At 36.2% G+C, this 115000-nt stretch overlaps 5 protein-coding genes across 9 annotated transcripts; 4 read left to right on the top strand and 1 right to left on the bottom strand.

Moving 5' to 3' along the window:
* Window positions 1-15839: 15839 nt before the first annotated feature.
* Window positions 15840-32197, top strand: LOC108991218 (zinc finger protein VAR3, chloroplastic). The gene is made up of 5 exons (XM_018965398.2): window positions 15840-16455; window positions 16533-16650; window positions 29464-29744; window positions 29919-30017; window positions 30119-32197. The coding sequence occupies exons 1-5, from the start codon at window positions 15842-15844 to the stop codon at window positions 31854-31856; spliced, it is 2850 nt and encodes a 949-aa protein (XP_018820943.1). The 5' UTR covers window positions 15840-15841; the 3' UTR covers window positions 31857-32197.
* A 23566-nt stretch (window positions 32198-55763) lies between these two features.
* LOC118348006 lies at window positions 55764-57334 on the top strand. Its single transcript, XM_035688730.1, has 3 exons — window positions 55764-56411; window positions 56536-56767; window positions 56865-57334. The coding sequence occupies exons 1-3, from the start codon at window positions 55764-55766 to the stop codon at window positions 57332-57334; spliced, it is 1350 nt and encodes a 449-aa protein (XP_035544623.1).
* A 3370-nt stretch (window positions 57335-60704) lies between these two features.
* On the top strand, window positions 60705-67257 carry LOC109007432 (NADH--cytochrome b5 reductase 1). The gene is made up of 9 exons (XM_018987108.2): window positions 60705-61151; window positions 63751-63892; window positions 64289-64379; window positions 64496-64573; window positions 64695-64775; window positions 64894-64983; window positions 65627-65692; window positions 66160-66246; window positions 66919-67257. The coding sequence occupies exons 1-9, from the start codon at window positions 61043-61045 to the stop codon at window positions 67009-67011; spliced, it is 837 nt and encodes a 278-aa protein (XP_018842653.1). The 5' UTR covers window positions 60705-61042; the 3' UTR covers window positions 67012-67257.
* Window positions 67258-75363: 8106 nt separating this feature from the next.
* On the top strand, window positions 75364-78779 carry LOC109007431 (probable arabinosyltransferase ARAD1). 5 transcript variants are annotated; one of them, XM_018987106.2, is made up of 4 exons: window positions 75364-75575; window positions 75771-75935; window positions 76075-77134; window positions 77829-78641. In XM_018987106.2, the coding sequence occupies exons 3-4, from the start codon at window positions 76151-76153 to the stop codon at window positions 78381-78383; spliced, it is 1539 nt and encodes a 512-aa protein (XP_018842651.1). In that variant the 5' UTR covers window positions 75364-75575; window positions 75771-75935; window positions 76075-76150; the 3' UTR covers window positions 78384-78641. The 5 variants fall into 5 exon arrangements, with proteins under 5 accessions (XP_018842651.1, XP_018842652.1, XP_018842650.1 ...); XM_018987107.2 differs by having other exon boundaries at window positions 75371-75527; window positions 77829-78779; XM_018987105.2 differs by having other exon boundaries at window positions 75453-75935; window positions 77829-78670.
* A 19499-nt stretch (window positions 78780-98278) lies between these two features.
* On the bottom strand, window positions 98279-101344 carry LOC109007398 ((3S,6E)-nerolidol synthase 1-like). Its single transcript, XM_035688819.1, has 7 exons — window positions 101176-101344; window positions 100798-101083; window positions 100319-100673; window positions 100006-100224; window positions 99585-99723; window positions 99244-99492; window positions 98279-98579 (listed from the first exon to the last, which is right to left on the bottom strand). The coding sequence occupies exons 1-7, from the start codon at window positions 101323-101325 to the stop codon at window positions 98289-98291; spliced, it is 1689 nt and encodes a 562-aa protein (XP_035544712.1). The 5' UTR covers window positions 101326-101344; the 3' UTR covers window positions 98279-98288.
* Window positions 101345-115000: the final 13656 nt, after the last annotated feature.

Raw genomic sequence — 115000 nt, 5'->3', positions numbered from 1 at the left:
TTCAATAAAATAATAACTTTCCCAACATGCCCTTGCATAGGCTCCCTTAAGTCCTTCTCATAATAAACTCAATTATTCTAAACTAATAAAATAAGTTCTTTAAATGAATTAAATAAGTTGAAACCCTTCAAGAGTCCAAAGCCTTTAAGTCTTGTCGTTGCCCTCTTCCGTAGCTGATCAAATGAATTAAAATTGGATCTTCATCCTTCAAGCCCCATCTTGAATGTTGGGCTCTTGCTAAACTTGTCCCAAATGGATTACATCAATCCTTGCATTTTCTCATTGATCTTCTTGGCCCATCTGGAAGTTGCAAATGATCTTTAAGACTAGACCCATCTTGGTTCCCATCATTCCCCCTCTCCTCAAAATGATTCGACCTCGAATCTCCACCTAGATCAAAGGGAAAATTGTTAGTAACATCGAAAATAGTAGAAACATGATACTTACCTAGAAGATCCATTACATATGCATTTTCATTAATTTGTTTAAGAATTTGGAATAGTCCATCCAAGCTACTCATGTCATCAACTAGTAAAGACTTTAAATCTGAAGGTGGAAATTGATTAAGTAAACAAACAATTTCAATTGGTGAAAATTTAGTAGTAGCATGAACACTCCAATTATATGTAAACTCAATGAATGGCAAATAATACTCCCACAAATGTTCATGAAGTACATCTAAAGTTTTCCTCGAACCAAAATGACCACTCCAATATGCATGCTCAATGAATGGCAAATGATACTCCCGCAAACATTCATGCAACAAGTCAATGAATGGCAAATGATACTCCCGCAAACGTTCATGCAACAAGTCAATGAATGGCAAATGATACTCCCATAAACGTTTATGCAACATGTCTGAAATCTTATTTTCACGAGAATGACCACTACAATTATATGCAAACTCAATGAAAAGCAAATGATACTCCCGCAAACGTTCATGCAACACATTAATGAATGGCAATTGATACTTCCACAAATGTTCATGCAACACGTCATTGAAAGGCAAATGATATTCCCACAAACGTTCATGCAACACAACAAAAGTCTTCCTTACACCATGGTTACCCAACAAACCACCATGTCCATCGCACACAAGCAACTTACATATAAAACTAGTAGGTACATAAAATCTATTCTTTATAAACAAGTACCAATCTAGTTTATAGAACTTACCAAACGATGCTTTCTCACATGTTCCATATACAATAGCAAAGTCATCATCATTAGCATGCAATTCCTTATCATATTCAAGTTTCAACAATTTTGCATCTAAAATGAAGATAAGTACATACCTTCTTGCTAAAGCATCAACCACAAAAGTTTCCATACCTTGTGTGTATTTGAATACATGAGCAAAAGTCTCAATAGAATCCTCCCGCTTAGCACGCATTATGGTCAACAACTTACCTTCTCCCTTTAAGTGTGTCAATGACTCATGTTCTTCCAAGAAAGGTCGATTAGGAATTGTTGCACCTGGTACAAAATCAATATAGTGCTCTATCTCCCTAATGGGTGGCAATCCACTAAATACACCACTTGGAAACACGACCTCATATCCCTGAAACAAAGAGACAACAATACTAGGCAAACATACGTCAAGTTCGTTAGGATTAAGACTTGCCTTAGCATAAAAACTCACTTTTCTCTTTGTTTTTCTCTCACTTTCTTCACACTCTCTTTTCTTTCCACTCTCTTTTTCTTTTTCACTCTCTTTTTTCCTTTCACACTCTTTTTTCTTTTCACTCTCTTTTTTTCTGTCACTCTCTTTTTCTTCATCTTTTTTTGTACTCTCGACCTCATAATTATTTTTCAACTCATTCTCTCTTTTGCTTGAGGTCTTAGTCTCACCCTCTTCTTTTTTCTCTCTCATTTTTCTCTCTTTCTCCATTTCGGTCTCACTATTTCTTTTCTTCTCAATCTCACATTCACTCTTGCTTTTCAGCTCAATCTCACTTTCACTTTCACTCTCACCTTCACTCTTGCTTTTCAGCTCATTCTCACTTTCACTCTTCCTTGTTTGCTCAATCTCCTTTTCACTTTTTCTTTTTTGATCACTCTCACTTTTACTCTTTCTTTTTTTATCACTCTCATTTTCACTCTTTCTGTTTTGAGCAACCTCACATTTCAGCTTCAATTGATCCCCATGGACCTGTGTTGGAGTTAAAGGAGCAAGTTTGATTGTTTTTCCATCTTTTTCAAAACTGTACATGTTCCTTAACCCATCATGGATCACCTTCCTATCATACTGCCATGGCTTCCCCAACAAAATATGACTAGCATGCATAGGCACTACATCACAAAGCACCATATCCTGGTATTTCCCAATTGAAAAAGAAACTAGCACTTGCTTATTTACCCTAACCTCCCACAATCACTCAACCAGTGCAACATGTATGGTCTAGGGTGTTTCAAGGTACGTAAATTCAATTTCTCAACTAAAGTAGTGCTAGCCAAATTAATACAACTCCTCAAATCAATGATCATACTACATACCTTGTTGTTGATGTGGCATCTTGTATGAAAAATATTCTCACTCTTCTGCTCTATATCATCCATCTTAATTTTTGTATTGAGTGCATGCCTAACTCCTCTATTTCTACCCGACCCAACGTCAGATGCTATATCTTCCTCTTCCTCACCATCTCCTTCATTCTCATACTGATTTTCAACTCTATGCTCACGTCGCCTCCTATCCCTCCTATCTTGTAGATTTCTAATCGCTGCTTCTTGATGATCCATCCTATCCCTCACTTCACCCAACACCATGTTCAACCGCTCAAACTGTTGTTGCATGGCTTGCAACACAAAGGATGAGTTATCTGCTCTCCCCCTTGGTGATGCGCTACTCCGATGAGACATTATTAGGCGCTACACAAGAGAAAGTTAGTGGCAAAAAAAAAAGTAAACCTCACACACTCCCTCACGTGTTTACACTCGAATAATGACACTCCACTCGTGTTTCACTCTTAATTGGCTTTTTTCGATAATAGTCTCACTCTTTGCCTTTTACCTCAAGAGTTTTCCCACTCAAGTTCTTTAAGAACTAATTGACTCAATCAAGACAAAGCAACCTTGTTTTATCCCAACTAGTAATTAAGTCCAAGAAACAAGAACAAGAGAAACACGGAAGGAATGAAAAAAAAAATGGCACGTGAATCAAGGAAATTATACGAATGAAACAGTAGCAATAAGACAAGATATCAACTAGAATCACCCCCTTTGATGATAAGGATCAAGAAAAAAAAAATCTCAAATTTTTTTTTTTTTTTTTCACGATTTTTTTTCTTTTCTTTTCCTTTCTTTTCTTTTCTTTTCTTTTCTTTTCCTTTCACCAACTGATTTGATCACAATCAAGAATAAGCAGTTGAGAAAAACCCTAACAATAACTCAAAAACCCTTGGGCAAGTGATATACGACAGCCCCTAGAACAAGAGATTTCAGCCAACACAAACCCTAGAACAATGAATTTCAGCAACCCTACTAACCACCACTATTTTTTTTTTTTTTTTTGTAATCAATCCTAGAACAATAACGCCTTAGAATTAAATATGCAAAAAATAAAAGATAGAATGAGACCTGATTGGAAACCTTGCTCTGAATACCAAATGATATGAACCCGCGGGAAAGGAATCCCTTGAACCCACAGTCAATTTGAAAACTTCCCAAGAAAGCCAAAATCAAGTCAAAGGATGGAGAACCTAGACCCAATGAGAACTTGTTTCAAGAACCTAGATTATATTAAAATCTAGACCCGTTGAAGAACCCGTCTCAAGAACCCAGATTACAAAGGAGGAACGCCACAAAAGTTGTGATTTACCTTTGATAAGTTCAAAAGTTCAATTAAGAACAAGAGGAGTAAAACTCAACTCACAATGAATAAATTCATCAAATTTCATAAACTTCATAATCTGATTAGAATGAGGCTACATAGAGTATTTAAAGCAAAACCTAATGAAACCCTAGCCAAAATAAACCCCCATCTTCCAAAAGTGCCCCTGGATGAACAGTGCCGCGGCTACAGTGCTGTGCTACAGTACTCGGCTACAGTAACCCTAACCCTAGTTCAATAAAATAATAATTTTCCCAACATGCCCTTGTATAGGCTCCCTTAAGTCCTTATCATAATAAACTCAATTATTCTAAACTAATAAAATAAGTTCTTTAAATGAATTAAATAAGTTGAAACCCTTCAAGAGTCCAAAGCCATTAAGTCTTGTCGTTGCCCTCTTCCGTAGCTGATCAAATGAATTAAAATTGGATCTTCATCCTTCAAGCCCCATCTTGAATGTTGGGCTCTTGCTAAATTTGTCCCAAATGGATTACATCAATTCTTGCATTTTCTCATTGATCTTCTTGGCCCATCTGGAAGTTGCAAATGATCTTTAAGACTAGACCCATCTTGGTTCCCATCAGATCTGGTGCACGAAAGTTACGGCTGGAAAATACCACTTTCCTAGTTATATTAAGACTCTATTTTATTTTTAATATTTCTCTTAATTAAGTCAGATTTGGATATGGTTATTTGAAGATAATGTTTAGAATATTTTAGAAGATTTGGGAGGATTCTAATAAGGGGCATGGACTTGTAAAAGGGGAAAATCATCAGACTAGGGTATCTCTCTTTCCCCTATTCTCTAACTTATCCTTCCAGTTTTCATAATGGCCTTGTGTGGCTAAACTTTAATAATTGGTTGAAGGAAACGGAAGTCTCGAAATCAATAAAACTGTGAGATCTAATTTGTTTTTAGTGTTCAATTTATGCTTTGAGTATCAAATGTTTTTCTATGCTTATTTTCATGATTGTCTCGTTTAATTACTAGGAGGCCTACTAGTTTATTATTTGTTGCAATCTACTGCTAGATTAAATATCAAATCTGTAATTGTTTGATCCCTCTATTTTGTGAAGCAACTAAGATTTGATGATTTGATGCGTCAGAAATTATTCGATCTTAGGAAGAACACTCGACGAAATTAAATTCAACCACTTGTGCTTGTGTTGTTTAGCTTCATCGATCTCTCTAATTCTTAAAGTTGCTACTAGATTAAACTGTTAGCGCTTGTCTTGGGTTGTTTAGTGGTTAAGGTTAATTAGATCGCTTGTTGTCTAATTAACTGCGACTAAGGAGAGTTAGGAAAATAATTCCAATGGTGAATATTCAAAGTATGAATTAATATATACTTGCATCGATGATCAGTTGTAAAATTCTGATGGTGGATGTTGACTTAGACCAAGTTTTGTTATTTTGATTGATTTCGATATTTTAATTTGAATTGTTCCTTATTTGTTCTTCTTAAAATTATTTTCGTTATACTCATAACCACCCCCATATTTGTTCACGTAGCATAAAACTAGGCTAAATACTCTTCGTGGGAACTATCCTTACTTCCACTACTACATGTATTTTTAGGAGTATAGATTTTATTTTTGGTTGCCTGCTACAGCACATCAATTGTATCAAACATTTGATATTCACTTAAAAGAATGGATGGAAGGAGAAATCAAACAGTTTTGATGTTAAATATTTTAACATCAGTATTGTGTTTAATTTAAAATAATGCTTTATCATTATGTGGTAGGACCTACCACATAATTAAATATTACCTTCTTTGTAGTTTAGTGTGCTTTCAAACTGTCTGTTGGAGCTGCTGGTTTTTTTGTGACGCTGATGCTACTGCTTGTATAAACTTCTTGTTGTTGTGTTGCTGCTGTTGAAAAGTAAAAGCTATGGTTACATTTAACACAAACTACAATTTGAAGTTGGTTGTGTTTATTGACAGATTTATTTATGACTTGATAGGGATGCATTGGTGCGATGGACGGTACAATGATACCAGTTGTCGTTTCAACTGAGTTGCGTGAGGCATATCGAAATAGATTGGGGCGAGTTGCCTAGAATGTGCTGGCAATAGTTGACTTCGATATGAAGTTTATATTTGTTTACACTAGATGGAAGGGATCCACACATGATACACATGTGTTCTTGTAACACTCCGCTCCTTCCTTCTTACATACGTTCTTTCTGACGTACGTTCCTTCCTTCTAACGTAAGCAAATTCCGAGGGCAGAAATTATGTGGATTGTCTGCCCCTTCTATCTAGCGACTACGAGACACGTTAGGCATGCCAAACCTCGATGGCGTGTTTCAAAAGATATTATGTGACTTCTAAGACACATCCAGTATTTTAAATGTATTGAAAATATTTATAAAGAGTATTTTTAGTGTTATTGAATTAAGTTTGATTTTAAATACGATAATTATAATATTTTGAAGAGCTCCAAAAATATTATAATTGTCGGAAATCATTTTAATATTATTATTATTAAAATTATTTTAGTTATTTAAAATATTATGAGATTTAACTTATGTTGAATACTTTAATTAATTTAATAGTTTTATTCTCTTAAATATGTTAAATAAGACTTCATCATTTTATTAATGATGAAGAAATATTATTTTATAAACTAAAGTTAGTTTAAAATAATATTATACCTTAATTTCTCTAAGTATTTTTAATTAATTTAATGTTTTATGCATTTTAAATCAGTGTTTGAGGTCCATCGTTAGATCTTTTTGTGGATTTCAAGACGAAGGGACTGAGTTAAATACCCAGCCCCTCTCTATCTCCCTCACTTTTCCCAACTCTCTCTCTCTCTCCTCCCTCTCCCTCAAGCGTACACAGTACGTTGCTCACCCCCACGCCGAATCTTCCACTGCCCAGCCTGGGGCCGCCGTGCGCAGGTGAGCCTCACTGCCCCTTCAACCGGCACCACCTCATGCCAGCGACCTCCCACCATCGAAGTCAGCTCCCACCTCACAGCTGTCCTCCCCCATGCAAGCACACAGCCTCTCACGCACAGTTTCACCTTGCGCAATGCCTAACGCAGCCATCGCAACCTCTTCGCTGGCCACCAGCGCACCTCCAGCCATCACCGGCGACAGCCCCACCGAACCCAACACCTCACGGTAGCTCTCTCCCTCCATCACCATGCGCTGCCACCCACGATGTGTAGCCACCATCTTCAGCCTCCTCAGGCCACCACCGAGCCATCCTAACCGCCCACAGTCCCGATCTGCCACCCATGCAAGCACACTCTCCCTCACTCTCTCACGGGCTTCTCTCCGTCACACACACGACCATCCCTCCCTCCACCACCGTGGACCGCCGTGCCACCACCACCGAGCCTCCACGGCTCCACCAGCAGCCCCTTAGCCTAACCCTAAGCCCGAACCACCACTTTATGTGGTGGGTAGCCACTGCATGTGATGCACAGCCACTGCGCGTGGCTGACCGCCACTGTACACGGCCAGATCCGCCATGTTACGCTCCTTGCCACCATCACAAGGCCACCACGAGCCCTTCCAAGACCACACTTCGCTATCCAAATACCCAAACAGCCATTGTACGTGGCCAACCCTTCCAATGTCTTCGACGTGACAGTCAGCAAGCAATGCACGGGTTATCTCGTCGATGGTATAACCCTCTATCCCTCGTATTTATGTTAGAAGTTGATTAGTTGACTAGGTTGTGGACTGTGCTCTTGGTATTGTGGAGCTGTGGTATTATGATGTGATGTGTATGTGAAGTGTTAGGCATATCTGTGTTGTGGTGATGTGATGTGTTGTGTATGAGAAGTGATGGGCATATCTGTGTATTGTGGAGATGTGTTGTGCCATGTAGTGCGCAGTGAAGTATTGGGCGTAGTTAGGAAGTGTGTTGTAAGTGTTGTGGACTGTGCTTTGAAGTGTGGTTGTGGAGTAGGTGCTATAATGGTGACGTGGCGTTGTGTGGAATGGAAAGAGTACACGCTGAGTGTACTGTGTGTGGCGTAGTGTGTATGAAGGGAGTACACGTGGAGTGTACTCCATGTGGTGGAGTAATGCACCATATGACGTGTATGTCATAATGGTGATGTGGCATGGTGTGTATGAGGGGAGTACATGCAGAATGTATTCCATGTGGTGGATTGATGCACCATATGGCGTGTACGCCATAGTGGTGATGGGTCGTGGCATATGTGAAGGGAGTATGCGTGGAGTGTACTCCATGAGGTGCAGCAATACACCGTGTAGCATGTCGCAGAGATAATGATGGTTGAGTGATGGATGGGCGTAAGGCATGGTGAGTAGTGTCGGGAACTGTGGAACAGTGTCCCGAAGTAGTTATGGTGTAGCTGTAGTCTAAGGTGACAAGTGTCACCATGAAGTTGACTCATGGTTGGAAGTACGGGTGAAGTAGCAGGACAAGTGTAAGAGTACGCAGCGGAAGTATGACTGGGCAATGTCAGGAAGTGACGTTGTTACTGGTAGTCATGCTTATGATGGGTGAAGTGTTAGTGTAAGAATGGCGTAACGGGAACATGACGAGATGTCACGATGTGGCGAGAGTACGTGAGGAACCGTACTCACGATGAGTTAGGAGTTGACGTTGCAGAATGTTGGATAACGCGTCAAGGTCACGGTGTAGCTTGGGAATAGTCTCGAGCTGTATGATGTGACATAAGGCGTAGTTGTGAACGGAGTCCTCTCATGTTAAGTGTTGGGATGAAATGTCAAAATAGACGAGTAGCATGAAGAGTCATGCTAGCCGGGTTAAGAGAAGGTTGGTATCGGAGTATGGCCCTTATGTGAAGAGTCCCTCCAAGCAGGTGATCAACGTGTTATATATTTTGATCTTAGGTGATAAGGGGTAAAGTACATGTGTAACATGGTGATACACATGTACCGGACAGATTCACCATATGTAATGGGTAATCTGCCCTGAACATAGTTGCACGGTGCTTAAGCCTCAAAATTGGCTTAGAGTCGTGTGGCTTATATGGATGGGAATGAGGATTAGTATGGGCTAAGGTGTATGAAGATAGTGACGGGTGTACTGTCTAAGGATGGGATGCATGAGTCGGTCTGATTCATGCATCGAAATGTGGTTAGTAAGAAGAGTAAGATGAAGGTCCTAGTGTCTTAATCCTAAGGTGAATCATGGGTTTACTTTAGTGAATGAGCACTTGAGGGAAGACCTTGAGTTGGAAGATATGGTGATCGTAAGTGGTCTTCGAAGGTCTTAGCATAATAAAGGGTACGTAAGAGCACATGATAGAAGGAGAGTGTTTCAAGTTAAGTATAGCTTATGTCTCCTAAGTTTAAGTTGCTTATGCATTGGATAGAGAATGACTTTAAGATTATGTATATGCATGTAGGTTGCCATCTGACACGCACATGAATGGACTGCATGATATGCAAGTAGCATGGAGTCCAGGTAAGTGTTACGTTCATACCCTTCTAGAGTTTTCTAAGATACAAGAAACGATTTTCCTTTAAGATGCTTATGAAAAGAAACGAAAGAAAATGCTAAGTGTTCAAAGGTATACGTATGTAAGGCCCCTCCTTGGCAGCCCCTGTTTACGCACCCAAAGTATTAATTGTACGCATGTGAATGGATGACTATACAATATATCTATTGTATGTATTTTCTAAGAAAATCAATAAACTGATATTTTATGATCATAAAATGATGTTTTCTCACGAAAAAGGAAAGCAAAGAAAGACATGATAACGGACGCTTTCATGGATCCTATGAACCGACGCTTTTATGGATGCCATGAGGTGATGCTCATGGACGCTACGAAAGACGACGTTTAAGGTGATACTTATGGATGCCATGAGAGACGAAGTTAAGCCCATGTTTTAAACAATTCTTTTCAGGAAAAAGAATGTTTTCTCATGAAAGGACATGTTAAATTAAAGATAAGAAAAGAATGAAAGCTCCAGCTACTTTGAGCTGGCATGAATGAAAGCATGAAATGTATGAAAATACATAACGGCCATATGAATGAATGAAAATGGGTACCCAATGAATGAATGGGCAGATTGCAATGCCGGACAATAGTACTGGTAGTGCACCCAGTGCTGCACCTTAACGGAATGAGTTTCCAACCCGCGGCCATGGGCGAATCCATTGGCCATAGGGCCGCTAACCCTAATACACGGGGCGTAACAATGTGTACTGGCCTATGAAAGTGATAAGAAAGAATGTATGTATGCATGAATGCACAAATGCACGTACTCTTGAATAAGTGAAGGCACTGACGGGAGAAACATTTTACGAAAAGAAAGCCTTTTAAAAGAAAAATCTCTTCCAATGATGTTTTCAAAGGAATGCACGTAAGCACGTATGCATGCACGTATAGTATGTATGAATGAAAACCTATATTGTTATATTTTAACTGTATGAAGTAATGCTTACGAGTCTTCGACTTATTTTAGTTTTTATGCATGCCCCTCCCCCCACAGGAATCGAATGAAGTACAGTCAGGACGGATACGGCCCATGGGGAAGAGCACGGAAATCTAGGTATGAGTTTTAAATGTACGAGAGGCCTTTTTATTATTAAAATTGATATTTTCTGCTATAAACCTCTTTTATTGTCAAATCACATTTTATTTTATAAACATAGAGTCTTGCACCCTAGGTATGCAAGTAAAAGGTTTTAAATGGAACGGTAATTCCCGTCGTCCTTTTTAAAATATTTTATAAAAAGTCACACCACAAAGACGGGCGTTACATAGTGGTATCAGAGCAAAGCCCAGGTTATGCTAGACTCTATAGTATTCTTTTCAAAAATAAAAGAGAGAAAACCCTTTTTCTGAAGAGAGAAAACCCTTTTTCTGAAGAGAGAAAACTTTTTCCAATGAAAGAAAACTTTTTCAAAGAAATAATACTTTTGAAAAGAGAACTGCACGTGAAGGAAAAACCTAGATTGACGTCTTCCCAAGGCATGTCTCGTCTTGCAGTAAGTACAAGAAAGTATTTTTATGCTAATGCTATGATGTTTTCAATGTATGACCTAATGAATGCATGCATGTCAGATTAGCAACTAGAAAGAAGTAGTCATGCTAAGTGCATAGAATGTAAGAGGTATTAGAGACTGAACGTAGTTAGAGGCTAAGGAATGAATGATGGAACGTTAGGACATGCAACAATAGTTGCATGCTAATTGAGGAACAGACTAGAAACGTTAGGAAGACTGTAATAGTTAAGAAACACATGAAGTTCTGCGAACTAAGCTAGGACTGAAACGTAAAACGAGATGGCGACTTCAAGCCTTGCTGCCAAGAATGTCAAAATGGAAGGTACGAGCGCTACGTGATGGATGGACTCAAGTGTTTCAAACTCACTTTAAGCATATCAATGGAGGAATGACAAGACATGAAGGCAAGTATTGTACAAGACGTGACTGAGATGCCAAACATGTGCGGAGACACGTGAAGATAACGCGAGGGCCCGCTCGTACTGTCCCTAATAAAGATGAGCAAATCCTTAAAACACTAAGCAAATCCTTAAAACACTAAGTAAATCCTTAAAATAGTAAATATTGCGCAAATTCCTAGAGCGCTAAGCAAACTTCTTAGAACCTTAAAGTAAATTTCGAGGACGAAATTTATTTAAGGTGGGAAGAATATAACACCCCGCTCCTTCCTTCTACGTACGTTCATTCTTTCTAACGTACGTTCCTTCCTTCTGACGTAAGCAAATTCCGAGGGCAGAAATTATGTGAATTGTCTGCCCCTTCTATTTAGCGACTACGAGACTTGTTAGGCGTGCTGAACCTCGATTGCGTTTTTCAAAAGATATTATGTGACTTCTAGAGCAAGCCCAGTATTTTAAATGTGTTGAAAATACTTATAAAGAGTATTTCCAGTGTTATTGAATTGAGCTTGATTTTAAATACGACAATTATAATATTTTGAAGAGTTCCAAAAATATTATAATTGTCGGAAATCATTTTAATATTATTATTAAAATGATTTCAGTTATTTAAAATATTATGAGATTTAAATTATGTTGAATGTTTTAATTAATTTAATGGTTTTATTCTTTTAAATATGTTAAATAAGACTTCATCATTTTATTAATGATGAAGGAATATTATTTTATAAACTAAAGTTAGTTTAAAATAATATTCTACCTTAATTCATCTAAGTGTTTTTAATTAAGTTAATGTTTTATGCCTTTTTATTATTAAAATTAATATTTTCCGTTGTAAACCTCTTTTATTGTCAAAGCACGTTTTATTTTATAAACGTAGAGTCTTGCACCCTGAGTATGCAAGCAAAATGTTTTAAATGGAATGGTAATTCCCGTCGTCCTTTCTAAATATTTTAAAAATAGTCCCACCATAAAGACGGGTGTTACAATTCCACCATGCTGCCAGTGATTCACAAGCATGTTTTCCATGTCCACTAGAGGGCAGACATTTTTTTTTCATTAACTTTATCAAATATTTTTAAGTTGAAACTTTCATTGTTTTTGCCGTTATATTAATTGAACTTTGTGCTTTGAAAATAAATGGACTATCAGGTTAGTATTATCTTGTTAATTCAGCTTATCCATGCACTACGAGATTGCTGCCCTTATCAAAGAGAACATTATCACATGAGTGATCATCATAACCAGAGGCAATTTCATAGGTATAAATATTACTTCAATTACCGTCACTCAGCAGTTCGTAATATTGTAGAACGAACATTTGATGTTATAAAAGAAAGATTCAGAATCCTCTCCAACATGCTTCCATATTAGGTTGGGCGACAATGACTCATTATTACAGCATGTTGTGCATTGCACAACTTTATTAGAACGGTCATCCCCGATGACTGGATATTTCAAGCGTAGAGTATGATACATCTACCAGTTATTGAGCCTGCAGTTGGTGACGGGATATCCTCATCTGATAATGTAGACTTGTTGACTGAAGCTCAAAACAGTATGGCTACGATTAGAGATGAGATTATCCTTTCTATGTGGGAAGCAAGGGGTGGCTATTGATGGTGTTATTTAAGGATTACGCGTGTATTTAATACTAATATTTAATTGTTGGCATTGAAATTACTCTTATTTTGGACAATTGATATATTTTATACGAGCCATGAATTTAAACATGTTACGATTGTTGATGTGGATTGCTCAATATTTCATCATGCTGGACAGATTATTTAGTTAATGAGAAATGGTAGATGAATTATGTTATTGGATTTGGTTATTTATTTATTTACTTATTTTTACTTGTTGGGTTTTAGGAATCTATTTCCTAAATCAGGCTGTGTTTAATATTTTTGACGAGGATTTTTAATGGGTTGCAACTTTTTTGATAAAAAGTAGGATATAATAACTTGTCTTTGATAAATGAAGGGAGTAGGAAAGAAAAAAAAAAACCGCTTCAACCTAATGATGGTATTTTTAATTTTTTTTAAAATTAAAATAGGTTTGATGATAATTGGTGTATTAACACATTAATTTATGTATAGCAAATCTCACAAGAATAATTTTAAATATTACAAAAAATTATTCATCATATCTACATCACACATTTATTTTAATATTTTCTCTTTTTTCTTAATGAGTGCCTAGTGTAGTAATAACAAATTGTAAAAATCATTACAGAATATTAGGAATGACTCTGTAAAATATTTAATAAAAAGATTATAGATAGAAAATATTTTAGTATAATATTTTTTAAATGAGGTTGCATTTTTTTTTCTTACAAATATTTCTAATGACTCAGCAAAATATTCGATAAAAAGAAAAAATAATTACAAATAATTTTTTAATAAATGAACTATGAAACAAAAAAGGGGAAAAAAAAAGAATTAGAGCAAAATGTTGGATAATTGTCCAGGAAAATGCCGAAAAGCTAGCTCAAACCGCAAATCATTGTTCTTGCTGAATTCGTTTCAGCAAGCAGGTTATATAATAAAATAATATTATTAGTTGTCGATCCCACAACTATAAATACTTACAAAAAAAGTCAAACTAATCTCATCTCATCTCACTTTTATAAACAAACATAATTTTAACTTATTTTATTTTATCTTATTTATTTTTAACATATCTCAATATTATTCACACATATCTCAAAAAATTCATTTGATCTCTGAAAATAAAAGAGACCTTAGCAAAAATTTTAACAAGTCCAACGTGAATACTCTTAAATAATTGCAAGGTGTGACTAAATTTCACTGAAATTAAATTATTAGAAACAATCCCAACAATTTAAGCAGAAAAACTTACACTCCTCATCATGTAGAAATGAAAAAAAAAAATGGATTTGTATTTCAACCACCACGAAAATTAATTATACTGATTTGGTTTGCATACGTGTCAACTTAATTTTTTTTTTTTTGAAAATAGAAATTGGTGGATTATAACACCACTTAAAATGAGACCTATTACAACTTAATATATATATATATATATATATATCTACCTATTACTTAAAAACATTTATATGTGTACTGTTTATTACTGTTCATCAACAATAATAAACAATAAATAGGATTTTTTTTTCTTCTTCTTCGCATGTTTTTTTTTCCCACATATCCTATTACTGTTCATCAACAATAATGAACAGTAAAAAGGTTTTTATTTTTTTTTTCTCGCATATTTGTTTAATTTTTCTATTTTTTTTTTGTTTGTCCGTGTGAATGCTAATATGCGACGTAATACCACAATCGTGCGTGGAGAATGAGAGAGAGGAAGAAAAAAAGAGTGAAGAAAAATATTAGTTTTTAGATTTTAAATTTCAACCATTCCATCTTTAATCTTCAGATTTAATCTAACGATAGAAGTTTAAATATTGATTTAAACTAACATAAAATAGATAATTAAAATATAAATATTCTATCATACACTAAAAATTAACTTCAATTTATAAAATACTAATTTTTCATCATTAAATAAAAGATTAAATTTTACTGAACATTTTTAAGAGAATAATATTATATCATATACTAAAAATCAACTTTAATTTATAAAATACTAATTTTTCATCATTAAATAAATGATGAAATTTTATTGTACATTTTTAAGAAAAAAAACTATCTAATTAATTTGAATTTTTAATATAATTTAAATTTCATAATAAATGATGAATATAAATAAATAATAATTTTATTCTTATACATTAAATTATTTTAATATTTGAAGTTACATTTTTTTTTTCAATTTGACAAATGTTTACCACCGCTAGTATATATATATATATATATATATATATATATATAATATATATATCAAGACTCCAATATTTTTTAGCATTATTGATGTGAAAAATTTTCACATTAGTGATGGGTGTTGAAAAGAAGATTTTTAAATATATTTTCTCTTACAATATTTATCACATTATTTTTTATTGTGATAATGTCGCAATGCAAATTAACTTTTTTAAATTTGAAAAACAAGAATATGATTATTTGATTGATTGGATGATAAAAGCTAGGCTTTTACAACATTCTCCTTATCATCTAATATAAATTTATTGCAGGATAAAAACTAGTTTTTTCTTTTGAGTGAATGATAAAAAATAGTTGAACATTACTCTTGGGGAAAAAAATAATTTAGGTTGTGTTTGGACATTAAGACTATCTAGATTATCTCAGTTAATTTTGAATGGATGGATTTACTCTATCTAATTACACACAATTTATTTAATTCGAAATAACCTCATTTTTTTTCATATTAATTATGTACTATTAATTGATGAGACTTTTATTTATAAAATATATAAATAAAATAATTATTTTATCATTATAACAATAGTCCATATATTAATCTACTTTATATATTTAAATACATTTCAATAAGATCTATAAAATTCATTCAAATATTTAAATTCATTACTATTTATAAATATAGATAAATTCAGATGATTGTAAATAGTAATAAAACAGAAATAAATAATTTATATATAATAATAAATAATTTAAGAATAATAATAAGATAATATAAAAATATATGAAAATAATTGTTTTCCAAAAAATCTTCATTTCGACGGTGGAGCGGACATGGACCACAGAAGCCCGCCCCAATCCTCTCAATTCGAAGAGAGGCAGTCACTCCACTGTCTTCTCTCTGAAATAAAGAGGTTTTATAAAACAGAGAGAGGGTTTATCATACAGACAATGGGCGGCGCCACCAGGTTGCTTGTGCTTCTCAACACCACCAGCCCCTTCCCTCTTCTTCTCCACCAACACCGCCGCCGATGCCCTTCCCTCCTCCGACTCTCCCGCCGCCACAAACTCCTCTCCTCTTCCCTCTCTTCTCACCACCTCCACCATCTCTTCGTCTCTCCCTCTCCGTCTCCTTCGGTCAAAGCCTCCCAGTCGCACCGGCAGCTCCACACCCGCTCCTCATCCGCCCTCCGTGACGACCACTTTCTACGCTCTTCTAATCGAGACTCTCATCCCTGGCCCGAGTGGTCAGCCTTCCTCCAGACCCTCTCTCTCGCCGGCTACTTTCGTAACGACAACATTAATTATCGCCCCGGATCCGGTGACTTATCGGCTCATGAGATTGGCTGCGAGGTTGAGTTCGTTGCGTCCGCTGATTTACCGGATGAGTTCGTGCGCGCCGCGAGTGCCTGCTTGGCGTTCGCTAGAGATAGGGCGAACCTTTTGGGGTTCGTGTTCTAACGTCTGATCCACTTTCTTTATTTTTGTCTTACTGCATACCACATCTCCATTTTTGGATGTGCAGGTTGCTTTCTAGGAAGGATGTTGAAGTGGTGGTTGGGAATGGGTCGCCATTTCTCTTCAAAGATGGTGATGATTCCGTGAGGAAGATGGCATCGTTTTTGCACAACGGTGAATCCTACGTAAGTGTTAGGATTTCTAATGCTTAGATGGATATTTCTGTTTCCAACTTTGGTTCGTTGTCTGCGATGTTCTTTTATGATGTTCAGTTTTTGATATAGTGCATATACTGAAACGCTATAATTTAGGTTACAATTTGATCAGCGACTCTATGTACGTAACACCCCCTTCGTGTAGGGCAGTAATATCACATCATAGCATGAGCATTAATTGGATTATGCAAATGCAAATGTAAAATTTGCATAATATGACATGATTTTATATTTGGCTATTCCACTCAAAATTTATTCCTACATTGGATTATCCATTTATTAGTCATAATAATAATAATAAAATATTATAAATTTAATAATATTTTTTTTCAATTTTTTTGTTCTATTAATTTTTTTTTTTCTAAATTAAGAGCTACATGGAAATATTAATGTTATACAATATGAGACTTGGATAAAGATGTGGATGGGTCCTGGAGTGCAGTGAATACATTCTAAATATTTAATACAACACCATTGAATTTATTTCAAACATAATGTCTCTATCATATTCTCATGATCAGTACAACCAACCAGTGAAAGTTGCGTTAAATCCCAAGTAGCATCTCAAGCAGACCAAGGTATGTGCTTGTTCTATGTCAATACTTCTTCCTTTACTGGGTTTGACGCACTGTGTATAGAGGCTGGACTGGAAAAAATCGAGGGAAGAGAGAGAGCGCTTCTGGAGGAAGAAAATAATAAACAAACATTTGGTTGAACTACAGTATTAAGTCAAATATGACCGAAGGAGTTGAATCACTGTAGCTAAAAGTCATTTGGTTTTACACTTGCATAATCCAATGCAGCCCGTTTTCATGTTTTATTAGCCATTTGACCTTTTGTATTTGCGTTTGGATATTCCAATGCGAATGCTCTTACATAGCGGCAGGTGATGAGTTATCCATAAACTTTACTTCAAGACAACTGAATGTTTTATTAAGGCACAATATCAAGAGTAAATTTTAAATAACTGAAATTAAAACAAAGTATTTTCAGTGTCATTCTGTCAAATTAAATCCAGATCCTAATAAAGTATGTGCTGGGAACTAAATAATGCTTGACTAAGGTGAGGTTTGGATAGTGAGTTGAGATGAGATGAGCTGAGATGAAAGTTGAATAAAATATTAGTAGAATATTATTTTTTAATATTATTATTGTTTTGAGATTTGAAAAAGTTAAATTGCTTATTATATTTTGTGTGAAAATTTGAAAAAGTTGTAATGATTAGATGAGATGAGTTGAGATAAACTCTAAATCCAAACGGGGCTAAGTCATGGTTTTCCTCTACTGGTTTTGGCTTGCTAACTTATCTTTGTTATCGTTACGAAGGAAATTTTAAATATAAAACAAAAAATGGTCGAATACTTGGTAAATAGTATATCATATGACAGAAATACTTTGATTCGTTTTTTACCTTTGAAAACATTCTTAAGTAGATTCAAGCATCTCCACACATATCATAAAGCATCGGAATTTAAAACATTTTCATTCATAGTGGCCCAAACAAATTAGCCCTTATGTGCACCTGTCACACAGCTGGTGCACATAGGGGTACTGCATCATGTTAGATGTAAACATCCGAGGTGGACCATATCTTCTCAATGTCATTCCGTGTGGCTTGCACATCCATCCATAGCATTGCATTGGAGCCAGGCATTATCAAATGACCAAATAAAAACATTCATAACGTGCATTCATTCATCTTTTCATAGCTTTGATAATGTGAGTTTTTTTCTCTTGACATTCATAACATAAGAATATTCACATTCATAATGTGAGAATAATCATGAGTTCATAACTTTTAAGTTGAAAACATTGGAGTGGTTTTCATAGCATAAATATGTTCATTACTCCTAAATAGCACATGCATCTAATTTAATCATTTGAAAAACTAGATTTTCAAGACATATCATATGGAAGGTGCTTATAAAGGGGATTGCATGAAAGGTCATTATAATATCATATACTTGAAGAATCTTTTAAAATATAGAACAGTTTTACAATAGCCGTTATGGGCAGGAAAATATAGAACAATTTTACAATAGCCGTTATGGGCTACTTACCATGTTTCTTTAGTTTGTTCAATATAAACACGTCCTTTGCTACCTATGGAAAACATTCATCATCATTACTGATTTTCCTTTTTACTCGTGTGAATGTCTTTGATGGGGTGTTTGGGTGGACATAATCCTTTAGGATTCCTAAGAATCCAAAAAGAGTACCTGGGAATCCTGAAGATTTTCCTGTTTCAATAGACTTAAGTGGAGGAAGTCCAGATGCCCCGAGAATCTGGATTCCGTCCCAACCCCCTTTTGAAGAGAATGTGGATTCCCTTCTGAAGAGGTGCAGGCTGGATTTTCTCGCAGACGCAGGCTGAGTTCATTATATTGTCATAGGTGACATTGATCTTCAGTGAATGTACTTTTTTAAAAAAATTCAATAAACTTATTTTTTCCTTTTTTTATTGGATATTGTTTTTTATACTATTTGGTTTAATGAACTTTGATGCAATTATTTTTTTATCATATTATTTATTAGTTATAGGTGACTGTTTGACTTTTATTTTTTATTTTACTCATTGAAGTAAAAAACAGAAGAAATATTTCAATAAAACCTTAAATATTATAAACAAAAAATAGATGTAACAACCCAAGGAAAGTCTTAGAGCCACATCTAAGCCTATACTCTAAAATGACTAGTAACTATTACAATTGGAACTCCTTGAATTCATTATAAAGGATAGGAACTTCTCTCTCCCAAGCAATGTGGGATCTTGTTCCCACCCTCTCATAATTACAAGGAGCTCATATTACAAGAGTTCTAGTAAAAAACCATACATAGAAATCTCGTCTTACAAGGAATCCCATCAAGAATTTGCAAGATACCTAAACATGAATTTAGTAACATTCTTGGGAATCTGGATTCCCAAACATCAAATTCTTGAGAATATAGATGTTAAAAAATGATTGCTAGAATTCCCGAACCAAATGCCCCATGAGTCTTTTACTCAGGCTTTTGTTAGAGCACTCCCAATGGGTTTTGTAAAACCCATTTTTTTGTAAAATTTGAAGAAAAGTAGCTCAAGACTGCTTCCAATGGATCATGTATTTTCAAATCTATTTTCCATTTTGCTACAGTGTTTAGCTACGTGTAGCGTGAACTGTACACATGTAAAAATATTTTATTTATTTTTTCGCTTTTTATGTACTTTGTCTCCCACAATAGTTTCTCTCTCCTTGTGCTTTTTTTCTAACAAACTATTAAATAATATAACATTTAAATGATGTAAAGAAAAAATAGATAAACTGATATATGGTATATTGTAAAAAATCAATATGTAAAATAGAAAAAGTGAATTTTAGTGATGTATTTTAAAGGATAAGATATATAAACCACTGGGAGTGCTCTTAGTAGATAGAGATTTGGTTTCCTCTATTTAACGCTTACATTTTTCAAGAAATTTTGTTCATAAATGATCACATCATACCTTGTAAGTTGACTTCCTACCCATGCAACAAACAATTGACTTGTTTCTATGCATCCTAATATGCTTTTGTTTTTTATTGGTACCGGATGTCCGGGAACAACGTCTCGACTAATCCCGGGGGTGCACAGACCCTCCTCGGCAAGGAGTTTCCCGCAAGTGCACCTTGGATAATTTAAGGAGAAAATCCCCTAATCCGATGGCCCTTAGAGATTGTTTGCACCTAAGGTTTTTACCACTTGAGCCAACCCCTTGGGATTATGCATCCTAATATGCTAAACCCAACTCCACTTATTTCCAACTATTGTATGATTGTTGAGTCTCTAAGATGGTCGCTTAGGGTCATTGACTTGAGTTATTAAAGCTACTGCCGTGATACTTATCCGCAAGAGCCACAAACACAAGAACAAGATTTACTAATGTTCTCTCTTCAGGTGAGAGTTAACCACCAAAAAAATACAAGGCAATTCAAATGTTTGCATGGTTAATGAAAGTTTGAGAATGAGAGTTTTTTTGAAAAATTTTGAGAAGCGTTTTTATTGGATTTTGTGAGGGATAGGAAAATTTGAATAATTTTTTTAATTATAATTTGTATTGGGATTTGATAAAGTGGATGAGTAGAGTTGAAAAGTTGTTTGAATATAATTTTTGTACCGTATTTTTGTTTTGCTTTTGGTAAAAATTGTTTTTATTTTTGTGTTTTGGACTTTTGACTTAAATCTAAGCAAAATGATTGAATGAAAAGCTGAAGTGCTTCACATACCAAAGCGAAGCGCATCTACTAAAGTGCACTTTTGTGGCGCACTTTGTGTGAGCTTAAAGTGCACAAAACCGTGATTTTGTAATTTCTTTTAGAAAATTTTATAAAAATCAGCCCTAGACCTAGAAAATGATGTAATAAAATATTCTTAAGCATTTACTTCACATTTAAGATCACTTATGCATCATGGCGCCACTTGTAATCATATGTGATGTATATGCTTTGAACCCCATATAACAACTACGTTTCTTGAACTTTATTTGGTATATTGTGATTAAACCATGTACTTTAATTGTACAATAGTTGTGCATAAAAATAAGTAGTAAAGCACAAGAGAATTATATAAAATGTGAAGCTTAAATTTTATGTAATTTGTTTACTACTTATTTTTATGCTACATAATGCCATAATACATTGAGTTAATAGGCTAATTAAATTACCATCTTGCCTTTTAAAGCTTTTGTTTAATTGTGTTATATAGATTTTTTCTTATTATACAAAAGTCTGCCTCTTGCACTATCTTGTCTTATGATTATATGTTTTGACATATAAAGAAAATGAGAAATAGGGTCATTGGTTGAGAAAACTTGCATTTAATGATGTGTAAAAGATAGGAATGTTCGAGTGATAGGGTTTGATTGGTTGAGAAAACTTGTAGAATTTAATGATGTGTAAAAGATGTATAAAAGATAGGAATGTTTGATACGTTGCACAATGCAGTGCACTCTCTAGGAATGCTATAGAACTTGAAATATGTACTGTTGAGGTGTTAAGGTAGTGGAGAAACAAAAGGTTTAGGGTACTTTTAGCACCTCTCGATTAAACTCAGATTATTTCATTGAAAAGTGAAGAAAACCTTTGATTACTCACCAAGCAATGACTATGTATTGAGGTTTACGAAGTTAGAGTGAAAGGTTTTAGCTTACACTGATTACATGCCAAAAGCTATTCAAGAAAGATGTAGAAATAGATTAGGTCATCATTAGATATCTAAACTTGAACATTGATGAAAAGCATAGATTCTGATTTTTTGAGTTTTAACAGCTGAAAAGGGGCAGCATCAAGGGGGAATTATGGCCGAGTAAAATAAATAGGTTTAGGGTCCTTTTTTTGAAAAAAAAGTTATGATTTTCTTGGGCTACATTAAGTGTAACCACCCTTCCCTCAAGGGTTTAAGAATAGTAGTTTTATAAAAATATGAGGGTTGGAATATTACAACTTTTTCAGAATATCTATTTACACGTGAGCCAAGTATATGAACTCCATGATTTTTTACTTATAAAAAAATGAACTCCATAATTTTAAAAATAACATAAACACTTTATTAAGTACTGAAAGTCTAAAAGAGAGTCAATGGAAGTACTTACAAAAATATTTTTCAATGTCTTGCGCTACAATGAATTCACCAATATACAAAATATAGACTGGAATCTCATGATCATCTAGGTGTTAGTTCTCCCCCCTGCGCCAAGTCTTGTCCTGTAGCATCATCCTTACATCGTTCATTACTTGGGTGGTTAAAACATTTAAAATGAATCAAATACTCAATAAGAAAGTAAACATGATAAGCATGTTTACGGTTGTAAAACTTCATTCATGGCGATGTACTTGTACACTTAATCTATTTATGATTATGTAACGCTCCAAGGGAGGTCCAAGCCACATCTGGACCTATACTCTAAAAGGAATAGTTATTGATACAATTGAAGTCTTATTGGAACCATTATAAAGAGAGAGAATTTATCCTTGCTGTTACAGGACGTGGTTATAATTAATGTAACGTGTGAGGGTATAATTGTCAATTGTATGTAATATATATATTGTTGAACACCAATGAATGATGTAGGAATTCTCTCCATGTGTGTTTACATTGTATCAAAGCATTGAGTAGTTGGTTGGTGGTAAGTGGTGTACAGTGGTTCAGCTAGGAGCGGCCGAAATCGAGCTCACTGTTGCTTGAGCTCACCGAAGTGTTCCTATTTGATTTTTGTTGCCGGATCTAAGCTCACTAGTGTTTTTTGCTGTCGGATCTAAGTTCACTGTCGTCCTCTGTGCATCCCAATGGCTTCTCTCTTCGTTGTCTGCGGCCGATAGGAGTTTCAAGTTGTTTTCGGCGAGTTTCTGGTGCTGTCTCCGGTACTGGGCACTAGGGTTGAACTCATCGTCATTTTCTATGCATCCCGGCGAGTTACCCATTGTCATCGGCCGCCAGAAGGGCTCTCAGTTGCCGGCAACTTTGAAGCCTTGGAGTGTTTGGTTGCAAGTATAAGCTATCAAATCCTTGAGTGCGGATAACCCCAACCTTGAGTAAGAGCTTGTTTCTATCCGAAATAACATCTATTTGGTAATGAGGATAAGGTGATACCCAACCTACTTATTCTCGTTTAGGATAACCTAATCCGTGTTTAAGAACAGGAATAGGATGATACTAGTTTAGACTTTATATCGGCCGATTTAGACTTGATACATGCCTATATAGACTCGATATAGGCCGGTTCTGAGTTGATAGGTGCTTGTTTCAATTGATGTAGACTGATTTTGACTGATACAGAGCTCAATTTTGGTTACTTTAGGTTGATTTTTTGGGTACTTGAGCTGGGTTTTTAGTTTTCTAGATTGTATTCCTCGTTTTTTCATCCATATTTCTATTCTATGTGAATTTTCTGTCTCCAAGTTGAAATGTGACATTTTTCTGCGTCCATGGCAACTAAATTTGAGTCATAGCCCCGTTTGGATTGGAAATTTATCTCAACTCATCATTACAACTTTTTCAAATTCTCACACAAAATATAAAACAATTCAACTTTCTCAAATCCCAAAACAATAATAATATTAAAAAATAATATTCTAATAATATTTTATTCAACTCATCTAAAACTATTTCAACTCATCTCTGAATCCAAACAGGAACAGTCTTTTGCACCAAACTGTAATATGCCTATGACTGCGATGAAATTGAATGGAAAGAACTATATGTGTGGTCAAAATCTGTTGATCAGATTAGTGAGAGATCTGCTTTGGTTGACTCCAATGTTGCTCCTGATGGGCGTGGAGGCCGAGATGGTAAAGGTGCACGTGGGGGACGTGATGTAGAAGATATTCACACTCGAGGCTGTGAGTCTTGTAAGTATACCCATTGTGGTCGCAATAATCACTCAATGAACTATTGTTGGAATTTACATGGTAGACCATCTGAGTCCGCTCATTAGGCCATTTGCCAAGATGCTATATCATTGTCAACGAGCTCTAACTTGACTTCAGATATGGTACCATATCAAAGGATGAGTATGATCAGCTTTTGGGTCACACACGAACTTCATCTTCGATTACTACTCTTGTCCATTCAGGTACAACGTCTGCATGTCTTGTCTTATCCACTCAAGATCCATAGATCATTGATTCAGGAGCTAATGAACATCTTATTGGTTTGTCTTGTGCCTTATCTGAGTTAGATACTATGACATCTCAAAAAAGTGTTACTCTTGTTAATGGTTCTCTTGCTAAAGTTATAGGCATTGGATCCACTAAGATCACTGACTCTATATCCTTGTCATTTGTTCTATATGCTCCTAGTTTTTTCTTTAGTTTGTTGTCCATTAGTAAGATTACTCAAAATCTTCAATGTTCAATGACATTTTATCCCTCTTCATGTATCTTTTAGGATCTCAAGACGGGGAACAAAATTGGTATGGGGCATGAAGCTGATGGTTTGTATTATTTTAATGTTAAACAGTTAGGCACTCAAGCCCTCACATCCTCATCATCTGCTTATGAATGGCACTGTCGCCTTGGGCACCCCTTTCTTTCCCTTTTGAAATGTCAAGTTAGGAATCTTGAAAATGTTTCTCCCTTTCCTTGTGAAGCATGTCAACTTAGTAAACATCATCGCGTGTCTTTTGTACCTCAAGTTGACTAGCATTAGATTCTTTTGAATTGGTTCACTCTAAAACAAGTTTCAGTATTTTGTTACATTTGTTGATGACTGCTCTCATGTGACATGGTTATTTATGATGAAAGCACGATCTGAACTTCTTTCCATATTCAAAGTCTTTTGGAAAAAAACTAAAATCCAATTTAGCAAAAAGGTTCAAGTTTGGCGTTATGATAATGCTAGAGAATATCAATCTAGTGCCTTTGCTACTTAAGTACTAAAGGAATTGTTCATCAAACTTATGTTCTTACACACCCCAACAAAATGGGATGGCTGAATGCAAAAATCGTCATTTGTTAGATGTAACCCAAGCACTTTTACTGCATATGCATGTTCCTAAACGATTTTGGAATGATGGTGTTCTTACTGCTTGTCACTTTATTAACCGTATGCCTTCATCAATTCTCGATGGTTTCTCGGCTTTGATAAGCTTGATCCACGTTCTACCAAGTGTCTTTTTGTTGGTTATTCTCGGACTCAAGATATCGATGCTATATTCTTGTTCTTAGACGCTACTTCACGAGTGCTGATGTTACCTTCTGAGTCCATACTATATTTCTCGAACACATGTTTGAGTGTTGAGTGTGAACCTCTACCATTACCTACTCTTACACTTTCTCTTTCACACTCACCCAACCTTACCCAACCTTCCTCAGTGCCTCCCCCTGTTCCTTTATAGGTTTACTAGCGTTGCTTGCAGCCGCGGGCTCCAATGCCTCACCAACCATGTCTCCATTTTTAGATCCTGAGTTACCTATTACTTCAGACTCTGTGTATTGCTCTCTGCAAAGGTAAACGTTCTTGTGTTACTTAACATCTGATTAGTTAATTTTTCTCATACCATACCTTATCTCCTTTATTCTCATGTTTTACTTCTCAACTTTCAAATTTTTCTGTTCCTAAGATAGTTTGGGATGCTTTATCTGATCCGGAATAGAGGACAACTATAAAAAATGAAATAGATGAATGGGACATAGGATCTTGTTCCACTACCATCTGGTAAACAACCAGTTGGTTGTAATTGGGTATATTCAATCAAATCCAATCCTGATGGTTCTGTGCAACGTTTGAAAGCCCACTTGGTTGTTAAGGGTTACACTAAAACATATGACATTGATCACGAGGAAATCTTCTCCCCAGTTGCTAAAATCTCCTCTGTTTGAGTGTTGATCTCTCTTCTTGCTAATTTAGACTGACCCTTATTTTAGCAGATGTTAAAAATGCATTTCTGCATGGTGACTTGCATGAAAAAGTTTATATGGAGCAACCACCTGAGTTTGTTGCTCAGGGGGAGTATCGAGGTAATGTATGCAAGTTAAAAAAAACATTATATTGTTTGAAACAATCTCCTCGAGCATGGTATGGGAGGTTTTTTGATGCTGTATTGACATTTGGTCTTCATAGATGCTAAACAGACCATTTGGTATTTCACCTACATAGTGATGTAGGTCACATTTTGTTGGTTGTATATGTGAATGACATTGTAATTACTGGGAGTGACTTTGCTGGAATTGCTAGGTTGAAACATTTTTTACATGATCAGTTTCAGACAAAAGACTTGGGTTAGCTTAGATATTTTCTTGGAATTGAAGTTAGTTGATCTAAAAAGGGTATTAACCTATCTAAGAGCAAATATGTATTTGACCTTCTAGAAGAAACTTGCATGTTGGGTGCATGACCTATTAACACTCCGATAGACCTAAATCGTAAACTCTTGAAAGAGGAAGGGGAGTTGTTTGGAGATCCAGGTAAGAGTTTCAAACCCTTGTTGGGAAATTGAATTATCTCACTATCACTAGACTAGACATCTCTCATGCAGTGAGTGTAGTGAGTCAATTTTTACAAATGCCTAAGGTCTCACATTAAGATGCTGTAATCCATGTTCTTTGTTATCTTAAGCGAGCTCCTGGCCTTGAATTGTTGTATCGACCAAATGGATATCCTAGGGTTGAAGACTTTTCAGATGCTGATTGGGTAGGATTTCCTTCAGATAAAAGATCTAATACTGGATATTATACCTTTGTGGGAGGTAACTTGGTTATATGGAAGGGTAAGAAACAAGCAGTAGTAGCTCGGTCTAGTGCAGAAGTTGAATACAGGGCAATGACTCACACTACAGCTGACATGGTTGTAACACTTCCTTCAAGAGATTGGCTTTTCAACTCCTGTCCCTCTTAAGTTATTTTGTGATAATCAAGCTGCAGTATATATTGCCTCTAATCTTGTATTCCATGAGAGGACTAAATGCATAGAGATTGATTGTCACTTCATTCGAGATAAGATACTAAGTGATGACATTTCTACACCTTTTCTGAAGTCTGCTGATCAACTCACAGATATGTTTACTAAGTACTAAGTTGAAACTTCCGAGGGTGCGGTGCACAGGACCTGAGTTTACTCTGCAATGGTGAATTCGAAGGGCCTTGCATTGGAGAGGTTCCCCAACATAAAAAAAAAAAAAAAATTGTGTACTAAGTCATTGTGTTATAGTCGGTTAAAGCTTATGTGTCCCAAGCTGGGTTTATATGATATATATGCCCTAGCTTGAGGAGGAGTGTTTGAGGACATGGTTGTAATTAGTGTAACTTGGGAGGGTATAATTGTCAATTATATGTAGTATATATATTGTTGAACATCAATGAATGTGTAAGAATTCTCTCCATGTTTGAGAGTGAGTAGCTACCATAGAGACATTTTCCAAACTTTTATAGGCTGTGATGAAGGACTCAATTTTAAACGAATATGATATCTTGTAGGGGTGGGCAAAACTTCTGGCGGCTCCGACTCTAGCGGATACCCCCTCTGACTTTGACTTCGGCGGAGTGGGAAAAATCGGAGTTCGAAAAAAATGGTTGGAGTCGGAGCCAATATCGGCTCCGAGTTTTGAACTCCGACTCCAACAAATAAATTTGAAAATGATAACATAGTTAATAATCTAAACAAGGACAAGTGCAAGGCTATGTTTGTTGACTCGGTGAACGATATCTGAATTGTCTTTTTTCCTCTATCTGCTTTAACAGTTAAACCCATCAATCTCTTCTATGTACACTTCTGATCTCAAACTCCTTTTCACAACACTTCTTAAAAGACTCCTTTGTTTCCTTTCGGCTTTGATTCTCCTTGTGCCAATCTTCTTTGTTGTGTTTCCCTTTTCTTTTAGTTTTATTTTTTATAAGTAAAGCTGTCAGTATGTCGACCTGTTCACAGCAGGTTTAGTGCCATCATGTTTTTGTTTGTTCTTTTGACTCTCAGTACTACTGTTTGAATACGATGCCTTCCTTCATTTCTCCCTTTTGGTTTGTGCTTTTCCAACTCAGTGATCTTCTCTTGGTTATTTTTAGGCTGATGGCTTCTCCTTTTGGCTCTTCATTAATGACGTTCTTCTCATTGTCTTCTTCTCTAGAATTCTGTTTTATAACCTCTTCTCCACTATTTCTGCTTTCTATATTGCCCTTCAATACACGCTTATTATTCTTTCTTTGTTTCCACTGAGCTTGTGGACCACCTTTATCTTGTCTGGAGTTCTAAAATTTACTACCAAGAGGCTTCTTTGCAATATTCAATTCAGCCTTCATTGATTTCGGGGTTTTCTTTTTTGGTGACTCTGGTCCAGTAGATTCCTTTGTTTACTTCTTTTTATGATTTGGTTTCATAAGTTGTCTCGACAGGAGAGTGTGATTTGTTGTTATTTTCATGTTCCTTCATGTTAGACTTTGGTTCAATAGGTGCCTCTGCAGGAGTCTCTGTGGGGGCCATATGATAAATATAAGAGTAGGTGGTATATGAGATCTCACGTTGCTTGGAAATGAGAAATTATTGCTCTTTATAAGGTTTCAATAAGGCTCCAATTGTATCATTGACTAATCTTTTGAAGTATAGGTTATGTGGTTTGGGTCATCCATTGGGGTGTTACAAATGGTATCAGAGCCTATCTCAACCAGAAATGTGGGACTTGAGCCGTGTCACCTACGATTGACGGCCCGACGAGGACGTAGGAAATTTAAGGGGGGGAAGATTGTAATACCCCATATGATAAGGGTAGGTGGTGTATGGGATTCCACATTGCTTGGGAAAGATAAGTTCTTGTTCTTTATAAGGTTCCAATAGGGCTTCTATTCTATCATTGACTAGTCCTTTTGGAGTATAGGCCATGTGGTTTGGTTCTTCTATTGGGGCATTACAGTCTCAGTCTTCTCTCTCTCTCAGTTTATCTCCTAGGAAGAGGGAAAACAAAAAGACACGAACTTGATATATAATTAGAATGGCCAAGACTACTTGAGCTGACATCTAGACATATAGAGTTTTTCTAAGGAATGGAGGAGAAAGGAATGACAAGAGTGATTAACAAGTATTCGAACCACCTAGTTCAAGCCTGAAGCTATACATGACTGCATTTATGATGTCTAGTCTAGATTATTTAAAATGGATGTTACGTCTGGAACATATATCATGATTTTTACTCACTTTAAATGACACTAATTTGAAATTTTTTGCACTCTTTTTAATTATGTTTTAATTTTAGATTTTGGCATTAATATTTGAGCTTTAGTTCAAGTATTTGACAGTTACTATCACTAAAGTGAGAAGATCATGTTGTTTGCCAATCTATAGGTATCAGATTCCAATAAAGCGGTCACTGTTGATTTGATGAAATTTATACTGAGTTATGTCAGCAACGGATCTGTTTCTTCAGAAAAAAGTATTTGTGACAGAGAAACTGTGGAAACATCTGTCCGGAATCTGTTAAGCGAATTTGCCAAGCTGAGCTACAGCTCCTCACAATCAAACACTGTTGGGTCTCATCAAAAGCACTCCCCTGAGAGATCTGGACAAACACCGAGTCATGTTGGGCAAACAGTTGAAATGAAAAGAGGCGATTGGATTTGCCCAAGGTAGAGTCCTCTTTATGGCCTAAAAAGTTTCTTGAATTAGGGAAGCTTGTTTTATAATTTGATTTACTGTGTTTGGCTGGAATCAATGGAGAAAACATATATCTGAGTTATTTTAATTATTATCTGGCATCTTCTTGGATAAGTAGTACTTCTTTTATTATCTTTATTTTGCAGGTGTAGTTTCATGAACTTTGCGAGAAACATGAAATGCCTTGAATGTGAGGAGACACGACCAAAGAGACAGTTGACTGGTGGTGAGTGGGAGTGTCCACAGTAAGTATCGCCCCATTATTTCGTTTTTCCTTTGCCTTGTTGATTGGTCGATCCATTCCAATGAAAAATGGTGAACTTCAGCTTGACTTTTTCATTTTCAGATGTGATTTCTTTAATTATGGGAGGAACAGAGTATGTTTAAGGTGTGACTGTAAGCGACCTGGAGAAATCTTGCTTGGTAGTGCCCACAGCATATCAGGAGTGGGGTATGGAAATGGAACAAACACCAATAAGGCTGGCATTGATAGCAGGTTGGCTGCCAATGAAGAGAAGGCACAACGATGGTTCAGTAAGGTTTCTCAGCTTGATAGTAGTTCTGACATGAGCAGTGCCATAGCAGATGAAGATTTTCCTGAAATAATGCCCTTGAGAAAAGGGGTAAATAGATTTGTAGTGAGCACGAGGAAGACACCTTTGGAGAGGAGGCTGGCCAATGCTAAATACCAAAGGAACTTAGGTAGTGATGACTCTCCTGAGGGCAATGATTTAAGAAGTGTGGGTCCAAACTCGACAATCAGTCAGGGTTTAGATAAGATTCTTGGTCACACACCTGTTGTTTCTGAATCTTACAATAAGAATATAACTGCGGGACGTAATGCTGGATCAGATGGACCCCATTATTCCTCCGGTACAACTTCTTCACAGTATGGCCCCCCTGGTGGAAGCAATTCCAATTATGTTCCATTCGTGCCATTGCCCGCAGATATGTTTGCCCAGCCTGAAAATGCAATACCACAGGGGAGTGAGAAGCCATTGAGAGACAACCAGAAATCTCTTGCTTCAAACACTATTGAGTGGACAAGCAATGCTTCTGGGAGCAATGAGTCAGACAAGTCAGGAGGCAGTTTACAGCAGTCTCAGAACCCTGTGAGCCAGATTGAGAATAAGAATAAGGAGAATCAAGAAGCTGAAAAATCTGAGAGATGGTTCAAGAGGGTAGCAGAACTGCATAATGTTACAGATCTCTCTAGTGCAATTTCGGATGAGGACTTCCCTGAGATCATGCCAATGCGTAAAGGAGAGAACCGATTTGTTGTCAGCAAGAAGAAGGATCGCTCGTTGACTTCTCCAGCTTACAAGAGACGTATGGCCATGGAGCAAGCTAGCAGTACTAACTTCGTACCATTCGTACCCTTTCCATCTGACTACTTTGCTAAAAAGGACAAACCACAGCCAGAGGGAACGGATTCAAGTAAAGAAGGTGCTGAAGACTCTTCTGCTTCTGCCAAGCCAAAGGACAAACCACAGCCAGATGGAACAGCTTCGAGTAACGAAGCTGCTGAAGAAACTTCTGCTTCTGACATGCCAAAGAATCATCTGGAGAAGTCATATGATGCTAGACCCAATGTGCTTCACGGGAATAATATTGAAGAGAGAGGAAATCAAAACATCAGTATAGAAAGATTAAGCGAAAAACCTGCTGGAGAGAACTTGACTGAGACAGATTTCAGAAGTTGGTACCCTCGGAAGGAAAATACGAATGAGACACCAAATTTTACGAGTTCTCCCCAGCAATCAGAAAATGAAAATATTAGAGAGAGATGGACGGGAAAAAGCTTGGAGGGGTCAGCAGTGAAGGAACCAGATCCTCTAGATATGTCGGAGGAAGCCAAGGCAGAGAGGTGGTTCAGGCGTGTTGCCCAGATTAAGGACATCTCAGAGCTGAGTCAAATACCTGATGAGGATTTCCCATCAATAATGCCAATGCGAAAGGGTGTAAACAGGTTTGTTGTGAGTAAAAGAAAAACGCCACTGGAGAGGAGGTTAACGTCCTCACAGTACAGAAGAAATCTTCCGATTGTGAGCTCAGATCCAGTGAAGGAAAATGATGGTAGCTGAGAAAATATGGATTTTTTTTTTTTTTCTCTAAGCGAGAAAGCTTGGAATTTTGATGTTTTGTATTGGGATGTGATGTACTTTCCGCGAGTTAAAAAAAATTACTTTTGAAGAAGAAAAAGAAAGTACAATAATTATGTTTGCGAAATCTTGATCCTCAAAAAGTTTCTTAAGAGAAACCTTTGAAGCATTCCATATGATCTTACGTAAGTGTGCTACAATGGGTAAATAAACAAATATGATATTCATTCTGTTTATCGAGTAGGTTGATTTTCATATTGAGTTGTATCAAACATTCCTGCTCATTCAGATCAATACCATATATGGTTTCTTTTGCCTTGTAATACAGGCGCTTGGTTTCATTCTTGAGTGGATTGTGTGTAATGCTCCAAGGGAAGAAAAGCTGCATTTGGGTCATATTTCAAAAAGACTAATCAATGGTACAATTGTAGCTCTATTATATTCATTATAAAGGGCAAGAACTTCTCTTTGGATCATTCCAAGCAATGCAGACTTTGATACCTACACTCATCAGTCAATATGAGGTGTCACAATAGAAAAATATTTTAACTACACAGAGATCCACAAGTAAATCTACAAACTGACATGGCCTAATGTGGTACATTGGATTCTAAAGCTACTTTTATTGTAAAATAGATTTAATGTATCAAATGAAGTTATCTCAATTGTACTTGTATTTTTGTTGGATCTATTTGTGGTTGTAATATTTCTCGTCATAATATTCTTCTTAAATTCTCAACTGGCTCTCATACGATTTGTGATGGCCCATGAAAAAGCCCAAGCAACATTTTTGCCATATTTTAGATGAAATGAGATGTTTTGTTGAAAGTTGAATAAAATATTGTTATAATATAAATTTTTAATATTATTTTTGTTTTGGGTGAAAAAGTTAAATTATTTATTATATTTTATGTGGAAGTTTAGAAAAGTTATAATAATTATATGAGATGAGATGATTTGATTTTGTATAACCAAACCAGTCCTAAAATGACTAATCAAATGTACAATTAAAATCTTATTGAAATCATTATAAAGAACTTCTTCCTATTAAATAATGTGGGATCTCATATATCACATATACTTATCAGTTGGTACGGAGTATCACACTGTATGCCCTATACTCTATCCCTTATAATCTTGTAATGTCCTCTCACAGGAGTTGGTAACTTTTGCTGCTAGGTATGCATTCCCTTAAGAACTAAACCGACTATTGGATGTATTATACTTTCTAATCACCAATATTATCAAGCATGGTACCAATCTCGGGACCAAGACATAATACAACCAAATCACGTAGTGATGTATAGTATGAAAATGATAAATAACATTTATCTTATCCAACATAATATGCCACCTACCGTCTTTTGATTGAACATGACGTAGTGGTCAACGGACGTATTGGCATTTCCCATAAGAAGACTGACGGAGTCCTAATGATCAAGGGATTAATTCGAAACTTAGTCATAGTCATATGTATACTCATCAATCAGTAGAATCGGTTTTGAAATGGTGCGCGCAAACTCCGTAGGTCTGGACAAGAATCTCTCTATTGTTAATTTGTAATATATCACATGCAATTGTTTGTTGATAACTTGGAATCTTGAAGTTAGATAGAAATAGCAAACACTAAAATTATTTCTGTAATTTTATTTTATTTTATTTTTTGAAAAAGACATATATTAGCATTAATCAAATAGAGTTACAATCAGTAGCCACAAGTGGCCGAAGACAATTCCTCAATTAGAAGAGTATCAACTACATTAAGGCCTAGAGTACTTAATTACCTTTGCAAGACAGTGAACAAAACAGATTTGATGTCTTCCACAAGCTGGTCCCAACGATTTAGACTTCCTGATACAACCATAAGATCACCTTCTAATTCTACATCATAGAAACCCAACTCCTTAGTAAAACAAGCAGTTGTGTATGCACCCCAAGCTTCAGCTATTGAAGGCAAAGTACAAAAAAATTTCGGTAATATTCGGGAGGCAAGAACTTGACCTTGACAATCCCTCACAATAATATTGATCCCCGTCATCTGCTTAGACTCATCTAATGCAATATCCCAATTAGTTTTCACATAAGTTTCTTTAGGAGAATGCCAAGTGTCAATAATAGATGGTCTTTGTCCACTATTGGGTTGTGCATCCCCCGAGAATCATGAAAATCCTTCAAACTCATTTCTGCTTCATCACCAAATGAGTAGGATGCTGAAACATATCATAAAAAACAAATTTATTCCAAAACCCAATATTTCTACTTCAAACAATTCAAAATTTTCAAATTTTCAAATAAAAATAATATTATAAAACTATATTATAATAATATTTTAATTTTATAATATTTTTTCTTCAACTTTTTCTTTCTCTTTTTCCAAAATCTAAAAAATACTCCATTCAAACTATCTCACTACTATTTACAAACTATCTTTGTGACGCCCCCAGATTCTGCTTGGGAACAGACGAACATCTGAAACATCAGGACATGCAACACAAAGTTACCTAACCCCCCGTTCATAACAAATAAAGATACAATGCACCTGCATGCATCTAATAGTATGTAATGTTCACAGCGAATACATTTTTTCTTGAGCAATACTATGCACCAAACTAAAGATATCTCAAATATTTAAAATATAATCCATAAACATTAAAGTGGTAGTAAACCTTCTTGATTACATCATGAGTCCAAAAGGTTTGTAATCATAAGAGTACTAGAGACCGAGCTTCTTAAGTACAAGTAGGAACTAAGCAACTACTAGGCTAATCCATTGAGTAGCTCGTGCAACTCAATCGAGGATGCCATAATACTAACAATAAATCGAAACATTGAGCCTATGAGCTCCACGACGTGCTGTTGCCATCTAATAGACCGTCTCCAGTCGGTCGACCACTGGTATGCCTCTTGATCCTAAAACATGGTCTACCATTTCAGTGGGAATTCAGCTAGGATTACCACGGTGAGATTTGATTATAAATTTCAGCAAGTTAACAGATAATTTAACATACAGGTCAAAGATGCATGCATGGAAGTAAAACTATGAATGCATGCATAATCATAAATAAGCTTGACGTGACTTGACATGACATGAACTTGAATGTGAACTAACCTAGACATGAACTTAAACATGAACGTGAACATAAACTGAACTTAAACTGAAACTGAATTGAATGTGTACTTGAGCTTGGATAACATAAACTTAAACTTAACGCAACATAAACTTAAACTTAACGCAACATCAACTTGAACTTGAATAACATGACTTTGAACGTGAAATACATGTACTTAGAATCTTATTCAATACATTGAACTTGAGCATGAACTTAAACATGAACGTGAACATGAACTTTGACAATCAAAATTATTTCGCCAGTTATTTCCTCAGGAATAGTGAACAATCAAAATCATTCCTCCCAACATGTTCCGTCAGAGATACTCAGACAATCAGAATGATTACACCATGAGTATTTTAAATGAGATACCCTAATAATCAGAATGATTACACTAGGAGTACCTAGTAATACTCTGATAATCAGAATGATTACACAGGAGTATTTGAGTAGAGGTATTCTAACAATCAAAGTAATTACGCTGGAAGTACCTCGCGTGAATATGGAGATGCTCAAGCAATCATAGTGATTACGTCATGAATATCTCAAACATGACTGACTGAGAAAATAATGTTTTAGAGACACACTCTATACTCGAGACATAACGTGACATGAAGTAAAATGACAAATGACATGACATACATAACGTGACATATACATGAGATGTATGACTTGACGTAACATAAACAGATAAACAACACATAACATGGCATAACATATAACATTACGCGACCTAGCATAACGTGTAACGGACAACATTACGCAACATGGCATAATGTGTAACAGATAACTATTTCGTGATAAAATATAATATATGTAACAATGAGTATTTTGTGATAGAATATAATATGTGTAACAGATAAACTTGTAGTGACATGGCATGACGTGGCATATATGATAACATAAGTACATAACCAATAGTTTCCTTACCAACACACATACACAGTAATCTGACAGTAAGTTAGAAGCTAACGTAATGATCATTGTGTTTTATAAGGTAAAGCACGAAACACGAGAAACTATAATTATGAGTTCTAAATGTTAGAAAATTTATCACCAACAATTAGAAACATTAAAATTGCTAACCAAGAGTAAAATTATCATTTGATCCTCTATATGTGGGAAAATGATCATTTTACTCTTAACTTAAGAATTTCACAAAAAATTCTCAAAATTTACATTCATCATGTAAATTTTGTTCTAAAATAAAAAATCAACTGAAAAAAAAAATTAAAACCAAACAAGACTATGAAAAACATCATAGGGCTGAAACTTCCAAAGGCCATGTCTCTTATTTTTGTTGCAATTTCTTCCAACTTCAAAACTCATGATCAAACTGAAATATTGCAACAAAGATCCTCTTATCTTAAACTTAAAAAATGCATAAACATCTAAAAAAATCTACTTCTCATAAACACACAAAATTTTAAGCAAAAGATCCATACTTTTAACCAAAACACAAACATTTGAATCTCATGGTTTTGACCTTTTTCAAAACATCTCCAAGAACTTCCAAAAATCTAAAACTTTCTTCTAACATGTTCATAACACATTCCTAAGAACTAAAATGTTTTGAATTAACACATAAAAGTCACCAAAAATCACAAAATCTCACTTGAAGTACTTGGTTCCAACACTTGCCAAAAACATAATTGTTTCTCAACTTCCCTTGATCAAACACTTGATCCAAGGCATACCATGATGAGATATTCAACCAAAACATCATATGGTTTACAAAATGTGTCTTAAAGTAGATCCAAGCATTAAATTTAAAATCACATGGCTAAAAATAAACCAAAATATGGATCTAGCCGAAATCATCAAACTTTTGACCTAACCCAGTATTCTCTTATACAAAAATTATATCTTCACAAATAAAAACTTAAAATATTCACAAAAACATCCTAATATGTAGATAAAAGGATAAGTATCATAAAATAAAAATATCAAAGCTACTAGAGTAAGATTAAACGGAAAAAGATCCAAACGTTCTTAAAACAAAAATAGTTTTTCCTCTTCCAGTTTCTCACCTTTTAGATCTAAGAAAATATTTCATCAAAAACTTTAATCATACAATTAATATACAAAAAAACTCATATAAACATGTTGACAACACTCCATAAAAATTTCGGATCAATATTTGTCTATTAGCTTGGTCAAAAGCTCCAAAATACAACACACTATATAGTTTATCGCACAGATTTACCTTTCCATGGTTACAATTACTTTTGACTGATCAACAGACTATTAAATTAAACAAGAAAGGAACCAACAAAAACTATACGCAAAGACGAACAACTTTTATAAAGAAATTATCGTGAGAAAATACTTACAATGGTTTCACAAATGTCACGCAAAAAGGCTCAGAAAACTGCCCGAGAAAGCTTCTAAGTGTTCTCTCCAAGAATGGAAATGAAAATGGGTGAAATGATGACTTGTAAGCCTAATACACTTCTGAAAAGGGAAGTATGGGCTTGAGTGACACCTTGATGGATGGTAATTAGGTTACAAAAGGGTGCAAATAGTGAGGGGGAATAGGTCACTGCTGCAATGTAAAAGGGAGGTGGTGAAGTTGATTTTCCTTTCCCATCAAGGGACTATTTGGGGCTGCCCTAGGCAGATGCTGGTTGACCATGGGTGGGGGGAAACTTCCTCGAGAAGCTTTTCCAAGTTGGCCAATATTTGTAGGCCTAATGGGCCTTAAAGAAGTGGGCTTCATTTTGGGGTTTAAAGAGGGTTTGGTTAGGGTTTAAGATGCTATTAAGCCCAAATCAAATTTTTCTTGGCCCAATCAAATTTACAAGGTTTAAAAGATTGGATAATGATGTCATAACATGAATTTGAGGAATTAATAGCATGTGAAAAAGATTTAATTAATTGATTAAACACAATGCCAAAAATCAGATCAAATAGGGTTTTAATTTTCAACCAAACTTTTGGGGTTCCAATTAGATTTACATCCATTTAGGGTTTCACTAGGGTTGAAACCATCTTTGATTTGACACAATTTGGATGATTGAATGGAATAAGGTTTTGCTTGGGTGGCATGATCTCACACATTGATTTCATTTACAATCCATCTCATGGTTCCTCTTGGTGCCAAGTGTCTAAAACTATTCTAGTGTGGTTAAGATCTTGTCAAGTGTCCAAATAAAACATCTCTAACCTAATTTGGACATTTCACACTGTGATTCTGAAAACACTGTACTTGGTGCTACTATTGAGGTTACTATTTACTCCGAGAAAAGTGAAAATAAACTTTGCATTGTAAAATCTTAAACATACACACTAACCTAATTGTGTAATTGGTTTATTAAAATTCAACTCTGAAGTGCATTGAAATAAAAAAAACGCATTTTCGAACAAACATTTCGTCAGAAAATTGAAATTGAGATTATTGTGCCATAAAATCATAAATAATCAACCGACTCTAATGGCATAGACCATATCGCATTTTGACACTTCTAACTACCTCAAAGAAATAAAATCGCGCTTCTGGCACCACAATGAGTGGTAACACTGACTATGCTGACAGATTAAAACTTACGCGATTGGTCAATTTATGAAAACTTACAGAGTTTCTACAAGGTTCCTAAAGTCTATAGAAATTCTATTATTGAACTTCTAATGGGTTGTTGCATCCTCACCTCCTAAAACCAATATTTTGTCCTCGGACTCGATGCAAGTACTAACAATCAATAATACTAAGGAGAAAATGTTGCTCACCAAGCCTACTGCCTATCACTAGACATATCGCCGTTGGTCGATGCTAGTGGTGATGTGTCGACATCCATCGTTACAATGTGCTGGGGTCGTAGAACGCATCGTCGTCTGAATCATACACAACGTTATGACTTGGGTTGGGGTGCTGCTCAACCTTTTCATTATCGTTGTCAGGTACGTGACCCTGAACGAGTAATCGTCCACGATGAGTAGATGACATCGATGATTCTGATGTTTCGGGTTCAGGATCGGCGGTTGTGGCGTGCTCCTCTGCTGTTCTGCTGGACTCAACTTGGTCCCGTGCCATCCTCGCCTTGAAACCGTCCCGGTCTATCCACGTAGTCAGGTGAAGAAGTGGATAATGCTCTTCATGAGGCAAAGCCTTCTTCTTATAGCCTACACCATTCCTATCTATATCGATAACATGGGTTCATAGAATGACTACCACCATTTAAGATAAGAATATAAGACTCACAAATGTTACTGCCTAAATGAACAAGTTCTAAGCTAACCGTCTAGGATATTGAATCCTTGCTTAAGCAAAATTACTACTTTCCTTGTTGCTCAAAGAGTTATTCAGCACATATATTTCTTCCACTGAGATTCTGCCATTCATTAACTCTCTCTCTTTCCAATAAAAAAATTAGCATTGGAATCCTTCCGCAAAATAGGTTGAGTCGTATTGGCATACTTTCTAAATCTAAAACTTCAAGTGTTCGTGCAATTCAATTTGGAAGAATTTAATCTATACACAACTGAATTCACTCTCTCTATTTCCTAAAGGAATCATATCCACCTAGGACTAGCTTACTCCTTCATAATCAAAACAAATCATTCATCCTCCTAGGTAGTACCTCGATAATCATTAAGGTATTAATCTAATTCATCAACCTTGAATATCCTTCCTCGTACTATTAAAAGGTATTCTATATCTACACTGGTATGAACAATAATACTCCTAATAAGAATTGTTACTCTTACCACCAGTAACAATTTGGATTCCGAATTGAACTCTTGTGCAATACCTTAATAACTAAAAGCAAGGACTCACTCAAATCAAACAGCGTACCTGCTACAAACCTTAATGACTTGACATTACTCCAAAACAATAATAATGCAATAATACCATCAATTGCAATTCAATCAACCTTAATTAAGCTTAACAATACATAGGTCATAGAAAATACCAGAAATGGCGTTTGCTCTATATATTCTTGGGGCATAAGCATATGCCTCTCTTGTAGTGATTGCATACACTCGAGCTCGTATTAGAGGCCATGGCTTTGGTTTGGAATCTCCGTTGGGAATAGTCCCATTTCTCCGAGCTCTTTTGGGACAATTTCTGATCAAGTGGTCAAGTTGGCCACATCCGAAACAGAGTCCTAAGGTAAGTTTGCACTTGCCTCTATGGTTCTTTCTGCACATCCCACATATTGGGTATGTGGTCAGCATTGAGCTTCCAGTCTCGATGTCTTTTCCCTTATCCAGTCCAGTAGACATCTTCTTTCTTTCCAGACTTTCTTCAATAGCATAGAGTGAAGCCCTTTTTCTTTGCGAAATGATTTTGGCAATCAAACCCTTCTATTCTGCCTCTATTATGGCAGCGACATTTGCCAACTCCTGGTAGGTTTCTATTCTTTGAACCTCTCACATGTCAAAGCAATGAGGGTTCCTAGTTCCCTTATCAGAAGTTGCCGTCGGGAATCCCATCATATTCCAGCTTCTCTTTGGAATAGGTATCCAGCATATAGAACATTCTGGTCCTCAGTACATCCGCATATCTCGTACGTCCTTTCAAGATCTATAATCCATTTTTGTGCACTCAAAGGTCCTTCATTACCAAAAAAGTTTTGGTATCTGTGGATCATAAACTTCTCATAAGAACAACTCCTAACTTCGGATCTAGGTTCGTGCACTTGCTGCTGTTGCTGATGTCTAAGCATGTCAGTCAGCAAACGTATAGCCTCAGTAAATCTTTGTTCCCTATCCATCGTGGGATTCTAATTTTTTTAATTGATGTCTCCATCGGGGTTACAAGGTATCTTACAGCGAGTCATATGTCACTTCCTGAAACATACGGGCACGTGTATCAAAACCATGTACTAGCTCTTATACATCAATAAATTCAAGCCAAACAAAGACTAAAATTTCAAGCCTGATATTTGGTGCAATTCCTAAGGACATATGGATTTAAACCTAGAAACATATTGCTTTGATACCACCATGTGGTGCCCCCAGATTTCATTTGGATCGGATAGACATCTGAAGCGTCGAGACATGCAACACAAGATTACCTGCACCCGTTCATGACAAATAAAGATGCAATGCACCTGAATGCATATAACAATATGTAATATTCGCAGTGAATAATTTTTTTCTTAAACAATACTATTGTCACAACCCTGACCCAATCCTATGACTGGGATGTGGTTGCGACACATAAACCTGTTCTTTCCTTATCATTATTAGTACTATTTTTATTACACATTTTTTTTTCTACGAGGGTAATAAGGGATATGCGTGAACGTGACACGCATGTACTCTGCACTTCTAGCTTAAAAGAACACTTGATAGACAATCTGTTCAATATTCTAATTAAAGGACTCTCAGAGTCCATAATTCATTTATCAAACATAACTAGTCCTAAATAAGAGGAGACTCAGTCCCTACAATACATACCAAAAATGTGTTAACCATCGTATGTAGTGTTATTATCACCCCACCATAGTATTTACATCATGCCCAAAGGCATATTGCCTTAACATCAAGCCAACAAAACGTCCCAACATGGGACCCATCATAAAAACGTAACCATTATCATCAAAAGTCAAACAAACAGGGAACTCTAAGCATCGACCCTTCCCTCCTCAGCAGTGCCCAGCTCCACAGCCTCATCATTCATACCTGGACGTTTAAAACATAAATACAAAGTGAGTCTAATATTCAGTAAGTAATACACCATGTCGTTAACTTATTAATCACATAATATTTTCTTTTGAAAACATGCATACATAAACATTTGTTAATTCTTAACAATGCTTTCATGCGTAACAATTTAAAGAATAACTATACTTTCATGTATAACTGTACGTTCATGCATAATTGTACTTTTCATGCTTAATTGTACTTTCCATGCATAACTGTACTTTCATGCTTAACTGTACTTTTCATGCATAAATATTCCTAAGAAATAACTTTACTTTATGTTTCACTTTCTTGGGCCAGTACACACTATTATGCCCCGTGTGTTGGGGTTAGTGGTCTTTTAGACCGGGATTCCACCCGCAGCCACAGGTTAGAAATCACTTTTATAGGGGGCAACACTGGGTGCACTACCAGTACTACTTACATGGCATTGCAATATGCCCATTCTTTGGTACCCTTTCATTCATATGGCCGTTACGTACGTTCATGCTTTCATTTCTTTTCTTTCCTTTTTTTTTTTCAGTCAAACATTTTCATTATCTTTCCTTAGTCCAAATGCATATGTTTTTCTTTAAAAATAGTGTTTCATGTCATGTTACATATAGGTAAGACATAGCTATTTAAGAGAGAGCATGCATAAAAGTTTCATGATGCATTACCTTACATACACACAATTATAATCAATAGGGTGCTTAACAGGGGCTACCAATAAAGGCTTGTACATAATATATATGCATTTATTCTTTCATAAGAGAACATGTATAAAGAGAGAGATTCTTTCATAAGAGAGCTTTGTGTGTAAGGAGCATGGTCATAGCTACTTACCTCGTGGCTTTACAAGTAGGTTCCTTGAATCTTGAAATTAAACTCCTATTCAATGAAATGAGATAAACATATTAATATTCACTCCACCTTAAGCTTACTATCCGTCACCCCTACGCTCTCACTTAAATTCCAAATTGGAATTTAAATACCTTCCTTAACCCACTTAACTACATACATGGTACTAAGCTACATACATGGCACTAAATCAACTTTTAGTACCTTCATTCCAATATTTAAGAAAAGCCATGAAAGTATGAAACTTGCTTGTTGTCCCTCTTTAAAGGCTGTTATTTTCTATACAAGAGATAGGTAGGAGTCATGAGTTAAAATGTATAGGATGGTAGGGGTTTATTTATGTATGGTAAGAAACAAGGAGGTACTACCAAATCTGAAATCTTTATAAAAATGGCATTTTGACAACTTGTAACATCATGTGGAAAGTGAATCTAACAAAAGGCCAATGCCCAAAAGAGGGTTGGGTTTTGTCACTTGTTCTTCAAGGATTTCTCATACTAAGGTTTATTTTTTATTAAACAAAAGGAGTGAAGTTGAACAAGAGATGAAATGGCTAATTTAGGCTTCCAAAACAGAACATATTTTCATAATTTATGTAGTACATGGACAACTAGCAATCTAAGTACATTCATGGTCTTAAATATCTTTTACTTAACCAAATCTCAACCATACAATTAAATAATACAAGAGTAGTAGAAAACTTAAGAAAACCTCATATATTTTCTAAAAACAGTACCAATAAAAAGATACAACTCTTGGCAACTAAAGAATTCCTAAGGTAAGCTTACTAGTTTAATTAAAAGTCTTAGTGGCTTACTTAGGCTATAAACCTTAGGGAAAACATGTCAAGAATTATAAACTTTAACTCCATTAATTTAGCACAAGGAGGCATAATTAAAACATGGCTTAGACTCAAGGAAAACACAAGAAAGGACTACAGATTTGCTTTGTACAACACACGGTTGGAACACCAAAACAGAGCTTAAACACACACGGCTGGAACCATAAAACAGAACACACACACACGGCTAGGGCAGAGCACGACTCATAGCTGAAATTAAAACAGAGCATAGCACATCACACATAGCACCTTCATTCCTCTATTCGGCTACCACCTAACTTAAGCAGCTAATAGAGGGAACAAATGGAAAATAAACCCATAAGTTACTACACAATAATCGGTTCACACAGAATTTCGAAAACCCCAAATCACAAGAAGATCTCATGGAAGGTATATTACCTGTTTGGGTCTCTTTTGAAGCCATGGAAGTACACAGTAACAAGAAGAGGAAGAGAAAATCCGAAGGATTTAGGACTGGAACACAGTAGAAAAATTTCTTAAAAACAAACCCTAGATTAAACCCATAAATCCGAAACTTCAACTAGAGATTAGAGCCATATAATTCACTTATGGGGTCAATTTGCTTGAGGATTTTGGGTGAAAAATCTTAGATTTATGAAATGAGAGAGATCGGCTTTGAGAGAAGAGAGAGATCACACGGTTAGAGGGAACTGATGGGTGAAGGGAAAGAACACTTGCAAAAATCTTTTCTTTTGTTTGCTTTAGGACCGACGTGTAAGAGAAGGAAGTAAAAGTCCAATGGCTTGTTGAGGAAGCCGACAGTTTCAACTGAGAGAAAGGTGAGTTGATTAATCAAGGTTTGTCTTACAAGATAAGGGATGGACGGTGGGGATTCAAGCATAGGAAGATATTGTCTCACCTACCAATCCTATGGTTGAGAAGGTTTGGGTCACTTCTTAATTGGATAAAAAGTATAGGGCTTAAAGAAAATATTATAAGGTCTTAAAACAACCCACATTAAAAATAAAGGCACACCCATCTAAAAATAAAGAAATAAAATAATAAAAATCTTGATCTCAAAATATTTAGCTTAAAAATATTAATAGATGACGTAAGGACCTATGTAGTAGGATTCGGATATTACAACTATGTACCAAACTAACGATATCCCAAATACTTAAAACATAATTCATAATCATTAAAGGTTTGTAATCATAAGAGTACTAAAGACTGAGCTCCTTAAGTACAAGTAGGAACTAAAGCAACTACTAGGCTAATCCATTAAGTAGCTCGCACAACTTAGTTGAGAATGCCATAATACTAATGATAAATTGGAACATTAAGCCTATGAGCTCCGCGTTGTGCCGTTGCCGTCTAATAGATCATCTCCAGTTGGTAGACCTTTGGTGCGCCTCCTGTAACACCCCGTATTTTAGTGTATTTTTACTGAAAGATTTTTTTTATTTATTCAAAAATTTATCCTCTTATTTTAAAATTGGTTGGATTTTTAGTGAGTTTATTTCTATGATTTTAATTTGGTGAAAATTATTTTTATGTGCTTTCTTAATATTTATTTAATGTTGTGCATTTAAATTGCTTTTAATATTTAAATTAATTACTGGGTGATTTAATTATTTCAATTTGACTTTACCATTACGTTTAAATTATTTTATTTAACTTATGGTTTTAAAATCGTTTCCGTTGGATCATTTTCGTGACCCAAGTTATGAGGACTGGACCTCATTTCTTTCCCTCTTTTTTTTCTCTTTCCTCTCTTTCTTCTTTTCTTTTTCTCTTTTTCTTTCCTTTTTCTTTCTTTCCCGCTGCATTTCCCCCGTGCGCGAGCCCCCTCCCTTTCTCTCTCCCCGTGCGTTCATCCCCTCTCCCAGCCCGCCGCCGTCGAGCCGCCGTGGTCGACACCGCCCCCTCCATTTGGTTCCCCTGCCGCCGGCGACCTCACCCTACCAACCTCACTTCCATCCGAGCCACCGTTAGCCTCCACGCACTGCTTGAAGCCGCGGCCTTCACCTCCTTCGCGCGCCGCCGTCGCGCCACCATTGGCCACCATCTTCCTACTACTTCATCCCCGACCTCTTGGCAACCCTTTAGACCCAACCCCGGCTCCGATCCGTCACCGGTGAAGCCCCACCAAGTCCATTTCTGATTTGTACGTTTTTTGCCTTAAACCACCATTTGCGCCGTCATCCACGGCAAACCACCACCACCATTGGCTTCACCGACCTCTCTAGGCCCTACCCTATCATTTTGGGATCTTCGTTTGTCTTCGTTGAAAGGTGGGTATTTGTGACCCACGGCCACAGTGTATTTTACATTGTGGTGTTGCTCAGACGTCGCCTTTTTCAGCTTCGTGATCCTCCGGAAATTATCATATAGCGCTGTAAGTATTTCTCCAAAGAATTCTCATGAATTTTATGTATTTTTGCACTAACCCTTTTCACTGTATTTTTTGGCATGCCGGATTGAGTCCAAGGAGTACGGGGGTCGGATGGATTTGTGATTGGAGTTGTTGGTTTGATTGGATTGGATTGGTTATTGGATATTGGTTATTGATGGATTTTGGGATTGGTTGATTCGTGTGCATTTCATTATTTCATGCATGTTCATGTTTGTAAAGGAAAACTGGGTTTTCGTGTATTGCATTCATGTTCATGTGTTTATGAAAACTGGGTTTTCATGTGAACGATTTGTTGGGTGCTTGTGTATCACGAACCCCAAGCCGAGATGGGACATTATCTCGGTGGAGCTCCTCTGGTTACTCGGGAGCGGAATAAACTGAGTAACGTCCCCTGGATTGTCGCTGGGCGACAATGGGATCGGACGAGAGATTCGTGCCGACTCCGTGGTCCTTCTGCTGGCGGGGACTAGAGGATGCTTGGCTACGTACGCGCTGGGCATGGAACTGGGCATCGCTCGTTGTGTAGTGGATGTTTCCCACTAACGTGTTGGGCGCGAAAGTGGGCATCGCTACGAAGCCAGGGTGTGCGGATGACCCATAGGGGAGATCATGGTGCATACATTAAAAATGGACTATTTTATGGGAAAATAGCGTGTGTTGGATTTTGTGTAATTCATTTTCTGGGAAAATGTTTTACGGATTATTTTTGGGCCAAATGGGATTTTGGCGTGTGTTGGAAAATTAATCATTTTCGGGGAAAATGATATTTTGAGAAAAAAATGCATATTTCTTCATATGCATGCATGTTGGTGGCATTAATGCATTTTTATTCCTGAGGATATTTTTATTGGGTTATACTTACCTGCGGTACCATTCTGTAGTAACGCAGATTTTGTTGCAGATGAGGAGGAGGAGGGCGAGCCTGAGGAGACGGCTCCGCCCGAGGAGTGATCTGGGATCACTAGTTATTGTTATTTTATTTTACCCTTTTGTATTTTTGGGACATGTGTTAACTTTATTTTGGATGACTGTATAACTGTTTTTAAAACTTTATTGATATTTAGTTTGTATTTAAATTCTGGTACTTAGATGACTATCCGCTGCGATATTTTTATTTGTACACCGTTGCATGTACACACACTGGCATTTCGTTGGGATGTGTGACCGTGTTGTCATCATCCCGGCGTCTCGATTCCCGTGTTTTCTTTACATGGGGGTCGGGGGCGCCACACCTCCTAATCCTGACACATGGTCTACCATTTCAGGAATGGAAGATGGGACTACCACGATGAGATTTGATTACAAATCTCAACAAGTTAACAGATAACTTAACATACATGCCAACGATGTATGCATGACAGTAAAAGTATGAATGCATACATGATCATAAAGAAACTTGATGTGACTTAACATTTCACATGGTATGAATTGACATTACTTGAACTTGAGCATAGACTGAACTAAAACTAAAATTGACATGACATGAACTTAACTGAGACTTGACTTGGCACGACATGACATGAACTTGTATTGGACATGAACGTGAACATAAACTGAATTTGAACTAAACATGGATTGAAACATGAACTGAACGTGAACTTGAAACATGAACTAAACTTGTACTTGAGCTTGAATAACATGAACTTGAACTTAACGCAACATAAACTTGAACTTGAGTAACATGAGCTTGAACGTGAAATATATGAACTTGGAATCTTGTTCAATACACTGAACTTGAGCATGAACTTAAACTTAAACATGAACGTGAACATGAACTCTGATAGTCAAAATGATTTTGCCAGTTGTTTCCTCAAGAATAGTGAACAATCAAAATGATTTCGTCTAACATGTTCCATCAGAGATACTCAGACAATCAGAATAATTACACTATGAGTATTTTAAATGAGATAGCCTAACAATCAGAATGATTATGCCAGGAGTACCTAGTAATACTCTGACATTCAGAATGATTACGCCAGGAGCATTTGAGTAGATGTATTTTAATAATCAAAATGATTACGCCGAAAGTACTTCGTGTGAATTATAAATGGAAATCCTTGAACAATCATAGTGATTACATTATAAGTATCCCAGACATGATTGATTGATAAAATATTGTTTTAGAGACACACTCTGTACTTGAGACATAACGTGATGTGAAGCGAAATGACAGATGACATGACATACGTAACATGACCTATATGTGTGATGCATGACTTGACGTAACATGAAACAGATAAACAATACATAACGTGGTATAACATATAACATATAACATTATGTGACATGACATAATGTGTTGTTAAAATCTCATTACTATTCACATAATTTTTTATCTCATTTCGCTCCCCAAACTAGCCTTAAGCCTCCTTGATAGAAAAGAAAATAGTTTAAAAACACTCATTCAGTCAAAGATTTTTGTAAATCTCTCGAACAAACACTCCATACAACTAAAGAGGAAGGACATTCCCATAAAATATGATAGTTTGAAATAGTAGTCTTTATTTTAATTTGAAATGGTAGTCTTTATTGTAAGAGATTGACACAATGGCTATGTTTTAGGTGTGGTTTGAATAGTGAGATGAGATGATATGATTTGATTTTAAATGAAAATTGAAAAAAATATTGTTAGTGTAGGGGTCAAATCGGCAGTCTACAATTTAGGTAAGAGATAAGGGCAAGAAGAGATAAGACAAATCGACTGAGACTCCTAAAAGGAAAAAGATTCAGACTTCTAATAGGAAAAAGGTTTCACTAGGCAAGTTGGACTCAGTCACTCCAAGGAAATAGACCTCTATATAAGGAGTAGGCTCCCCACAAATCTCACAAGATCTCTCTACAGAAGCTCCCTACGTACAACCTTCACTACATATAGTGACTTCAAAGGATCTCCACTAAATTTCTCTATTATATTGAGTGATATATATTAAGTGATAAGTGAGCCATGAGAGGTTGTAAAATTAACAATTATAGTGGATTTTACCCCCATAACATTTGTGGACATATGCATTATGCCAAACCACGTAAATCCCTATGTCTCTATTTATTTACTTTTGTTCACTTATTTATTATTTATCGTATGGATGAATGTGAAGAGTACTGTATCGAAACCCGAAGCACCGTCTTGAGCTGGGGATGATTCTTTTCTCCCTTCAGGTCTGTTGTGCAAATTAAGGCATTAACACATGGCGTCGTCTGTGAGATCGACTAATCTTCTGCACCGGAATTGGGAGAAGGATATTCTCCGATTCACAAGATCTTTTCTAGAGAATATTAGATAAGTTCATCAACCTTACACCTATTATTTTATTTTTGTCAATACTGTTAGAACATATTATATATATATGTAGGGACCCAGGGAAAGGGGGCCATGCACTATGAACATGCACCATGAATGGGGTACATCCGCGACGTACGACATGCACATGCATGTAAAGTTCATAGCCCGTGCACCAGAACTGTGATGATCGCTGAGCATAGTGGGCTTGATGCCCACCACCTTTGTGTGTGGCGTGACACAGTATTGGCCACTAGGCCGAGCACAAGACAGAGCTGACAGGGGTTTCCTTACCAATATCTCGCTGCAAAGAACTCAAAAGCATGTGAGAAAACCACATATCTACTCAAGGTCTATTAAGGACGCCGACGAGCCCAATAGTGGGCCATTATTGAACTTGTCACTTCACGACTGGCCCAAAAATGGACGACTTGAAAACAGTCTGATGACCCGTATGAAATATGAGTTGTCAGTAGTGCCCCCGCTAGCCACACGCCAGCTCAGGCATCCAACAACCCCCCACTTGGCTTGCTGCTGATTTCTGTGGCCTGTAGGGTGTTGCTCCCTACAGAGGAGGTCGCCAACTCAACATCAGTCAACTGCGATAGTTCCTCACCCACAACTAAGTAAGGCCACCAACAACTAGCCAGCCACGTGATGGTGTTTTCTATCGCTGGCGTCTAGCTCATATGAGGAGTTTGCGGCCACCACGATGTTCCCTGCACACAGTGAACTTGAAACCGTTGTGCCCACATCGACCATGCTTGTCTATGCTCACGGAGCTCAATTGCGAGTTCATGCAGCACCTCCTGCCTCCTAGCGGACAACGGCTCACCAACACCTCACCACCCTCATGGCGGCCAGTGTCTCGCCAGCCTGGCTCGGGGAATTATCTCGCCGCTCCCCATGGGGGCACTAAGGTTTCGTGCCACGGGAGCTCCTCGCTCGCGATCTACAAGGGAACCTCGCCACCCCCATGGGGAGCAACATCTTGCTAGCCTCACGTTGGTGTAGACAACATCTCTCGACTATTAGCTACATGGCAAGCAGCATCTCTTGGAAGGCAATGAAAGCACTTTCATCACTGCCAAACTAGGCCGTCACCGTGTACCTCGTCCAGTCCAAGTGACATCTCCATTGTGCCTCACGTGTTTATTGCAGGTATGGTCATCGTCGAGAAGCCATACTCCGCCTTTGAGAAACTACAAAGTCGCTACTTCAGTTCTGCCTTGTCTTCCTGAGTAATGACAACAGTGGCCACACCTCCGCTCAGTTGGCTCGCCACAGTTCACGTTGCTCGCCTCAGATCGTTTTGCTCGTCAAAGTTCACCTCTGCTCGCAGCAGAAGTTTTGCCCACCAGAGTTGTTCCTTGTCCTTACCAGCTTACTAGCAGCGTGTTTCCTCACCACACTTCAATTTAGTCATCCATCGCTACAAGCCTCATTTGGCTTTGAAGCTTGCCCATCCATTGAATGAGAGATAGAGACTGCAGTTTATAGTTCCTGCCACCAGTGGGCTTTCACGAAGATGACAAACAGCGAGTGAGTTCACTGCCCACACCCATTGCTCCTCACCACCCTTGTGGGGGGCAACAAGCACGTAGCACCCCCAGTGGACAACAAGCATGACCTGATACAACATCTCGCCGCCCCATGGCGACCAAGGTTTCACGCCATGGGAGCTCCTTGCCTGCGATCTACAAGTTCGCTGCTCGCACAAGATCTCTCCATGGAAGCTCCATACGTACAACCTTCACTACATAAAGCGACTCCAAATGATTTCCACTAAATTCCTCTATTATATTGAGCGATAAATAAGCCATGAGAAATTGTAAAATTACCAATCATAGTAGATTTTGCCTCCCAACAATCCGTGGAGGTAGCTATTATTTCGAGCCACGTAAATCTCTGTCTCTATTTATTTACTTTTATTCGCTTATTTATTTTTTATCGTATGAATGAATGTGAAGAGCATCATTTCAAAACCCAAATCATCGTCGTGAGCCAGATATGATTCTTTTCTCCCTTCTGGTTTGGGTGCAAATTAAGGCATTAACAGTTAAAATATTATTTTTTAATATTATTATTGTTTTGAGATTTGAAAAAATTATAATGATGAAATGAAATAAAACACTTTCATTATCCAAACGGGACCGGCTAGGTTTGGGTACTAATTGTGTTTGGGTGTCCAACTACTCTCAGCTATTCTCAGTGATTCTTGTACGGACAGAGATACTTCACCATCCAAACACCCGGAAACACTTTCAAGTCTTCCCCCATGTGACTCTACTGTGTTTCGAAGGACCGAGTGAGAAGAAATCAAGTCTGCCCCCGAGGACAACATCCCCTCACCCTTTGCACGGTCTTCTTCCCCAAATCACCCGAGTCGTCCTCGCACAGCTGGGAGAGAATCCCCCCACAGTGAACCAGAGACTCACCCGTACTTGACCTCTATCTCCCTCTCTGCTTTACCATTTCTCCTCGTTCTCTCCCTTTCTCTCCGTGTCTCTGGTTCGTAGTACGCGAACCTGATGAGTTGGGAATCAAATCTCTCCGAAGTGATTCGCTGCTCCCTCACCGAACGCGTGCTCCATGCTCCATCCCATCTCTACTGAACGATTTCGATATCACTGGTTTTTGGCAGTGTATTTTGTCTGACGAAGATTCGATTCCTCAACCCGTGCCCCTAGAATCCCATATTTTCCTCATAACTATAAACCACCCATGGCCACAGCCACATTACGTATCAGCCAATCGAAGTCTAGGGTTCGAAAGCAACAACACTCAAGATTGATTCCCACCATATTATTCATCACGGGGCCTCAGACGCGATCCTTTAAGGTATCTGCAATCTCTATCCCTATTCTCTACTTTACTGAATATGCTTCCATGGGCTTGGCTTCTATTAATTTGGTAGATAAATATTTATGATTGCAGAAGTTATGAGGATCTGAACGATTTCTATATAAGCTGATTTGGGTATTGTTCAGTAGGCTTTATATACTACATTTCATAAGGAGAAGTCAGGTGTAGTTGGGAGGTTTTTCCCTCTAACCCGGACTAATATATACTACATTTCATTTATTTGAAAACCAAGCATTTCTACCAAGAAAGTACTCAAAGATCTTTGGTGGTGGATAATGGATGGAAAATCCATTCCGTGCCTTGGTAATGGCTGTCATGGCCACTTCCACTAATTCTAATTAAACATGTTTATATATATATATATATATATATATATAAACATACCCAAGTGCCTCCTAGAACATAAGTACACAAAGATCTTAATTGTTGACAACAATTCATCAAGTCCATCCTAGTTAATTGTGATATTTAAGGGTTAGTCCGGTTGAATACTAGAGTAGTTGAAAGAAACATTCTCCATTAACATGTTTCTTCGAATATTATCATTGCAATTTGCATTCATTCATCCAATGCAATTTATATATTATGTCTAGGGGTTTCGATCTAGCCTTTTCTTGTTTTTTGACTTGGATCATGTCCTTTAATTTTCGGTCTTTTGGGATGTTATTGTATGCAGTATCATGCCATGCTCTGTGCAATTGATTATTTTTAGGATTGAAATATATATATTCTATCCCTTCAAACGAAGAACACTCTTACTTTAAGCTTTGCTAGCTAGCTTGAACAAAATTTTTATCCGTATTCAAATCCTATACAATTTAGATGTTAACATTGGTTTGTATGTTTGATCCATTAGGCTGCTATTAAATAGATCTAACTCAGGAAATACAAGTTCATGTGCATCAATAATCAGTCCTAAATCCTAAGTGCTATAGGAAGAATGGAACTTGAGATGGATCAGGATCTTATGGCTCGAAACTGAGGGCTGGTACTGATCATTGAGTAGGTTGATTTGAATGAAATGAAGCTGTTTTTGTGGGACTCCCCTGCACTGTGAACTCAGTCCATAAATTTTTGTTTGATTTGAATGAAATCAAGCTATTTATTGGTTTGTTGTGTTTGAATGTTGTTTTTGTTTGAATATTTCTTTGTGACATGAAAGTCTAGTTGAGGAGGACCGTTTGTTGTTTTTGAAATGAAGCTGTTTTTTTTGGACTCCCCTGCACTGTGAACTCAGAACATGATTGTTGCTTTATTACCTATTATATATATAGGTAATTTATATATATATATTACCTATATATATATATATATATATGTTTGCTGTAAAGATTTATCAATTGACCAACTACCTTGTTTTTCATCATTGACAACAGATTCTCTTTTTAAAAATAAAAAAAGATTAGGCATTTCATTACTTGGTTTTTCATTGTTTTTAGTTAAGTTCGAAATACACTGAATTGAAGTTGTATATAGCTGCTCTTTCTGTAAGTCTAGTTGGCATTTTTTGAGCTGGTGACAGATTCTGAGAATATTTTTTAATCAAACTGAATTCTGGACTTTCATCTGTTTTGAATAGGCTTTTGTTTTTAAACTTGGGTCGAATTGCTCCTTTATTTATTCTGTTTTTAAAGCAAGCAGATTCTGCTTCATCTACCAAGAGATGTTATTTCTATCGAATTGCCTACTATGGCATACAATTTGATTACTGTAGTTTGGATTTGGTCTAAAAAAAAAAGTCTGCAACTACAAAGTTATTATCCGGAATGGTAGGATTTGCTTGTTCCTTGTTTATTTGGTCTAACAAAAAATCTGCACCGTTTTATTGTCTCTTTCAATATGGATTTTGATTGGAAACACCAGTTTTTTATTTGTTACTTTGATTGAATAAACCCATATTGGATTCAAATGTAAACCATCAATTTAGCATCTCATGTTACTTAAATTGCTTCTCTTGGTGCCTGACTTTTTTCACGGTTTAAATATTACAGAGATATTATCTCAGATCTTCAACACGTGCTTCGAGGGAGGTATGAATATTTGTTTTTATTTGTCATTGACCCATGCGCATTGGGCTATTACTTGCTATGATGTTTACAAAGCACTAGATTATTTTAATTTGTATTTTTGCCTTATTAATTGTACACATGATTTTGACCATATATATTGGACTATTAATTAACATTGGTACCATATTCAAATAACAAATATGTTACTATTCTACTTAGTTAAACAATTAGGTTACTATTCTAATTAGTAACCTAATTAGAATCTATTCTAATTAGTGACAAGCCATATATGTTACTATTCTAATTAGTGAAACAATTAGGTTACTATAACAGATTAGTAAAACAAATATGTTACTATTCTAATTAGTGCTAGCAAGGGAACATTGGTACGCTTTATTTTACCATGGTACTAATATGTCAGTTAAAGTTGTATGCGAATATTTTAGTGAAACCATATTTATTATTATTTCACATTTTGGAGGATATAGTATGAACATTCTTTTAACTAGTCAACTATTACCTGGAGAATATGTGATTTTATTGGATTAGCCGGCATACTTATGTTTGCAATGAGCAGCACTCCATGGATGAGTATGAGGTCCAGCGTGATCACGAGTTGTGGACCGATGGATTGGAGGAGATGTTCGTAGACATTCTCTACCAAGAGACTATTGATGGAAAATTGGTTGGGTCGAAGATCACCAACCGTGATCATCTGAGACTTGCTGAACATCTGTCTCGAGTGGGGAGGAAGGCAATCGATGCCTCACAAATTAGGGGGAAAATCACTCGCTTGAGGCAGAGGCTGCGGATGTTCACGGATTTAATGGGCCAAACAGGAATGGGTTGGAATCCAAGTACAAAAACTGTAATTGCCACCGAGGAACACTGGGCTAACGCAATAAAGGTAAAAAAATTATCAAGAATAGTTTAATTTGTTGGGTCCATGTTTGAATTATATGCTTCGATTGATTTCAATAAGTTTTTGGGTGTATATGACAAGTATAATATAAGTTTTTTATTTGGGCTAGGTGCGTAGCCAATGGAAAAAATTCAAGACTAATGGTTGTCGAGACTACGATCTACTGTGCACCATTTTTGGGCAGTCGGTGGCGACGGGTGTTTGCCATTTTGCGTCGACGCAGCAACCCCCTACGAGTGAGGAGGAGGACCGACTTGAGGAGGAGGTGAGGGCAAGGGGCCCCGTACTGGGAACTGCCACGGACGCGCCGATAGATCTTGATGGGACAAACATCGATGGGCCAGCTGGGAGACAGAGACAAGCTCGTCGTCGAAGAAGGGAGCCAGTTCGGAATAGCATATCCCCAGAATTTAGCAAAACTTTGGAAGTTATGGCCGCCACCGCCGCAATGAAAAATGAGTTGGATAGGCAGTTTTTAGAGGAATGTAGTAGAAAGCGAAGCAAAGGCAATGGGACTGAGTTTGGTTCGGATGCGTCATATAGCAATCTAGGTATTGCTATGAAGTTTTTGGATGAGATTACCCCGTCTCTTCCTGCACATCAATATAATAAAGCAGTAGAAAAGTTTATGCATGACAAGGCAGTCGAAGCATTCTTAATGATGCCTCCGAACCGCAAACTTGATTGGGTTTGGGGGTTGCAGTGACGTAGCTTGTCAGTTGCCGGGATTATCATATATTTTTATGTTTGCGGATCTTATTTGCCATTGACATTGTTATTTATGATCTGCTTAGGTAAACATTTTTATTGTGGTTGTTGTTTGTTGATTTATGGACAACGGTTTAGATGAACGTGTTATAATGACCTTGGATTATGAATGCTTATAATTTATTAGCTTCAATTATTTGGCTTGTGTTTTATTGTTATTGGTCTAAATAATCACTAGTTATTAGAATGGATCAAGTGATAAATCATTATTAATCAATTTTCACACAACAGAATGGATGTTGGGAATGGGTCAGATGATGAGCCGCAAGTAGAGGCAAATAATGCCTCTGAGGCTGCCTCAAGTGGTAACCAGCCTCCAAGCCATGATGATTACGAAGCTTGGAGGAGAGTAGGAGCATCTAGTAGTAACCAGCCTCCAGTGTGGGACGAATACCTACGTAGGAGGATGCGTGATGATTCGAATTGGGATAACATGTTTATGCTTACACTCGCAGCAGCAGAGGAAAGCGCATTGCCAGCCTTTAAGCGAATGCCAGAACACAATATCGGCTTACGTGGACGAGACTATATAATTGCAATTCTCAATGGACATCCGAATAACTGTTGGAAATTATTTCGGATGGAGATATACGCATTTGAAGCGTTATGCAATACATTGCGGGCCAATGAATATTTAACAGCAACAAGAGAGGTTTCTGTGGAGGAAGCTTTGGCAATGTTTGCATACACGGTCGCACATGCCGAAGTTCAACGTGTCACAGCCGATCGGTTTCAACACTCTACTGAAACAGTTAATCGGCATGTGTATGCAGTGATGATTGCTCTATGTAATATTGCTCCTGATGTAATTGCAGCTACACATACTACTGGGGTAGCACCATATATTCAAGGCAATCCAAAACATTATCCATGGTTTGAGGTAAAAATATTCTTACTATGGTTTAAAAAAAAATCAAATATATGGTTCAAAATTAAGAGACCATAATTGGTCAAATTTTTTTAAAAATCCCTCGAACTCACAAATGTTAAATATATGATTGCAGAAATGTATTGGTGCAATTGACGGTACTTATATCGATGCATGTGTGCCTGCCGAGGCAACTAACGCGTATCTGTCTCGTCATCAACAAGTTAGCCAAAATGTGTTGGCAGCCTGTGATTTCGACATGAAATTCACATTTATATACGCTGGCTGGGAAGGCACTGCCCATGATGCACGCCTATTTATGGATGCATTGAGTCGTCCAGGGATCGATTTCCCATTGCCTCCTGAGGGTAAGAATTATTACCCATTATTTATTGAGTTAGCATTTTTTGTCATGATGTAACGTATGATTCCCTTATGATAGTTTTTTTGTGATTTGGTTTTTAGGTTATTATTACTTGGTTGATTCCGCCTTCCCGTGCACACTGGGATTTATGCCCCCGTACCCCAGGGTGCGGTATCATAGGTCTGACCGGCATAGCAATAGCTCATTCTCGGGATATCAAGATTATTTTAATTATCGACATTCTTCCCTCCGGAATGTGATTGAGCGTACATTCGGTGTGCTAAAAAAAAGATATCGAATTTTGAAATCAATGAACCCATACAAGGTGACACGACAACGGTATATTGTCATTGCATGTTGTGTTATGCATAACATTATTCGATCAATTACACCAAATGATAAGATATGGCATAAATTTAAAAATTCGAATCTTGCTAAAGGACAAACTGTTGAGGATAACCCGGACCATTCAACACATATGCCTGACATGTCATCTGCCTCAGCACAAGCCATGGCTGCTACCAGGGACTCTATCGCAATAAATATGTGGGCACATAGGACGGCCCATTGACACTTGGTTTTATTTGATTGTATTGTATGTTTTTATGTTTTTTTTGGACATGTTTGCAAATGTTGGGATTTCTTATGTTTTCTATGTTTTGGGATTTTCGCATGTATGAACTATTTATAATTTTTATTATAATAGCGCAGTTGGGAGTTGTCATCATAACATGTTTTTTAGAAAAAGATTGATTTTTTTAAAAATTTTTATATAAATAATTTCCTATGATACAAAAAAAAATTACGAAATGCATAATAATTTTGAATACGTTATTATCCCAATAGTATTCAAATAATTTTGATATAGGCACTTATGTTATATATAAAATTTGTAACAAATCAAATCACTATAATATATAAATAAAAAAATAAAATCACTATAATATATAAAGAAAAATTAAAATTACTATAATATATAAGCTGAATTTTGACAATAATATATAAATAAAAAATGAAATCACTTTTTTATTTATCAATATTGTATATAAATAAAAAATAATATCACTATAATTTTTAAATAAAAATTTAGCAAAACTATAATATTTATGACTATTATATATATGAAAATAAAATTGTTATAATATTTATCTATATTATATATAAATAAAAAAGTATTATTTTTAATAATATTTATCATTATTATATATAAAAGTAAAATAAAATCACTACAATATTTATTAATATTAAAAAATCACTATAATAAAATCATTATAATATTTATTACTAAAAATAAAATCATTATAATATTTATGGAACCCACACACTTTTCAACTACCATACTCAAAAGTCAACAACTCAACATACTTCATACATCCAAACAACTCAAAATACTTTTAATGGGACCCACAAACTCACTTCAATCTCTACTCACTACTATTCACAAACATTCTCAACACTTCTCAACACTTCTCAACATCCAAACGTACCCTAAAGTACTCTTAGAATATTTGACTACTATTTATTATTTTATTATTACTTTTTACTTTTTTTTATTATTCACTGCTATTCAATATTCTATTATTATTTTTTTACTACTATTCACAAAATACCTGAAGTACTCTCACTAGTCTCTTGTTATTTTGGTCAAACACTTATTTATAGATTTGAAAAATATGATTAATTTTGTAATGATATTATGACACAATGACTTAGGCCTAATTTGGATATAGAAACGGTTTTAAATTTCACACAAAAAATAATAAATAATTCAACTTTTTCAAATTTTATAATAATAATAATATTAAAAAATAATATTTTAATAATAATAAAAAGAATAATATGCTATAAAAATTAGAGGAAGAATATTATAAAATAGTAAAAATACTAGTATGGCTGCTACTTTTGGTTTCCAAAATGTAAAAAAAAAATCAAAAAATAAAAAAAACATTTCTACAATCTAAAAATGATAGCTTCTAGCTGCACCTGCTTTATTATGAAAATTATTTTATTCTCAAGTCATAATAGGTATTTAAAATATACTATTTATTTCCTTAAAATAATAAACCTTAATTTATAAAATTTAAATTATAAAATTTTCTATATTTTATTAGGTCAACTATCTACACTTATAAATAAAGTTTTTCATTTGTGGCGGCTATCTGTCTCCGTTGACGAAGCGAAAATACCGAAAAGGAACGAAAAGCGAGATCGACTGCCAAACATGTCAAGAAATCTGTGCCTCGATAATAGAAAAAATTTGTACAAATTTTATATAAATAAATCTTATTTTAAAAAATATAAAAAAAATTATTTATTATTAATTAAATTTATATTTTTTATAAAAAATTTATATAAAATTTATCTATTTAAAATTTATATCTTACTTTCCTCTCTCTCTCGAGAAAGTTTTTTATTTTTTTCTATTTTTTAATTAGTTGAAAACCACGTGCGCCTGCATAAAACAGCAGGCTACGCCTGCTTCTTTTGAAAAATAAAAAAAACTCGGTTAGATGTCAAATCCCCAACCTCCCCAGCTTCCAGAATCCAAACCGTGAATACGCCGAATTCCAAACTCTGATTATGACCGATCAACAAAAGAAAGAAAATCTTAAATAATTCAAAAAATCAACGTAATTTTTTACTATTCATGCAACTTTCATATATTATATTTTTTATAATTTTTATTATTTTTTTCTTTTATCAAATTTTTAATATATAAATAATGAATAAAAAAATTAAATTAATTTAAAAAAAAACTCAAAAAAGAATTAAAAAAAATATTAAAAAATTTTAAAATTTTTAAAAAATATAATATATAGAAGATGGAAGGTTGTGTAGCATTACTCTAAATAAATAAAAGGTCCAGCACCGCCCAACTTTATCTTGTGTGCTGTAAATTGTTTTTTTTTAAATATATTTAGATATTTTTAAATATTTTTTAAAAAATATCCATAGATTAATAATCACTTTTTTATTATTAATTTAAAAAATATATAAATAAAAATGAGAGAACAAAATCACGAATCATATTGTCATTTTCCATAAATAAAAGAATAGTATATATTATAAGTAGTCATAGAATATTCATATTTTACAATAGAATATATCTTTTATACGCACTTATAAATATATTTTTTCTAGATAAATATATTGATATTAATCAGAATTCTTCATTTTTATAGCTACATCAATGTTTTTATTATTCAATTTTATTATTTTGGTCATATACATTTTAAATGTTTAATTAATTAAGATATAAGATTATTTAAAATACATTTTTAATATTTTATATAATGGGTTGCAGGCAGGAATATTCGTCGTCTGAATATTGTTTATTTCAAAATAAACGGATGGTACCACGAAGACCATTAATTAATTTATATAGGACAATCGAGGGACCGAGGCGAACGGTATTTCAATTGTACAGCCGTTGGTGACTTTGTAATAAGTTACTTCGTACATTTTTGCCGCCCTTATTTAATTGATACCTGACTAATAATAAGATAATTTAAATTAAATGTTTATTAAAATTTAAAAATATTAAATTATTTTTTATTTAAAAATTTAAAAAAATTATAATAATTTATTTGAAAAATTTGAAATGATTAGTTTATCCTGTTTGGATAGTAAAAATATTTGATCTCATCTTATTATTATAAATTTTTTAATTTTAAAATAAAATATAAGAAATAATTTAATTTTTTTAAATCTAAAATAATAATAATATTTTATTTAATTTTTAATTTTTATTTAAAATTATTTTATCTTATTTTATTATTTAAATAGCACATAAAAGTATTTATTTTTTAATTATATTTAAAAAAAAAGATAAATAAAGATGGGATGAAATGATTTTTTTTTTTTTTTTCAAACGTTACTCTTCCCTTAATATTAAAACCTTGAAGGATAAAAAGAAGAAAAAAAAACCAACAGCCCACTATGCACGAGCGTTTTGAATTGATAGGGCACCGCACGAAGCCCAACAGGTTGGTAGTTGGACCAGACTCCGTGCGGCGTGCCCGGTGCTAAGGTAGCCTCTCCAAAGGTACAACCACACAGTTGTCCAGCATGCCCTCCTAACTTCTCATACTTTATCAACCCTCACCCCTCTTTCTGTCGTCGTTACTACCAAGACCAGCAACGCTGAGTAGGAGAGACCAAGAGGGGGAGAAAATGCGCCCAACCATCTGATCTCTCTACCCATTTCTTGGTTGAGTTGGGTTTTGGTTAAAGAATAAGAATATTTCTCATAAACCTGCTCTCTACAACTGGAAGGTTCATGGAATTCCTGCAGACACTAGATACCCAGATCATTGTGGGTGTAGCAGTGGCTCTTGTAGCCATTGGGGCTGGTGCTTTCTATTTCTATTCCTCCAAAAAATCCAAAGGTCTGGTCTCTTATTTTGTTTCTGTCATGTGCAATTTGGATTTGGTATATGTTCGTTATCAAAAGGCAGATAGTTTATTCTTCGTTGCATTTGTTGCAGTGTCTTGCATGGTTGTATAGTTCTCAGTCATCTTTCCGTCTGGTCAAATCGAATGTGTTGATTGTATGCTTAGATTGCTAATTGTCGACTATAGACAGTATTTTTCCTTGTACGTTTCTTGATTGGAGGAACTAATATATTTGGATTTTATTGGCACGTCCTCGTTTTAACCATGGGCGTGCATGATCACTTTTATTGTCACACTTTTTCTATATCCTAATTCACGGGAGGTACTTTTGTAAAGAAAAAAAAATTGTTTGGTGAATGGCTGTTTCTGCTATGATATGCTTTCGAAATTTTGTTCTCCTGGTGATCTTATAGGTGGATGACAGGGTGAAGAATATTTTTAAAGGAACTAGATTTAAAGATTTAATAGATGATTGAATAGATCCTTCTTTCTATTTTTATGTAATTATTTACAATTAATTTTCTGTTTATTTGAAATCTTAATTTGAAGGTTTGTCACTTTCATTTGATCATCGTTATGTACACCTTTATGACTTAATAACTCTTAATTGTTATTTTTTTTTTATCATCATCATTTTTTACTTATCAAACAAAATTTTGAATGTGGCTGAAGTTGGTCTTTTGGATTGTTTGAAATAAATAGCTTCATGAATTGGAAATAGAATGCATTGAGCTCTCAAATTACTTGAAGTTTCGCAATTTGCACTCTAGACTACCAAAACAGGCATGTTACACCCTCCAATTACAAAAAAAAGACACTTTGCACCCTCTATTAAGATCAGACCATAAAATTGTGCCACTTCACCTATTTTTCATCCATGTTGATGTCCTGAATTATACGTGGTACAAAGTATTTGGTTTTTGTAGTTTGAAGGTGCAATTTATTTTTTCATCCATCTTGATGGCCAGAATGAAGCAAAGTGCAAAGTGTTTGCTTTTTGTAGTTTGAGGGTGCAATGTCAGTTTTTGTGGTATGGGATATAGATTGCAAATCATTCTGTAATTTGAAGGTGCAAAGGGAATTTATCCCTCCTGAATTTAATTATTTTAACTTTAGTACACATATTATTGTTTGTCTCATTCTGGTTAGTTGGAGATTGCTATTAGTGATCTTTTATGTACTGGAAACATTGAGCTACCCCAATTACTTGGTGAGAAATAATTTCAACTCTGTCAGTTCCATTTACCTGAAAGAAGCAGAATTGTGGTGAGTCATGTTTAATATGTATCATGATCTTTGGAAGGATGACTGATCAACTACGCCACATGTGAGCACCCTAGGCTTCTTGTTAGGAGTCTCATTCTGGCCGATTTACCAATAAGATGTGCTGGGTTTAAAAGCTTTCGGCTTGATTTTGCACAAACCTACTCTGATCACTTGTTAGTTTATGCATTTGACATTTGAGGTATATGTTCTGCACGGTCATTTATGCATATCTATGGCAGAAATACTTGTAAGTTAGATATAGCAACAAATGGAATGAAATTTATAAAATACCCGTATGTAATGGCATGGAGAGCTCTGTTGAGCTTGAGGGACGATCAAACTCCAGCCTGTGTTAAGTGTCAATATCAGTCCATGTTTCTTCATGCTTTATCTCTCAATGATTGCCTTGGAGGGAATTTTTTCTTTTGACAGAAATAAGAGCTTATTCATGAGTGAATCTAAGTAGATACACCTAATTAGAAAGAGTAAAGAGATTAAAGAAGTCCTAAAACCTTGAGTTGGAAGAACGTATGGATGTCGACAACAGCTGATAAAATGCTCTTAAAAAGAGACTCTTAAGCTCCTCCACAGTCTTCTCACAATCCTCAAAGCATCTATTTTTTCTCTCCCTGCATATGTGCCACATTAGACAAATCTACTTCATTTTTTATGGAGCTTTACTTTGTTGATTATCAAATCGTCCTTTCCAGCACAATAGAAAGTCCATTACCCAGTGTGGCATTACCCATTCCATCTTCAGAAGGTTAGAGACAGCCAGCCATAATTCACTAGCAACATCATAATGAGGTAACAAATGGTCTATGGTTGCCCCATCTCCTTCCTGACACCTGCCGCCTCCTTAAATTATCCTAAGTTGGAGTCTTCCAAAGAAACCTGGGAAAGCTATTTATCAAAATAAGAAAGAAAAGAAAAAGGAATAAATAAAAAGGTAGGGCTGGCAGACTTTTTTGTATATCCTCTATCCTCTACTTTGAAAATTACCTATCAAAAAATATCTTCTATCCTACATGGGTTTTTTTTTTTTTTTTTACTGTCTTTATTTTTTGTCTTTTCAAAATTAATTGATAAAAAGTTAACCATTTAAGTACATGTATCTGGTTATTTACATTTTAGATGCATGGAGCAAAGTTCCATGCTGTAGAAGCTAAGCATTGCAAATATTTCTATCATTAACATAAAAACTTCGTTTTCCCTTATTTTTACTTTTTCCCTTTTGAAATACTAATTGGCTCTGCATCCATGCAAACTATATCTATTTATTTCTTTTCTCTGCAAACTGTCTCACATCACGGCTTGCACTTACAGGATGCTTGGATCCTGAGAACTTCAAGAAGTTTAAACTTGTAAAGCGCAAACAATTGAGCCACAATGTGGCAAAGTTCACATTTGAACTTCCTGCACCAACTTCAGTTCTGGGTCTTCCAATTGGACAACATATAAGTTGCAGGTTTATTTGTGTTGCTATTTATGCAGCAAGTTCAAATTAATTTCTACACTTATTCATTAGCTGTGTATGAAATGTTTTCTAGGCCCCGTTTGGATAGTGAAAGTGTTTCATTTCATCTCATAATTACAACTTTTCCAAATTCTCATGCAAAATATATTAAACAATTTAACTTTTACAAATCTTAAAACAATAGTAATATTAAAATAATATTCTAACAATATTTTATTTAACTTTCAACTTTCATCTAAAACTATCTCATCTCATCTCACTATCCAAACCGCACCTAAATGTTTGTTGGCACTTGTATCAGCAAATAGTTGTCAATGATGTCGATTCTTGGATGGATCATAATTTTGTACTGGTTTGTCTCATTTCACTAGCTTTGTTCTTAAACAGTGGCAAAGATGGCCAAGGAGAGGAGGTCATAAAGCCATATACGCCAACTACTTTGGATTCTGATGTTGGATACTTTGAACTAGTTATAAAGGTTCGTGCTTGAATTTTTTATTTGAGATTTGACTTTATTCAGTTAATCTATGTCCCACAATTTTGGGTTTTGACCCATTTGAATTGGTCTTCTGCTTTGAATTTTCCTGTAAATAGATGTATCCACAAGGAAGGATGTCACACCATTTTCGTGAGATGCGGGTTGGAGATTATCTTGCTGTGAAGGGTCCCAAGGTACAACTCCCTGGGAATATTGAAAATTGGTCTTGGCTGCTTCCGTGTTTGTCTTCTTTATAGAAGGCTGTTTCCTTGTTTATAATTCTATAAGTTGGCTAACAAATAATACTGCTACCAGGGCCGTTTCAAGTATCAACCTGGTCAAGTTAGAGCATTTGGCATGCTTGCTGGAGGCTCTGGAATTACTCCAATGTTCCAAGTATGAGTAGAAATTAATTTTTACTGAATACTTTGTTCATTTTAAGTTATTGACATAGTATCTTTGATAAGGTTTTGGTGTTAGTAGCATATTTCATTTCTTTCTGATCACACTCTAGGTTGCTAGAGCCATATTGGAAAACCCCAAAGACAGGACAAAGGTGCACCTTATTTATGCGAATGTTACAGAAGAGGATATTCTTTTAAAGGTAATTGCTATTACTCTCACCATTATGTGTCCTTGTATGTTCGTCTTTATCATTTTTCTAATTGGATTTAAGTATTTGAGCTTTTGAGGCTCAATGGGGTCCACGTAAACCAAACTATCATTTCCTTTAATTTGTGCTTTTGAAGTTAGGCATGCTCAGTCCCCCAAGGACGTTGCAATAAATGGATCCTTTTGAGACAATGCCCACTTTGTAAAGGGGTTTGCAGTTTATTCAAACTCTCTTAGATGTTGTACATGCATAGAGTAATTTTATTACAGGATTGGGAATGAGAAGAACTGAATAGTTTTTGACATTTTATTCAAGGATGATCTTGAACGTTAAATGGACTTAGCTATGACTTTTGGGACAATGTAACAATGATATCTATTCATTCTTATCCCAAGCCCCAAAATAGAATAATGCACTTAGATTGGCATCTTTTTTTTTTTAACTGAAAAAGAAAAATCGCAATTATTATCTTCATTAATATGATGGCCATTTGTTTTAGGATGCTACTTTGAATGATTAATTTAAAGTTATATAAATGCTTAATTCTCTTTTCGCATTCCCCGTAGAAAGGTGCTTTCTATCAGTTCATTGGATTAAGTTCTTAAATGATTAATCCCTTCTTAAATATATGCAGGAAGAATTGGATGGTCTTGCTACTAACTACCCTGATCGCTTTAAAGTCTACTATGTCTTGAATCAGGTTAGTTTCCTTTATCATGCATCTTGTCTCAAAAGTATTCTTCCTCCATGCGCTTCAAATTGTTACGCATGGTTTTGAAATTTTAGGATTGTTAACTTAGAATGTATAACACCCCCCCGCCAAAAACAAACCATGGAATCTTTCAATGAATAATTAAATAAAGTTCCCAAAACCCATTTCTTCTGTCATTTTACTGAAAAAAATCCATTTCTTTGATTATAAGTGACTCACTACTGTATCTTGCCTGTCATTTAAACTTATTGGAATTGTCCAATGAATGTTTTCTTTATTCAAAATAGTTTGCTTGACGGACTGTTAGTTAAGTAATACTGTTGGTAAGCCTTCGTATGATCAATTTTGCAACATTCTAGCTTGTACTATGGCAACCCTGCTGATGTTCTATCTTGATGTTGTACGTCATTTTTCCCTGTTGTTACTAACTGCTCGAATAAATGTTACTTCCTTAGCCTCCTGAAGTATGGCATGGTGGTGTTGGCTTTATATCAAAGGAGATGATTCAAAACCACTGCCCTGCACCAGCGGTTGATATTAAGGTAAGGGACTTGACTCTTCCACCTTTCCAACTATATACTCCTAAAAACTAGTTTATAGCCTTCCAAATATGTTCCCCCAAAATTTAGTTCCAAACTTGTTTCTTTTTCTCTCTTTGAAATGGTTGGAACTGTCTAACTTGCTATAGGCATTTCTCTTCTTCCTCTCACTGGCATGTGTGCTTACACACGTACACGTGCGCGGCCTTGAAGTCTGAAACAGAAAATTTAAAAAAAAAAAAAAATACTGATAAAGTTATCCCAACAGAATGAAGGAATCTTAGGATTTGATAGACAAGTCAAGGCACGTAATATTTGCAAATGTCATCACAAAGTGGCTTCAAAATTAAGTCAGTACTAGTGAATTTTGAATGTGGGAAGAATGGCGTAGTTGATATAGTACACGTGTGATGATATGCATACATTCACATGAGCGGACACACACCTGAAAAGATTTAAACAAATGAGTACAAACTTAAACAAGATGCACATTGACTTTAGACAAAGACATATCAATCCAAACTAGTTGTGATTCAAGTTAGACTAACTTTTAGAAAAAATAGAGTAAGGTGAAATTTGATCAGGTTTTATTTTAGATTTAATTTAGATAATATATTGCTGCTTAAATCTTTGATGTAAAATTCACTAGTACTGATTTTGATCCTTGATCTGTAGATGCTTAGGTGTGGACCACCACCCATGAACAAGGCCATGGCTGCACACCTCGACGACCTTGGATATACCTCTGAGATGCAGTTCCAATTCTGATCAATGGTTGAGATATTGTCATGACGCTCTACATGTGGTGCACTGCTAATAATTTGAAGTACGCACAAACTAAAGCTACGAAATATACCCAAAAGGCAATAGTGAGAACTTTTGGTGTTGATTTTGTATGCAAACATAAGCAAGACAATCCAATTCTAAAGTACATGATCATCCTCATGATTATGTACAAGTCCGTCAACATTTTTATCGAATGATTTGAAATTCTCATCATCTTCTTCTACTTTATCTAAATTAGTAGCCTTAATTTCATTAGGTGTAATACCCCAAATTCATATTATCTAATTACCGACCATCTAGTTAATTTTATCGATAATATTTAATAGGTTCTTTGATTTTTAGGTTTGTTTGGAAAAAAGTTTCAATTCCAAAATTCTATTCTCATATCTTTCTCTTCTCAAATATTATTCAAATACAGATATTTTCAAACTAATTATAACAATATTTTTAAATTAATTATTACAACTTTTCAAAACTTTCAAACAAAAAATAATAATAATTCAAATTTTTTAAATTTTTAAACAAAAATTTTATTAAAAAATTATATTCTACTAATATTTTAATTTTATAATATTTTTTATTTAACTTTTTATCTCTCATTTATCAAAATCTCATAAAATATTAAGACTCGGTTTGGATGCAAAAAATGTTTTATCTAACCATTATAATTTTTTTAAATTTTTACACAATATAATAAATAATTTAATTTTTTTAAATTTTAAAATAATAATAATATTAAAAAATAATATTTTATTCAACTTTCATATCAACTCATCTCATTTTAATTCATTATCTAAATAATATCTGATTTAAATTATTTTATTATTATTTACAAATTATGTTACTGCTATACTCAAAATTTTCCTTTCGTTTCATTCACTAAATAGGTCTGTCTGAAGCATGCATGAGTTCTCTGGATGAGAATTCGAATGGCCAACGTTTGAGCAGCATCATCACCTCTAGTTTCATTCCAATGCTTTATCCAACTGATTTTGTCACTTTATGTGTATGGTCTAGATCAAAATAGTCTTTCCGAGCACAATCCAGTGGTTCGGCCACATGTCAAGTTCATCATTACTTGCATAAAAAAAATACCCAAAAGTAATTTGGATATTTACTTTGATATTGACCCATGACATTCCCTGTTCCTCGCACAACGAACAATGTAGATTATATAATTAAATCATTAAAAAAATATTTAATTATAATTATATTTATAATATTAATAATTATTATTGATTAACTTTAATTTTATTTTTTAATATGCATAATTATTAATAATATCATATATTTTATCTATGGTTAATGAATATCAAATAAGTTCATTATACGTAGATTATTCATGTATGCTTGTAACTTAGGTATTTAAAAACAAATTACCTAATTGCTTTAATTAAGTATAAATAATAGAATATGTATGAATGTATGATGTATTAACCTATTTACATATAATGACATAAATTATCACATAATTTATAATTTATTATTAATTGATAGCATATATTATTTCATATTTTATATTGTTAATGATAATAAATTAGATAAAAATTACATCATTAACTTATACAATTATTATATAAAAATAGTATATTAAATTATTAAAAATATTTTTAAAATATGTATATAGGGGTTCGGTCTGGTCTGGTCCAAAATGTATAGACCTCGAGAATGGATCGAATTTCTTTAGTCCATAATGTTTGGGACCGAAACCGAATCCGATTTGGACCAAAATTTTCAGTCTAGTCGGGTCCGGACTGAATTCTGTACAGCTCGATTTAGTTTTGAAACTTCAACCATCAAGGTACAACTTTTCTACTAAGATTTGAATCAAAATTCTCATATTTTGTGCAATTTATCCTTGAGCCCAAGACAGTCCTCATTCTTTTTGTAGAAGGGCTTTTACGTGTCCATCTCTCAAATAGCCTAATTGACTCCTCGATCCATAAGATTGTCGTTCTTCCATTTAATTTTTTCAGAATTTGACTCTTGTTGAATCCTTAAAATGTGTGTGCACAATTCCTACAAAACATATATTTTTACATAAATAGTTTATTTACTCATGTTTAATAATAAATAAATATTCCACAAATATATATAAAATACAAGAATTGGTCCAAACTACTTGATAGAGAAAATATGTATAACTAGGCAATTATCATTAGCACTATTCAAAGAAAATATGGTTTATATAACTAGTTATGCTAATCTAATCGACTAAAAACAACTAATAGTGTATTCAATCAAATAATAATAACAAGAACCTCAAATTTTCTTGAAACATTTGTCACATGTGAGCTAGAGGAAGTCATCAACTGATGGGCTCATTCATGGACCGACATGTTGGTTCATGTTACAAGGCTTGAATGGACTGAAATAGTTTAAGTGTTATGGGCCTGTAGCCCAATTACTGGTTATTTTTTTTATTTACTTGTTATTTTACTCAGGACATTAGGTCCATTAGAGGCCCATATTTCGGTTCATGCTTTCTGTTATTTCGTTTGCATTGTAATTGGTTGAGTGCAGAGAAAGTCCGATATGTAGATTCCCTCTGCTGTTATTGTAACAGGCAAAAGAAATTTGATGGAAAGAATTCCTTTAGACCTTAGAAATCTCTCGAAATCCTGAAAGGATTTTATGAATCGAGCGATCAATTAAGTTTTAGTCCGTTAAAGTAATCGGATCATGATTCACTATGGAGATGAATTTTTCTTTTTGATTTATGTGAGGCACTTAGGAGTATCATTTGGCAAAGCAAATTACACCATTAGCCTCATAGGAATATTTAAGATTTTATGGTGTAATAAAAAGTTTTGAACTTTTCGAATGAAAAATAGGTCAACTAGAGAGTGCCACATGGCACCTAGATCAAATAGCTGTCACATCACCATGTAGGATATCCAAATCAGCCTAGGATCACTAGGAGATTTTTCTGGATACATGGCATCATCATAACCCTTCATTTGCAGCACACTTTACACCTGTCAAGTGGAGTATAAATGTGTAAGGTGGATGGAGTGCAATCAAGCAACCTACATGCGTTCTTACAACACCATACCTTTCTTACACTCACTACACTATTCCAATCACTCAAGTACAACTATGGTCAACCACCAAAAAGGGTTTGAGACCCTAAATGAAACCCCAAATCCCTAAGGGTAACTGAAACCCCAAAATCCAAACCCCAAAAGTTGACTATTCGGTTTTGACAATCTTGCTTCTCTCTTTGGTTTAAACTACTTTTACAAGCAATCATCCACTCATGTACTTTCTCTTACATCTTCATCCACTCCCTTGCACCATGATGCTTTCATTCGACCAAATAATTACATGTAGACTTGAAACCCTAAGTGAAATCCTATCTATACCCTAATTAGAGTCACTCGGTTTTGAGGTTTTAGTTCCAACTGAATTGCTTCTATTTTCCCCAAACTTCCCACACGAGTTTCCCCCATGGCTGAACTTGTACCCTTGATTTAGCCCCAGATAGTGTACTTATAGAAGGTCAAATAAACAAGCTTTTCCTAAACACAAAGTCACCATTTGGCCAACACATTTCCAACCCATTTCAGCTAAACAACTCGACCACTTTTACAAGCAACCTCTCCCATCAATTGGTCACACCATTAGCCACCCAAGGTCACCCCTCATCCGTCCCCTATAGCCCCATGCCCTCTCTCTTTTTTCCCTCACTTGGAGTTTTTCATTTTCCCTTCCCTGAGAGCAAACCAAGTGAGATTTGGAGAGAGTCTTGGTGCTTAGTTTCTTGGGATGTTTCAGCTTGTAAGTTTTCTTTCCCAGCTTTAGTCTCTTGTATTTTTTTTTTTATCAAACTATGAGTCTTGGATATTTGAGAGAGTATTCGTTAATTTTATTGGAAGATTTAAGGTTGAATGTTGGTATTTTGGTGATGATTGTGCTCAGTTTGGAGTTTGTTGATATGCCTTAGGAGTTTGCGTTATTTTGTTAAAAAGTCCTACAAATTTCGGTACTTTGGTGTATTGCTATGACTTTCATGCAAGTTCTTGGTTTGAGTTATAGTATATAAGGTTTTAATAAAATAGATTTGCATGATCCACTAAGTGATAGAACCAAAACCCTTAAAAATGAGATTTGTTTGGTTTAGTTTGTCATTGTAGCCTTAGGAACTTAGATCCACGGTTTTGATTTCCTAAGCTCCTACTCTTAAAGCTTTGATCTATGGTTTAGGTTGGATTTTTTAAAGCTTTATGACTAAGGTTTTGTTAGATTTTCTTATAAGCATGCAAAGATGTATGTTTTTAAGCATGATTTAGAGGATCTCGGGTTGTTGATGTTGTGCTTTTTTAAGATATGTTGAATATGGTGCATAGATCGAGTTAGAACTTGAATGTGAATTATATGGATGTGTTCTTTCAAGATTATATGCATGGAAATTAAGGATTTAGTCATTTTGATTCAAGGTCAAGCATGCTATGTTTCGGGTTCAAGGCTTTTAGTGCAAGCCAATTTTTACATATTGAGTAAGTTGAGTTTTGATGCTTGATCATGCATGTTCAACTAGGATTAAGTGATTAACATGTTGGAAGTTAAGATTTGTCAACTTTTAGAATCCTTGCTATTGAAATGCAAGTGATAGACCAAAAACACAAAGATTAGGTTCGATTTGACCTAATCTTGATCTTTTGTGTGATTATTTGAAATGGTGAGTTTATGATTTTGTATAATGTTTGATTTAGTTTCTTGACATTATATTAGAACTAAGAATTTGATATTTATGAGTTGTTAAAATCAGGTCTAAGAATGATAGTGTGATAAATGGCCAAGTAGCAAGCAAAACACCATTTTTAGCTTAAGATAGGTTCGGCCTGGAAGAGTTCACATAGTAGGGTTTAGTTTATGTAAATTATAAGCCCATAAATGGTCTTAGATTGAAATTTAAATGAGGTATGCAAATTTTGATAAGTTTCGAAGTCCGTTTGCAACTTTCTTAAATTTGCAATTTTTCAAAAGTTAAGGGATAATTTTGTAAATTAAGCCCAAAATTAGTAAGTTCTGTTTTTATGAGGATTAAATGAAAATTTATAACCTTAGAACATCTCTCCTTTCAACACACAATACGTTTACTTTATGCATGGATTTCTATAAGTTAGCTTCTAACTTACTTATACTATGCTTACTTTAGTCATATAATCTCATCACATCTTCTTTTCAAACATAATTCAAATACAAACACTTTCAAACTAATCATTACAACTTTCTCAAACTTTTAAACAAAAAATAAAAAAAGAATTCAACTTTTTCAAATCCCCAAACAAAAATAATATTATAAATCTATATTTTAACAATGTTTTAATTTTATAATATTTTTTATTCAACTTTTTTTCTCTCATTTCCCAAAACTTAAAAAATACTCAATTCAAACTATTTTACTACTATTCATAAAATTCTCATCTCATTTCACTCTCCAAATGAGTCCTAAGGGTAGGTTTGACTAGTGGGATGAGACACAAAATTCTCATCTCATCTCATCTCATCTCATCATTCCAATTTTTTCAAATTTTCATATAAAATATAATAAACAATTTCACTTTTTCAAATTTCAAAACAATAATAATATTAAAAAATGATTTGAAGGGGAAATATCCCAATCAATGCTGCTTAAAGGGTTAAGGTTAGAGTTGCCAATGAGGATTAGATTACCACTGAGGGGAAATGTGCTAAGTTGGGATTTAAGATGTAGGGCACTTATATCACCACAGAGGTTCATGTTCTAGTGCTTGTAGGATGTGACATGGTATTAGAGGTCCAGTGGCTAAGAGGGTTAGGGCCTATTCTCTAGAATTTTGAGGATCTCTCCATGAAATTTCAACAGGGTGATAAGACTGACCAGTTAAGGGGTCTGAACTTTTCAGCTTGCATTTAGAAAGGGGGGATTAATAAACATAACAAATTGGAGAAAAGAGGACTGTGGCTTCAATTAATTGAGGAGATGCCTCCTTAGCCCAGATTTATTCCTGATCCTATCCAGAACATCTTAAACTGACATCATGATGTATATAGAGAGCCCAAGGGCCTACCCTCTCATAAAACTCATGACCACTCTATCAACCTACTCCCTAATACCCCACTTGTTTTTGTACGACCCTATAGATATATTTCCAAAAAGATAAGACAGTGAAGATTGTAAAAGAATTGTTGGCCACATGGGTGATTTAGCCTAGTCAAAGCCCTTATTCCTCTCTTGTTTGGTTAGTAAGAAAGGCTTATGGCTCTTGGAGGATGTGCGGACTGTAGAGCATTAAACAAAGTGACTATCCAGGATAAATATCTTATTCCTGTGATTGAGGAGCCGCTGGATGAGTTAAGTGGAGCCCAATTATTTTCCAAATTAGACTTGCACTCAGGTTACCACCAAGAGAGAATCTTCGGACAGGTCCTAGTGTTAAACCTCAGATAACACTCTCAAATGCGCGCCACCTCATCCTCCCATGGATCTAAGAATGGGATCGCACAACACAAAATGAAGACCTTCATACAAAGACCCTCTCTCCCAAGACCATCGTGCAATACCCTCCAATCTCCTAGACCCATGGCCACGACCCTCTCTCTGACGACCCATGCTTCCATTGCAGTGAAGATCATCGTTGCCATGACCATCGAAGCTAATGACATCGTCGTTGCCATGACCCATTGCCATCTTTCCTCACTCTGTGACCCTACAAACTCTGGTTTTTATCTTGGATATTCTCATATTAGTAGATCTGAATATTCTCAATGAGACTAGAAGAAGCCATCCCATCCTTAGTTGAGTCTAGGTGGAGAAGGTCTTGAGCGACTATTATAAGCAGAGTTAATAGTTCTCGTGATTCTTCACAAACTAAAGCCATCTTGATGTTTTATTAATGGCCCACATTGCTAATGCTACGAGGGAGAGAAATGTACATGTTGTGTATCCTGCGAAATAAGTTGATACGGTTGAGCTTAAGTTCTTGATGTAGATCTTGAGGAAGGATTCCTAGAGGGATTCCTGTATAGGGTATTTGAAAAACTTAACTGATATAAAGGATATGTTCTATATGCGTTCTAGGTACAAGAATGGTCACGAAAAAAGGAATTTTATTTTATCTTAGTTGTGAGCTCAAGTGATCAACTATAGACTGCATTTGTAACAAGAGGATTCTGCACTTTGCTTCTATACAAGGCAATTCATAAGACTGTTCATCCGGGTTGGGTTTTTTCCCGGTTCGGTCCGAAACCCGGATAACCGATTCCAGTTCCAAAGTTTAAAATTCCAAAGCCTTATGAATGAGATTTTTAAATCCTATCTTAGCAAATTTGTTATAAGTTTTTTATGGCATCCTAATATGCAGAGGAACATAAGAACATAGAAAGATTGCATAATTTTTTTTTCATAATTTCTAGCCCATATTTAACGCAACGAATACTATAAGATAATCACATTTAGAACCGTGTCTATACTTTATACTATTCTGTATTAACACCCAATATATTTATGAAGTTCAAACACTCTTTCGGAAATTATTACATTGGTAACTGTCTATTAAAGACTTGCGTACGTATTTAATATTTTTAAATAATTATGCAGACAAAAACAAAGCAGACTGCAGGCCGGGATGCTCTGCATCAACATAATCTAAAGTAAGAACCAAACACACCGTCCTGTAAATGAAACAAATAATCTTGCGTACGTGTTTAATATTTATAAAAATATTAATTATGCAAATAAATAAACGGAGAAGCTCTTAGATTTCTAGATTTATAAAACGTTATGGGTGACATTAATAATTTTTAAAAGAAATGTTTTAGTCACAAAAAAATTCTACAAAAATAAACATACAAATTAATATAATTTGACATGATATGTTAAATATAAAGTTACTTTTATAATAAAATAAATATAATATATCATATGAAATTATTTTATTTTATTTATTTATTTTTATAAAATTTCTTTATAGCTATAACATTTCTTAATTTTTAATACTGAAAAATTCTTAGGTTTTATAGGTCTAGACATCGAAGACCTTTAATAGGCATTTTCTAGGTTTTCTAGTGCAGGTTCGCCAAGGGTGATCACAGGGTTGCGAAACAAATCCACTGACACAAACCATAAAGAACATCTATTTATGAGATTATATATTTATGAAAATTATTTTCATTTTCATGAGGGGTTTAGGCATTTTAATTCATTGGTATTAAAAATTCTATAACAAATGAATTCCTACCAAAATTATTTTCTAGCATGCGGCAGAAATGGAAGCTGTCATGAGCGATTGCTGTTCCTTTCCCTAGAAAATAGTAGTTTTTATATAACTATCGTTTTGAGTTGAAACTACGTAGTAAATATTGTAACCAATCTGCTCAAAGTACAAAAGAATAGCCAAAGAAATAGCCGAAGGCAGTCCCACCAAAGAAGAGCCAAGGAGGTCCGCTTCCATCGATAAGACCCTATTCTCGCGCTTCTTCTTCTTCTTGCTAGCAAACAAGTCTCCTTGAGGGTATGATAGAGAGACTTTTCCTTCGATAACATCACCACCATTCCAACAGTACGGCATGATTCCGTCATATATTCTTCTTTCACTCTTCATTCATCAAATCTAACCACCATTAAACATCTTTATCTTCTTTTCTTGGTTTTCTCGACTCTTTTTGGGCGCTGCTTTCTTGGCGGGTTTTGTTGGATTGAATTTTTATTTCCTCTGAATTTGCTTTCTTTTTCGTTGGTCCTTCTTCTTTGGCAGATTTACACATTGGGAGATGAGCTATTTCTTCATTTCGAATCTGCTTCTTGCATTGGGATTTATCCAGAGGTTATTTTGTGCACTGGGCGTTGAATATTTATGCCCAATGTTTGAAGTAAGTTGTGCTAGCAGGGTGGTCCATGAAGTGATATCTATGTAATCGTTGTGAGTAATCGTTCCTCAATTTGAGCAGGATTCGCTTGGCTTAGTGCTGCCATCTTTTTTTATCTATAATTTCTCCTATAAATGCTCAGGTTTAATTATCCTTCATAATTTTCATTGTTACCAATTTGACACATTCCAGGTTGGTTATCCTTCTTCCGATATGTAATGATAGTTCTAACGCGAGATTGTTGAACTTTTACGGGATTCTTATTACAATGGCTGAGAGGAATGCCTTGTCTCTTGGAATCACTTCTCGGAACTTTCTGTTTTGTTTGTTCACAATAATATCGATCTTGTTCATACTATCTTGGTTCTTTGTGCTGCGTTCAACTGGTCGTCCTAATTTCATTGACCATAATTTGTTACCCAATTCCAAGTTTCTGGCTACGAGCGACAATCGGGGTTCTGCAACCCATAGTCAGAATGAAGTTGAACCCTCAATCGGAAATCGGTCAATCCTTGTCGATGCAGAAGAACAAGAAGAAGAAACATCCCAAGAAAATGCAAAAGCAGATGTGAAATGCAATACCAATGATATAGTACTTCTAGCTCAGCAAAAAGAAAACAAAGTAGTTCTTAAGGTTTTTATGTATGATTTACCCCCGGAATTTCATTTTGGACTTTTGGATTGGAAGGCTCAAGGTGGTAGTGTTTGGCCAGATATTCGAAGTAAGATACCTGATTATCCGGGTGGATTGAACTTGCAACACAGTATAGAATATTGGCTTACTTTGGATCTCCTGGCTTCCGAACTTCCTGATGCTCCAAATGCCCCTCGTAGTGCAATAAGAGTCCACAACTCCAGTGACGCTGATATTATTTTTGTACCATTTTTTTCTTCCTTATGCTATAACCGGTACTCCAAGGCTGACCCACACCAGAGAAAGACCAAGAATAAGTTGCAACAGGAGAAGCTAGTGAGATTTTTAATAGCCCAGAAGGAATGGAAGAGGTCAAGAGGACGTGACCACTTGATTGTGGCCCATCATCCAAATAGCCTTTTAGATGCAAGGATGAAGCTCTGGCGTGCCATGTTTATACTTTCAGACTTCGGAAGATATCCTCCAAACATAGCAAATGTTGATAAAGATGTGATTGCACCTTACAAACATGTAATCGGTTCGAATGTCAATGACTCGCCTGATTTTGATAGCCGTCCAACTTTGCTATACTTCCAAGGAGCAATCTATAGAAAGGATGTATGTGATCTTCCTCTTTAAATTCTTTTAGCTAGTTGTTTCTTTTCGTTTCAGCAGTTGTAAAGTTGGGTATTTAAATTTGCTAAAAGCTATGTTTTCGAAACCTTAAGCTTTAGGTCAGCACGTCAATTAATGTTCATTATTATATTTAAGCCAAGTTAGACACTATCTTACTGAAATTCTTTTTTTTTTTTTTTAATGAAGAATTAGTTGAATCTACTCTAGTTGATGAATTTATAAATTTTTTGTTATTTTTTGAATCACTGCAAATCTTTGGGTGGGGTTAATATTCTATCAACATGGGTAATTATTTTCGTACATGAATGCACAGATTTGATAGATTTTTCATTTAGGTGCAGTTCGGATAGTGAGATGAGATGGTTTTGAAATTTGAAAAAGTTGAATTGTTTATCATATTTTGTATGAAAATTTAAAAAAATTGTAACGATGAGATGAATCATTTTCACATCCTAAGGGGCCTTAGAAGTGCTTTCTAATGAAGTTTTGTGTGGTTGGCCCTCTTTTTTGTAAAATCCTAATGTCTACTGGATTCCTGAAGCTTGTATGCATGATCAATTGGTTGATTAATTTGTCTTTGGTTTCAGCTGTCTGTATTGTATTCTTCATGTTAATTTGGGTTGATTGTTTCCAACTTAATCAAGATTATCTCTAATATTTAGTTTCCCATATTCAGGGAGGCTATATTCGGCAAGAGTTATTTTATCTTTTGAAGGACGAGCAAGATGTGCACTTTGCATTTGGAAGTGTGCAAAAAGATGGAATTAAGAAAGCTACCAAGGGAATGCATTCCTCAAAATTTTGCCTCAATATAGCAGGCGACACCCCGTCATCAAACCGTCTGTTTGATGCCATTGCTAGCCGCTGTGTTCCGGTCATTATTAGTGATGATATCGAACTCCCATACGAGGATGTTCTTGACTATTCTCAATTCTGCGTATTTGTTCGCTCAAGCGATGCTCTTAAAGAAAAATTTCTAATAAATCTCATCAGGAATATTGGGAAGGACGAGTGGATCAGAAAGTGGCAGAAGTTGAAAGAAGTTGAAAATTTCTACGAGTTTCAGTACCCATCAAAAGAGGGTGACGCTGTCCAAATGATATGGCAGGCTGTTTCTCGTAAGGTTCCAGCTATTAGATTGAAGTTAAACAAGTACAGGCGATTCTCAAGTTATGCTGTCCGCTCTGATAGGGGGGTAAGATCGTTACCATCACCAAACAATTTTTGGTGAGGCTTCGCATCTTTTAGCATTTGTTTACTTGACACGGGGGGATATTAGGCTGTGCCATTTGCCGCAAAGAGAGAAATATATTCTCATTTCAAATTTCGACACTGACTTTATAACTTTCTTGTAAAGGCATTAATTCAGCTTCAATTCAATACATATGGATGGCTATTCATTTTCATAACATTTCTTTGTTTATTCAGCTCTTTTATTCTTTCATGTTATAATATCAATAAACAAATTACTTGCCAAATGTCGGCATCATGTTTTGTAAAGGCATTACCTTTTCTCTAGCTGCTTCATGCTTTGCCAAAAGGAGTAGAAATCATTGTATTTAGCTTGTTTATGACTACCTACTTCACATTTTATAAATGTTCAAGTGCAACCGTGCGGATTCTGCCATGTTTGAGTACATCTCCTTCTTCTTCCTTTTTTTTTTTTTTTTTTTTTTTTAATGGGCTAAATTGATCATCAAAAGAAGAATCAGGCAAAAAAACATTTTGGAAAAATAAAATAAAATTACCTTCAAAGAGAATCAAATGAGATGAAAGGTGTTAATAAAAATTCTTTTAGACATCGTTTGTTTTCACAATTCATCTCATCTAATCATTACAAATTTGTCTAATTCTTACACAAAATAAAATAAACAATTCAATTTTTTCAAATCTCAAAACAAAAATAATATTAAAAAAATATATTCTAAGAATATTTTATTCAACTTTTAACTTTTATTTCAACTCATTAAAGTCTAGAATGAAATTTCATTATTCACAAATTTGATCATGAATTAGATCATGAATTAGTAAGTGCAATATCCAATCTCCAACAAAAAGCCCAGTTGTCTTTCTATTTGTTAGAATGCACAGCGGAAAAGTACCTCAAACTCAGCTTATGAAATTGCTTCACAAGTTTCTCCAGATTGATAAATCTCAAGCGTTTCCTCTTAGTGGCAAAGTGTACTACGTAGTATAAAATTAGAGTAACACTTAACAAATCCACAGCCTAAATATTTTATCAAGAGAGAACAAAAAGAGAGAGCTTTCTTTTGGTGTATCAGATAGTTCCAAAACCCAATTGAGGAGGACTATATACATATGGCTGGCCTTAAAGGCCAGCCTTTACACTGCAGCCGTTGCAAGCTGCAACAGCTTAAGCCATACGTTACAAGTCAAGTAACGTATGGCTTAATGCCATACGTTGCTTTGAGGCATAAAGGGAGGGGGTCAGCCCACGTGGGCGCCCCTCCTTGCCTTTCGCTAACATCTCCCACTCGCACACAGTGGGCATGACCCCAGGTCTGTATCTCTCTAATGTTCTCAATCTTGTTCATACAAGTAAATAGGCCGTGCGACTACCAAGCACATCTGTAGAAAGGTGGGAGTACATACACCAAATCTCTCCCAGAGAAGACCAGCATAGTAACATCCCTAAAGTGTCTGGTCATGTCCTAGACTCATTTGATCGCATCAAGATCAAGCATTTTCGAACCCTCTTGAGTTTAAAAAACTCAAAACAATGCTTGACTACCTCCAAATCATTTCAATATGTTCACAACCTTTAGCCGCTACCAAGATGTAGCATCATTGTTTGACGTCAGCAAACACTATCGAAGATACGATAACGAAAAGTCTTCCCTTTGCACTCATATCACTCAATTTTGGTCGAGCCGCTTTCCCAACAATGCCTCTTTAGACCGTATCCATCATGACCATAGATAGCATGCCAAAGTAGCAGACATCACAACCTCCATCTTGTGACATAGTCAAAAGTAAAGGACATTTAAAAAATGAGACTCACACAGTGAGAAAGAGGGAAACATTTTGCTTACTTACTCATATGGTCGTATAAGCACATATAGTATGAAACACATGCTACGGTGGATTTCTCTTTCTTAAAGAGCATATGTCTATATCAATACCGTACAGATCTTAGTCTAGCCCCTCCTTAAGTGTCTAACCTGAATTCCTCTATTTGCACGCCTCCAAGGCGTCAAAGAGGAACTCACATCTGGCTTACTACAAGCTACATGGATGGTGGGGTAACCCATACATAGTCCTATCAATGGACCTCATCTTAGCTCCCACTAAGGCGACATAACTTTGTGTCAACCAACTTATCCCTTTGGACAAGCACCTAGGGACACAATGTCTCATCTCTACTCGCTACTTAAGCGCTAGAGGCGATCACTCGTGTGAGTGAGCTGATCTAAGCCTGTTGACATATCTTGTGTGTGTGTATTAAAAAACAATACGATAAAGACAAGAACTAAATCATATTGTATTAATATCCCAAATGAAATGTTACATCTTAATGTCATTTGAAACACAAATTACATTTATAGTCTACGCAGTCCTAGATTCCTAACATGAGCCTTAAAGACATCTCTTGCTATAGACTTCGTTAAGGGATCAGCAACCACGTGACTCGTAGAAAGGTGTTTCAGAACCACTTGCTTTTGCGCTACCATGTCTCTGATGTAGTAATATCTGATATCTATGTGTTTGGTTCTTCCATAATACTTTGAGTCCTTAGCATATGCTAGAATTGCCATGCTATCGCAGAATATCGTCACCGGATCTGAAGTATCCGTGCCAATGTCTAAATGCTTGAGGAACCTCCGTAACCAAACAACTTCTTGAACTGCTGCAGAACAAGTTATGTATTCTGCCTCCATGGTGGATAAAGCTATACAGGGTTGTTTCTTGCTGCTCCATGTAATGGCACCTTGGTTGAGCAGAAAGACATATCCAGTGGTTGATTTGCGCTCGTCTAGGTCGCTGCCCCAATCGGCATCACTATAACCTCTTAGCTGCAAATCTGACCCTGATAGCACAGCACATAGTCCGCAGTTCCCTTGAGATATCGCATAATCCTTTTGACCGCTTTCCAGTGAGCTAGTTTGGGGTTAGATTGGAATCTACTAACTAAGCTAACTGCATAGCATATGTTAGGCCGAGTACACATCATTGCGTACATCAGACTACTCACAGCATTAGCATAAGGGACATTAGCCATCTTTTCCTTTTCTCTTTGAGTCTTAGGACACAGTTCTTTAGACAAGTTCTCACTTCTTACAACAGGGGTGTCAATGGGTTTACATCCATTCATTAGGAAGCGCTCGAGGACTTTCTTTATGTAAGTCTGTTGAGACAAACACAAAAGTCTCTTTGAGAGATCTCTATAGATTTTAACTCCCAAAATGTATTCTGCCTCCACCCATATCCTTCATCTCAAAATTGAAGGATAACCACTCTTTTGTGGCGACTATCAACCCTTTATCATTTCCAACCAGTAGTATGTCGTCAACATATAATGACAACATAATTAAACTCTTCTTAGACCTTTTGACATAGACACAATGATCCTCTGTGATCATCGTAAACCCATTCGAGAGAATGACTCGATGGAATTTGAGGTACCATTGTTTAGATGATTGCTTTAGGCCATATATAGATCGTTTGAGGTTGCACACTTTCCGCTCTTAACCTTTGACCACAAAACCCGTTGGTTGATCCATATAGATCTCCTCATCTAGTTCTCCATTGAGAAATACTGTCTTAACGTCCATCTGGTAGCATTCCAAATCCATGTTTGCTACTATAGCTAGAATCAGGCCAATTGAGGCAAATCTCACCACTGGTGAAGAAGTTTCTTCATAATCTATACCTTCCTGTTGGGTATATCTTTTTGCCACTAAGCGAGCTTTGTACTTATTTATTGATCCATCCGACTTGCGTTTGACCTTAAGAACCTATTTCTTCCCAATAGTCTTACGCCCTATTGGTAGATCAACCAAATCCTAGATCTGGTTAGTTTTCATAGACTCAATCTCATCATTAAGAGCTTTCATCCACTCATCTTTAGTAGAAAATGAGAGAACCTCATAAATTTTCCTAGGCTCGTCATCATCATGCGAAGCTACCATAAAAGCTTCCTCTTCAATCTCAAAACGATAACGGGGAATACTTTCACGTGTGCTTTTACGCGGCTGAGGTTGTTGTGATTGATTGACAAGTGATGTGCTCCCACTCGGATTCAAATAATTTGTAGGAGCTTGAAGAATTTCTTCCTCCTTCTCAACTAAATTCCATGGAGTACTTTCCTCTTGTTCCAAAATCTCATGAAGTTCTAAACTCCTATCAACCTCACCTCTACTTGGAAACTCATCTTCAATTAAATCCACATCTCGTGACTATCTCAGTCACACTTTCATCAGATTGTTCACCTATTAATGCATACCCTTTAGAGTGTTTTGAGTACCTTATAAAGATACACTTATTCCCTCTAGGGCCTAACTTCCCATACTTATGAGAAATATCGTGAACAAAACTCGTTAATCCCCATGGCTGCAAGTTACTCAAATTGGGTTTCTTGCCGGTCCATAATTCATATGGGGTGGAAGTTACTGATTTGGAAGGCACTTGGTTAAGAATGTAGGCAGTAGTCAAAAGTGCATCCCCCCAAAAGAAATTGGTAGGTTTGCTTGCGCCATCATTGACCTAACCATCTCAAGCAGTGTTCAATTTCTCATTTCCGCCATGCCATTTTGCTGCGGCGTACTTGGCATCATCAACTGTCTTTTGATTCTTTTTTCATCACAGAGCCTTTTAAATTGCTCAGAGATAATATTCTCGTCCTCGGTTAGTTCTTAGAGTTTTTAAACACTTGTCCAACTGATTTTCAACCATTCTTAGATATCGCTTAAAGCATTCCAATGCTTCAGACTTATGGGAGATTAAGTAGACATGACCGTAACGTGAAAAATCATCTATAAATGTGATGAAGTAGACACCTCCGTGTCTTGCCCTCTCACTCATTGGACCACAGATGTCTGAGTGGACTAATTGTAGTGGAAAAGATGCCCTAGTGGCTTTTCCAAACGGTTTTCTCTTAGCTTTTCCCATTAGACAATGTTCACATGTGGGTAAGATGACCTTAACGAGATTGTCTATTAGGCCTTCTCTTACTAACATAGCCATTCTATCTTGCCCTATATGGCCAAGCATAGCATGCCATTTATATGAATCCAAATTATCAGATGTTGAAAGAAAAGCAATAGACTCATTTGTATTTGAATAATCCAAATTCAAAATCATAAAACCGTCTTGAAGAAAAGTATCGCCATAAAACACATGACCCAAATAAAAGGAAACATAATTGTTTTCAAATACAATTCGAAAACCAAATCTTAATAGAGTGACTACAGAAAGTAAGTTTCGTTAGATCTCGGGAGAGTATAGTACATTGTGGAGGAAAAGAGTGCGGCCACCCCGCAAGTCCAGCTTGTAGGTACAAAGTCCCAGTACCTCCACGCTAGCTCCATTCCCCACCTTGATATCACGGCTCCCAGCTGGAATCCGGCGATACTCCACAAATCTGACTCTGTCTCGCGCTATGTGTTCGGTCGCTCCTGAATCAATAGTCCACACAGGATAGGAGTGAGCAATCATCACCTGTCTAGTTACAAAAACAATGCGAGAAAAGTCAGAGTGTACCTTCTTCGGCTCAGTGCAGTCACGAGTGAAGTGGCCATTCTTTCCACAGTTGAAGCACTCTAATTTTGACTTGTTCTTCCCGCACTTGCCCCTCTTGCTGAGCTGAGAAGTTCCTGACACCTTCTTAATTTGTCCAGCAGCTACCCCATTCTTGGACTTCTTGCGCTTAAGCCTTGATGCCGTACGCAAACTAGAATCAGCCACATAGGCCGTATGATTGGGCTTAGCAGCTTCTAGGCGCTCAACCTCCAATTCCAAGTGACGCGAGACATCATCAAAGTCTTTGATATTCTCGTTATGTGTCAGGTTCTGACTCATATTCTCCCAAGAATTCGGCAGTGATCTTATCACTGCTTGGACTTGCTATTCATCAGTTAGGTTGTTTCCTGTCTACTTAAGTTCGCGGATCATGGTCGACATAACCCTAAGATGCTGCTTCATCTTGTGGTCAGAGCTCATCTTATAGGAGTCAAACCTCATGGTTAACCCCGCAACCTAGTGGCTGACGTTCCACCGAACTTCAATTTTAAAGCCTCCCACATGCTTTGGACAATGTCATAGATCTCGAACTCACACATTAGATCATTGTGCACGCTGCTTAACATTATTATGCGTGCGCACCGACTTTTCTTAGCCCATTGAGTATAGGCTAGTTGATCTATCTTGTGTTGTTTTGAGGTCCCTTCCCCGGGCTCAGTAAGGGAGTGAGATAAGACCTCCAAGATCTCTTACTCATCTAATACATATTGGATCCTGCGATGCCAAATGTCGTAGTTCTCCCCATCCAATTTCTCCCATTTGTTTAAATCGACAACTATACTCTTGGATGCCATTTCATTACAATACACAAAGAATGGATATTACACACACACCTAGGAAATTTGCCGTGTCCATCCAAGCTAGAAAAAAAATAATTTAGACATGTCGCAAGATCGAAAAATCGTCAGGCTTCAGAATCATCTCTTGCGCCATAATATCCAATTATTAAATTTCTAACTTAATTCTCGCGCAAATTCAAAAAATAAATACGGGAGAATTAATCATAAATCTCAACCATACTCCCACTATCTTAAGTAGTCATCTAGTCCTAGTCATAAAGACATAACCTACTAAAATCGCAGTAACCTTTTGGGGCCAGTCTAAAAGGACAGCTACTCCAACCACAGTAACCTGTTGGGTCAGTCTACAAAGATGGTTCATATAAGACCATTACAGTCCATTTTTCTTGTTCCATCAGTGCATTTACAGTTCTTACTGGGGTCACTGTAGTCTTTTGGCTATACAGTGCATTTACAGTTCTTACTGGGGTCACTGCAACTTTTTTCAGTTTATCATTTACACTGACAATTCTAACTAAGACTACTTAGTGGGAATTTTTCTATTTTATCAATAAAGACTAATTTATAAACATTCAAGCCTAACATTCATAGATAAAATAATCACATATCCATATGTTCAATTCATATATACATGTAATCACATTTAATAAAACAAATTAAATAAAAGATCACATGTAATATAACATAATGGAATAATAAAAAAAATAGCATAAATATAACTATATATTCACATGTAATCACATTTAATCTAAAACATTAAATAAAAGATCACATGTAATATAACAATATATCTAAGCATATATTAGATCATGCAAAAAATTATTTTTATTTTTATTTTTTTAAAGAAACGAAATAAATGTATAATAAATACATTAAAAAAAAACCCCACATGAACCAAAGGTAAGTCGCAACCCAGTGGTGCGCATAGCCTTTGACCGGTGGTCCTGGGTTCGAGTCCCAGTGGTGCTAATTTCATCCCATTCTTTTTATTTTTTGTTTAAAAAAAACAAGGTTGGGCCAGTTTTTTTTTTAATAAACACTGAAGGGCCAAATGGCCCAACCCATTTTTCTTAAAAAAAAAAAAAAAAAAAAATTGGGCAAAGGGCCCAAGCCCAGCCCGTAAAAAGTCTTCTTCAATCTTTAGAACTGGTACTGTTCATGTGAACAGTACCGAAAAACATAGTGGCTTGGAGAAACCATGACAATGCACCCCCCAGGTGCGCGCAGCACCGCTGGGTACGTGCGGCAACCCCAGGTGCATGCAGCACCTCCTGGTGCGCGCTGCGCCTTGCGGTGGTGCGTGCAGCACCACTGCGTTGGTGCTCGTAGCACCTTGCAGTGTGCTGCCTTTTTTTTTTTAATCCAGATAAAAAAAAGGATAAAAAAAACACCAAACAAATCTCAAGCATATGCGAGAAAAAAAATATAAACTGAAAGCAAATTAAAAGGCTTTGATACCAATGTTAGAATGCACAACGGAAAAATACCTCAAGCTCAGCTTATGATATGGCTCCACAAGTTTCTCCAGATTGATAAATCTCAAGCGTTTTGTCTTAGTGGCGAAGTGTACTACGTAGTATAAAACTAGAGTAACACTTAACAAATCCACAACCTAAATATTTTATCAAGAGAGAACAAAAAGAGAGAGCTTTCTTTTGTGTATCAGATAGTTCCAAAACACAATTGTATATAGCCCTCCTACATACGGCTAGCCTTAAAGGCCAGCCTTTACACTGCAGCCGTTGCAAGCTGCAACAACTTGTAACATATGGCTTAAAAGCCATACGTTACAAGTCAAGTAACGTATGGCTTAATGCCATACGTTATTTTGAGGCATAAAGGGAGGGGGTCAGCAGACGTGGTTCCGCCTTGCCTCTTGCTAACACTATTTTTCTAAATGGAGTATTTACAAAATTTTTATAAATAGAATCAAACCTTATTACATGGTATTTACAAGGCATCCCTTTTAGTCTTAAGCAAGCCCTCGAGAGGGTTTACTTGATACATGATTTATGTTAGACATAAGACCAAAATTCCTTGGATACCTTCGTTAAACTACAATCATAAACATAGTGATGATTTGTTTTATGGGAATAAAAATTGTAAGAAGGGTCTGTTTGGTAACACAATTATTCTCAAATATTCTATTCTTAGATATTTTCAAATATTTCCTTCATAAACATCACTCAAATATAAAATACTTTTCAATTTTAAATTTTTAACTTTTTCATTTAATCATTACCTAACCATTATAATTTTTTCAAACTCTCAAACAAAACACATAAAATAATACAACTTTTTCAAATTTAAAAACAAAAATAATATCCAAAGAATTTTTAAAATTTAAAATATTTTTATTCAACTTTTTCTCTCTCATTTCTCAAAATCCAATAAAACATCTTAATTCAAATCATTTCACTATCGTTACATATATACTGAGATATTCTAAATATCCAAACGGGGGGCTAGATTTCATTACAATACTTGCATTTATTAGAGAAAAAAACTATAGAGGATTTTTCAAAATCAATTATCAGTAACTTGACAATCAGAAGACCATTCACTATAATGCCTATGAAATAGTTCATAGCATATTGTAAACTAAAAATGCTAGGGACAACTGCCTCTGCGTCCCCACTACGAAACCGGCTAACGTGGCAGACGCCTACCACATCAGTAGTTAAAAAAAAGGAGGAGGAAACATCTTGTACGCAGAAAGAAGGAAATCAAAACAAAAAACAAATTGCTTGAGGAAGCTTGCAAGAGAGCGTGAAACCAGAGAGGGAGATCTCATCGCCATCATGCGTCTGAAAAAATATGGTGGTTTAGTCTGTGTATGGTCGCCGTCCCATTGTTTGATGAATCTCTTTATAACAATATTTTATTTAATTTTCAACAAAACATTATATATCATTTCAACTGTGTAACGCAACGAGACCTAAATAATCTTAACAAGACTAGGAAGTTTGAGCACTGCTAAATAGATTCTCCAGATTGTGAGACTAATTAATAATAAAAATATTAACTTCCGTGTGGGGGTTGAGTCATTCAATTTATGATTTGAGCACAAGCTACAATACCAATCTTTATGAAGTTTTCTTAAATAATCCTCACGTGATCATGAAAATAAATTAGGATGTTGTGGTACACCTAAAATATTTTGATTATCACAACTTCATTTGTATTTAATCAATTTCATCCTCATATTGGAAAAATAAAATACAACAATAAAATACCGTCATCTTATCCAACTACTCTTTTATTAATTTATTTTATGTCACTTCTCCACTTTTAAGTATTTTTTTTTTCAACTTTAAAGTCTTTATGCTATACCCTTTCTCTTTTTTACTCTATTTTTCTTTTGGTGAGCTTTTTAGTGATGGAATATAAGGGCATGTTTGGAAAAAGAAAGAGTTTTCATAATTTTTCATAATTTCATTTCTAAATGCCACTCAAACATAAAAGACTTTTTAAAAAATATTTTTACTCAAATTATTTCATTACTATTCACAAAATTTTGAGATACTCAAAATATCCAAACATGTTCTATATATGATTTAATCTCAACATAAGTGACGAAATTGTGGAATGCGGTAAATGAGCTTGTCTTTTGGCCATGCCGTAAGAAAGAGAATCGAACAGAAAAGGTCAAATACTAGAAAAATAAAATTGCATGCTGCGGCATTTTTTACATGGTGAAGAGCTCATTTTGCAAAAATAAAAAGTGGTCACTAAAATCCCCTAGGTCCCAGAAGATCGAGGATACTTTGATAATTAATTCATATAATTTCATTCATGGAGAGAAATTCAATTAATAGAGTTTTAAGCATGAGTACTTAGTTACCTCCTTTCATAGAGGAAGTGTCCTTTCAATGGATTCTTGTGAATGGGTTCTATAAATTACTCGTAACTTGCAGGAATTGGAGCCTTTAAATTCATTAAAGAGATTGCCTTTAAAAGAGTGGGGTTGAATAATTATCATTCTTAATGGACATTATAAGTGAGCTCACTCGTTAGAAAATCTTATTTATATTGTTAGGCCCAATTCTCACCTAGAAAAGGGGCCTAGCCCTATGATACCAAATGATTCGTACAAGTCCCGAAAGGGCAGGTTGGGAGGGTGAGATGGAAATTTTATGTTTTGTTTGAGAGTTCAAAATATTGTGTTTTAATATTATTATTATTTTTGGATTTGAAAAATGTGAATTGAGATTTGACAAAGGTGAATTGTTTATTATATTTTGTATGAGGATTTGAAAAATGTGTAATGATGAGATAAGATGAGAATTTTGTGTCTCATTCCACCTCCCAAACCTGCCAACCATCTACGCAAAAACGAGAACGGGTGGCAAGCCAAAGACCCTTTCTTTCTAAGGCAAAGATTGGCCCATCAGGGAGGAAATAGTGAACCAAAATGGTCGTTCAGCCACGCCCTAGCGAGGTATAGCTAGAGGGAACTAACACTGTCGAAGTAGACCAACACATTCTGGCTGGCTCGGTTAGAAATCAAGTCAGGTCGGAGCAGCCCTTCATACCTCATGCTCAGGAGGGGTTACCACATTAACTACACTATAAAATGCGCTCTCAATGGAAATGCTCATGTTAGGTCGTGCTGACCAGGAAGCTCAGGAGAGTTACCGCATTAAGGGCTGCAACGTGCCTTCTCAAAGGGTGCCACTGCCAGACTACCTAGAGCAGGGGAGGCTATGCCAACCTCCATACGAGATACAAAAAGGGAAAAGAGGAGTAAAAAAGGGTACACACTCTCTCTCTTCTTTCAAGAAGAAGAAGAGATTAAGCAATAAAAATGATTCAGTGAAAACTGACTTAGGCATAGGAGGCGACACCCACCAAAACCCCGAGTCATTCTTCTTCTTTCTGGTTGCAGGTCCTAGTAGCGATTGAAGGTATGCGAAACATATCATCAACATACACAATACGCGCTTTATATCTTGATCTATCACTGTTTATCAAATATTCAATTTGGATATTGCATAAATGGATACTTTATTGTATATTCAAATATATATTTGAATATATGTATATATATATATATATATGGGAAAAGCTTCCAACCAGATGGGTTTAAAACTCATTTTCACACCGGCCAATCGCATCGCGACTTGTAAGCCATCCAAGAAAAGGGAAGCTGCATCTCAAAACACTCGATCCCCTCTCATCTATTTCCTTTCTCCGCATTTAAACCTCTCTCCCTCCCTTCCGTTCTCTCCCTCTCACTACACCAAACCTGCTCCTACACCAACGTTCTCTCCCTCTCCCTTCCTCTCTCTAACGGAAATGCTACCATCAGCACCTACACCAACCCAAACTTGCCTTCAAAGATGACGGAAGGTAAACTCGATTTCTCTCTGTTCTTCTACTTTATTTTCGCAAGGCTTGAGTTGTTTGCCGACTATCTTAATTTAATGTTGCATTTAATTCCATTCCAAAATAAGCCTCTCCTGAGGCATTCATCCATCCGAGTATTGTAGTGTTGAGGACTCGGAATATTGTTGAGAATATAGAGTTTTTGTGGTGCTTTTCATTGATTTTTCGTGGGCTTTGGCAGTGTATATTCATTGCTTTGACAGGGTCCATATAAGAGAGAACAGTCTGCTTCAATAAATTAACCAATTTTTTTTTTTTATAAGTCACTGGTCATTGGTAATCATTGGCTCGACTATTAAGTTCTTCATTTTGTCAATCGGCTATTAATTTTCATTGGTCCACAGTAGAGTTCTTGTCAAGTTCGTGTTTTTACAATTTTTTTTTTAAAAAGTCAAATTTAGTGAAAGCGATGTCAAACAGATGGTATTATTGCTCATATAGAGAGTCGCCCCTTCTTTTCCTTCCAAGCAATAAATAAGCTTGTGACCACCAAATTGTCTTCATGTGTGTTATAGTTGGTGAAAGTTCTTTTCTTTGATTGTCTATTGAGCTATTGTTGCCATGTAAATGATATCAGGTTGCGTGAATGATGAATACATCAAGAGATCATGTTGAGATTTTAGACAGTTATAATTCTAGCACCGATGAAGTTGAGATGATTGAAGATGATGGTGAGGTTGAACTCGATATGAACATGCCCAAGGAAGGCCATATAACGTCATCTTCATATGTAGAGCCGTATGTGGGGCTAGAGTTTGACGATGTATAGGATGCACTTAGCTGCTATAAAACCTTCTCCAGATGAACTGGTTTTAGAATTTGAACAAATCATACTCAGTTGTCAGGCATAGACAAATTATTAATTGGTATAGAGTATGTGTGTTCAAAAAAATGATTCCATCGATATAATCTTAAACTTAAAGAAAGAGCAAGACCTGAGACTCTGGAAATAAAGTGTGGTTGTAAGGCGATGATGACAATAAAGAATAATAGAGACAAATGGGTTGTGTTCGAGTTTGTACTCCAACATAATCATGAGTTGTTGACACCTAGGAGTACAAGTTTGCTTCGTGGGCATAGATAGGTGACACTAGTGCAAAAATTTTTAATAGACACGCTAAATAAGTCGGGAATACCAACACGGAAAATAATGTCCATGTTGAGTAAGGAGCATGGTGGTGATTACAATATTGGTTGCATTCCTAAGGACATTCAGAATTATTTGGACAATCGATAGTTATATGAGTACTTTTTGGAAAGCGAACGTAATAATCCAGGCTTTGTATATTCGATCCAAGTTGATGCAAATGGGTCAATGGGAAATTGCTTTTGAGCAGATGGTAGATCAATATTTTGGGGATGTCATTCATTTTGATACTATGTACCTAACAAATCGCTACAAGATGCCATTTGTTCCATTCACTAGAGTTAACTATCATCATCAATCTATGATGTTTGGATGTGCGTTATTGATAAATGAGACAACCGAGTCTTACACATAGTTTTTGAAAACATGGCTAGAAGCGATGTTTGGTTGTGCTCCCTCTACAATAATAACTGATGATGAGCTAAGGCTATCGTGAAGGTATTGCCCAATACAATTCACAAATTGCGCTTATGGCATATCCTACAAATAGTTCTTGACATCTAGCTCATGTTTATAATAGATATCCACAATTTAAATATGATTTTAACCACTGTATTCATGACACAGTAACTATTGAGGAGTTTGAGTTGGAGTGGACTGAAATGTTAGTGAAGTACAAGTTGAAAGAAAATAGTTGGTTGCAAACTATTTATGTCAAGAGACAAAAGTGGGTGCCCGCTTACTTGAGATCCACATTTTGAGATAGAATGTCTACAACTCAACAAAGTGAGAGTATGAAAAAGTAAGACTATGTTCGTTCAAGTACGATAGTAAGTGACTTCGTCATCAATATGATAAAGTTTTGAATGTCCGTTATCTAAGTGAGAAAGAGAAAGATGTGAAGACAAAAACATCGAGACCAATTATAAAAACTTTTTACAGTATTGAAGAGGAAGTAGCCAAGCTCTATACAAGAAAATCCTTTTTGATATTTCAAGAAGAGTTATTTAGTAGCCAACGGTTCAAGACATACAAAACACGTGAGGAAGGTGAAAGGCAAATTTATTTGGTGGTGGTCATTCCTGGGAGAGAAAAGCCGACATATGAAGTAACATTTGAGAATGATAAAAATGTTGTGTCTTGCACATGTCTTAAGTTTGAATTTATTGACTTCTTATGCCGGCACATCCTACAAGTTTTGACAAGAAAATATATTTTGAACGTTGTACTGCAACCATATGTGTTAGAGAGGTGGACGATCAATGCAAAGAATCACATGGTACGTGGGATATGTGTCGATGAGGGGCCATTAGGGACAATCCCAACTGCATTTGATAAGAAACATCGTTTGATGAGATAGTTTTATATAGTTGCTGAGATGGACATGCCAATTGCATTTTATATAGTTTGATGGAAACAAAATGTCCATCACATAGGTACTTATAATGATTTAATTATGTTTCTAATTATGTCGCATGTTCCTTGTGTGAAGCTTTTTACTTGATAAAATATTTTTTTTTTAGTAGTATGGGTGAATCAAGTTCAATTACATTACTTCCAGACTCGGCAACTATGTCAACAATATTTGATATGTATGAATACTAATCTTATCTTATTTATTTTATATTTAAATGTTTGATTTGGTCACTTATTGTCATCTCATAATTGAAATTTTTTCTTAATTTGTAAGAATATGCAATTCCCAAAAATGTCACAAGATAAAGAGTATTGAGTATCGTGAAATTTTCACTTTTCAGATGGAGCATTGTAAACAATATTTTGTAGCCATTCAATATTTTTTGTAGCCATATGTTAGCTGTATGTAGCCAAGATATGTTTTGTAGCCATATGTTGGTTGTAAGTTGGCTGTATGTAGCCATGATATTTTTTGGGCATCTTGAAATTTTCACTTTTCAGAAGTAGCTTATAATTAATTATTGGGCATCTTGGAATTTTTTTGGTTTCATTCACTTTTGTAGCATGATACTTTTGTGGTTGGCTGGATCATCCACTCCCATGTTTGTGGTTGGTGATTCTCATATGATTTGTTGGTATTTAATTCTCTTCCTAATTTGCAAGTTAGCCGCAACATTTAAATGGACTCCATATAGCAATAATACTTAATATTTGAATAAAAAAAATGCACTCAATTCAGTAAATAATATTCATAAAAAAAAATATAAATACAACTTGCTCTGATAAGCCAAGTATATCTTAATGTAACATTAAATGATTTATAGAGCATGAAGGCTCAATAAATCTCAAACTAAGAAATAACTCAATAAATACAATTCAATATGCAATCAGGGCACATTTGTACTTCTTCATCGATTGGAATTTCATATGTTCAATTCTTGCACGTTCAGATACTATCCTTTCATTTTTTTTGATGTGCTAATTCCAAGGTTTGTTTACAACAATCCGGTAGTTCCATTTCAAGATCAACCCATTCGAAAAGACCACACTGTTTTTTATCCTTATAAAATTTGGACAATTGAAAAACTGCCGACCAAAACTTCTTGGGTTGCCCGACGTCTGCATTTTGGAGGGAATGCCGCAATAACATAGCATTCGTTGTCCTAAGATTATTTCATCTCCTACCCTCATAGACCGTATGCTAGATATGGTGTCTCCTCCACTAATTTCCATATAGCTGCAAACAAACAAATAATTCAATCCATTAATTTATAAGCTATTTATTATATATTCAATCCATTAATTTATAACTAACCAAATGATAAAGCATACTATACTCTGTAGTGTCTAGGTAAAGCCCAAAGCAAATATATCGATAGATCGATAAATATTCAATAGAAATGAAATAATCATTTTGGCATTCTCTCAGGTGCATATTATTATAGTCCCCAATGAGATCTTCTTGCCAAACTAGGAGAGGAAATTTCAATAATCCTAAAAACAAAATTCAGTGTTCGAGAATAGTTGAAATGCTTTTTTACTTTCTTCAATCTGTAAGCAACCAAAGCATTGAGGTGCAAAAAAAGGACTCCATCAACCTCAACAAATCACATCCAAAATCTACGTTATCAAATTCAAATACGATTATAGTCCCAGTGAGATCTTCTTGCCAAACCAGGATAAGTACATACTCACACTAAGTCCATTTCTCATCACCAAGATCCATATATTCAACTAGCCCCACAAAGTCCCTAATTTTTTGAACAGCATTAGAATTGATGCCACCTAGAGGAAGATCATGAACATAGATCCAAAATGAGGCATAATGTACATCGCGTTTGTCAAAGGACCATCAACATTATCATAATCATGGAGCAAACTCAAATATTAATTATCAAATGACCATGGGGACCAAGTGTTTGCAAAAAGTTCCTACCGAGAATGAAGTGTTGTAATATTCTATTGTTTCTTATATATCCTTTAGTACATTAAATCACACAACAGATGAGAGGAACAAATAGACCAACAGAAATCGCAATGAAGGAAATCGCATAAAAAATGGGTTTCAAAATCTTTTTACCTTCTATCGGCGTTGAAGTCGAGTGCTAGTGGGGCTCGTTGGCGTCGCGTCAAGTGGGGCTTCCTTCGGCTTGAGGAAGGGAGAGGGAGAGAACCGGTGTCTCATCTGGGTTGGTCGGCTTGAGCAAGGGAGACGGAGAGAACAGAGAGAACATCTGGGTTGGTGCAAGTGTTGATGGTAGCTTTTCCGTCTGGGAGAGGAAGGGAGAGGGAGAGAACATTGGTGCAGGTGCAGGTTTGATTAAGCAAGAGGGAGAGAACAGAAGGGAGTGAGAGAGGTTTACGTGTGGAGAAAGGAAATAGATGAGAGGGGATCGGGTGTTTTGAGATGCAGCTTCCCTTTTCTTGGATGGCTTACGTGTTGCGATGCGACTGGCTAGTGTGAAAATGGGTTTTAAACCCCTCTGGGCAGGCCAACAGCCTAGTCTACCGGATATGGGGGTGGGGGTGGGGTGCCCCACCTACATCTAGGCACCCTTGGGGTGATAGGTTAGGCCCTCATCCGCCTTTCCCTAGCCCCGCACCTCATATATATATATATATAAAATTATACACATAGTAAAACGACACCATTTTGGGTAACATTAAACTCCCCACCCTACCCCCTCGACTCTCACTCTCCTATACCCCTCTCTCTTTCTCTCAGACCCTTACTCTCACACCCTCTCTCACACTCTCGCACCCTCGTCGTCACCAACGTCGTTGCCATCGCAGTTGCTGAGTATCCTCTCCTATGTTTCTGTAAGTATCTTCGATCCCAAGCCATTTTTTTGTATATATTTCAGGTTGTGTCTTAATGTGGAGAATGTGATTGATGAATGAAGTTAGAGGATGAGACTGTGATTTGTGTGTTGTGGAGATTTGTATAATTTGTGTGATTGTGGGATCTATTAGTATCTTAGGGTTTAATTCGAACCCCTAAATTAGTTTATGATTTCAAATTGAAACCCTAAATTATTTTAGGATTTCAATCCGAAACCCTAAATTATGTTTGGGGTCTCAATATTGAACAACCAACGTTTTAATTTAATTTTGTAATCCGTTTTGGGGTTTAAATATTGAAACCCCTAAATTAAATTTGGGATTTCAATATTATATTGAAACCCCAATCTGTTTTGGGGTTTTAATATTGAAACCCCTCGATGTTCATGACTGTATGATTTTAATTATGGTGTGATTTTGCATCATACCATCATGTCAGGTTTTTACTTTCCAATGATATTGCTATAATATTGTTTTTGCTTAAAATATATTGTGTTATTACTTATACTCAAATTTAGTTGTTGTAGGGACAATTTTGACAAATGCCCCTACGTCTACATCAATTGCAATATGACTTCGTAGTTCGATTCACCATTACCATTAGTTTGTATAATAGTTCTCTTATTTATTCTTAGTGAAATTATCCAAATACCCCTGTATTGTAATGCAGCAGAAATATCTACCAATTCACTCAACAAATAGGTTAATCATTAATTATGTAATAATTTGATAAACAATCAAATACATAAAATAAACAAAGTGTGTAATATCGATTTTGGTTACGAAGGAAAAATCCTTTAATGAACTCTTTAAAGGTAAAACCTATGGGGAAACCAAGTCCAGAAAAATCAATGTTATTATTTAAAAATCAATTACAAGTAATTCTCAATACAAAAACTTTGTAACTTGACTCTCTTACTTGTCTAGACAAATGACCCTTTTGTCCTCTACAGTAGTAGCAGCCAGAACCTCTGGTGATCTTCAAACTATTGACGTCCCTCCTGAAACTCCAGTGGCTAAATTCGATCACCTCAACTCCGACACGGAATGTGCACGCACTCAAAGAGAGAATGAGAAAAACACTAGAAAATTATTCACAATAATTTTCTCCCACTCAAGATCTTAGATCTCTCTTAGATCTCCAAGCTCTCTCAAAATTAACTGATAAAAAAGATAGAACCCTCAACCGAAATCCTCAATTAAATAATATGCTTAGTGTTTGATTTGTAGTAGGACTCTGCTGGTGGACTCAGTATGTTAGGACTTTTAGGTGTAGTAGGAATCTGCTGACAAGAGAACTCCGCTGGGCTCCCTTGAGCTTTGATAAAAAGGTGATACATCGCCATGGTAATGACTATGCATATATGAGGTTTTGTCAGAGGGTGATCTCTCTTTATGCTTATGTACTTGATTTCTATTTAGAGAGTGAGTCATTGCTATACATAAATATATGTGTTCACAGATTTATTTGCATGAAACAATGCATGCATATTCAGTTCTATTGTCTCTCATTAGTAGTAATATCATGAGTTTTAACCTACTAGAATTTCTTAGAAGTCAGTCCACTGTGGTGGTCCCTCGCACCTACGGTTTTGTTCATTAGAATCATAGATCTTGATGCAGATTTAGCTCAATAGAATTATCTCGAGGAAGAAAGATTAGACCAAGCCGAGGAATAGTTACATAGGCCCGTCTCTGATTTACGTGTATTGTATTATAAGATTTTATTTTAGTTAGACGACAGGTTATGTATGGTTCGTTATATGTTGATGTAAGTGATGAACTATTGATGGTATATAATATTGTATGGAAGGAAGTGATAATGACATATGTATATTACTTTTAATGGAGAATTTTATTCGTACAAATCTTAGGTACATTTATTGGCATTAATGTCATATTAATCTCCTTACATGTTCAGCTACGATTTATTATGCTTAGGATGAGCTTATGATATGAACGCACACTTTTTCCTCGTGGTGAGTGAGGTGTTGCCGATCGACTGGCACCCCTGGCACCACAGACCCTCGCCGGGCATGTTACTAAGGTCGAGGTTGCCATAGGCACCTTGGTCGGATCAACATATGTAGTAAGGGCATTTTAGTCCAACATGGCAATTGTAGAGAAAGACTTTCGTCCAAGTCATGACATGAATTCATAGGAAGTAGGATCTAATCCCGCTCTTTTGTTATATAATAAAATTAGTATTTTTTTTTTAAAAAAGGACAAAACCAAAGGAGCACGTGGAGGCTATTTTACATTGTGATATGCTCTATGGTGAAATACTTTTAAAAGGACACTTTTAAGTTACATTGTGATATGCTCTAGGGTGAAATACTTGTCATGCTATACCTTATAATTACAAAGAATCATTGTTAAACATGTGGAGCATGAGGTATTTACCAAACTTGTGGCTAATTTAGAGTTTAGGTACACCTTGTTATCCCGGACCATTTGCAAAAAGATTGAATAAATTTATACAATGAAAAGATTCAGTAAATAAAATATTTACCCAATGGGCTCCAAATTTGGTCAACCGAAGCCCATCAATGGATTTTGAGGTTTGCTAAACACTCAACCGAAAATGCTTATTACAACACAATTAGCTTGGAGAGGGAGCAAAATGAAAATGAACAACTAGCTCCAATGGACTCAAAATAACCGGCCCTTCATCTCATGGCATATTTTAAGATACCATTAGTTACAATTTATTCCACTATTAATTGCTTACTTTTGTATTGTTTACATGGTATATTTCCTTAACTTCTCATTTATGTAAATAATTCCATCATGGAATATGCTTTTATTATTTTTTTAATTAGGAGACCCAAGAAGTTCTTGAGGCCTACATAGACGCACTTTCATAAAGCACCGACTTCACATGCTCCTCCAGGCTTGGAAGGCCATGATTTTCATCATAATTATACAGCAACGGAACCATTCTTGCAATATTTAGAGATGCCTTAGTGAATGTTGCCGGAAATGGATTTGGAGAGAGGCACTCTTTGTTTAGGCGTTTCCATGCATCTGAAATCATATTCACAACCTTCTCCCGTGCATCTTTAATTGAACAATCTTGGTGTTCCTTCATGTAGTACTCTATGTATGATCCATCACGGCCATCTTGACTCTCATCCTACAATTGCATGAACCATATGTGTGATGAAATTACTCTTGAATGGTTCCAAGGATGAGTACTGTAATGCAAGACAAGTCTATCTTTTTCAGTAAGTGTATCATGCACATGCGAGACGTTGTATACACATATAATTATTTCTTTTTCACCATTTATATTTTTCCTTCATTAATCTCGATAAAGCATGGATGTATATATCACAACCACTAGCCAGAAATTTTACGCATTGACCTTTGAGAGAGAAAGAGATGAAGGAATCGGAACCGATGGATCCTACCCATTTGGAGCCCCTACACCACTTGCCAGTAAAAATTAGGTTACTGACAATAGTACCCCACCTACTGCACATTCCTTCATTCTAAATATCTAATAGCCGATTTATGGGTATATACATATATATGTGTGTGTATATATATATATATATATATTTATATAAACATACCTCATACCTCATCCGTTTGTTGCAATTGTAAGCTAATTGGTTTATTTTTGGATGATTTGGTAGATCATAATTAGTGTCCTCCATGGCTATATATATATATATCTTATTGAAAAGGATGATCAAGGATTTTCTATATGATGCAAATGATATGTCGGTTTAAATTTTAAACCAAAACGTGAGTATTCAAAAGGCCGGTGAAATTCATGTAGTAAACAAATGTACCATGGCACTTCCAAGGTCATCCCAAAGCCGAAGAATCGTGGCTGGAGAAGATATAATGCCTGGCATGTTCTCAACAAGATCTTCAGTTTCCTCAGTTATTCGTTGACCCAAAAGAAAGAAAGAGTGAACTAGTACCACGTGTACTCCTGAGCTTACAATTGCATTCTCCAAATAGTCTTTTGACTTTGGTGATTGCCCTAAAGCAAACCATTGTGCCTCAACTAGAAAAGCATTGCACAAACTCGCCCACTGCAAAGATTATATATAGAGAAGGAATATATGAGTGTTGAGAAGGAATATGTTGGAATTAGCAAGTACTGTCATGATTCATGGACATTTACCGTTTTTCTTAGAGAGTCTAGTGGGTTCGAGCCATGCTTTTGATATATCTTTTGGCTAATTTCCTCGGTGATATCATAGAGAGCCTTGAAACATATCTTCATGTATTCGGGTAACTGATCGAGGGTGCCAAAATCCCATCTGTGTGCAACAATTTATTATGCAATGAATAATGGTTATAAGGAAAGGGAACATTAGTTCTGTAAAAAGTAATGTTCTTCTTCATTTTTTATTTTATCATAGACGGCATATTTTAAGTGGTTGATAAAAGAAACTAATGGTTATAAGGAAAGGGAACATTAGTTCTGTAAAAAGTAATGTTCTTCTTCATTTTTTATTTTATCATAGACGGCATATTTTAAGTGGTTGATAAAAGAAACTAATGTGTCACACAAATAACTGTTCTGTGAAACAGATGCGTACTTGTTGATGGCTTCCGTAAAAAGAGTGAGCTCCTCAAGCGTCCCATGCACATCAAAAATGTCGTCTATGATGTAGATAAGAGAAATGGGTTTTGTGAGCTCAACCCTTTCGTCTGACAAGTCTGGATCTACAAGACAGACCATGGAACAAATGTACCATTTTAATGGTTGGTTCCTTGCAAACTTTAACTCCTTAGCCAAACCAAGATCTCCCCACCATCTAAGATGCAAAGATTAACATTAGAGGGAGGCTATGACATTAATATATGTAATGGTATAATAACTGAACACACACACACATATATATAACCTACTTCGAAATTTGAGCAATTTCCATATTGAAATCCATTTTTGCTAGTTGTAGAAAATCATTCAACCATCCACTTGAGCCTTGGGAATTATCAAAAAACTCTTTGGCCATGAAACTTGCCAAGCTTTTGTGATAAGGATGTCCCAACGTATTTCCAACAACTCCGGCATGATTGATGTTATCACGATCTTTCTCCCATGCATTCAGAAGCTGCTCACAAAATTTTCCTGCTTCATCAAGTACATCTTCGCCTTCTATATTCAGCTGTGAAGCTTCATATAAAGCCATCAGTCCTTCAATGTCTTCACTCAGATCTTTGTTAAACTTCCCCTCCTCGTCCTTGAATTTGTTAAATACATCTGGTCCAAAAAAAATATATGCATGATCAGTACCACATGATGTCTTCCATTCTTATATATACAGAAGAAACCCATAAAACTGTGATCAGAGCTCGATCGGATGCAATAAAGCACGAATACTTACCGGGAGTCACATAGTAACCTTGCTGTCTCAATAGTCGAAAGCGCAGTGCAACCACGTGAAGCTCATCATGATGACCGTACTCGCCATGAGTAATGTATCTTACATATTGCCTCCGTAAAATTGCTTCAATCTCTTCCTGGAAGTGGTAATCAATGTTCAGGCGTTGTACTGTATCAATCATACTTAAACCTTCAAAGGGATCTTCCTCTTCTTCTGCTACGACATTCCTCAGTACGTTCCTGCATACTTCCAAATATTTCTTTGCATGTTGGACACCAAAACAACTCTGCAAACGAAAGAGAATCACGTTTAGAAATTGGAAAAAACATAAGGTTCTAAATTATAAACAGAAAAATGTGAAACAGAAGTACTAATTACTGTGTTGTCATCTTTATTTCTATAGTTGTCTGCATTTTGCAAGAAGGAAGAAGCCAATGCGGGATCTTGGGCAATGCTCCAGTACTGCCTGTTGGAACTGGATAAAGAGGTCAGGCTAAAGGGTTTCGTGTTGCTAGTCGACAATGCCATGGAGTATTAATGAGGAATATCAGCAAGCGATCAATCAAAGATATTGTTTCTTAAATTTACCAAGTTGGCAGTTTGTGCAAGCTGGAACTAATGTTTGATCCAATTTATAGGACGCGCGCCATAAATGATCATGTCATCATCAAAATGTAAACAGCATAAACATCAACGTATTGACCTAAGCATTTTCTTCCAGGGTTCCTGGCCTGAAACCATGTGTATAACGTTGGGAGATACGTACAACATGCAACAGCAAGCTGGAGGGACCACCAGTCTTGGTTCCTTCGGGTATTTCATCGCTAACACTATAAGACCATTTATTTATGGTAAAAAGATTATTTGTAAATTTATTTTAATTATAAATAATAATTTCGTTAAAATTAACTGATTATAAATACGTATAAATACTAACCTAAACTTTTTTTATGATTTTGATTGTTAATGGTCATGTGTATTCTGTCCCCATGCATGCACCTAGCTTTCCCCTTCCGTACTCTTCAGCTGAGATGAAAATTAAGTGGCCTGTAGCCTTCATTTATAAAGATCTAACGCAATATTACATATGTTTTTCCTTTTTTTTTTTTTTTTTTTTTTTTTTTTTTTTTTTTTTTTTTTTTTTTTTTTTTTTTTATGAACTCGAAAAGTGTCCTTTTACAATATGACTACCTTATTCTCATTTTCCTTCCATCGTGTACAATATATTAATTATATGGTGAGTGGTGAACTCTTGTTCCTTCAATTTTTATTCCAATATAAGTCGAATTCAAGCTTATAACCATGTCGCAATTTATATTTACGAGTTACTCATTTAATATTCAAGCAAGTTTGAGTTTGTTCACGAGTTGCTTCATCTAATAAAAGATATTATTTATATTTTATTTCTAATTGTGTCTACAACTTTTTTTTTTTTTTTTTTATCTAATATCCTTAAAAATCTTATACATGATATTATATATACATGTAATATCATGTATGTATAAAAATCTTATACATGATATTATATATACAGGAACTTTTCCAATGAATTTGAATGAAAAAAATTCAACACATCACAGGGAAGTTTATATTATTATAAGCATGATTCTGTAAGAGAAAAAGAGTAAGAAAATCTAGTTTGAACCTTTACTAGAGTGGCTGTTACTTCCAAACATTTTTCTCCAATAAATTTTTTTAATAATAAATTTTCTCCAATAATTTTCTTCCAACAAACCAGCACAGATGAGACCACAATACAGAACATGGTGATTGTTAGAACCATTGTCCCAGCACAGACCAGAATAGCAACAAGAAAAGTAAAGGGAAAAGAGCAAAAACATAAAATAGGATAAAGTGAGAAAGGGATACCATTAAAGTCAGTGCCTTCTTAAGAACATTTTAAAAACAACAAAAGTAAGGATGTTTCCATTTTCCGGCAAAAGCAAGAACTTTCAGCCTGTGAGCAGCCAAACAAAGCTAGTAATTTAAGTTAAAGTCTAATGTACAAGCAACCAATTAACTAACTAACTAACAAACAAACTAACTAAGTACAATAGATTAAAAACATGCAAGCATTAAAAGCAGTTCATAGGAGCTTGTCCCAGATGCAGGGTATGCCATTCAGTTCAGCAGCAAACAACTTGCTGGTATGCTAGCCTAATCCGCGACCAACTTCACATGCTTACATTCGGAATCAAGTCTGAGCTTTGGAACTACTTAGTTTAAGCCTTAAAATCAAATTGAGACCTGAACACTAACATTACCGGACATTAACCAACATAGAGATTCACAACTGTATGTGTTTACAAAGTGTCTTACACAAAAAATAAAAGCATGTAAATCTCTTAAACAAAAAATCAAAGCATTTTAAAAGTGATATTGAATCTCAAATAAACAACAAATAGTTTGAATTGGTTGCATAGAAAATATTCTCAAGGAAAAAGAATCAATTTCTGTAGTAACTTATTCACGGGATCCCAAGATAGGTATCCCTCAAATGTTTCAATCTTCAAATTGAAGAAAGACCTCAATAAAAGCTGAAAAAAAAAACAACAAAAATGATGGGTACAAGGAGAAAACAACACATCCCTGAACGAGAACCCACAACTTTTCCAGAGACATTACATACAAAAATCTATGGGAAGAAAAAACAGAAGAAAAGAAGAATCGAAACTCACAAGGGAGTGGCAGATCAGTAGCAAACCGCGTGGGGGCCGTGGGTTGCGAACAGAGCAAGGGAGAGAGGGAGGGCCTCGGGCAGCTGGGCTAGGCGTGGAGGAGAAGGGGGCTCCGACGGAGGACTGGCGATGGCGTTGAGGTGTGAGTGGTGGCGAACGGTGCCCCTAGCAGCGGCGACATAGAGAAATGCGAGAGAGAGAGAGAGATCGAGGCTAGACTCGGGGGAAATGATATTTCCGCCATGGGGGCTGCGGGAGATGGAGGGGTGGCCGTCGAGGTGAGGTGGCGGTGGCGTGGTGGGGTCGCTGGCCTCGGGCTGTGCGCGGCGGCATGGGTTGAGGGAGAAGAGGGATTGGGGAGGCAGAGCGGGGAGGGAAAGAAAAGAGGGGAAAAACGTAACGCGGGTGGTTTAAATTTAATTTCATTTCTCCGGCGATTTGGATTCGCCGCTAATAACATTTAATTTAATGTCTTTTTTTGTTGCGACGATCTTAAAATCGTTGGGAAAGACCTAAATTTTCTAAAAGGCTATTGCAACGCTTTTTATTCGCTGCAAAACGACCTATTATGGCGACTTTCCCATATCGCCGCAATTAAATACTGTTACAGGTACTGATACTATTTGCGGCGACAAAAACGCGCCGCAAAAGATGACATAGTCGCTGCAAATATTTGAACAGTATTTCCAACGTCAGATTTTAAGATACACTGCTTTGGATTTCAGCAGCGATAATAAAATCGCCGCAAATAATGATTAATTGCAGCGATTTTTTTTGCGACGATAAATAAATCGCTGGAAAAGACGTTATTTCTTGTAGTGACATACCAATGATTATATTTATATAAGGATTTAAGTAACATATTTAGTATTAGAAATATGATTTCCTTCTATCTATTTAAATATTTAAGATATTCTCATTATAAATATAAATTAGATAACGCTATAAAAATATAATAAATACAAGCTTATTTAAATTTATACAAGTTTATATTTACAATTCGAGTTAAGTTTTATACGAGCTATTTCACGCTCTCCCAAATGAGTAGGTTTAGCCTTCTGCTCACCTATCATCTTTCGTGTGGAGGTAGGTTGTTCGGGCAATTTAGGACTGGACCCGCTGATCCCGCCCGTTGACATCGCAAGAAAGGGTAAGTTTGGGTCAAGTTGGTGCCAATCCCACACTTTGTCGTGGCGGAGGTCGGTGTAAGTTTTTCGGGTAGCCTTGGGGCTTGGACCCGCTCTCCGTCGTGGCAGAGACAGAGTGGCCTTTGGCTCACCCTGCCCTTTTAGCCCTGTGCGAGGTATGTTGTTTGAGCAATCTGTAACTAGACCTGCTCCCTCGTGGTGACGCAAACGTGAAATGTAAGTTTTTTTCTTTGGGGTGGTCGAGGGTCGATCCTCACTCCTCCGCAAGAGGGATATAGCAGCCTCAGGCATTACATTTGTCCCTTTCGCCTTGCGAGGAGGTAAGTTTTCGATTGAGATTTTGTCAATTTCATTGATGGAGATTTTGTTGATTTTGTCGATGGAGATTTCATTGATTTTGTCGATGGAAAGTATGTTTATGGAGATTTCGTTATGTCCCTCAAACTTGACATTGAAATACAACACTTCTTTTATTAGGATCTGTAGCGTGTGCATGAAAACATGAATTCACAATAACTAAACTAGCTTAGCAATTGAATTTCCGTATGTGTTCGGCGTTCTAGGGATGTGGCAGCTCATTTCTTTGGGAGTCTCAGAGCCGGTAGGAGCTCGGGCGATTTGTGGCGTTGACCACATAGGGGCCTTCCCATCAATGGCCTAGCTTTCCCTCGTCTTGCATTGTTGTCCCTATTTCTTTGAGTACAAGGTCTCCGACTTTGAATGCTCTCGAATGCACTCTCTTGTTGAAGCACCGCTTAGCCCTCCTTTTGTTGGAGGCAATTCTTATCTCTGCCTCCAACCTAACTTCTTCTAACAAGTCAAGTTGTTCTTCCAGTCGCCTGTCATTGGAGTCTAGCTCGAAGTTCTACACTCTGTAGGTTGGGGTCCTGAAATCTACTGGCTCCATCACTTCGTGGCCATAGCTAAGGGTGAAAGGAGTTTTCCCCATCGGCGTCTTCAATGTGACCTGGTAGGCCCACAAGACAGCAGGAAGTTCTTCTGCCCACACCCCCTTTCTGTCGTCAAGTCGCTTCTTGAGCATTCCCATTAATATCTTCTTGGTCGCCTCCACTTGCCTGTTTGACTGGGGGTGCCCCGGGGATGTGTACTGGAACTCAATCTCCAACTCCTGGCACCAATTACGGTAGTGATCGGAATCAAATTGTCTCCCGTTGTCCGGTATGATAGTGTGCGGGATGCCAAATCTACAAACCAATGGCTTCCAAAGGAATCGCGTGATGTTGCTCGCCGTGATGGTTTTCAGGGCCTTGGCCTCGACCCACTTGGTGTGACTTAGTCCACAACTACTACCATGAACTTTGCTCTTCCCTTGCCAGTGGAGAGTGGGCCAACCAGGTCAATTCCCCACTGGTGAGGTGATCGACGTCAATTATTCCAGCTGGTAGTGAGACACTTCAGCATATTCTTGACACTTCTGGCATTTTCGTACATACTCATTGGCATCCCATAGGGCTTGGGGCCAGTAGTACCCCGCCATCAATTCCTTTTCGGTTAGCGTCGTAGATTCCTTCATGTATTTCTACCAGCACGTACTGCGCTTCTTCAAGGGAGATGCACCTCAACAGAGGCGTCAAAATGCCCCTTCGGTACAGAATTCCCTCGATCAGAGTGTGGTGTGCCGCTCGATTTTTGATCTTTTTGGCCTCTTGCCTGTCCTCGAGCACCTCATTGGTCTCTAAGTACTTGTCAAATTAGCTCAGCTCTACTGCCCAGTTAATGAGTCGGACTGAGGCATCCGGTCATTGTAGTATCTTTTTCAAGGATGTTTTTGTGAGGGCCCTTACTGGGTGAGCTTCGAAGTATGGGTGCAGCTTGCGTGTGGTTACTACCAGCGCAAAGGACAGTTGCTCTATATGGGGGTATCTAGCTTCGGCCCCACGATATGCTCGGTTGGTGTAGTAGACCGGCCTCTGGTCTCCATCCTGCTCGCGTACTAACGCTGAAGAGACTACCTAGAGGGAGACTGCTAGATACAAGGTTAGTGTCTCCCCACACCGGGGTTGGCTGAGGAGTGGGGGGCTGGTGAGGTATTTTTTGAGAGCTTCAAACGTCAAGTCGCACTCATCGTCCCATACCTGTGCTTTTCACAGAACCTCGAAGAAAGGCAGGCACTTGTTAGTGGATCTTGACAAAAACCTATTGAGAGCTGCCACTCGCCCTATCAGCCTTTGCACTTCTTTTATGCTTTGGGGTAGGGCCATGTTGAGGATGCCCTCCGCCTTCTCGGGGTTGGCTTCGATCCCGCGTTCCAACACCATGAATCCCAAGAACTTCTATGATCTGATGCCAAATGTGCACTTTGTTAGGTTCAACTTCATCAAGTACTGCCTCAGTATCGTGAAAGTCTCCCTCAAATCCTTCAAGTGCTATTCCAGAGTCCCACTCTTAACCAACATGACGTCCACGTAGATATCCATGTTTCTTCCTACTTGATTTTTGAACATGTAGTTGACCAATTGCTGGTAGGTGGCGCCCATGTTCTTTAGCTCAAAAGGCATTACCATGTAACAATACAAGCCTCAGTCGGTGATGAAGGAAGTCTTCTCCTCGTCCTTGGGGTTCATGCAAATTTGGTTATACCTTCAGTAGGCATCCATGAAGCTGAGCATACAATGGCCTACCGTGGAGTCAATGATCAGATCGATGCAGGGAAGTGGGAAGCTGTCTTTCAGGCCAACTTTGTTAAGGTCAGTGAAGTTGACACACATTCTCCATTTGGCGTTCGCTTTTTTATAAGCACCACGTTGGACAACCATTCCTGATAGTGGGCTTCTCGAATGAATTCAACGACTAACAGGCAGTCCATTTCCTCAACTATGGTGATGTTCTTTTCTGCACGCACTGACATTCAGCGTTTTTGCCTCACTCCTTTGGCCTTTGGGTCTATGCTAAGGTTGTGTTTTATGATCTCAGGGGCTATTTCGAGCATGTCCTCGTCGCTCCAACTACATGGCGCTTCGGGCCTCAGACGTCATTTCGCTGCCGATCCTTGCCATGGCTTCTAGTCGGTCCAAGTTTAAGGGAACGAATTCCAACGGCTCGTTTAGTTCCACATTTCTGAGCCTCTGCTCATCTTGGACTTCGCCTTTGGCTAGTGCATAGACGGTAGGCGGTGGCAAGGTGAAATCATCACACACCGCGCTTACCTTGCCTTTCGGAGGTAGCCCATCCTGGGTGTGCTCCCACCTTTCTTTCACGTCGTTCCCTCCAATCCCAGGGGTTTGGTTCTCATCGTTCAACTTCTACATTCATCAGCACTATTGGTGGGCTTTCGAGTCACCTGGAACTGGTTGTTGCAGGCATACGAGGTACACGCAATATCTACAAGGATCCCATAGATGGCGCTATTGTTAACGTTGCGTTTCGTATGCCTTTAGGCCAGGTTCTAGCAACTCAGTTCTTCAGAACTGAGACTGCAAAAATGGAGAAGAAGGCAACTGGGAGAAAGTGGCCTTGGAGTGGGGAGTCTCCGATACCAAAATCAGTAAAGTCTCTTGGAAGTTTGTAAATAAGTAAGAGATTCTAGGGATCAGAGAGAGTTTCTCATACCTGGGAGTTGCTATTTATACTAGGAGTCTAGGGGGATAGATCGTGTCTGCCTCATGGAGTCCAGGTCCTTCGTATCGTTCCTTTTATCAAAATCCTTTAATGCAGCATCGCTCTATGATGACGTCATTAATGTAGTGTGTAGCTCGGATAGTGGTGTCTTTAATGCGGCGTGGTTCCTTGATTTGCTTGATCTTCAGTGGATCGTCGATGTTCCCATGTCAGAGGATCAAAGGTTCTCCGTCTTTCCCGTTCAAGTCCCCAGGATTGAAGTCTGGCCGAGATATGTCAAGCCATTACATCCCATTAGCTACCTGTTTATTTTTTCTTGTAGGTGTCTCGCTTAATGGGTAAGCTTGGGCCCTGAGGCTAGGTATTGGGCCGAAGCCTAGTGGACTTGTAAGGTGGGAAAATCTCCTTACAAAGATAATTCATATTTTGTCTAAAATGGATAAAAGGTCAACCCTTTTTCGATCTAAACGTAGATTGTAAAATTAGTCAAATGCATTTTTCACATGCCAGCATGAAAAGTTGGTGCTTTTTACTGGGAATGCGTGGATAGTTTTTCAATCCTTTCTTTGTTTGACTCATAAAAGACTTTGGTATCAGTAACAATATTTTGAATACCATACCGGACGACGTACCGGTCAAGGCACTGGAACGAAATATTTCGGTATCGGTACCATTTCGGGATAGCGTTTCGGGATAGTCGATATATAAATAAATTATATATAAATACATATATATATAAATTGTAAATAGTCTAGTCTGAATTAGGGGTTAAAAAATAAATTTGTAGTTTGAAAAAACGAAAAAAAAAAAAACACACAGGCCGAAATATCGGCCAGTACCGGCCGAAATATAGGCCGGTACAGGCCGAAATTTAGGCCGAAACGGCCGGTACTGTCCGGTATTTTGGCCGGTACGGAACACATGTAGTACCTGTACCGGCCGGACGGTCGAAACGAAAAATTTCGATCGTACCGGCCGGTACGGTACGAAATTAAAAATATTGGTCTGTAAGGCTGACATGAAACTCAACCATCATGTGGCTTTATAGAATAGGTATAGAATAAACGATTTCTATGTGGTTTTAATGCTACAAAATGTTCCTATTAAAAGAATGTTAGATTTTACTTTTCTTGTGCTAGGAGCCGCTCATTTAAAAGAGTACAATCGCTTTGTGGCGCTGGTTTCTGAGGGCAACGGCTTCGCTAACTTAGTGATTTATTTTTTACTTAGATATTTGCAGATTGGATAACTTTGTCGCGGGATAAACGTGGCTTCTGTTTTGAGTGCATCATTTTAGTGACAAAAGAATGATTTATATTCTGCTTGATTATCGGTAGACATGCACAATCCTACCACAAAAATAAATATGGTCTTTATTTCTATTTCTGATGTTGTTTGTTTATGTTCGTGCCTAAGGTCTTTTTATAAATATTTTATTATAGATAAAAGAATGTTTCTAAAATTATGTTGAATAAAATATTTTATAAGAGAAATATCACTCTAATAATTTTTCTTTCAAGTGTCTCTTGATGACTAAAATCACAATTATGTTATAGGTGAGAATCCATAATCTTCTCAGTATTTAAATAGACTTCTAGTTATCATGAAATCTTAATGTATTCGTGTCTCATTATAACTTATTAATTAAAAAATATATTAGAACTAGTATTAACTATATGAATATGTGGGATATTGAATTTGAATAAAACTCTTAGGAATCCTTCCACTCGTTGGTTTTACATACCAACCATAGTGCGTATGTGCATGCATGACCCACGTTTTATTCCTTATGTCTCCTAATCTCGATAAAAAAACAACAAGGAGCTTTGAAATTGAGTGTATTTCCGGTACTCTAGTCTACTCCCCATTTATAAGTCATGTGAATATACTGTACTATGGGCCGACAAAAATGACCGACGGCAGTTAGACTTAAAGTCCTCTTTATTTCTTTCATTTTCTTTGAAAATTTGATAATCGTGATCTCCATTGGACGTAATAGTTTCTCTAGTCAATTTTTGTAATGTAGCACAGAGAACTATAAGTCATGTTATCTTGAGCGTGAATCACGACGACATTATTCTGAAAATCATGTTCAAAATACCACTATGGCCGAGATGATCTTATATTTATGATACTATTTGAATTTGTGTCATATTCTTAATAAAGTTTGTCAATGAATTTGTATTTAAATTTTTTTATAGATGATTGTAAATGCTTAGATTATATAATTATATATTGAGTTTAATATTTTTATGAACGCTTAAATACCTGAACGTACAACTTAAATCTAATGGCCAGTGCAAATAATATTCCAAGAAACCACTAACGTGTGTGGTTTACCTGTTGTTGTCATCAGCAATCACTATTAGGGGTGATACCCGCCCCCTATGGGGCGGGGCGCGGGACCCCCGCCGCATGGGCGGGGGCGGGGTCCCCCGTCCGCTGCCCGGGGTGCGGGGGTGGACCCCCACCCGTCCGCACCCCCACACATGGTACTGGGCCTCCGGCCCAGTACTTTTTTCTGGGCCCTAAATGGCCCAGAATTCATTTTGGGCCACTTTGGGCCCATTATTTATATTAAAAATATATATAAATTTAAAAACAGAAAAGAAATATTTTTTTTTTGATAAGTAGATATTAAGTATTTTACAATAAATACTTAAATAGTTTACAATTATACAAATTAAGAGAACTAATAAACTATTACACTATTACAAACTCTTCTAAAAAAAATAAATATTACAAATTGTATAATTAACTATTGTAGCAACATTACAATAATTGTAAATTAAGAAAATTAAATTTGGGGGTGGAGCCGTAGTTGTGAGTTCACTGAGTTGTGTCGAATGTCGATTGCTGTGAGACTGAAAATCAATAAGTTAAAAATAAAAGTTAATAAGTCAAAAAACCTGAAATATTAATAAGTTAAAAATAAAACAAATTAGAATTAAAAAGTTATAAAAATGAAACAAAGTTTTAAATGCAAAAAACAATTAGGGAAGAAATTATGCAAACCATGGCAATGGTGAGTCCAATACAAAAGTCATACTGCATCGGAGGTAGCCGTAGACGCCGTCTCATGTATCACTATAAGTATTAAATTTGAAATGAAATTAATGAATACCAATTAAATGAAAATAAATAAATGAAAATAAATAAATGAAAATAAGAAATTAGAATAAATATCAGATCCAGACTGATCATCACCCTCCTCCTCGACGTCGGCCTCCTCATACTCAAGAACATCCGGAACATGAATTGGAGTTCCCTTGATCCAATTCTGCGTGCAAATCAAAGCCTCCACAGTGGCAGGAGCTAATGAACTCCGAAATGAATCTAATACACGTCCTCCGGTGCTAAAGGCCGACTCTGAGGCTACTGTGCTAACAGGGATGGCCAAAAGTGTGCGGGCTATCTCTCTAAGGATGGGATACTTCACAGCATTCACCTTCCACCAACTTAATATATCGAAATCTCGTGAAAATGGTAGAATCTCTGCTGCTAAGTATCTGTCTATCTCTGACTGAGCCTCTACAGAAGTCCGGAGGAAGGGGGTCTGCTCATACCTCTCACCCCACTCCAATCTACGCCTTTTCCCACTCTCGACTTCAGGAAACTGTGAGCCTGAGGCTGAGGGGGTAGATGTAGGTGCCGCAATATTACCACCCCGCAGGGTGGAAAACTCATCAAATAATCTAGTAAGGGTTTCCCGAACCCTTGCTGCAATAAGCTCCGCCCATACTTGCCCATACGCAAGGCCCAATCCAAATATCATGCCATCCAACTTATAGCTCGGGTCAAAGACGACAGCTACATATAACAAAATATTAGCCCTAGTTAAATCTCCCCAATACTTGTCGTACTTTGACCTCATAATCAATGCCATCTCCCACAGCCTAATGTGACCACCCGCGACCATGTCATCTAATTCTTCTTTTACCCTACATATTTGCTGGCATACAACATTGGATGTAGGGTACAAAGTTCCAGATAGCCTCGTGGTGATATCGTAAAAAAGCCTCAAAAAGTCTACAAAAATAGTTACAACTTCCCAATCATCAGCTACGGGTTTCCCCAATCCCCCGTGATCATCAAAATATTTTACATATTGGATGTCTTCATCACCCAATAATGCAAATGCTAGCCTATATTCTTGGGCCGCCTCCAACATCAGAAATGTTGAGTTCCATCGTGTAGGCATATCAGTACAAAGACCCTTCTTAGATGTTAGACCCGCAGATCTCGCAGCAACCTTGAATTTCTCCAACCTTGAAGGAGAAGATCTCACCCATCTCACAGCAGTCCTAACTCAAGCAATCGAGTCATGAAGATCTCTCAAACCATCACTGACAATCAAATTCAGAATATGTGCTGCACATCTCACATGCAGACACTCACCACCCATAAGTGTCTTATTTGCCTCTCTAAGATAAGTTCTCAAATGTCTTAATGCAACATCGTTAGACGAGGCATTATCGACTGTGACTGTAACAACTCGGCTCAAACCCCACTCTTTTATTAAAGCCTCCAAGGCCTTCCCAACTGTCTCACCCTTATGATCGGTGATTTTATAAAATTTTATAATTTCTTGTGTAATGTCCAATGGCAATCAATAAAATGCACAGTCAAAGACATATAATTAAAATTTTGGATCGATGTCCAAGTGTTAGTGGTGAGACAAACAAATTGATCCGCCAATTGACCCCTCAACTTCTCCTTTTCAATGTAAAAATACTTTTTTACATCCTTTGCCACCGTGTGGCGAGAGGGAATATTAAACCTTGGTTCCAAGTAGTGAGAATACGCTTGGAACCCTTTCCCGTCTACAATTTGAAAAGGTAGCTCGTCCATTATGACCATACGAGCTAGATGTCTTCTACACTCATCGGGATCATACTTAGTATACCCCCTCAAACTTGCACCCCCACTAGTCCCATCCGCCATTTTTTGAAGTCCAACTTCTAGCCTAGATTGGCTTTTATCTTGTAATGATCTTAATATTGAACTTTTTTTGCATTGCTCTTCTAAGTGCACCTTTAATTGAGAGGTGCCATGTTTCCTATAGTGGCATCCATAAATTTTGCCACAATAGTTACACTTGGCTTGGGGGTTACTTGAGTCACCATCCTCTAATTTGGTGAAATGACTCCAAACTATTGAAGCAGGTTTCTTGCTGGGCTTGGGGGCGGGGCAAGGTGCTGTAGGGCTAGGGGTAGGGGTATGAGTAGGAGGGGTAGGTGTAGGTGTAGGGGTAGGGGTAGGGGTAGGGGTGCCCTCGGCCTGAAAAGGAGAGCTCGCACTCGAATCCGCTGGCATATCCATGAACTAAAGCAAACAAGAAATCTGAAATAATAGAAAGCATAACAACTATATAATGAACATAAAAGAAAAGTAGAATAAAAAAAAGTATCACACTATCATTTGGTTATAAATGTAATAAAGTATATTAACAACAAATACACTATATGTTGTTAATAAATTAACTTTATTTAAGTAAGGTAGAAAAGTCCACATCCAACAAAAAAATGAAGCCATTCTAATCCTATAAGGAAACCGAAAATACCCATTCCAAAAAACTAAAAATCATACCCCAAACAATAAAAAAAAAACAAACAAACACAAATCTGAAGAATAAACATTCGGATATGTAAGAAGTTGCAAGATAAAAATTATTCTACCAAAATATTAGAGCGAATATGATCTAAAGAATAAACCTTTAGATTTGTAAGAAGTTGCATGAAAAAAATTTAAAAAATAAAAAAAAATACAGATCTAAAGAATAAAAATTCAAATCTGTAAGAAGTTGTAAGAAAATAAATATTCTACCAAAATATTAGAGCTAAGATCTTAATACAAGAAAATAAATATTCTACCAAAAAAATCCCCCAAATCTGAAAAAGAAACCTTCAGATATATGAGTTATAATAAAAAAAAATTAAATATATATTATATAAGAGAGTTAATTATATAAGAGAGTTAATTAGTTTGGTTTCAACCTATTTTTTATGCATGAACAGAAGTACTAGATTTTAAACATGGTCGATCCGAAATCACGTATAATGACTAGAAATTCTTGATTAAATTTTTATAATATATAGTTTTTTATCGTAATTTTTTTAATATATAGTTAATTATTAGTCATATTAATAATCCTAATATATATATATATTAATATTATTTTAGAGACAGACTGTATTCGAAACCCTAAATTAATTTAGGGGTTTCAAAGATTGAAACCCCTAAATTAATTTAGGGTTTCGGATTTGAGCCCTAAATTAATTTAGGGGTTTCAATCTTTGAATCCCCTAAATTAATTTAGGGTTTCGAAGCCCTAAATTAATTTAGGGGTTCCAATCCAAATTAATTACACAATCAATTCCAATCCAAACCGAAATAATTACAGAAATGAGAAAACAAACACAATTCACATGCATTTCACGGACTCATTCAAATTTCAAACCAAAACACATGCACAATCTAAGCTCCACAGCACACAATTCACAAAAATCCCATCCTCCATCTCCGATAAACCCCATCCTTCCTCCAATCTCCATTAAAAATATAAATCACAACAAAATAAAATAGGATAGGGTTTGAGTTTCTTACCTTCGAGTTCGGGATTCGGATCTTCGGTGAGATGCAGAGAAAGGGACCGGATGCGCACGGCGACGTTGAAGGAGACGCTGGTAGCTGGGGGCGGCGCCGGAAACTCAGAGAGAGGGAGAGTTGAGCGGAACTGGGTGCCTGGGTCACTGTGAGGCAGCAGAGACAGAGATGAGAGAAGTGAGGGTCTGAGAG

The sequence above is a fragment of the Juglans regia genome, chromosome 3 (genome assembly GCF_001411555.2).
Source record: "Juglans regia cultivar Chandler chromosome 3, Walnut 2.0, whole genome shotgun sequence".
Classification (NCBI taxonomy): Eukaryota; Viridiplantae; Streptophyta; class Magnoliopsida; order Fagales; family Juglandaceae; genus Juglans; species Juglans regia.
Note: the sequence above shows the minus strand (reverse complement) of the source record. Positions and strands in the feature narration are given on the sequence as shown.

Excerpts from the sequence above, each read along its gene's own strand:
- LOC108991218 (XM_018965398.2), top strand. The coding sequence starts at position 15,842 with ATGGACCACAGAAGCCCGCCCCAATCCTCTCAATTCGAAGAGAGGCAG. Across the intron at positions 16,651-29,463 it reads TGCACAACGGTGAATCCTAC|GTATCAGATTCCAATAAAGC; the intron begins GTAAGTGTTAGG and ends GCCAATCTATAG. Across the intron at positions 30,018-30,118 it reads GGTGAGTGGGAGTGTCCACA|ATGTGATTTCTTTAATTATG; the intron begins GTAAGTATCGCC and ends TTTCATTTTCAG.
- LOC118348006 (XM_035688730.1), top strand. The coding sequence starts at position 55,764 with ATGGATGTTGGGAATGGGTCAGATGATGAGCCGCAAGTAGAGGCAAAT. Across the intron at positions 56,412-56,535 it reads AACATTATCCATGGTTTGAG|AAATGTATTGGTGCAATTGA; the intron begins GTAAAAATATTC and ends ATATGATTGCAG. Across the intron at positions 56,768-56,864 it reads TTTCCCATTGCCTCCTGAGG|GTTATTATTACTTGGTTGAT; the intron begins GTAAGAATTATT and ends TTTGGTTTTTAG.
- LOC109007432 (XM_018987108.2), top strand. The coding sequence starts at position 61,043 with ATGGAATTCCTGCAGACACTAGATACCCAGATCATTGTGGGTGTAGCA. Across the intron at positions 64,380-64,495 it reads ACTTTGAACTAGTTATAAAG|ATGTATCCACAAGGAAGGAT; the intron begins GTTCGTGCTTGA and ends TCCTGTAAATAG. Across the intron at positions 64,776-64,893 it reads GAATTACTCCAATGTTCCAA|GTTGCTAGAGCCATATTGGA; the intron begins GTATGAGTAGAA and ends ATCACACTCTAG.
- LOC109007431 (XM_018987107.2), top strand. The coding sequence starts at position 76,151 with ATGGCTGAGAGGAATGCCTTGTCTCTTGGAATCACTTCTCGGAACTTT. Across the intron at positions 77,135-77,828 it reads GAGCAATCTATAGAAAGGAT|GGAGGCTATATTCGGCAAGA; the intron begins GTATGTGATCTT and ends TCCCATATTCAG.
- LOC109007398 (XM_035688819.1), bottom strand. The coding sequence starts at position 101,325 with ATGGCATTGTCGACTAGCAACACGAAACCCTTTAGCCTGACCTCTTTA. Across the intron at positions 100,225-100,318 it reads GAAATTGCTCAAATTTCGAA|ATGGTGGGGAGATCTTGGTT; the intron begins GTAGGTTATATA and ends TTTGCATCTTAG. Across the intron at positions 99,724-100,005 it reads TTTACGGAAGCCATCAACAA|ATGGGATTTTGGCACCCTCG; the intron begins GTACGCATCTGT and ends TGTTGCACACAG.